This window comes from Ursus americanus, chromosome 11 (assembly GCF_024610735.1).
Source record: "Ursus americanus isolate L20-20 chromosome 11, mUrsAme1.1.p, whole genome shotgun sequence".
In the NCBI taxonomy this organism is placed as follows: domain Eukaryota; kingdom Metazoa; phylum Chordata; class Mammalia; order Carnivora; family Ursidae; genus Ursus; species Ursus americanus.
In genome coordinates, this window is record NC_142137.1 from 53,707,416 (window position 1) to 53,851,594 (window position 144,179).

The following is a 144,179-nucleotide window of genomic DNA, read 5'->3' on the forward strand; positions in this document are numbered from 1 at the left end:
CAGTGTCCACTCTAGCAGGTGGAGGATGGTGCAAGAACTTCACGGCAGCCTATACTTGGAGTCTCAAATGCACAGGCAGGCTTTTGGCATTGAGGTTATTTCTTAGCTGATAACAAGCCTAGTTACCCAGCCAGAGTTTATAAGTTCTAATAAAGAAATTCACAAAAACAAGGCAGCACTAAGGCCACTTTAAAACACCCAAGTGGAGGTGGGAGGGTAAGAGGAACTCAATTTTAAAAGCCAAAGCAAAAACTCAAATACCCTAACTGAGATACAAATTGGATCACAGAACAAAGGAACAAGCGCAGTGAGCTTATGACCTGAATTTTTTTTTTTGCTTCAATGATGGTAGATATTTAGATAATAAATCTATAAATTTATCTGCAAGTACTTTAGTGATTGGTTGATTTTTTAGCTTTTAAAGATGTGGATTTCTGATGTTGATGGTCATCAATAAATAGAAGTTACCTTCTTGAAATGTGATAATTTTCTGGTTTATTTGTGTTGTTTTTTGCATGAACATTTGCAGATAAGGAAAAGCCTTCAAAGACATTAAATTTTAATAGCTCTAAGCCCAGATGGGAGATAAGCTGGACTTCAGTGGACCTCTACACAGCTATAACATGGCGGCATATTGCACATGGCTCCCCTCCTCCTCTCGGCACAACATCCCTTCTAGTTCAGGCTAATGCAAATCCCAATGCCCTGTGACTCTTCTAATCTTTCACGGTATTGAGAACCCACGAAATAGACCAGAAAATACCAGTTACTGCATCTGACCGACACACCCAGAACACAAACACACCTACCAAGCTTACCTGTTTTTTAGTATGTTCATTGCATTCTCCAGGAAGATTATGTGCACTTTTAATTAAGGTCTTTGCAATATGATAATAATAAACGCTAATAACAGCAAGTGGTATGAGGAAATAGACCAAGAAGATGAGCACTGAATGAATCTTTGGGTGTAATTCATCCGTCTGAGGGTAGGGTATACATGCCGTGAAGTTGCCATTTTCCAAGCTATCGATGCGCGTTACTTCCGAAAACACGGCTTCCGGAACCGCCAGCAGCAGGGAGATCACCCAGATCCCCACCGCCTTCACACAGGTCCGCAGCACCGCTCCGGATGTCTGGATGTCCATGGGATTGACAATGGCTCTGTACCTGGAAAGACAACACGCCTCACATTACTCTCTTAGAAGGAAAATGTAAGGGGAGGGAGAAAGAGAGAGGAAGGAAGGGAGGAAAGAAGGAGGGAGGGAGGAAGGAGATCCTACTTGCTAATATTCCATTATCCCTTAGCTGTTTTGTAGTGTATGGAATACTTCAGATCTCCGATGTCTGTCTGTCTACAAGTCATTCCACTGCTTATTAGCACAGAAGACAGGAAGAGAAAGGGAAAGATTTTAAACTGTCATTCCCCAAATTGCATTGATTTGCTTACCTCTTTCACAAATCTTATTCTAAATCAATAATACTACAAAGTATCATCATTTATTGAATATTTTTATTTAAATCATTACATTTTCCAAAAAAAGCTATCACTACTGAAATTGCTATAATATACAATAACCCTAAAATATAAAATGTCTACAAAATAATGTTACTAAGTTCTATCTTGATACTCTTCTTCAACTTTTGAGCCTGAGTCACCCACATTTTTTCCTGAGGACATCAGTAAATCTTATAGACTAATCTAGACTGGGATTTCTGCCGTAATTCAATCACAAGTACTGAAAGAACTGAGGACGAAGTAATGTTCTATCTTTGCAGCTCAAATTTATTTCATTTTGAGACCTCATGAAATCTTCTCTTCCTATATAAAACTGTTGTAATGGTACAAGGAACCACACTCCAGGACACAGGGCTTAAACGATCCAAACGGCTAACTCAATCACACACTTAAGGGTAATAATAATGCAAACAAACCAAAATTATATGTGAACATCAAATCATTTGTATTTTTCTGAAAGTATTTCAGGTTACAGTGTACCTAGAAGGTTAACACAATACAGTAAAAAGTGATTTTAGTCAAATCTGAACCATTGTCTCATCTCTGATATCCTTTAGAAAATCACTTAAGGTCTTCTTCATCTGTAAGGTGGGGAGAAAACATTTCTCTTGAAGTTTCTTGATTATAAAAAAAAACAGAAAGAGCACCTATTACTGTGCCTGCCAATTGGCAAAATAGTAACCATGCCATGATTCTCTACCTTCTCCTTATTTACATTTGACTTAGTCTGGTGTCCTAAAAAATTCAGAATATTTCAAGTACCATAACAAGCAGGTAAGATCTTCTGAGGTTCTGTAAAGCTGTTTCCCATTGCCCACAGGAAAGGAACAGCTCCCAGCCTCAGGGGAGCCTGTCTTCCTCCTCCTGACTGGCATCAAGTGTCCTTCCCAAGCTCTCAATAAGAGAAAGTCCATATTTTTATCTAGAGAATCTTCTCATGTATAACAAGAAACATATAAATTTTAAAGTAGAACAACAGCAAAGGGCCTCAACACCAAATTAAATAAAGTAGCATGCATAATGCGTTTATTTTACCCAGACTTTGCACACAGCAGAACATAGTAGGCATGTGTTCCCTCCCCATTCTGCTTAATTGCATGTTCTTAAGAAACTAAAAGGAGAATTACAATCAGTAACTAGAATGAGCTATTTGTTTCTGTTTCTTTTAAATTTTTTATTAGATTAATACATTCAAAGAGGTTTTTGTTTTGTTTTGTTGTTGTTTTTGTTTTAATCAGAGAGCACTATGAGACGATAAAGAAAAATAGAAGCCCCTGATTTCATTTCAGGTCCTGCTCCTGGATTGAACCAGTTTCACATCATTACCTCCGTATGTCTAAGAAATGTCCTTCTGCCACTGTCTCTTGAAATAAATATTATCGACATTTGTCTTGACATCCTGTTACAGAAGTGGAAAATTTTCTCTCTTATACCACCTCTATTCCTCCCATTACCAACTTCCTGATTTAGTATGCTATATTAAACGTTTATAAGAGAGTCACTATATTGTTATTATGAATAAACAAGTATCTCTCACTGCAGGATTAAGTAATATACTATGTTATCTTTCTTAAACATGTCTCTGATTTACCTAGAGTTGCTACTTGATCATTGCTTTGTTTGCACAATTTTCCATGTTCCTGAATTTACTTTTTAAAAAAATGTTCTTCTACCACCTTGCCGAATAATTGGAGTCCCAGTGCTTGAATCTCAATTCCTCTTTCTTCGTTTTTTTACTTTAACAAGCTCAGCTCCAACTTCTTTTTGGTTTTACTTTCTACGATAATTTATTAGCTTTAGCTTCCATTCTTTCTTCTGATTCTTTAAATTTCTATTCTCATATTTTTATTTTCTAGAAGTTCTTGTTTTCATGTCACCCTTTTGCATAGGTCCTATTCTTATGTTATGAATATATGTTCTTATTATATATGTATGGAAATAATTCAGAAAATTTTGTTTACTGCTCTTTTATAGTATAGTTTCAATAATAGCTAACAATAATAGTAGCACAGCTTCTCCAAAGTTTCGAGCAAAAAATTTTTTTTCTCATAATAAAATCCAAGTGAATAACTTGATCAATTAACTAGCTTTCCTTGTTAGATTGTTAGAAAACTCAAAGAATATTCTGAACTTTCCTTTATGGATTTTAAAAGGAGGAAAACAGGGGCACCTGGGTGACTCAGTCAGTTAAGCATCTGCCTTTGGCTCAGATCATGATCTCAGGGTCCTGGGCTCAGGTCATGATCTCAGGGTCCTGGGCTCAGGTCATGATCTCAGGGTCCTGGAATGGAGCGCAGCATCAGGCTCCCTGCTCAGTAGGGAGTCTGCTTCTCCCTTTTCTTCTGCCTCTGCCCCTGACTCATGCTCTCTCTCTCTCCTTCAAATAAATAAATAAAATCTTAAAAAAAAAAAAAAAAGAGGGAGAGGAAAACAAATGTCACTCCCCTCCCCTTATTCCCACCCCATATCCAACCAGGTAAACATAAAGCATGTTAGGGAAACTGCGAAGAGGAATGAAAGTTATAACTCTTTCATTCTGACAAGATTGCCATAGTAGAGCTAGCAACAGGTCTAGAATTCTTGATTTAGGAGAAGTAAGAAACCTAGTGGGGGTGTAAGACATGGGTAGAGAAGGCCTTTCCAACAGGGACGATTCCTGGTCATGTCCTGCAAGAAAGGGAAATACACTTTGGATCTTTCCCTAAATAATATACATGTGATGGAAAGGGGAGTACTGACAATTCTCTAAAGCCAGAAATTACAGTTTACAACAGATTACTGAAGTGTCATTATTAGTACTTAAACATCACATAATTGTCAGAGAATAAGTTTTACATTAATGTTTCATGTGCATCTTTGAAAGGAAAAAAATCAAACAATACAGTACAAATTAGTATGGACATGTTTAATCATTTTTCCTTCAAATACTTATAAAAATGTAGGAATGAAACAGTCCCTCAGTTTGCAAACTATGTCATTAAATTTAGTAGCATAATACATATGTGTGAAAAGTTTTTTTTTCTTTCAGATAGTCTCAGAAAGTTATCCCTAATGGAAAATTAGAAAATAATTAATCAAAAGGGATTAAAGAAAACATAATTACCATTCATGTGTTAAATATTAATAAATAGATATGCTTCTTCATTAATTTCTGTTTTGAATCTTGCACTTATCACATCTGTGTATAGTCTAAATTTAATGTAAAGGGATAATGGAATATAATCATATTATAAAATATATAATGAAAATTAGATCATTTTAGCTTATATGAAGTTATCTAAATATTTCAAAATCTCCATCTACACATTTCTATAAACCTATTAGTTATGTTATCCATAGTTTCTTTTCTTTTTCTTATCATACTTTCATTTATCAGAGGCCAACAAAGAGTTAAACGTGAACAATCTGACAAAGGCGAAAAGGTGTTGTGGAAGCAAGAGAAAGAGAAAATTTCAAAAAGAAGTATAGACCCTCTGTGACAAATACTCTAAAAACAAAAACGGAAACCTCCTTTTGCTTACCGTAGTATCTAAAGTGCCTAACACAATGCCTGACCCATAGGCATTTCTCAATGAACATTTGTTGAACTGATAAGGAAACGTGGTCTAAGCAGCAAGGAGAGCACTTATGAAAAGCAGTTTTGGTAGAGTGCGGTGGTCATCGGATATTAGGTTAAGGGGAGAATGGACATTAGAGATGGAGACACAGTCTAGTCCAATAATGCCCAAGCTGGATCAATATTCAGAATCATCTAGAGCTGAAAACAGATAGAGTATTAGGTTTCTCCCCAAACTTACTGGCACAGAGTCTCTAGGATGCAAAAATGTGAGGTTTTGCATTTTACTAAGATTTTCAAATGATTCTGACTATAAACCAGGTTTAGAAATCACCTTTCAAGAACATTGACTGTGGCAGTGAGCATCTTTCCACAAGACCCTTGTGAGCTTGTCTTGTGCAAAGGACATACATTCATCAATGGAGAGTATCTGGAATCTAGCGAAAGTTCAGTGTTAAGAATTAGATGCCTGCCTTTTATAGTATGTCACATCATGTTTTCCTTTTTTAAAAGATTTATTTGTTTGCGAGAGAGCGAGAGTGCATGCAAGCAGGGGGACGGGCAGAGGGAGAGGGAATGAGAGAATATGCAAGCAGACTCCCTGCTGAGCTTGGAGCCTGACACAGGGCTCCAACCCAGGACCCTGAGATCATGACCTCAGCCCAAATCAAGAGTCGGCCATTTAACCAACCACCCAGGTGTCCCACATCATGCTTTTTTTTAATTTAAATTCAATTAGCCAACATATAGTACATCATTCATTAGTTTTTGACATAATGTTCAATGCTTCATTAGTTGCGTATAGCACTCAGTGCTCTCACCACATCATGTTTTAAACATATTTATAGCTTATAGCAATAAAACTTATTGTGAATTTATTATTTAAAAATATCTATTCAAGATCATAACAGAATGGCTAAAGCAATAATCTTTTAAACATAATGTAATAAGTGGGATGTCACTTTGGAAAGGATGAAAAATACCATATTCAATTAGAGAGGGCTCAGCAATTCCATTTTTTCTCTACCCCTCTCCCCCAATTATTTTGTTCTTAACCCATTAAAGTGTATGATTTAAATGACATATGAAAGTGTCGCAAGAAGGAGAATGACAATGACAGATAATGTTGTTGAAGGCAACAGGTTGGAACTAGCCAGTCTATGATTAAAGGAATTGGAGAAGGCCTATACAAGGTAGAGAGCTCATTTTCATTCATTTTACAATAGGCTCATTTTGTTCTCCACTTCAGTGCCTATTATCTAATAATTAACTGCGTATGTGAATAAATATTGGTTTGAGTGAATGGGTTATTTGTCATCCTGACACACAGTTGACATAGTATAAGTAGTTACACAGCTACATACTGTTTAAAAATGCATATTATGTCATTTGATAAAATTATCCCGTGCAGTAAAATTAATTAAAGTACCCATTTTACAGAAAAATTCATTGAGATTAAGGGATTAAATGATGTTGAAATGATAGCCAGTAGGCAGATGACTCAGGATTCACACAAGACTATCTTGTGACTTCAGAGTCTATATTTTTTCAGTTTATGGCACATTGCAGAGGAAGCAACTGAAAAATTAAGTGCTTTATCTATTCTACTTATTTTTAGACATTTGATCTCCTTGTCCTTTAAAAGTCAGTGGTATTTTTAAATGGAAAGTCTTGACTTATGTCTGTAATCACGTTTTCTCAATTTAATGATCATTTTTATGGGAGAAACTAAGCCTCAATAGTACTAGCAAGTAACAGTTCATTTTTTTAAAGATTTTATTTATTTATTTATTTATTTATTTATTTATTTATTTATTTATTTATTCGACAGAGAGAGAGAGAGAGCACAAGCAGTCAGAGCAGCAGGCAGAGGGAAAGGGAGAGGGAGAAGCAGGCTCTCTATCGAGCAGGGAGCCCAATGACGTGGGGCTTGATCCCAGGACCCTGGGGATCATGACCTGAGCTGAAAGCAGACGCTTAACCATCTGAGTCACCCAGGCACCCTCATTTCCTATTTTGTGAGTCATCTCTAAAAACTGCATTTTCATCAAATCCATGTAAATACCTACAGTCATTTCCAGGTCTACTCTCATAATCTAAAACTGGCTTCTCGTGAGATGTTTAATGCTTGGTTGTCTCTTAAAATGTGATTCTCTTCCAAAAATTAATTTAAATTAAATCACTTATTAAAATGTTTGTTTTCAAAATAATCCCCCTTAACTTCCACAAATAATAATAAAAGTAAAGAAGGTCTACATTGAAAGTTGAAACAATATTCTTAATGAAAATCTGCAGAAGACAGGAATCAAAACCTTAACGGCAAATAGCTGCATCAAGGGAAGGGCTAGGGATAAATAAGTGGTTATCATTTATTCTTGTTCCCCTTGAGGATCCATGAGTAACTGGAAATAGAAAATACTGCCTAGAAATCTTATCCAGCAGAAGGAACAAAAGATAAATAAATATTTCTTTTAAAGTTGCAAGGTGGAGGGGGCCGCCTGGGTTGGATAAGATAAGCATCGGACTCTTGATTTTGGCTCAGGTCATGATCTCAGGGTCTTGAGAGCGAGCCCATGAGCTCCGCGCTCAACGGGAAGTTTGTTTCTCTCCCTCTCCCTCAACCCCCCCACCCCGGCTCATGTGCACACACGCAAACTCTCTCTCACTCCCTTTCACTCTCTCTCTAAAATAAATAAATAAACCTTTGGAAAAAAAAAAGAAAATTAAATACTGCCTAGAACCTCAATAAATCGTAGCACTCACAAAGATAGGCTATGAACTTAATAACAATGAATATTTTGTATAAATAATTAAAACAGTAAGTTAAGAGATAGCTCATTAAGTTTGAACCTAGCAATATTAAGCTGGTTCATCACTTTGAAGCCTGGATCGAAACTGAAAACAACATTGATCAAACAGAAACAAATAAGGATACAGGAACAAAAACAACAATAAAAAGAAAAGGAAATATAATGAAGACATGTAACTTTTTGTATAGAAAATAAAGGAATGAACTTTCCAAATACCAGTGGTCAGTATATTTGGGATGTGGGTGGAGTTCTCCATAGAGCTGAAAATAATCTACTGGTTACATAAATATTATCTAAAACCTACATATTGATTCTAAAGTAAACATAATAATGAAAAGTAAATACACAACTATAGCATATAACTATCTTGTACTGAATATTGAATCAACTCCTTCCAGAAGGGAATCATCTACACCTCATATCAACATCTAATTTTCCAGAAATACAATAAATAAGCCAGTCAGGACTAATTAAAAAAGTGTAAGAACTTATTGAATGGAATATTATACAACCACAATAAAGGATAAGATCATGCCATTTGTGACAACATGGATGGACATAGAGGGTAATACACTAAGAGAAATAAGTCAGATTGAGAAAAACAAATACCATATGATTTATTTCATGTGTGATCCTGACAAACAAAACAAATGAATAAAAAAATCGAAATGCAGAATCAAACCTACAAATACAGAGAATGAGCTAATGGTTGCCAGAGGGAAGGGAGGTGAGGGGATGAGCAAAATGGGTAAAGGAGGGAGATACAGCTTCCAATTATGCAATGAATGTCACAAGAATAAAAGAAACAGCATAGGGAATATAATCAATGTTACTGTAATAGTGGTGCATTGTGACAAATGGTAGCTATGCTTGAGGTGAGCATAGCATAATATATAGAGAAGTTGACTCACTATGTTATACATCTGAAACTAATATAACATAGTATGTCAACTATACTCAGGTTTTAATTAAAAAAAAGGGGGGGGCGCCTGGGTGGCTCAGTCATTAAGCATCTGCCTTCGGCTCAGGGCGTGATCCCGGCGTTCTGGGATCGAGCCCCATGTCGGGCTCCTCCGCTGGAAGTCGGCTTCTTCCTCTCCCACTCCCCCTGCCTGTGTTCCCTCTCTCGCTGGCTGTCTCTATCTCTGTCAAATAAATAAGTAAAATCTTAAAAAAAAAAAAAAAAAAAAAGAACTTTCCGAGAATGAGAAAGTAAAAATGCAATTAAAAAATTTAAAGACCTTGGAACTGGTCAACCCTCCTGAGGAATCAGCAACTGGAAGAACCAAAGTAAATTGTCATTTTTGTTCCTGAAACACACAAACAGGAACCATACTCCTGAGACAACTAACAATATGGGGAGTGCTGTTGAACTTCCCTATCTGACCTCCTGACTCAGCCGGAGTAGATGGGCCCCTATTTAAATGTAGCACCACAGGCAAAAGCCTGACAGGTACATCTTAGAGAGTCTTTGTTCCCACTGAGAAGTGGGTCCAATAGAATCAGCATAAATTATTAACTGAAAGTCTTGTCTGAGATGTTGCAACATGGAGTAGAGCGATAGGTAGAGCCCCGGAGACAGAACTCACCATCCAGCTGCCTCACCAATACTAGTGTCCCTTCCCCCTTTTTGATCTTTCTCCCTCAATATCCAGGTAGGGAAATAATAGGATCCCAGCTATAGACCCTCAGCTCTACAGTTGAGGACATTATTCTTAATTTGCAAATGAAGAAAATAGCCGCCTTATGAGCATGTGTTTTGCACCATCTTATCATCTTCTCCAACTAGAACATCTGAACTCAGCAGATGCAGGACTAGCACCCACATGCCTGGTGCATTCCTTCTTACTTACAGTGTGTCCCAAAAGTGTCAGATCAAGGTGGATGAATAATCTTCAAAAACTATAAAGTAATATATAAATTATGGCAGTAGTGTGAATATTGTAAAAATTACACAGTACCTCCAACGTGCGGGATTCCTTCTAAAGAGAAGGAAAAAGGGACATAAGCTAGAAGCATTTGAGACCAATGAATAAAAAATATCTGACTTATTGGAGTCAAATATAGCAACTTTTGTTAGTTGGTTAGGCGTCTGCCTTTGGCTCAGGTCGTGATCCCACAATCCTGGGATCCCATTGGGCTGCCTGCTCAGCAGGGAGTCTGCTTCTCCCTCTGCCCTTCACCCCCCTCATGCTCTCTCTCTTCTTTTTTTTTTTTTTAAGATTTTATTTATTTATTTGACAGAGATAGAGACAGCCAGTGAGAGAGGGAACACAAGCAGGGGGAGTGGGAGAGGAAGAAGCAGGCTCCCAGCGGAGACCGCCGGGATCACGCCCTGAGCCAAAGGCAGACGCTTAAGGACTGCGCCACCCAGGCGCCCCTTCTCTCTGTCTCTTGCTCTCACTCTTTCTTGAATAAATAAATAAAATCCTTAAAAAAATTCATACATATGAATTCAAATTAAAAACTAATAATGAAGAGCAGGTTATAATTTACCCTGTTTTATGACTTGATAAAAATAACACTGAGCACTTCTTATGGACAAATTGTCCTTTCCGCATCAGCAGCTAGAAAACTTGCAGACAAACCTGTGACTAACAGTTTGTGATAGTATAGGTTACGTCATAGTCCTCAACTTTTATTTTTCCTCTACCTGGGTTTCGTCCCTTTTTTATTTCTCTCGTATGTTGTTTGCATCTTTATTTTTAAGCTCTCTTAAATTCTTTTAGAGCAAGTAGACAATAAGAAAGTCCTCACTCTGGTAAAATGCGTTATCTGTAGGGCAAGTGGGGAGTATTCTCTTAGGGAGGTATGGCTAGTCTGAACTCTCCAGAAGAGTTTAGAAATACACTCAAAGTGCTACGGTCCGCACAGAGAAGCAAGGGCTTCTGGGTATACTACCCAGGGCTCTAGACCAAAGAAGAAGCATCTGCAGTTGGGGCCAGCTGGTCAATCAGTACCTGAGCTTCAGTCAGGAGTTTGGGTGAAAACCCTGGAAACAGATCATGGCATTCCTCCCCACCTCCATCACAGGACTGAGACTCATAAAAATGCTTCTGGCAGCCTAGAAAGTGTTAGATCCAGGGCCTACATTTGATCTGTTTCACTATTTTAACAAATAATTATACTGAAGAGAATATCTGTTTGCATGGGTATAATATCCAAGTAATGTTATTGATTCAACTAGCTCCATTATGGAATTAAATCTGATTATCTTAACCAGCAAACAAAAGCTTAAAACCATTTATTTATTAGCACTAGAGTCAGATTTGGTGCAAAATTATTTTTGCATTCAATCCAACATTGCCTATTTAATATCAGAAAAACAACATAACCGGATACATTAAATTCATATTAATCTCACTTTTATTAATTTATAGATTTGTAATATTTAATTTATAAATGCATTTTAGTTAACACATAAAAAAGAATAAGAATTGATATCTAGTTTTACATTTGTAAATATATAAAATTATAAATAAAGTTTACAGTTCAGCGCTAAGAATTGAGAAATTTTTCCTGTAAAAGAAAAAGAAGAATTCATTCTTAAAAGTTATTTGCATTTTAATTAGGGGCTTTTAGAGGCCAAAGGTCTTCAAGAATCAAAGAAATTATATTCTAAGCTTGGAAATGAAGCTACTGTAACAGACAGTGAGTGACGGAGAGATCGAAATGCCAATCATAATTATGTTCATGGGACTTCACCCCCTCGGTATCACAGCACACATGTGAGGGTGTGAGAGTGTGTGTGCGTGTGTGTGTGTTTTGTTTTGTTTTGTTTTGGTTTTCCTGTTGCTACAACTACTACTGAATTTTGACTTTGAGATGTTTCTTTTATTTTACAATCACATTTTATGATGTTCTTTGCTTTTGTTGAATCTAATGAATCAGCTTTTGCAATCATTTTTTCTTTTTACTCTTGGGTGCTTTGTTTCAAACTGAACTCAGTCTACCATTAGTAGGAAAAATCATTAATAATTTCTTATATTTAGAAAAGAAATAATGTGGCTTAATGGTGAAGAGTATGGGCTTTGAACTGAGCCCAAATGCTGGCTCCGTCATTGTGAGATCATTAAAATGTTGCTTAATTTCAAGACTTAGTTTTCTTTGCTTTAAAATGGTATTAATATTAATACCTCCTTCATAGTGTTGTGAGGGTAATGAACTCCCATACAAAAGCATAGTGCTAAGCGAGATTAGTCTTCTACTTGTTATCAAATTCATAGGAAATCAAAACATTTGCTTAAATAAAATGTGAGGAGATCAAGTACTTATCAACACTTAATTACTATGTTCTTTTTTTTTTTAATAATTTTTTTCCAAGATTTTATTTATTTATTTGACAGAGACAGCCAGCGAGAGCGGGGACACAAGCAGGGGGAGTGGGAGAGGAAGAAGCAGGCTCCTAGCGGAGGAGCCTGATGTGGGGCTCGATCCCAGAACGCCGGGATCACGCCCTGAGCCGAAGGCAGACGCTTAACAACTGCGCCACCCAGGCGCCCCTAATTACTATGTTCTGGAAGAAAAGTACAAGTGTAGACAATATATAGGAAAACATTTCCAAACCATTTTAATTGAATATTGGAATGTATTGGGTCGTTTCATCACCACTGATTCCAGTTCCTTGATTTATAATTCTAAAACACACACTAATAAGCAAGAGTAGAATCTGGACCAAGTAAAAGAGGCAACCCACCTTTTTTTATCCTTAGTAAGTTAACTGTGCTGCATTTACAGAGTACTCAACACACGTAACAAACCGAAAAAGTCAGTAGGTACACGAGGAATAGCAAGTTCTCTCAGCTTGGTCAGAGCCAATTTACCTGTGGGTCTCCATGATAATAGATTGAAAAAAAATGGTGTGAAATAAACTCAAGCCTTGGATCTTGCTACTCATAGAAATAAAAGCACAATGATAGTAATTTTAACTACTGTTAGTGATGACTATTCGTTAAGTTTTATTCTAATCATTAAGTAGAATTTTTTTAACTTTCTAATTAAAATGGGTCCTATAAGGGGGGCGCCTGGGTGGCACAGCGGTTAAGCGTCTGCCTTCGGCTCAGGGCGTGATCCCAGCGTTCTGGGATCGAGCCCCACATCAGGCTCCTCTGCTGTGAGCCTGCTTCTTCCTCTCCCACTCCCCTGCTGTGTTCCCTCTCTCGCTGGCTGTCTCTGTCTCTGTTGAATAAATAAATAAAATCTTTAAAAAAAAAAAAAAAAAATGGGTCCTATAAGGAAGGGCAGCTAAACTAAAAAGTCACATTTTAATTATAGGATTCAAAAAAAGACTTCATAAAAGTTAATAGAAATGGTATCATATTAGCAAGCTGAGGTGCATACATAACCCAAAGTCAGCTATTTTTATAAGAATGTGGTTTTTAGAAAGAATATGACACACACCAAAAAGCTGATAACACTTGGTTTAAAAAGACAGAAGCTCTCAACTCCGCAATGATCATTGTCTTTCCTTCATTGAAAAATGGCTCTTTAATGCCAGAGTGATGGAAGGGTATGGTTACAAATACCAGGAAATTTAGATGGACTCATTTTCCATTAATAACAACATGTAAATTGAAGAAGAGGAGAGTGAACACCACCTTAATCATCCAAGTCCAGTTGTTTGTCTAAATAGCTGAAGTTCATACCCTGACCCCAAGGGAATTAGACCAGGGCTCCATGCACAGTTGCCTAATTGGATATTTTGTCTCCACCCCCATCCAGACATCCCTCCTGCTTAAATGCTTGAAAGCATGATGATAGGGAGACTGAGGTAGGGGCAGTGGACCAAGAGTTAGCAGGCCTGGATTCTTCTCTCTGTTCTGCCAGGGTAACTTACATTCCCTGGGCCTCAATATCTTCACCCAGAGAATGACATAGTTGAAATTAGCTGATCCACAAGGTAGGATAATGGACACTTCCCATGATTAAAATATGCGAAAAGCAGATTTGATATCAAAAATGTATTTTTACACACCATTTTAAGACACTAAAATTTGGTACCTACCTGTTGGGGGGCGTCACTTGACTTGAGGTATTAAAACAAGAATGTGAAGTCATCTGTCTGAAGAGTATTTACTATTGTAGTTGTTTGACTTCAAATAAATAACAGAATTTAGTTAATAAGTGTAAACGATATTTCCCCATATTTGAAAAAAAACCTCAAAATCAAACATCTCCCTAATATTAAGTCAAACATTCTTACCAATCAGGTTATTAAAGTACTGAATAAGAAAGTGCACTTCTAAAATTCTGGCACACAAGAAAAGCTTCTACATAATATTTGCACTGTTGCCCAATTATTCTAGTTTTTCTATGAAATAGATAACAAAGATTTCCAAAGTGTGTGCAGGGGAGGAGGAAGACTAGAATGTGCAATCTTAAAATTACTTTCCAATTTTAAAAAAACAATGTTAATTATTTTAAAAGTAATAATTTTCTTATATACTTTTTCAAGCTTCACAGCTCAGTCCGTTTTAACTCCTTTTACTCCAATTCCCACATACACTCTCTCTCTCTTTCTCTCTCTCTCCTTGCCCCTCCCCAGCCTTTCCGAACTCCCCTTTTTCCCTCCAGGGGCACTCCTACCCTTCTGCATCTCTTTTCCAGACCACACCACCACCACCTTCGCCCTTACCTGTCTGCGCTGAGGGCAGTGAGAGTGAACACGGAAACCCCCACGGAGGTGAGCTGGATGACCGGGATCAGTTTGCAGCCCACCTTCCCGAACATCCACTCGTCAAAGAAGTAGCGCGAGGCATCCACCGGGACGCAGGTGAGCAGCAGCAGCAAGTCCCCGGCGGCCAGGTTAGAGATGAAGATGTTGGGGACGCTCCTCATGGCGCTGTTGGTGATGAAGATCTTCACCAGCACGATGTTGCCCAGCAAGCCCACGGTGATGATGAGCAGGTGGAGGGACGGGATCACGCAGCGGATCGCGAACTTGGCGCTGGTCCCGTCGGAGGCGGGCAGGAAGTCCCGCTCATACACCCCGGGAACCAAGACGCTGGGATTCTCGTCCGCGGTCTGGGAGAGGTTGCAAAGAGACTTGGGGGGCATGTTCTCCTTTCCAGAAGAGTCCACTGGAGTTTTCATGCGCCTGGGTGCCCTGAAAAGTGCAACACGCACTTGGGCTTAATCAATTTCCCTCTCACAGGAACAAGTTTACTGCCTGGGGAGAGCTAGTCACACTGCCGCGTCCCAAAGAGGACCGGGCCTTGGTGAGAAGTCCGTTCACGCTCCGGAGCTTCACTTCTGGAAGGGGCGCATGGGCGCCTGCTGGCTCCAAATTAAAAAAAAAAAAAAAAAAAAAGGCAAAGCAGTTGCGTCTTTGTTCTAATCCTCAGTGGTTTATTTTCCTTTATAGCTAGGGGAGAACAGTCCTTTTGCGAACAAAGTTTTATCCCTCCGGAATTAATAAAAGTACCTGTCCGACAGTTCTCAGGGAGGGGAGGAAGTCATCCTGCCGCTGCCCAGCGAACCTCAGCTGAAATCCTGGGAACTAGCGGAGGGGCGGCTGGCACTTTGCTCTTTCCACAGCTTTGCTCCTGTGTCTGCAGCTCCTGCTGGAATGTATGGAATTGAAGGGGATCTGAGTCCTCTCTCTCACTCTGTGCCCCTACATAGTTCCATCCTTACCCGCCTCCGAGCGGGAGGAGCCCCAGTGTGCGAACCTCCTAATTCAGGGGCTGAGCTGGCAAGGCTGGAACACTGAATTTGGGAAAGAGAATGAGCGACAAAGGATGGAGCAAATGAATGGAATTCCCTCCCCACTCTTCTTCCTTGATCCAATTTTTTCACCCTAAATAGGGAAACTCTTTCCAACATCTGGCATATTAGTTTTAAACATATTTTATTGAAATATAGAATGCATAAGGTACACAATTCTTCGATGTTTAGCTTAATCTAACCACCATTCAGAACCTACAATCTAACCACTATCCCTTGAAGTGACCACTATTTATTCTGCCTTTTATCATCTAAGATTAGTTTGCTGCTTTTGAGCATCTTATAAAGGGAACCATTAAGTATTTAATCTTGTGTCCAGTTTCTTTCACTCAACATTATATCTTTGAGGCCCACTCGTGATTGTGTGTGTAGCATTTTTCATTGCCGCAGAATATTCCAGTATAAATGTACCACTGTATTTATCCCTTCTAAAGTTGACATTTGGATTCTTTACAGTTTTAACTAATTTGGACGATGTTTCCATTAATATTCTTTGCCTGTCTACTGGTGCACATTTGAATCCCAGGTGTAGATTTTTTAGATCACAATGATTGAATGTGTTTAACTTTAGCAGAAATGGACAATTTTCTAAAGTGAATTCTAACTATTTTTCTTTTGGAAACTTGCTGGATAATATCTACTAAGGCTGAACATATGAATGCCCATGACTGAGCAATGCTACCCCTAAATATATACTCAGTACAAATACAATGCACTATTTTTTTAGTTTCAGGTGTACAAGAGAGTGATTCAGCAATTCCATACATAACTCAGTGGTCATGATGATAAGTGTGCTCTTTAACCCCATCACCTGATAACGCTATTTTAAATAGGATGTTCCCAAAACCAAAATGACTTTCCAAATTAACACCATCTGAGTTTAATGTAAACTTCTCAGAAGTAGCACAGTTCTGAAGTTAGCCAAATAACACTCTTCATTAGAAATGACATTAGGCTGGTTCTTGGTTAATAAAGAATTAAATTGTGTGATAAGAAGAAAATTAGTCAAGAACTACCTACAATGATCTAGCCATGAGCTGATGAAGTGTGCCAACCCATTTCTAAAATATAAGCAATTTTTCAAATATTTCTGGCCAATAACAGCATTTAATTATCATAGTTTCATTAGACAAGATTTGCACTACAGTCAGTTTTATATTTTCTAACTTGATTATAATTCCTTATCATAGTCTTCTTGGATTTCATTACTTACTTTGCTATTAGGTTAAGGTTGGCTAAATGTAGTTAAGTTTGAAAATATGTATATAAATCACTTTTATATATATATCAAGGCAATTAATATTACATATAAGTTGAGAATTTCTCCGGGAATTTTATCTTCAAAGTTATTTAAATTGTATCTTTTAACATCCATTCTTATTATGCAAAATAAGTTAACTAGCAAATCAATCTTCTATATTATGAAATCTCTCACTTTCAAACTGCAATTATCCCATTCTAATCTTTTTTATATGAAAACATATCGTAGTCTAAATTGCTGTATGAATATCTGTATTCTCCTCTGACTGTGTCTGATGATCCTAAGCATTTAGATGAGAAAAATGTTTAGTCTAAAAACTGGATTAATAAATATCCAATTGCTTGGCATTGTAGAAATGAGGTATCTAGATTATTGAAATTTTTGCATTTTAAGTGAATCCATATGTATTTACTCAAAGTCTTAGGTTCATGAGATTGGAGAGTGTAATGAATGCTTTAATAATAATAGCCTTACTGATATTTTATTAAAATATTATAAAGTTATTATACTTATGTATGTGTTATTTAGATATATCACAAAATTACATATAGGTGCACGGGTATTGTCTCATTTGTATGGGGACAATTTTTTTTTTATTATAGTCAATGTTCTATACATCACATTAGGTTCCTTAGAGTTACATCTAATTTAATGTTTATAAGTATTCTATGAGGTACATATTTGAGTCTTAATTTTACATATGAGATGATCAAAACTCATAGAGGCAAGATAACTTGCTTAATTTCCTAAAGAGTTTAGTAAAACTGTATTTTGAAGCTTATTAAATTTGACTTCAAAGTCCACTGTAACTCATTCTTCCAAGAGAATAAAGTGTGGGAAAAAATGTGATTTCTATATAATTGAGGGACACCTTTTTAATACTGAAGAATTCAATGTTTATAAAATATATAATATACATTTCATTGCCCTAAAATGAACAAAATCTATTCGGAAGTATATGTAAACATTCTTTGTTATTTAAAATTCATGCAAATAAGCTGGAAATCAGAACCAAAAAGAAAAAAAGAAAAAATCAGTCAATGGAAACTAAACCAATAATGATACAGATGATACAGTAAATAGATAAGGATATTAAAAATGTAACTAAAACCTTATACCATGTGTTTGAGAAGGAAGAAGAAAACATTAGCATTAACACAGAGAAATAGTGACTATAAAAAGACATATTCAATTTCTACAGAGGAAAAAACAATGTCTGTGATGGGAAATAAATTTTATAGGATTAAGAGCAGATCAAACACTGCAGAAAAGATCAGTGAATTTGAAATGTAGTAATAGAAATTATCCAAAATAAAATACTGAGAGAAAAAAAAAACTGGAAAAAAAAAAAAAAAAGAACAGTGTATCAATGCACTGAGGGAAGCATTCAGTGGCCTAATCTTTCTGTAATTAGGTTCCTGAAGGACAGGAGAGAAAAAAATTAAAATAGTGGCTCAGTATGTTTTCACATTCGATGAAAGCAAATACCAGGCGGAAGAAACATGAAGAAAATTCTACGAAGAAGAGAAACTGGAAGCTTTCCCACTAAGATTGGGAACAAGGAAAGGATAATCTCTTTCACTACTTTTATTCCACATTGTACTGGAAATCTTAGCAATGCAATAGGGCAAGAAAAGAAAATGAAAGGTATACTGATTAGGAAGGAGGAAATGAAACTGTCACTGTTCAAAAATGGCATGATTATATAGACAACCCAAAAAATTCAGCAACAACAAAAACTTGCAACTAAAAAGCAATTGTAGCAATGTTGCAGGATACAAGGTTAATATATAAAAGTCGATTGGTTTTTTATATACTAGCAGTGAATAAGTGGAATTTGAAATTAAAAATGCAATACCAGTTACCCTAGTATCCCCAAAATAAAATACTTGTACAAATCTGAAAAAAGATATATAAGATCTATATGAGGAAAGCTATAAAACTCTTATAAAAGAAATCACATAAATAAAGGAATGAAATAAATGGAGAGATATCCACATTCATGGATAGGAAGACTCAATATTTTTAAGATATCATTTTTTCCCAACTTGATCTACAATGCAATATCAGTCAAAATCTTAAGTTAATTTGTGGATATTGACAAAGTGAATCTGAGGTTTATACAGAAAAGCAAAAGACCCATAATATCCAACAAAATATTGAAAAAGAACAAAGTCAGAGAACTTACACTACCTGACTTCAAGATTTACTATAGAGCTACAGTGATCAAGACAATATGGTATTGGCAAAAGAATAAACAGATAAATCAATGGGATAGAATCAAGTGTGCAGAAATAGGTTCACATAAATATAGTCAACTGATATCTGACAAAGAAGCCAAGGTAATACTATGGAGCAAAGATTGTCTTTCAGCAAATTGTGCTAGAAAAAAAAATCCATGTGCAAAAAAAAAAAGAAAGAAAAAGAAAAAATCAAGACGCAGACCTTATACCCCACACAAATTAACCATCAACCTAAGTGTAAAACATAAAACAATAAAACTCCTAGAAGTAACATAGGAGAAAACCTAGATGACCTTGGATGCAATAATTTTTTAGATACAATATCAAAAGCCCAATGCATAAAGAATCAATAAGATTGACCAAATTAACGAGTTGAAATCATATACTTCTGCTCCGCAAAAATACAGTCAAGAAAATGAGAAGACAAGCCACAAACTGGGAAAAAAATATTTCTAAGACATATAGCTGGTAAATGATTGTTATCCAAAAATACTTAATACTCAACAATAAAAAAACCAAAAAACCCAGTTAAAAAGTAGGCAAAAAATCCGAACAGATAGCTTTTCCACCCACTACCCCCTCCCCAGCACGCCTTCTGGCTGCATACCACTTACTTCCAGCTGTGAGCTCCTGCTAGGCTAGCACTACCATCAACTCTCTCCAGCCATTGTCATGATCATCTACTGGGACCTCGTCAGCCATGATGAGCTGGGTTGTGCCTGGAGGTGGAGGGGAATATGGCCAGTAAGACAGTAACTCTGATGAGTCGCTCATTGGTGAACCTGCCTTCACTGCAGGCCCCAAGGGCAAACGTACCCAAAGCACAGGAATCACTGGTGTTGATATTGTCATGAACCATCACAAGGAACCAGAGTCACAAAAGAAACCCCCAGGAAGTACATCAAAGACTATATGAAATCAATCAAAGGCAAACTTAAATTAATGACCATAGTGAGTAAAACCTTTTATGACAGGGGCTACAGGACAAATCAAGCACATCCTTGCTAATTTCAAAAACAACCAGTTCTTTATTCATAAAAACATGAATCCAGATGACACGGTTGTTATCCTGGAGCACCATGAGGATGGTGTGACCCCATATGTGATTTACTTTAAGGATGGTTTAGCTGTGAAAAAATGTTAACACATTTGGCTACTACTTTGGATGTTATCACCTGTTGTCATAACTGACTGCTGCTTTTCATCCACACAACACCAGGACTTAGACAAAGGGACTGTTGTCATCTTGAGCTCTTCATTTATCTTCACCTTGATTTATTCAGAGCAGAGGCATTGTTTTTAAGGGAAAAAAATGTCATGTAGGTTGTCAAAAAATAAAAAGCACTTAAATTCAAAACAACAACAACAAAACAACGAGATACCAGTACACACCTATTAAAATGGCCAAAACCCAAAAAACTGATAACACCAAACAATAATGAGGATGTGAAACAACAGGAACTCTCATCTATTGCTGCTGGAAATGCAAAATGCTCCAGCCACTTTGGAATACAGTTTGGACTTTCTTACAAAACTAAATATGTTCTTACAAAATGTATCAGTTGTACTTCTTAGTATTTACTCAAATGAATTGAAAACTTAATGTCCACACAAAATCCTGCATATGGAAGTTTACAGCAACTTAATTCATAATTGCCAAAACTTGAAAGTAACCAAGATGTCCTTCAGTAAGTGGACATATAAAATATGGTATATACAGACAATGGAATGTTATTCAGCCCTAAAAAATGAGCTATGGGGGCACCTGGGTGGCTCAGTCAGTTAAGTTACTACCTTCGGCTCAGGTCATGATCCCAGGGTCCTGGGATCAAGCCCTGCATAGGGCTCCCTGCTCAGCAAGGAGTCTGCTTCTCCCTCTGCCTCTCACCCTGCTCATGCTCTCTCTCTCTCAAATAAATAAATAAATATAAAAAATGAGCTATCAAGCCAGGAAAAGATATGGAAGAAACTTAAATGCATCTTACAAAGTGAAAGAAACCAATCTGAAAAGGATACATATTGTATGATTCCAACCGTGTGATATTCTGGAAAACACAAAACTGTGGAGACAGTAAAAGGATCAGTAGTTGCCAGAGGTTACCTTATGAAGGATGGAGAGGAAAAGAGGCAGTGCACAGAGACTCTTGAGGATGGTGAAACTACTCTGTATGATATTGTAATGGCGGGTGCATGCCATTATACACTTGTCAAAAGCCATAGAAAACACAATGCCAAGGGTGAACTCTAATGTAAATTATGGACTCCGGGTGATAATGATCTGTCAATATAGATTTATTAATTATAACAAATGTATCAACCCATGCAGGATGTTGATAGTGAGGTTGTGCACACACGAGGGGAGGGAATGTAGAGAAAATCTCTGTAACTTTCAATTTTTGTGTGTGTGAATCTAAAGCCACTTTAAAAATTGCTCTTAAAGGGGCTCCTGTGTGGCTCAGTCAGTTGAGCGACCAGCTGTGGATTTCAGCTTAGGTGGTGATCTCAGGGTTATGATCTCACAGGTGGTTAGATGGAGTCTTACCTGGGGCTTTACGCTCAGCGGGGAGTCTGCTTGAGATTCTCTCTCTCCTCTCCCTCTCCCCATCCTCCTCCACACTCTCACTCTCTAAAATAAAGAAAATAAAGCTTTTTAAAAATTGCTTTAAAAATAAAGTCTTTTTAAAACAAAATAGGATAAAATCGTATTTAGTTATAAAGTGCTGCATGTTACGTAGATACTTATGTTTGTAAGAACTCCTTGATCGAATTATCTGTTCTATATTTTAATGTCAAAAGAAGTCTTATTTGGGATTGGTTTTGTTTTTTTAAATAAACCCTACTTATGACTTCAAAAAAGGTACCAAGGTACATCATAATCAAAACAGCATTCAGTGAGAAAGAGATTTTGCACAAGGAAGAGAGAAGCTATGAAAGCAGAGAAGCTTTCCCTAAGAGAATTTACTGTATCAGGAACAGAGTATGAGGAAGTTCAAGCTGAAAGACCCTGTTGAAAACAATGAAGCAAAAAAAGTGAACCTGACAGTAGTTCAAATCCACATGAAAAATCAAAGAATGTGGGTAAATTTAATTAGAAAGGACAGCACATGCATAGTCCTTCCTTTTTCTTCTTTTAACTTATTTTAAAAAGCAACTGTACACAGCAATACGTATAAAATTGTATTGTTGGGCCTATAATATACACAAATATAGTAATATTTGACAATTAATGCACAAAATAGGTGGGTGGGAACAGAACTATATAGGAGTAGGAAAAAGACACCAGACAAATCCGTAAGAACAAATAAAGAGAATCCACAAAAACAACTGAAAAGAACCAGGAATGGTAAATAGGAAAGTTACTGTAACAAACAATATTGACATACTTGCTCTTTCTTCTTCTCCCAGCATCTTTAAAAGGAATAACTACATAAAGTAAAAATTATAACAATGTTATTGTTGGTCTTTTACTACACATAAACTGGTATTAATTGAGTATAAATCAAAAATAGATTCTGATAAGATGTATATGGTAAGGCCTAGAGCAACCACAAGGAAAATAACACAAAACATATAGTAAAAAAATATTGAGTAAGGGGCAGGCGGGGCTAGGGAGGGAGGGATAGATGGGGGGTTTTTTGCTCTGGGTCACAGAAATCCCAAAAATGTGGAGGTGCGGGGAAACCAGAGATAAGGGAACAAAACGGACCACCCTACCCTAGGTGTGTGGGGTGGGTGTCTTTTTTCTGATAATCACCAGAGACCAACAAAGAATAGCCAGACCCTAAAAAGGAAGTAAGCCATTGAAGGTATTATCACTAGTCCTTGCTCAATGTCATGTTAAAAGGATTTAAGTTCCCTGGTTAGTTTTCTATAAAAGACCAAGCCTAAAGGCCCTCAGAGGCAATGCAGTCGGGACCCCTCTCACTCGAGTGCATTTTGTTTATCTTCACTTAATAAACTTCCGTTGCTTTACTCACTCTCCTTTGTCTGTGAGATTCATTCTTCGACTCCATGAGACATGAACCCAGCTCTCCTGCATCATTATTTAAAGAATTAAAATGTCAAACTAGAAAATATTTACTTTATACAAAAGAGAGCAATAAAAGAGGAACAGAAAAACAAAGAAGTATGAGATGCAAAAAACAAAAAGAAAAATGTCACACAAATCCAACTATATCAGTAACAACATAAAAGGTGAGTGGATTAAACAATCCAAACAAGGGGTGCCTCGGTGGCTCAGTCATTAAGTGTCTGCCTTCGGCTTAGGTCATGATCCCAGGACCTGGGATCGAGCCCTGTACTGGGCTCCCTGCTCAGTGGAAAGCCTGCTTCTCCCTCTCCCACTGCCCTTGCTTGTGTTTCCTGTGTCTCTCTCTGTCAAATAAATAAATAAAAAAAATCTTAAAAAAAAAAAAAAAGTCCAAACAAAAAGCAGAGATTGGCTGAAGAGGAAAATTGCCTGGAGCAGGCCCCAGAAGATGCAAAGTTACTAACAATAAGCTAGAGATAACCAGAAGCCCCACTGGGAGCTAGAGATAACCAGCAGTTTCCGCTTCTTTAGGCAGGCTTCCCGCCACAGGCTCCCTGGCTACTGTTCCCACCTAAAGCAGCCCTGGCTCCCCCAGTTTAAACCCACCTACCAACAGTCAGCAAGCCCTTGGAAACTGACTATCTGCAGTCCTCTTTAAAAGCCCTATAACCCTGTTGCTCCGGGCCCAGAATTTCAAGCAGGAGCTTATCTGGGTCCACCAGCCTAAAACAAATCCGAGTTCTCCTACTTCTCCGAGTATCACTTGTTCTCTCGTGGGTCTGATTTTTATTTTTCCGCAACAGGCAGACTGTATTAAAAACAAGATCAGGGCATCTGGGTGGCTTAATTGGTTAAGTATCTGTCTTAAGGAACAGAGTATGAGGAATACAATTTTTAAGCAGGGAGTCAGCTTCTCCATCTCCTTCTACCCCTCTCCCTCTGCCCCTCTCCCTCTGCCCCTCTCCCTCTGCCCCTCTCCCTCGCTTGTGCTCTCTCTCTCTCTCTCTGTCTCTCAAATAAATAAAATCTTAAAAAAAAAAAAAAAGATCTAACTCTGCATGAGACAGACACACTTTAGATTAAAAGGTACACATAGGTTGAAAGGAAAAGAATGGAAAAAGAAATATGCAAGCAGCAGCCATGAGAGAGCTGGAGTTCTATACTAGTTTCAGACAAAATAGCCCTTAAAACAAAGAGGTTACTAGAGATAAAGAAGGACATTTTGTAATGATAAAAGGGTCAATTCATTAAGAATGTTTAACAATTCTAAACACATTTGTACATAACAATCAAGTCTCAAAATACATGAAGCAAATACTGACAGAACTTAAGGGGAAAACTGGCAATTCAATAGTCATAGTTGGTGATATTAGTATCTCGCTTTCAATAATGGCTAGTACAACTAGACAAAGGCGCAACAAGGAGCTGGAAGACTTAACACTGTAAACCAACTAGACCTAACAGACATCATTAGAACAGTCTACTCAGCAACTGAAAAATACATATTCTTCTCAAGTACACATGAAACATTTTCCAGGATAGATCATATGCTAGGCCACAAAACAACCTTCAATGAATGTAAAATTATTAAAATCATTAAATACATTAAAATGTTTTCTGACCACGGTGGAATAAAATTCTAAATCAATAACAAAGAAATTTAGGAAATTCACAAATATGTGGAAATTAAACAACATATTCCTTAGTATCCAATGTGTCAAATAAGAAATCACAATGGAAATTAGAAAATACTTTAAGATGAAAATAAAGATACAACAAACCAAAATGCAACCAAATTAGTGTTTAGAAAGAAATGTATGGCTCTAAACACCTATATTAAAGAAGAAGAAAAATCTCAATTTAATATCTTAATCTTTCATCTTAAAGCATGAAAAGAACAACCTAAACTAATCAAACAGATGGAAGGAAATAATAAAAATTAGAGCAGACATTAATGGAATAGAGAATAGAAAAATGAGAGTGAAAATCAAAAACATTAAAACTTCATTCTTTGAAGAGATCAAACAACTTGATAAAAATTTAGCTAGACTGACCAAGAGCAAGAGAAGACTCAAATTGCTCAAATCAAATATGAAAGAAGAGCTTCACTTTTGTGCTTTCCAGAACACCATCAAGAAAGTGGAAAGACAATACCCAGAACAGAATTTATAAATCATATATCTAGAAGAGCTCTTACAACTCAATAATAAAAAGACAACTCAATATAGAAATGCACAAAAGATCTAAATAAATCCAAGGAAGATGCAAAAATCCAAAGAGATCTCCAAAGAAGAGATATAAATGGTCAATCAGCACATGAAAAGAAGCTCAATATTATTAGCAAGTGGGGAAATGCAAATCAAAACACAATGAGATACCACTTAGTACCTACTAGGAGAGCTATAATCTAAAAGACAAACAGACACAAGTGTTGGTAAGGATGTGAAGACATTCAAATGCTTATACATTGCTGGTAGAAATGAAACATGATATAGTCATTGCGGAAAACAGGCTATTCCTCCAAAGGGTACAAAAAGAAGTACCAAGCAATCTACTCCTAAGTATTTGCCCAGCAAAATCATATATTACACAAAAACTTTACGATCACAGCATTATTCATAATAGCCAAAATGTGGAAACAACTTAAAAGTCCCTCAACTGATAGATGAATAAATAAAATATATCCGTACAATGGAATATTGTTTGGCATTAAAAAGGAATCAAGGACGGATACACTCCACAGTATAAATGAGCCTTTAAAATATTATGCTAAGAAGCCAATCACAAAAGACCACATACTGTATGATTCCAATTATATGAAATGAAATGTATAAAATTTATATGCAATGTCCAGAATGGGCAATTCTAAAGGGTTAAAAAATACTTTAGTGGTTGCCTAGGACTGAGGAGTAGAGGGAGGGGGCTGGGAGAAGATGTGTGGAAAGGTTGATGGGTATGGGGCTTGTTTCGAAGGTGACAAGTTATTTTCAAATTGATTGTGGTGATGGTAACACAACTGTGAATATATTAATAATTTAATTGTACCCTGTAAATGGATGAATGATATGGTGAGAATTATATATCAATAAAGGTGTTAAGAAGAAGATGAAGAAAGGAGAAAGTAGAGGAGTCTCAGTAGCTTACTGTGTTTAACACTTAAGAATGTATAGAAAATCTATGGACCCCCCAGGCACCTGGGTGGCTCAGTCTTTAAGCATCTGCCTTAGGATCCGGGCCTGATCCCAGGGTCCTGCTGGCAGCCTGCTTCTGCCTCTTCCACTTCCCCTGCTTGTGTGCCCTCTCTCCCTGGCTGTCTCTCTCTCTGTCAAATAAATAAATAAATAATCTTAAAAGAAAGAAAAGAAAAGAAAATCTATGGACCCCCTAAATTATGAAAGTTTCTAAATAGGGCAGGTAATTCACATCAATCTTCTTGACAACTTGGCTCCCATGGATAGCTCAAAATAAGTCATGTTCAATTAAGGAACTTGTGGAGACAGGAAATATATTAAGTTTTTCTCAGATAATCCTACTAAGAAATTAATTGGCTGTCTCAGCAGACTCCTCCCATTGGGAAACCATTTCAACTTGACCCTGTAACATGATCAAAGATCCTGGCTATGCCCACAAAATACGTGAATTCACTGATGCATGGCCTTTGGTTTACATCACTGTGCATGACAAAATCTTGGACGTGGTAAGAGGTCATTTTTGTTGAGAAACGGCAATGAACACAACAGTCATAATCTCTGATTTGTTGATAAAAATCAAAGTTAAATGCCTTTCCTAATGAGAAGGGGGAAAAAAAATGCTCTGGTTATATAATAATGTGATTTCTATGAGTTTCCAATCATTAATGTTACTTATAAAAAAAATTAACTCAATTGTCCTTTATGTAGCTAGAAGTCTCTTAAACCTTAGTCATTTAGAGGGAAGTTTTTTGTATGTATCGCTAGTTTCAAATAGGATTCACAAAAATGTGAAATTGATCACTTTATTAAAATTAGAACACAGAATTGGAATGAGATTGGTTTTTATTGGAAGAAAATTGAACTTTGAAAAACTGTGGATAACAGAAATGTCAATGACCATATAATCTGTGTAGAAATGTGACTTCAGAGAACATGCATTAGTGTGTTCTTAGTAAACTCCGCTGAATTCCCCATTTGAAATGCAACTCTTTCTTTCTTGGTGAGATACCTCGCAAATAACTCGCTCAGCAGCCACCAAGGTACTTCCTAACACGTGAGCAGATGTTAGTTGTGTAGCATAATTGCTAAATTGACAAAATAAGCAAATACTTCCATCCTTTCTAATTAAATAGCATTTCCTTATCCTGAAAAATTCATTTTTCCTTTATGCCACCGTATATCTGGTTTTCATTCTGAATGTTTAGTAGAGCTACAAAACAAAAGGAATTTTCTGCCTTGGAACGCTGGGCCAATGTTGGTCTGGTAAGTAGTCTGCTAGGTATCCCCCAAAGATAAATAGGATTATGATTTCTTGGGAGTTAGTAGCTCCTAAGAATCTCTTTTGAATTTCATATTTTGTGCTTGAAGGAATAACCACAATGTGATTCATTTTGCCCCCTCCTCCAGCATTTGAAAGGAAGGACGTTCATACAGGCAAATGACTAGGTTTAGTTTTGAAGTGAAAGAACGTACTCTATTTTTTAAAAATATTATGAAGTAGGCAAGAAAAAATAAACATTATCTTCAAACTCAGTATAAAGAAGGGTTTGAATAAATCTCTAAAATCATTTGATGTGGCATCAGCACTTCTCAAATGAGAAACAATGCAATCAGGCTGTTTTTACCTCCCAACATCCTTATTACTAAACTACTAAATCTCTGGCTGTTGAAGTTGACAATTCAATATTTTGTGTCTCATTAGCGCCACCTGCTGAGTGCTGCTCACACTTTGTGAATCTCAGGAATCAACTGCTTATAAACACAAAAAGAACAAAATCAAAATGACAAAAGAATGACAATAGAATTATTATATCTCCAGCGTTTTCTTTTTAGCTGTGCTATTTGAGTATAGGTACAATAACCAGAGCAGTGAATGTCAGGTCAGAAAAAGAATCAGCTTTAAATTTTATTTAGAGTAGCATGATACTTAATTTGATTAATAGAGGCTTTACCTTGGCAAAAGCAAATATTATTAAGCCAAAGCTGCCTAACCCATGTCATGAATTTATAATATAAATTATATAAAATAATGCATGTAAAAATATTTGCAAACCACAAAACATTAACAATGTAAAGCATTCTATACAATCTAACCCATAATGGAATGGCATTTTCAGTTTTAATTATTTTTCAAAAATTTTTAAAATGCCATAGTTGAATTTATGATCCAAGCTAGGCTACTACCTTAGGTTCAGTTGATTCAAGCATTTGGAAAAGCTGAAATATTTCATTTCACTGAAAGAGATTTCCTACATTTGATGGTTTGGAACTCCTTTCTTCTAGCTTGTCACTTCTAAAAACAAAAGTAAAGGGGTTAGTCTTATAGCCTAAACTTGTATTTATTTTTCAGTTCTGAAAATGCATTGAATCTCACACACTAAACATGCATGAGAAGGCTTCCTTATCGAAAATGGAGTTGGTAATTCAAACTTCTGATTTTGTTGCAACTACTGAGTCATGAAGCCCATGAAGAACTGACTGTAGTTAAGCACTGGATTCGTTGACTTCCGACTGTTCATGAGTTGTATGAAACAGAATGATTTCATGTAAGAAAAGTTCCTCTCACAAACTTTAGTTCTTTTACCATCTACCTGTGCATCATGTCTGAAGTAATAAAATAATAAAAAACAAAACAGCATAAAATAGTAATTAATAAAATAAAATTGAAATAATTCCATATATCTGATTAAATGCATTCATTACACTCATTTTTTTTTCAGCTAAATACATAGTACAGGTAAAACACCAGGATTGAGGAATGAAACAATGCTAATGTTGTTTACTTTCTTATCCACAGTATCCATTTATCTAACAAGCAGCCAACTGAATTTGGAAGCATTTAAATATTTCTAAACATTCAAATATTTGTTATTTTTGCTTAAATTGTCAATTTTTACTTGAATGTTTCCTTTTCCCACGGAGGTTTTCATATTTAATAAATATAAACATAACCTAAATATTGAAGTCACTTACACTCTCCAAATGCAAATATATGAATGTTTAACATATACCTTCTTTTGGCTCAATTCCCTCCTACATTCACATCTTCCTGGCTGTCCCTCTGCATCCCCCAGTGGTTTCTCAGCATGAAGAGCCCAATTACGAAGTAGGAAAAGTTCCACTCAAAGCCGACACACGCCGTTACAAAGAGCTCTGGAGAGGTTAAAAGACTGATATGAATTTGGTCCACCGAATATAACCTGCAGGAATATTGCTGGAGAAGACAAGAATTTGAATGAGCCTAGGTTGGGAAAATAAATTACTTTGTCGCCTTGAAGGCAATCTCCATGGGTCAAGGCTAAGGTCTTTTTCTTTGGTGTTGTATGGAGAATCATCTCTACCGCTGTTTTTTCCAGATAACTAGGTGGTTTTGACATTTTTGTGGTCAGTAATCTGATATTTTTTCACAAATTGTCTTTCAGAAAATGGAAAGTGTTGTCATTAGTTGAGTGGGAATGTTTGATCATACTAACAAATGCCTTTCTCAAAATGTATCATAACTTTAAATCAAGGTCAGGGTATTAATAAGACTACTACCTTCCTTGTATTTATTTTCTGTCTCTGGTCTTGTATTTCTGTATGTATCAAGCTAATGTCAAGAGCAGGAGAAAATAACATCTTGGTTCAAGAAATGTAGTCTTGTAAATATTTATTCAGGAGGTACTGACCTGACAAAGATCATCAGTAAACATTTCAGTCAAAAAACCAAAAGTGCATTTGTGTCTACAAATATATTTAATTTCCATACCTGAAACTTTAATTCAAGGAGAAAAACAGACTAGCCCTGAAACTAAGGATGGTAGCATAAAACATAGTAATTATAAAGGTCGTTACAATTTACTGATTAGGGTTTATATGCCAAATATCCAGCTAGACAATCTACATTCATTATCTTATATATTATTCTTAGCAATAGTACGAATTTCATATTACTTATCCCCATTTTCCAGGGAAGAAAACTACATATAGAGAGGTAAAATAATATACTCAAGGTCAGCCAACCAGACAGTGACAGAAAAGAGAACTGAAGGAAGTCTGCTGAATCTCTGTTCATTAAGACCCTCATTCTGGTGAAGAGCAGCATCTGCAAGGATTAAGAGGTAATTTTTCCTACTTCACTTAGAGTCATAGTCTGCTCACCATGCTCTGTGCTTATGGGACTATATGTCCGAATGGAATGGGTTTTTCTAATTTGTTCAAAGATGTCAAGTGGCTAGAATTAGCCCTGTGCATTGCCAAATGTTTTGAAAATTCAGAGAGAACATTTGCTGTTAGTTCAGTTGATCAGGGATGGAATCATAGATATAGGAAATTTAAATTTAGCCCCCCAAATGGGTAGGATTTATAGTGGGGAAAAAAACAGTATGGTGGAAAGATAAAATAGGGCATTTTTAGAAAACGCAAAGGATATGGAAAAGAAACAAGGCACATTTGAGGTATAGGAGATGGTCTGGAATGGCTGAAGCATAGCTTCTTCTAGAAGAATAGAACAGACTGAAAAAGGCCAACTGGTGGAATAATCAAATGCTAAATTAAGGTGCGTTTTCTATAGTCATTAAAATTTGGGAAGCAAAGATGATTTTAGAGGGAAACAACAAAACCGTACATAGAACAATCACTCTGGCATTGGGTGTAGAAGCGTTTGAGCCAGTAAAAGAAGACGGTCTCAAACTACTGATTCCAGACCTGAACTGCACTAGTAGAAGTAGAGGAACAGGAGAGGAGAGATAATCAATCACTAGCAACGCATTATTGTTCTTTCTTCCTATGCACACTTTTTTTTTTTAAAGTTCTTAGTTCTAATATTTTTTCATGTAGGCATCAAGTTAAAACACTGAGCTCTTTTGGAATTTGACATGGGGTAATGGCTGTGAAAAATTATCCAAAGATCTTGAATTGTGATTTCACAGAAATGTTAAATCAAAGAAAGAACTTCAATACCCATTTCTCTCTGCAGTCCCTTAATCTCACACACACACACAAAAAATACGCTTACCCAAACGCATATACTTATATCTACACAAAAATGTATCTTCAGCCTACAATTACTATAAGAAGCAGTAGATAGAATATTTGGCTCCAAGGGGGTGTGAAGAGTTTTAAAATCTTGTTTGGATGCAGAGAACTTCAAGTATTTCTATATTTACAGCCTTTTATAAAGGACTCGAGGATAAATTACTAGAACCATACATCCACTAACAGTCTTGAAACCCTAATACATTGTTGATGCTTTTGAGTTCTGACAAATCAGCAATCGATGGAAGGTCTCTATAGCATATCTGTGATACCATTCAATTCCAAATTGCTCTGTCTACTAACTCCAGGGAATTTACCCTAGGAGGATCTTGCTTTTTCACAAGATCTTTTTGTGTCATTTGATAACTGATGAGCAATTTTCCACTGGGTATTACTGAGATATTCTTTTATTTTCTTATCCATTTAAGTTTCTATTCATAATTCAGTGTTATGTATTTTTCACAGATCTGTTGGCACAAAATCATCTTTCAGCTTATTGTTACTGTAAATTTTAATTGCTGGTAGCCAAATAATCCCATAATTATTATCTTTGTCCTTAATATAGTTGCTTTTAATAAATCAACTTCTAACATCATGATTAATATTACTAGAAACCTGCTACCTCACCCAAAGTAAGAAGTCCCATATTAATTTTGCAGATAAAAAGTGCTATTAGAAACTTGCAGCCACACAAACTCATCTTAAACTATTTGTATCTCAATAACAAACAATAAAAAATGGGATTGGTTTCCATTCACTGGAGTGTCCAAGAATGCTTGTGATGACAAGTTCATTAGATATTCACAGGATCTTTAAATATATCTTGAAAAGTTTATACCCCTAGCATATAAAGTTGGAAAAATCTCTCCTTCTGAAACTATCAGAGAATATGCGATGATTTTACTTCATATGACTCATAAAACTCAAATAATTATAGTTAGTAACATATTAATAATGTCATCTCACATATGGTCTCATATTTTACTAGCTCCAGTACATTTCCATCCCAAGATCTATATTAACATTTTAAAGATAAATTAGCACATTCCAACACTTAATAAGTAGGAATTCATAGAAAAATATCCGTTAAATTTTCTTTATAAAAAGAAGCAAAGGTGGCTTATATATTAGGTGTTCAAAACAGAGAGAGGCATTAATCAGCTTTCAAAAGCTAAATTTGTCTCAAGCTCATTATTATTCAAAGCAATGAATTTTCCCTGGTAACATGTCACAAAGGGAATAAGGAATGGAAATTCTAATGATAGCCCAGCAATTTAGCACAGGGTTTTAATTCGGTAATCTGGAGTTTGTGCACATAAGACTGAATATATGCAATGAAGTTTGATTCTATAAGCATTTCATAAATCAAAGGAATGCTATGTATTTCAAAAATACAAAATATAATTCAACATATACTAAAATTAAGTAACAGAGTACACCACCTTACCAAACATCGAATCATTAATTTTTCCTATACTAAAGCTTATGACAGAAGTATTTACAATTTCTCAGGGTGTCCAACATTGAAAAATTACCAATTGATGACTTATGGAACTTATGTTGATGAAAATTGGAGTGAAATAAGGGATAAGCACCAACAAAGAGTAGTACTAATCATGAGCTTTCTGAGTTTGACTTTACAGCAAATAATTTTACAAAAACCATTTGCTATCAGGTATGTACCTCCCTACAGATACCTGGTTTACAAAAAATAAAAAAATAAAACTTGGGATGCACAAATTTAAGTTTTTTTCAGAAAGATGAAAATAACCCTCCAACTAATAAATCTAAAGCATCCAGTTATAATGCCATAATATTCACTAACTCTTTCAGCATTGAAATAATTTGCAATCACGTGAAAACTTGAACATGTTGAAAGGCTATGCTAATGCTCATATTTGTAGTCATCACTAAGTTATTACTGAGAATATTAATTATGGGCACATAGCCAATCCTGATGCAAAAGTTTTTCATTTGCTAATGGCAATTTGTGGTAACTTCAGATAAGAGCCCTCCAAAATCACGTTTATAAGATGCAGGTTATTTCATAATGAAGAATCTATTCATTGAGAAATTACCATAATATCCCTTCAGGTTTATCTAGGAATCACTCTTAGGAGAAACGCCTATGCCTAAAGATCTTTTGGGATATAATGACTATTTAAAAAGTGTCAGGTGGCCTAGAAGCTTTTGGGGAGTTAATGTAAATCTGATGGCCAAAAAATATTCCATCTTCTGGCATGACTGAGGGACAAACACTTAGGCTGCCTACAGTGCTATTTTTTTTTAAATGTTGGGGGATGAGTTGTTCTAACTACTGCCTCCCCTTCTACCTTTTTTCCATATACTTCCTTCCTCTTTAAGGTCAGGTGCATCAGGCTGGAGATTATTCAGGAACACATGTTCAGTTTAAAAAGATAAAACATTTCCACATTCATTTGGGTGGCATAATATTGTAGTTAAGAACCACAGGAAAGGGTGGCATAGGAAACCATCCGAGCAGTTTATACTGTAGCCCTTGCTCTCAATACTCCCAATTCAGACGCTTGTGTCAGCTCTCAGAGAGCCCCTGAGCAATGGGTTTTCTGCTTTAAGAATACAACAACTTCCCATTTTTGTCTGTTTCGCACTCATGTTCCGCTGGCGTCTTAGGCTGGGTTCCATAGAAACAAATTCTGAGATGATGATGTGTATGCAGGAGGTTTATTGAAGAACGCTTTTAGGAATTGACCCCAGAAAGAAATGCGGAAGACAGGACTGAGCAGATGAAGAAACTCCTACAAAATGGTTGCACTTGAAGGTTCTATCATCCCAAAAGCTGGGATGCCCTTCACAGTTGTTCTGAAATGGAATGGGAACAGGCCTTTTAGCTCTGCATTGGCCAGTTTCTGGCCCTGTGTCACCTTCTGGAAAGGAATACAGGCTCAGGTGAGACATTTCCCTGCAGCAGAGGACGATGCTCTGTGAAGGACATAGTTGTACCACCAGCAGCCAATATTCCTAGCAGTGGGGGGCAGGGGGTGGTATGTGGGAAAAGCACCATAGCCTTTATCACACCAGGTAGGGAGATGTGACTCAGCCAGGCTAATCCCATCTAAATAAGTAGACCTTCTCAGCCTTGACCTTCTGAATCAAGCCAGTCCACGGATGGCTTTGGCTGGTGCCCTAAGAGCTGGTCCCGTCAGTTGCAGCCAAGTTAATTGGTCTGCTTTCATCCAAATGGTAAAGCGCAAAGAATTTCCAGGGACTCTAGCATGGTGGGTAGTTAGAGGCTTATGGATTCATCTTCAATACAACAAATGAACAGCTCCTCAAAAACAATCATATCAATGACAACGCAATAATGTTTTATGTTAATTTGGTACTTGCAGTGCAGGATATTATGTTAAATACATAATCTATCTCATTTGATCCTAATAGCAACCCTATGAGGTGTGTATTATTATTTTATTTACAGGTGGGAAATTGAAACCCAGGGGAAAAAGCGGAAATGTATCCAGTATGACACAATTGATCAGTCACAGAACTTGAAATGAAGCATTTCAGACTCCTGCATTCTAAGCAACTGTACTAAACTATCAACACAGCCTGACTTATTGCTGACCCTATGCTACTTGACACTTCAATAGAATTCTGTTGACTTCTTAATTTTAAGTGTAAAGTAAGATCTACTGTATTATAAATACTGCAAAGCTGAAATTATATTTACTCAGAGATCCCTTGATCTTTACTCTTCAGAACATTATTGAGAACGATGAAACTAGTTTTAAAGGCTTTTGTGTTATGGTAGAAATAGAATGATACAAATTGGATGGGGTTTTTTTTCTGTTTTCTGCTTTAAACAACTAGAAAACTGGACCAAAAAAAGTAGCAATCATTGTAAAAGTTGGGGCAGCCATTGGAAAACAAGCAGCATAGGACTGAAGTCACTGAGAAGAGAGAAATAAACCAGGCAAGCCCAGAATGCATGAGCTTATTCCCTAGAGGCAGCTCAGCACCGCACCCCACCTCCCCCTTCCAGTTCAGGAAAGGGAAACCCTAACATCACTCAGTGGCCTCACTGAATTGAGGAATCAAAAATCAGTGTTTGAAGAGACAAAGATGGCTAGAATTTGGAGGGCAGAGTACTATAGAGCCAGGAGCTAAACAGAGAACTCTAGAGATCAGAGGGGCATCCATGTGAGGCTTTGACTGAGTACTGATCTGCTCCTGCATAGAAGAAACTTCCCCAGGGGCGCCTGGGTGACACAGCGGTTAAGCGCCTGCCTTCGGCTCAGGGCGTGATCCTGGTGTTATGGGATCGAGCCCCACATCAGGCTCCTCCGCTATGAGCCTGCTTCTTCCTCTCCCACTCCCCCTGCTTGTGTTCCCTCTCGCTGGCTGTCTCTATCTCTGTCAAATAAATAAATAAAATCCTCAAAAAAAGAAGAAGAAGAAGAAGAAGAAGAAGAAGAAGAAGAAGAAGAAGAAGAAGAAGAAGAAGAAGGAGAAGAAACTTCCCCAGGTCAGAGGAAACCACTCATAAAAAGTTGAAGTGCAAACTGGGTTGAGAATAGTTTGTGTCTCCACAGCCAGAGTGGAAAGACTTTGTAATGGAAAGACTTTCTACAGAATACACAGGATACATACTTACTTTGGTTTTAAGCCTAGATTTTTCCTACTACAAGCTAATCTAAATCCATCTTAACATGCTGAAATCAAGCTTGAAAAGTAGCCAACTGATTAATCTTCCTGCATGCCAGGATAAATTCTAACATACATAATATGAATGGGAATGGGTATGTTGCAATAAAACCTTATTTTACAAAAGGGGTAGCTGATCCATGGGCTACAGTTCACTGTCCTTTGTCCTAGAGATAAATATATACTATCACAGATGAGAAATGCTCTGAGTGGGACTCACTTCAGATGAGACCCTGTAGATGAAAATATCAGTGACATTAACACAAGAACTATTCACAATGAGAAAAAACATTTAGAGAGAGGATCAGGTACCATATCAAGCACTCTAGCATCTATGTAATTGGAGTACCAGAATAAGAGGGGAAAAGGACCGAAAAATATTTGAAGAAATAATGGCTGACTTTCCCCTAAATTTCTTGAAAACAAATTCCCAGATCCAGAGAGGTCAACAAATCCCAGCAGTTGAGAAAAAGGAGGCTTTTTGTTGTTAGCTAATTTTCCCAAGGAATTTTCATCACAAGCTGTGATTCAAATCGATGTTCACTAATTTAACTTGAGAAACATTAAACACTGTAACCTTCAAAAAAAAATTTCTACAAATCGATGTTCACTGATTCAAGAACCCAAGTTTTTACCTATTTGGTGTACTTCCTCTCAAGTTTGATACAATGAGTCTAGCCTCCATAATAAGAGCAAAATCAGTATTTATTGAGATATCAACTATGTGTCAGGCATTGTGCTAGGTATTACCTCATATATTCTCTCATTTAATTACAACATCTATTGGGTAAGAGTTGTTTTCCCCACTTTACAATTAGAAAAACTAAAACTTGCAGAGTTAACACAGAATGTTTAAATAACAACCATAATCGTAGAATAAGACACAGATTCAGGTCTTCTGTATTTATAGACTATATTCTCCTATGGGGCTGGATTGTATGAATGGAGCATCTGAAAAAGAAATAAGGCATATGTATTACATAACTAGAAATCATGCAATATAGGCATCTTGAAAATATGGAATGTACAAACTCATTGATGAAGAAGAAAAATGAGGCCTTCAATTTAAGGGATTACTGGTAACATACAAATCACTCACAATAATTCTCACAGCAAGTATAATAACTCCAAATGGTTATAAGACTTAGAATCATAAAACCATAATTGTGAAATTATTTACAGATTGTGGAATCCAGCCTATTCCTTTTGGAGAAACGGAAATGCAGCCCAGCAAGTTAAATCATTTGCCTAAAATAACGTGATTGGTTATTGACTCTTTCTGCTAAAGCATCCCCAGTTCCATTCCAGAGAATATAAATTATTCATGCAGAAAGACAAACCCAATTTTGGCAGGTCAGAGATTTCAGTGAGATGCGAATTGGTTAAGGATTGTGATTTATGAATTGAGGCAGCTGTCCAGATTGCCTTATCTCAGCTGTGCTTCTGTGAAATCTACTACTGGGAGTACCTGAATTGATCTCTATTTCATCCCATTCAACAGTCATTGGATATCTCATGAGGAGGAGAGTAAATTAAAGTGACACAATGCAAAACTCTGAGAATCAAAGGATGCCAGAGAGGAAACATAAAGAGATTATTTCTCCTTGTTTGCCAAATGTAGAGCCGAGATAGTTTGTGACCATACTCTGAAGGATTAAATATAAATCATGCTTTATTTTAAGCAAAATATCCGCACTGTAAATGTCAATCACATACATTTATACATACATACACTCATATTTATACACACAAGCACACACGCTCTACTATAAGCCCGATGAAGGCAGGGGCTCTATTATTCTCACACATTCCCAACAATGTACATAGCAGTTGATATTGCAGATACTAAATATTTACTGGGTGAATGAAAAAAAATGAAGGTGAATAAGCACAAACACATAGAAAAGCATAGCTCTAAAACAATACCTGTGACTAGATTTAAAGTATTAATTTAGAGCAGATTATAAATAGTAATATGAAAAATATTTATAGGTTGATATGTGTTAGCCATCCTGACTAGTGCTTTTCTACACTGTTATTTCATTCGATCCTGTCTTGAGTTCTGTGCAAAATCAAAGGTTTGTCCCCTTTCTGGGCTAGACCACACAAGTTTTAATGTTTTTAATCTCAGAAATTTTAGGACTTAAAGAATATCTGGCAAAAGATTATACATGACTCCCTTAGTTTAGAGTAGTACTGGAAAAATGTAGTAATCAATAAATGCCAGCAATTTGTGTATGTATGTGTGTGTGTGTGTGTGTGTGTGTGTGTGTCTATGTGTGTGTGTAAGCAGCAGTAGTAGTAACAGTTGTAGTAGAAAAAGATCTGAACCTGTTTTCACTCCTCTGCTGAAGTTAAAAGCTTTAAGCAAGTTTGAGCAAGCAAGCTGGTACTATTGCCTCAAATTTTGGGCCATTTACTCAGGAAATTGGTGGAGGTGACCTGGTCATTTTAAAATCTTTGGAGCTGGGAGAGAAGAGGTATGTTTTAGTGATTAAATTTACCCAAAGCTTCCCACTAGTCTTGGCATCTTAGTAGACTCTAAAGGAAGAGACACTCCCTTCTGAAAAAGATTAAACAGTGACAGAAGAGAGACACTGAAAATAGACATGCATATTTCAAAGTTGCTGAAAGAATAAATCTTAAAAGTTCTTATCACAAGAAAAAAATTTTTGTAACTATGTATGGTAACAAATGTTAACTAGATTTATTGTGGTGATCATATTGCAATACAAATATCAAATCATTACATTGTACTCCTGAAACCAACATAGTTTCAATTATACCTCAACAAAAAAAAAAAATTTTTAAAGTGGGATCTGCATGTTATTCATTCTTCCCAAAAATGTTCTTCGTGGCCAATACAAATGTTCTTTATGTTGAAGAAAGCAGTGACTCTTACTTGCTTAAAAATGATTATTAATTTAACATTCTGTTGTCTTCATAACTAAGAAAAAATAATAGAAAATAACAGATGATTCAGGGTCCCATTAAACACGGGAGGAATGTTTTCCCAAATACTTTAATAATCCTCATACAACAACTCTGTGAGGTAAATACTACCATCATCCCCGGTTGGAGAAACTGAGATTCAGGGATGGTAAATAATTTTCCCAAGATCTCAGATCTAACCAAGTGGTGAAACTAGGGTTCAAACATAGGTTTTCTGATTCCAGAGCTCATGATCTGTGATACCATGTGGTCCTTCCTCCTCACACAGATACCAAATGGGAAAGAAATTTAGCTGACTTCATTTCTGTGGAGTCCTTCACATTTCTCAAGTACTCCCCTGGCACATATTACACAGGGTTAGTTCTCTGCTTGGCTTTTCCTCTTCACATTGAGATCAGGCCAGGAGCATGGGAAAATGGCCAACCTCCACAGCACCAATAACCCCTGAACTTTTTGCCGGAGAAAATAAGAAAGTCTGGACATATTTCCCTTTAATTCCTCATGCTTCAGGGTCCTAACAATCAGTGTAATAATACCCTCATGTGCCTCCAGCTCACCAGTTAACAAGAACTTCATTCACGATCTTTCACTACCTGGTTTTGCCACCTATTAACTATAACTTTGGATAAATTACTTAAATTCTCTAAGCTTCATCTGTAAAATAGACCAATAAGAGAACATATCTCACAGAGTTGTAAGAATTCAGGGAGATAATTTGTTTAAAATACTTACTAGCAAATAGAAACCATTCGATAGGCTAATATATTATTATTGGATTTTTATTATAGGAGAGTTTTTTCCCATCTGCCTAGTTCTTCTCACATCCTTTTCACATCAGGAAAGAAGGGCTCAGTGAAAGCAGACAAGCATGGCCCCAAACTTTAGTTTTCATTAACTGATTCTTTAGGAAGAATGCACATATCCTTGATTCCCAAATTGCATTTTGAAACAAGCAAGCTTCTTGAAAAGATTTCCTCACTTAATGCCCCCAGTGATGGGGTTGATTGTAAAATCACTACACATTCTTCACCTCTCCACATCCCTGCCATTGGAATGCAACTTCAAATCTTCCTACTAAGAGCTGGAATCCATCTGAGGTTGCCACGAGACTTGCTTTGGCCAGTGTGACATTAGCAACTCTGAAGCAAGCAGACGCTTGAAAAGCTTTTGCACTTTTGGCCTTTTGAACTCTCTGTTTTGGAAACTCTGTAATTCCCACCACAAGCAGAAGTCTGGGTCAGTCTCCAGAATGACAAGAGGCATGTGCCTTGGTCACTCAGATCACTCTGGCCTGAGTCTGCCAACCTCCAGACATGTGACTTAAGTCATCCTGGATAATCTGCCCGGCAGCTGACCTGTTGACTAACCACATATGCATGCAAGAACCCAGCAGAGATCACTAAGCCGGTCCAGACTAGGAACAATAACCTCTTAAACCATGAGCGAAATAAATGCTTTCTATCTTGGCCATTAAATTTGAGAGTGGCTTACTATGAAACAATTCTTAACTGATACAGATACTGGTATCAAGGGTCAGGCACTACTAGAACAAAACCCTAAAATATGACATCATCTTTGGAAAAAGGCAGTAGGCAGAAAGTGGAGAAGTAACAAAGAAACTATTACCAAAGGCAGAAAAAGCAATGCGAAACTATTAGTGAAGGCTGGAAAAGAGGAAACAATTGTAGTAGGCTAGAAATATGGTGACTCTTATGGTATAATATGAAGACAATTGGCATAATAGTCACCTGAAATAACATGAAAGATAAGAAACATACTAATGAAAATTTGGATTTGGCTAAGAAGCAATTCAGAAAGAACTCTAAAAGTAACAGTTTGGTACTCCTAGCCACATTTGATAAGGTATAAGAAGAGAACAATGACCTAGTGAAGGGACCTTGAGATGAGATTGCAGGCAAAATTTGGGGAAAATATAGAGGGATCAGGACTTGCTACATGGGAATTCCTTTTGTTTTGTTTTGTTTTGATTTGATTTCTAGCGTCTCTGGCAAGTAAAAATTCCTAATGCAAGACTAAAAAGCAAATCAACAGTATGACTACAACATCCTTTGATAAAACTCAAAATATTTAAGACATGACTAATGACCATCTCATTAGACAAAAGTTTCCTAAAAATCTTTAAAAGCATGGTCTCAGAGAAGCTTAATCCTTTCTTTAAAATAATTGTGGGTATAACTCTTTTTCAAACTAAGTGTGCTAAAACTGATACATTGGAAACTAAGGAAGAAGAGAGTTGTACCAGCCAACAAAACAAATGAAAGCAAAACAACTACTAGTTTCAATCAAATGGATATTAGTCAAGCTGTAAAAAAGACTCCTGGTCCTCCAAATTTCTAGCAGGGAGCGGTCTGAGGAAGTCACTCAGCTTCAAATGCAACCATTTTTTAATGAAAAAGGTCAGATGTTTTTAGCTAAGAACATAGAGGATGGAGCCATAGACTATTGACAACAATGCACCAGAAAACTGCTTCGATCGGAAAGTACAATAGAGTAGACTGGGGAGCATCTTTCAAGGAGTAGTACTGTGCCTTAATCATGGGATTTTCTCTGCCTTCAGAGTAGGGAGAACTGGCATTATGTCCTATGCAAAATTTCAGAATTGCTATGGACCAGTGACAGCAGCGTGCCTCCTGTTCTTCCACTTTGGAAGTGGAAGTGTCTGTGAGAGTTCTCCTATCCCTGTATCACTATTGTGCATTAACATTGTGTGGAAGATAACGTTCTGTTTTGTTTCTTTAGATTCTGGATCACAAGGAGCCACATAACAGCCGCATCCAGATTTACATGTGATGCAAATCACAAAACCTTGGACTTAACCCTAATGCTATGATTAGATGAGACTTTCACCATTCTGGAATGAGGGTGAAAACCTGTGGGAGAGATATGAATATATGTGACCAGAGGGCATATTGTGATAGAATATAAAATTAGTCACAAGTTTTTCCTATTTCTGTAGCCATACCTCTGCCATGTGACTACAGATCCACCAAGAGGTCATAGATGTTTCTTGAATCTGGATTGGCACTGTAACTTTCTTTGCCTAAGGTAACATTAGCAAACATGAAGCAAGCAGAGGACTGAATAATGCTTGCACATTGGGGATTACCCTCTTTTGCTGCTTCTGATACCCTCAGCTGTTAGCATGTAAAAGGCTCAGGTTGTCATCCTAATCAACAGCCCTACCAATTGCCAAACATGTGAGGCCAGAGTCACTACAGCCACTGTCTTAGCTGGTGAGTATACCTTACATTTGGAAGGCAAAACTGAGCATTCATCATTTACTTCTTAGCATTTTTCCCTTGGAAGCCAGTTGTCCACAGAGATCAGCAGTTCTACTCTGCTCTTCTCATGCATAAATCTTAGAAAGGCAGGGAGATACTCCATGTGGTAAAGGCAGCCGTGATACAGCATTCATGAGGCCTGCATCTGTGTCTGCCTAAGAATCACACTTTCCCAAAGAGATAAACCACGTCCCTCTTCCAACATAATCTTTAGGGTAATAAGAGTATAATAAGGGTAATATTTTGGCCTCCATGTGCTTCATCCTTTTGTCTTATGACTCAATTGGGGATCATAACCTATAAAGGGAAGAGCAATATTATTTATTTGGTCCCCTATAGATCTCAACAATGAAAACAATACTGCGTTTCTACCATCTACACATGCAATTAAGGTTCAAGCTAAGCTTATTCATCTCTGAAAAAACACAGGAAGACTTTGATGATTTTTACATGTCTGACCCTAGCACATAATGGTCTAAACAAACACATTCATTGTTGCACATGGTAGAAATCAAAGCAGGATTCTTCCTGTGCAAAAGATAGCTTTGGCTTTTGGATACCCCTTCATAGGAATCAATACATAGCAAACCTGGAATGCTGTTTCTGAGAAGACGAAAATATACAGCAATTTCTCTCATCCAGAGGCTCTGAGGGATCATTACATTGTCCACGTTTATTTTCCCTATCCAGTGCAACACCTTGATTCAATAAGACCACTGCCCCTTGCCCATTGGCTCCAATTGCATGTGTTATACAATCACTTCTCTGCATGCTAAGGAGAGCCGTGAAGTTGTCTAGAGTTACAACTTTTGCAAAGCACAAAAAAAAACAAAGATGAGGAAGGCAGATGAAGTAGCAGATTTGACCCATCATTGGCTGTATGGAAGTATAGGTGGGTAGAAGACATTACACAGATATATCAGTTGGAAGGCATCTCCTTGTCTGTTTTGGCCCCTGCTGATCCCAGCACCCATAACAGTGTCTAGCACTTGATGTGCTTATTGAAAGACAAAAGAAAGAGAAGGCAGGATTGTTGACATGATTTGTGTCAGATCCTGGCCTCATCTTGGTTGGCAGTACACTATCTTTTCACTCAGAATAGAGATCTAACTTTAGATTTTTCAATGTCCACAGTAAGCATTCAGCAAAAAGACAAATATAGCAACATATCAGTAATATCAGATGTTGTAATAGCTATCATAATCTGTGTTACAGTTTCTTAAATGTCTCAGAAATTAGTCCTATTTTATAAAAGTAAACAAGAAAGAATCAGGAATATTTTCCACGTAATTATCTTTTCAGACATACGTACATGGAGCGTGGGGGGAGATCACTGGACATTTTGGAGAAAACTCTAAGCTTAAGAATGCCCTGATTTACATATAGGCAATTTTCAGGTAATTGAGAGGCATTGAGTGTTCAGAGCCCTTGTTGGACTGGACTCTTGCTTTGCTGGCACTTCTGTCTGTCTGGCTGGCTCTGCTGACAGTGTAAGTCAAGGGATTATTACATTGACCACATGCCCTCTGCTTTTCTTTGTTTTTGTTTTGCTTTGTTTTGGGACAGAGATAGGAAAGTTGACTGGGGCCCCAGAGATCTACGGAAAAAAAAGAAAAAAGAAAAAAGAAAAGAAAAGGAGGAGGGGAGAGAAATTTGCAGTGATAAGTGTTTTCAGCTGTAAGAGTCATGAGAGAATATGAGTCTGATCCTGGCAGAAGCGAAGTGGCAATGTGGGTCAAGAATTAACCCACAGGGATGCCAGGCTAACAACTTCTGAGACATGTCTCTAAATTACATCAAAAACTTCTATGAAGGATGCGTAAGTATTATACAAACAAACAAACAAAAAACAGTTGTTTGAGTCTTGTCTTGTATTTTAACCTGATTTGCATAAGTATTGATGAATAAGAACCTCTACATATATGGAGAATAATATAAATATCAACTATATGATTTAGGATATTCTGAATTTAAAACTATAACTAGAATAATTCAGGAAGTACTTTTAGCTGTTAGTGTTTAAAAGTAGCTCACTCTCTTCTCAATCTGATAATTAAGAAGTGGAAAATAAGCTGTAATGACAATTAAATAAACATCATTTGGTTGTTAAGATGGTGTGCATACCAATGAGTTTAATATTAGATTTGTTATCTAATTTTCTAAAAGAGGTCTTAGATATTCTAAGATTCTCTTGACTTTATTGAAAAAGAATTACAGGGGTAGGAGGAATAGTCATTGAATTCAGAGCTTTTTAAATATTTCCAAGATTATACATTTGATTAGCAACATGTCCTTATTTGACTGCTGCATTTCATATTTTCAGAGTGCAAAGGCGTGAGCAATCTCATGATGCAGAATTTACATTGGGCTTTATGAGGTCTAAAGTTATATCTTGCTTCAAAAACTCATAAATCTTAAATATTTTAAAATGTGATAATGAAAACATCCTTTAAAATGTACTTCTTTAATGTTTGTTTACAAAACATTTCTTTCTCCTAAAACCATTAACAGGTGAAGCCTCCAACCGTGATCGGTCAATTCCACACCCTTTTCTTTGGATCAGTGAGAATGTTCTTCCTTGGGGTGTTAGGCTTTGCGGTCTATGGGAATGAGGCTTTGCACTTCAGTTGTGATCCAGACAAAAGAGAAATAAATCTCTTCTGTTACAATCAGTTTAGGCCAATCACTCCACAAGTAAGTTTTTCTGTGTTCACGTAAACCTTCCTCTAACCTGGATAAAAATTGTTTTCTTTTTAAATGTAAAATAATGTCATAATAAGATGAAGAATACCCTAATAAGTATTATTTTCTAGAATTATTACTTGTTTTCTAACTGGCTGTATATTTCAGGTAAATTAACTTGAGTTGGTCAAGAGTTTCTTCCATCTCCAGAATTCTGTTATCTATTGATGTTAGAATTATACTCTAGGCCTGTAATTAGAAAATGGAAATTAGGTAGCCACTAAAATAAAATACTTCATTATTATTTGTAATTGGTAGGTGATGACAGCAAAATAGGACTACATTTTTACAATTCACAATTTAAAAATTTAAACATCTTAGTAATATGCTCAACGTTACTATCTTCATTATATTATTTTTATTGCTCATAAGACTTATGAAAGTTAGAATTGTTAAATTTGCCTCTGTTGAGAGTCAGTCTCTTTCGTGTGTTTTTGGTAACATGTTGGCCGATTTGACTAAGATATTTCTGACATACTTTAGGTGTTCTGGGCGTTACAACTAGTGATTGTCCTGGTTCCTGGAGCTATTTTCCACCTTTACGCTGCATGTAAAAGCATCAATCAAGAATGCATTCTTCAAAAGCCTATCTACACAGTGATTTATATCCTCTCTGTTTTATTAAGAATTAGTCTAGAGGTGATAGCATTCTGGCTTCAGATTCACCTCTTTGGTTTCCAAGTTAAAGCCCTCTACCTGTGTGATGCTGGATCTCTTGGGGAAAAATTTACTATTATAAAATGCATGGTGCCAGAACACTTTGAGAAGACCATTTTTCTTATTGCAATGTATACATTTACTGTGATTACAGTAGTACTATGTGTTGCTGAAGTTTTTGAGATCATATTTAGAAGATTTTGCTTTCTAATTGGGCAATGACCAGAAGGCTAATTATCTATTGTCATGCCACAATTCTTTCTCAATCATTCTTACTTAGTTTCGTCTTATTCAGAGAGTATCTCAATTTCAAACATAAATATCTGTTCTTTAAACTTACCTCAGTGTGTCTGAACTTCATGTCTGATATAAAATATTATACTAAGTTCCAAGGCAGGTTCTCAAACAAACATTTCATTCTACTTTAATTTTGTCACACACTAGAAAATATATACAGAACTAATATTAACTCTTTTTTAAATAGTACTTTTACAGAGTTCTCTCACACAAAACATCTTAAATAATCACAGTATTTTGTGGCCAGAGAAACTTTTATTATCTCTTTTACACAGAGTGGAAAATTGAGTCTCAGGGAGGTAATACATATGCCCAAAGTCATATAAGCACATCAGGATTCAGATCTCCTAAAAGTAAAGTCTGAAGCCTTTTGGCTAAACTTTGAGGGTGTAATTATATTTGCATTCACATAAAATGTAACTTAGTTAAGCACAAAAGTTGTAAATTAATTATTAAAAGTCATTCTATAGTTTGATCATTAACTTAAAGAAATGGAGTAATTACATTTTTAATATTATACTGTTTTCTTAACATTTTTAACATTAAATTATATGATAATATAGCCACCAAATAAATTTAAAACGCTATGGCAAATATTGTGAATGGTTTCCTTGTTTCTTGTTGAAAAAAAAAAAAAACACCTCTCACAGATATCCTAATAACTATAGCTTTTATGTTCAAGATTATTGAACTGGAAAACTATATTTATATTAAGTTAGACTTCCTGAAAAGCTATGAAATTATTTCAGAGAAATTTATATCAGTTCAGTGTATTCTTTTTAATCTGCCTATCTTAACAATAATCACCTTATTTGATATCATTTAAAATCTTTATGTATGACTGCCTTGTACTGATGCCTTATTAGCAAAGAGAATATAGTCAGTCAAATATTGAGGTTTTCAATTTTTTCTCAAACATTTTTCAGCCTATGTTTAATATCATGAATTTCTAGATTTAGGATTTTAAATCATTGAAGCTTTCTCCACATAGAAAGTATAGGAGAAGAGCCAACTTATTTTCATTCAACAAAGTGCTGCTAAGTATCTGTTATTGAACATGTACTGCACCAAGAGTTCATAGACAAAGATAATCAAGATTTAGTACCCTTATGAGATATGTAGTGAGTGGTCCAGTGGCATCTTAAAGAGTGGGGGCTGTGGGAATAGCCCACCCTGCAAGGAAGGAATATTTATTCACTTTGTTTAGAATCACTGGCCCTACGTCCTAAGCAACAGTGACAACTTTTAGTCCACTTTATTATTATTTTTAAATTCTCTATATATAGCCCATCTTTTATTGCCTGCACCCAGGGTGGATCACTTTCACCAATCCTCCCACAAACACAAACACGTTTATCTTGGATCTATTCTCCTGCACCTTTGGAAGTAATTTTTTTATTCGATGCTAGACATTGTGTGTTTTACCTTGTTGGATGCAGGATATTTTTGTCTTCCCATGAATATTCTTAAACTTTATTCTGGGGCACAGTTAAGTTACTTGGAAATGGTTGATTCTCTGTGCTTCCTTTTAAGTTTTGTTAGATGGAAACAGCTTAGCTCTCACTGAAGGATTAATTTTGCCACCTTACTAAGGCAAATCCTTTCTGAGTACTCTATCAGATAATCCTTTGGTATTGTGGAAATGTGATGTTTCCACCACTCTCAAAATTCTATCCTCAAGCTGGTTGACTCTTAGTCCATTTGGACTGTTATAACGAGGTACCATAGATTGGGTGGCTTATAAACAACAGAAATTTATTTCTTACAGTTCTAGAGGCCGGAAGTCTGAGACCAGGGTGCCAGCACAGTCAAGTTCTGGTGAGATCCCTCTTCTGAGCTACAGACTTGTCCTGGGTCCTCACATGGTAGAAAGAAGGTGAGGGAATTCTCTGGGGTTCCTTTTATCAGCACACTAATCCCATTCATGAGGGCTCTACCCTCGTGATTTAATCACCTCCCAAAGGTCTGACCTCCTATTACCACCACATTAGGTGTTGGGATTCTAAAATGTGAATTTGAGGGGGGACACAAACAGTCAGTTTATTGCACTCATGGTTGCTACTTAAATTGCTGTAGCTACTGGAAACAGGTCTGAATTTCCCAAAGAAAGAAGGGAAATAGGTCTCTATTTCCCAAAGAAAGAAGGGAAAAGTAGCACAGGACATTCTCTTGATTTGCCTCTTAGGATGTTTCTCAGGGAAGACCTCCTCCGCACCTACTCCCAGAAAAAAAAAAAAAAAAAAAAAAAAAAAACCCAGCAGCCTCCCTCTTAATATCATTGGTTACTTATAGACGAACACTGATTTATTCTTATTCTGATTCATCCTCTAGTACATTGTCAAAGTATGACTCTTTGTAAAGAGATTTTTTACCTTGGCTGTTGGGAAAAGCAACAAGTCTCAATCTTGTGTGAATCTTGGATAATGTTTCTTTTAATCTTTTCAGTAGTTCTTTTCCTTGAAAAATATTTAAAGATGTTACACTGAGCAGGACTCAGCCGGAGACCCTTTAGAGATCTCTGGAGCTCTCTTGCTTTGCAATTCTCCCCTCCAAGGTATTCTGCCCTGCAAAATCTAGCCTCCTTGGCTCCCATGGACCGTATCTCCCCCTGGACAGGCAATGGCATTTCTGAGCCACCATAGAAACCCTGCTTACCTCTGCTTCTTTTCAGCAAACAGTACATGTTGTTATGTTTAAAGATACAGATCCAGTGAGAGTTGGTTTGGATAATCTTTTTAATTCTTTACAGATCCACTATTTTATGATTTCATTTTGTTGGTAACTATATCAGGATTGTTAGCACACAGTTATATAGTCCTGAATAATATATGATATATATAAATATGACATTTATAAAGTGTAAATATAAAATATTTATAAAAACTGGCTTTTCCAACTAAAATGCAAATGTAGTAAAAATTAATAAGACTGTCAATATTTCATAAAAGCTCATGGATCAAACAAGGTAATTTAAACTGTAGTTCTTCTGTATTTATAAATGAATAGCAGTCAGAATTCTACATATTAAAACCCACGGGATAGGACCAAGTCTGTAGTACACAGAAAATTGACAGCTGAAAATACATTTATTATTAAAAAGAAATAGTAAATGTGATTTAAAAAGTAAAAATAAGAACTTCAAAATAAAACTAAAAAATACAAAAATAATCTAATAAGGATAAAGGCAGAGAATACAGTAATAAATTAGAAAACAAACATAAAAAACAAAATAAATATTAATACAAAATAGTAAAGAAAAACAATAATAAAATAGACAAATTTGGTGAATCAAATTAAGTATGGAAATATACTATTATACGATTCTTCTATGTAAAGTTGTATATTATCACTTGAAGTATACTGTGTTAATTTAAAGATGTGTATTTTAACATATAAGATAACTGGTAAGCAAAACAACAAAATTTGGGCTAAAAAGCCAACAAAGGAAATTAAATTAAGTCATAAAATTAATGAACATTCAATTAATCAGAAGATGGGGAAAAAAAGAGAAAAAGGAAACAAAAAATAATGGGGCAAATTGAAAGCAACGACAAGGCAGTAGATCTAAATCTAAAAATATCAATAGTAACAATAAATATAAAAGGCCTTAGCACCCTAAACAAAAGCAAAGATTGGATGAATTTTTTTTTTAAAAAAAAAGCTAAACCAAACAACTAACAAGAACAACACTTTAAATATTTTTGAATAAAGATTTAGTGTTTAAACCATTCAAATATTTTTACAAATAGATAATGAGAAAAAATGGAAAAAGATAAATCAGGCAAAAGTATAAGACAGCTGAAGTGGCTATAATATGAGAAAACTCAAGTAGGTTTCAGGGCAAGGGTGAATGACAGGGATAGAAGAGACATTTAATAATGATTAAAGGATAATTTCATCAGGAAGCATAACAGTTCTAAATGCGTATGTCACCAGTTACAGAGTAGCAAAATACATGAAGCAAAACCTGACAAAATTCAAAAGAGAAATAAATTCAGTTACAATCAGAGATTTGAACACCCCTCTCTCATAATCAATTGACAAAGTAGAAAGTATATCAGAAAGGAGATGGAGTACTTACACGTTACTAATAACTGACTTGCACTGACTGATATTTTAGAGAACACTTCTCCTAACCACAGCAGATTATACATTTTTTTTTTTCATGTGCATGTGGAACATTCACCAAGAGGGACTTTTTGCTGGGTCATAAGAAAGTCTGAAGGAATGAAATCATACAGAGTATGTTAGCTGGTCACAATGGAATTAAACTAGAGATTAACAAAAATAAGATACCAGGTCAGGAATATGCCCAAGTACTTGAGAAACTAGCAATACCATTCTATTAACCCATAGATCAAGGAAGAAATTATGTGGAAAATTGGAAACCACTGTAAACAAATATTAATGCAAACACAGTTTCTCAAAATTTGTGGAAAGCAGCTAGAAGAGTGGACGACAGAATATTAAAAGTGATAAATATTGTTAGAAAAAATTAAGTTATAAAATGATTTAAACATCGCACCTTAGGAAATTATAAAAAGAACAGTTTAAATACAAATTAAATAAAGAAATAAAAGGACAAAACCTCGAAGTAGAAAACTGAAAGACAATAGAAAAAAATCAATAAAACAAAAAGTGGTTCTTTGAAAAGATTAGTAAATCTTTTCTCACTGAAATACATTTCTCACTAGACAGGTTGGGATAATAAAGGAGAAAATGAAAATGACCCAGACCATAAATGAAAAAAGGGGACATCAAGACAAAATATTTAAATGATCATACGGGAACATCATGAACAACATTATGTCAATGTTTGATACTTACATAAAATGAACACATTCCTTGAAAGGCACATATTACTAAAAACTTAACAATTAAACAGAAAATATGAATATCTTTATACTTATTAAAGAAACAACATTTGAAATCAAAAGCCTTCCCATGAAGAAAATGCCAGGCCCATGTAGCTTCACTGGTGATTTCCATCAACGCCCTCCCCTAACTTGCCAAGATTTAAGTCCCATCCTGGAGGGTGATGTGAGAGAGCTGGATGGAGGAGAATTTAGGTCTTTCTTCATAATAAGTTCTTCATTATAAAACATCAACAAGAAGAAACAACCTGTTATTAATATTTATTTTCTTTCGCACCATAATTTTAATGTGCTGTTAAGCTAACAGTCTCTGTTACTTTTCTTCTTCATATCGATACTCTTCTCATGACAGGAGTACAGTACTTGGAAAGAAGAGAGCATGTATTGGTAGATGGAGTAAAATCCATTTCACTTGCTTATTTTGCCCCTTTCCTCCTAGAACACATGCAAATGAGAAAGGGACCTAAGCAACCTCTAGCCCCAAAGGGAGAGATCAGGAGAATAACAGGAAGGTTCAGCCTTCACTAGGAATAGAACACATGATTTTCAGGGGCACCTGGGTGGCTCAGTCGTTAAGCGTCTGCCTTTGGCTCAGGGCGTGATCCCAGCGTTCTGGGATAGAGCTCCACATCAGGGTCCTCCGCTGGGACCCTGCTTTGTCCTCTCCCACTCCCCCTGCCTGTGTTCCCTCTCTCACTGGCTCTCTCTCTGTCAAATAAATAAATAAAATCTTAAAAAAAAAAAAGAACACATGATTTTCAGCCATAGGATCATTCAATAGGAAAAATATAAAATACAAGGATATATTGGTATAGAGAGGCATTAAAGTCAATAGTGGTTAGATTCACAGGCTCTGAAACCAGAGCACATGGATTTTAATATCAAACACTCATATCTACTGGCTGTGATCTGCTGCAAGTTACATAACTTCTAAGTGCCTAATTTTTTTTATTTATAAAATAATGAAAATGATAATACCTTCTTCATAGGGTGTGGTAAAGATTAAATGAGTTGATATTGTCCCTAGAAACATACATAATTCATAATAGATTCTCAGGAAGTGCTAGCTAGTTATTATTACTTTGTTGTGGCAGAGGTGAGGTAAAACAATTCATATCTCATGACCTTAATCTCAATATCAGGATTTGCAGCTTCCGATCAAGGCAATCAGGGCAGGGAGTCTAGCTTAAAGAGAGTGGAAAAGGCTTGAAACATGAGCTACATATTGATGATTCACTGGGGCACTGGTCCTCAACCCTGGATAAACCATTAAAATTTCCTGAAGCCCTATTCAAAATACTGATATTTAGGCTCCAGCCCAGAACAATTACATCGGGGGGCCTGGGGGTGAGACCTAGGTATAAGTCTTTGGGAAAAAAAACCAAACTTCTTAGGTGAACATTAAGAACAACCACAGTTGACAATCAAGAATAGGAAAAGAATAAATGAGAAGTCATAAGGACAGAGAGATGACATTTACGGTTATCCCACTCTGCTTTAGTTCCTCTACCAATCCAACTATTCTGACTGGAAGATCTGGTTCCAGCACAGTCAGGTTCCAGTGAGACTGCTCTTCTAGGCGTAGAATGTTGCTTTCTTATTGTATCCTCACATGGGGGAAAGGCCAGCTAGCTCTCTGGGGTCTCTTTTATAAAGGCATTAATCTCATTTGTAAAGGCTCTGACCTCATCACTTCTCAAGGACTCCACCTTCTAATACCATCACATTGGGCATTGAGTTTCAACATATGAATTTTAAGGAAACCCAAATATTCAGTCTATAGCACAAACGTCGTCATGTGGTAGTGAACGTTACTGAGATTGGGGAGAATACAGAACTCAGTTTCTTGTTGGGTACAAAAAAGGCAGACCCAGAGTAAGGTAATGGACTCTGCAAGCACAAATAGACAAAAGATGTGGAGTAGGGCTAATAATAAGGACACAGAGCAGTTTCTGCAGGGGTAGGGGGGAATGGGGAAGATGGTTTGGTGATTAGAGAATAGCAGGCAGGACAAATTTCAGAGGTTGAGATTTTCTTCCTCGGAGATGTTGTGATTTCAATGAAAACTAGTTTTAAGATGAACCCTCAAAACTAGGAATTGAGAAAATAAAGCAATAAAGAGGAAAGGTTATTGGAGGAGGCAAATAAAGTGTAAAGTCCTGAAAAATGACAGAACGGGATGGAAAAGAGAAAAAAAATTGAAGTCACTGATGGCAGAAGGAAAAGTTGATGCCTACAATGGTACGAGTGAAAATACTTGGCAAATTATTGATCATTCTCCAGAAACAAATGATCTTCAGATTATTCATTCACCAGTTGAGCACAAAAATTCAATTTTCTTTAAGCTTAATGTGCTTAGTATTTAAGTTGAAAAGAGTCTGGTTATTTTATCCAATGTGTCATTATAGAAGAATTCAATATAAAATTTAAACACATCATATCTCACCTTCCACAATAATTGAATTTAAATTTTCCAAAGTCAGAAAGGCTCCTAAGGACGCTATTAAAATAATCTGAGAAACTGTAAGTGATAATTTCTGAAAAATCAACATTTCTCCCAATCAACAACATTATTCTCTTCTTGCTTTCCCCTTTCTGTTCCATTTTGCGGAAAGAAGGAGGAAGGAAGGAAGGAGGGAGGGAGGGAGGAAGAAGGAGAGGAGGGAGAGAGGAAGGGAGGAAAAAAAAAAGGCATGGGGGACGCGACAAGGTAAAACAAAACAAAAGCTCTTTTCCCTCCCACCCGCAGCCAGCAGAGAGCGCTAGTGCCACAAGCGGCACAACCGCGGAGTCGCTTAACCTTCTCTGGGCTCTAACCTCCAAGAGCGAGGTATACTGAACTTGTCCCTGTTGGGAGCCCGTAGTTGACTTGCTGTCGCTGAGCAACGGGAGAGTGGGCGGGATTTGCCGTTCGCGTCCGTGCGCGCGACCTACCGGCCGGAAGCGGAAGTGTCGGTGGCGCGCGAGTAGGAAGTGGTGATTCCTGGAATAGAGATGGCCGCGCTTGCTCCGCTGCCCCCACTCCCCCCCCAGTTTAAGAGCATACAGCATCATCTGAGGACGGCTCAGGAACATGACAAGCGGGACCCTGTGGTGGCTTATTACTGTGAGTCTTTCCGAGTCGCCGTGCCCCTCTTTACCCTCCAGGACCCACACACCACCCCTTGGTTTTTAAGGCAGGCCCCGCCCCTTCAGCTTTAGACCTGAGCTTTGACCTCTGGCCTGCCTTGGGAACTCAGTGGAGCCCCGCCCTTTTCTGGGTTTCTCATACCTCACCTGTTCTCAGCCCCCTCGCAGGCCCTAGAGAGGCAAAACTTAAAAAGCACAGCTGGTGTTCGCCGCCTCTCTAGTCTTGTGTTTAAATACTCCTAACCTGGCTACGTGGGCTCATGAGCTAACACACTGCCCTAAGGTTTTCCGGGTGCACTCAAGAGTCTCGTGTCTCAAAAATAACCTGGGTGGTTAAGTAATTGTGTTGGGGCTAAAACGAAGCTGAGTGTCCCAAAGACAGTAATGATGTGGACAGAAGCAAGGTAGACTAATCGAAAACATAGTAATAAGTGCAGGTTAAGTATGACAACATGCAAGCCCATTAAAAAAAAAACTCATAAATGGTGAAATGGAGAGTTGTTGCTACAAAACTAGCCCTTGACTTTGACCATTTTCCCAGCAATGAGAATTTTTTGTCTGACTTCTTTGAGTAATACTTGGGTTTGAGACATTTCACTATGACTTTGGTTGATTATGAGACATATAGTGTACAGTTGATGGAGAACAGATTAGGTTGTTCAAACTTTTTCCTTTGTAGTAAGTCCGGTAGTCTTATGTAAACTTTAAACTTGACGGCAGATAAAACGAGTGACCAAGCAACTGTAATCTTCTGTAAAGGGTTTTTAGCATTGAAAAGCTCAATATAATGTGTCCTCTGCTGTGAACATTGTAAGGTTTGCTAAAATCTGGTGTACTGTCTTCCCTATCATACTCCAGTACCCCATTTTCATTTCTCAAGTATACAAGGCCCTTTTAAACCCCCATGTTCTTCATTCCTTGGAATGTCTTTTTTTTCCACTTGGCAAACTCATGATTCAAGATCTAACTCAAATGTAATCTCTTCTGTAGGCAGTAAGTTGATTATTCTCCAGGCGCTACCTCATTTTGTTCAAATCATACAGTATTATTTCCATTATATTTGTTCTTCCAGTTCCTCAAGTAGGGACTATTAATCATTTATTCACCTTGTATTTATTGAGCTTCTTCCTGTGTGTCAAGCATTACCAGGCACTGTGGCTACAGTTCCTGCATTCGTGGAGCTTGTATACAGGTGGGGAAGAGGGAATTAAACAATAAAATGAGTATATTATATTAGAAGGTTTTAAAGAAAAATAAAGCAGGGAAAAAGAATAGGGAGTACTAGGAATAGAGTGGTAGGGAGTGAGGAGGGGATTTCACTTTCAAGGTACGCATGGAATGCTTCACTGAGTTCACATCTGAGCAAAGACTTGAAAGGAGTGAAAAGCATCGGAAAAGAGTATTCTCAATAGGGGAAATAACTACCATATGCAAAAGTCATGAGGCAGGGCTTGCTTGAAGGAGGATCAAGGAGCCCATTGTAACTGGAGTGGATAGAGGAGGAGAAAAGTGATGTGATAAGGTCAAAGAGGTAATTTCTTATAACAATGAAGTAGGAACCCTTGTTCTTGTCTAAAACTAACTGCTATTCGTGAGCTCTGTATTATAAACCTTTGTGAGTAGCCAGGGGCTTTCATTTTCTGTGTCATCATCCTGTCCCTTTTGCTATTTCTTTCTAAACTTGCCACAGTTTCCTTTATTTAAAAAATTAAATTTAATTTTAAAAAAAGCTCTCACTGTGACATTCTCCTAAAGTTATAGTCCTGTCTGCCTAACCTCAAAGTTAGGCTTGAAATAGTTGTCTGTCTTTACCTTCTTATCTCATATTCTTTTCAGCCTATTGCAGCCTGCTTTTCATGCCCTTTATTTCACTGAAACTGCTCTCAGCAGGGCCTTAGACAAACATTTTCATTGCTAAATCCAAGTGGTACTTACAAAATATTTTTTGTTATAAAACATACACATATTAACACATACAGTGTGTGTATACAGTTTAAGGAATAATAAAATGAACACCAAGGTACCCACCATATTTGAAGTTATTAGACTTTTTAATTTTTGCCAATCTGGTGAGCGTGAAATTCAAGCTAAATTTGCAATTCACTGAGTCTTAATGAGGTTGAGCATCTTTTCATATGTTAATTACCATTTGTGATTCCTCTTTGAAATACCTATTTTGCTTTGTCCATTTTTTTTTCAATGTTTGTCTTCTCTTAAATGTAAATATTACTCCTTTGTTACATGCATTGCAAATGTCTTCTCCAAGTTCATAGTTTGATTTTTCACTCTGTTTATGAAGTCCTTTGATGGTCAAAAGTTCTTAATTTTAAAGTATAGCCAATTTATCACTCTCTTATAATTTATATTCTGATCTAGGACTTGATTTCTTTTTGTCTACCTTCTTTGGGACTTTGGCTTCCTGGATTTACAGATGGGTGTCTTTCATAAATTCTGGAGAATTCTCTACTATTATCTGTTCAAGTGTTCTCTACTGAAATTTTGATTAGACATGTGTTGCACTTTTCTCCTTTATTTGTCTCTTAATGGTTTCATAGTTTGTACCCCTTTGTCTCTCTCTACTACATTCTATATAATTTCTTTAGGTCTGTGTTCACCTCCATATATCCTATTGTGTCACCCATTTATTGAGTTTCTTTTCTCATTTTTTATTTCTGGATGTTCTCTCTTTTTTTTTTTTTTTTTAAATTAACCTAGCCATTTCTGATGGTCTTTTGTCACTATATTTTTAAAACAGTCTTATTTCTTTAAGTGCTTTAAAAATATTTGCTTATATTTGCTGTCTCATAATTCCTTTAGCTGCCATATCTGTGGGTCTGATTTCTGTTGTGTAACAGAAGACTGCTCATGGTGACTTCTTGTGATTTGTGCTCTCCACATACCAATCAGTGTTCTTCAAACTTCAGTAAATTCTACAGGAATCATCTCCCCAATTCTCAACTTCTGTTTCTTCTCTGACAAAGCTCCTTTGATCACGGTAGCAAAGTAGTATGCTGCCTGTCTTTTCCCACATCCTGTACACAGTTGCTCTTCTCCTACTTTAAAAAAGAAAGGCATGCTCTCGTGTATCATCAGTATTTTTATGGTGTATTGCCCTGGGAAAGAAAGCGGAAAACCTTCCAGGGTGTCCAGACAAAAGGGACAATTCAAATTACTGGTGTAGTGAAGTCTCAATTAAGGTATTAAGGAGAGCATCCTGTCCTTCCCTTTTTTATATGGAAGAAAACCAGAGCAAAGAATAGGCCTTTATTTGAAAATGCAGGGCCTGAGAAAGGAATCAAAAGCAACATTCTAATTTGGGGAATAATGAGGACAGAACATTTTATAAGGGGGAAGAGGAAGAATTGTCCTTAGGTATTGGTAGGTATTAGTAGCCATTGTTTGATAATTTGGGATTTTATCCAGAGGGGTGGAGAGGAACAGTTTGGGACCAGAGTCATGTAAAGAGAGAATGTGAAAAGGTTTAGCTGTGGGGACGAGGACATGGAAGGACCACAATGGAAAAGTCTCTTTCAGAGGTCTCTTACACTTTATCTGTTAAGGATAAAGCCTCATGTTAAAACCAGGCCAGTGTTCTGAATTCCGAAAATGTAAGAGTTTTCATGAAATTACCTAACCTTTTCATTTTCTATTTTTATTTTAAATAATAACATTCCTGATGTAAGAGCCAAGCGAAAAGAGAAATGCTGAAGTGGGTAGTGCCTTGTTTCATCCAAGTGGCTTAAAGATCTGTGGCTTACTAAAATTTTGGAATTAGAATTCAGATGAGATGAGGTGAATGGGGACATGGCTTAACATATTTATTCAAATTGGAAAATTATGTCATATTTTTCTGAGGATGAAAGCCTCCACTGGCTGGCTGGTTTGGCATTAACAGCAGGTTTTGCCATTAATGTCATATGGTAGACATTCTCAAACTAAACGAGCCTAATCCTTAACTCCTGAGGTATTTTGTTTTTTCAGAAATACATTTAAAGCAAGAGAAAAACATTTACCTTGGTTTTGAGTTTTGTTCGTTTTATTGTTTTGTTTTGTTTTCTTTGCCAGAGGATGTTAAAATGAACAGTATTTCAGTTTTCCCAATCCTGTCAGTGTCTTAGAATAATCCTGTCTCAATGTCATGAAATAAAATGATGAATCTTTGTAAGATTTTTTGGTATGCTTCACAGAATTGAGAAAATGAATAACACTAATGATGGGGTGACAAATCCTTTTCTAGTTTTAAAACAAATTTTGATTCTGACCTGTATGAAATGTCAGCTAAGAGATTATTAAAAATAGTATTTGATGATAGGTGGTTGTATGCTTTTTAGCTTATAACCCAGAAGGAATTAAAAGAATTCAGTGATTTTGCTGTGTTAAAACTTCCATTCTCATCTGCTGCTTTATGTGAATGCATTTTCTCTCATGTTAAATTTGTAAAAATGAAAGTGGCAACAGAACCAACGCTCTGCTGTGGTTCTGGATGACAGTAAATCATATTGATTCCTAGATAACACAGTTTAGCTCATAAGATGCATTTCTGATAAATTTTACCTTTTTAATGATTTTTGAAATGTGTAACATTGATACTGTTTTGATCAATTATGCATTACAATAATTACATAATTTTAACACTTAGAGGAAATCCAGAGGAAAAATTTAAACACTTAGCATCTTATCTCGTGGGAAATTTTGATAAATTTAGACTTCAATTTTTATACATTTTTGTTGTTGCAGAAAAGTGTGATAATCAATTTAGGACTTTTGAGCATACAAATACATTCTTTTATAATAAAATTCTATAGGATAAGTAAATGGAAGTATAGGTTAAAAAAGTTACAAAATGTATTATTTCTGATGCTTAAAGACAGAGCTTTTTGTGTTTTAAAATTTTATCAAATTGTTACGATACAGTTGAGAGAATGGTATCATTTTTAGATGTATGTATTTGATGTACAGAAATTAGATCTTTTATACTTGCTTAAACATCTGGTGAAAAGTGGTAGATATCAACTTAAAAATGTGTGAGGGGATACATGTCTATAATCTTAGTGCAAATAATTTTCTAAATTCCTAGAGCAAAGAATTTTTGGTGAGGAAAAAAATCAAGATCATTATGCTAAAGTACTTGCTGACTGGTAAAGCTCCATATTCTCTTTTACTTCTAAGGCTTTATGTATGCTGCTCTTTGCCTGGAATCCCTGACTTCCTCTTAACCTGGTACCTTCCTCTTACTGATTCAGTACAAATTATACTTTTTCAAGCTGGTTTTCATTACCTTATAAGGATGGTCTGGAAGTTGTTCCAGTGTGCCTTCCATCTTAATTACATTGTGTTACAAACACTGATTTACCTTTTAATCTTCTGGATTCTCCTGGACGACATATCTTGTTTTCTCTCACCACCTGGCACGTAACTGACATTCATAAATATTTAATAAATGCCATCTCTCTGAATGTTATTAATATTTTACTAGAGTGTAAGCTCTGTGAGAGCAAGAAGTATGTCTTATGTTGATGATCTTTGAATTTCTAACTCCTAACATAGTACCTAAGACACGGTGGATGTGTGTAAATTTTGTCTGTTGATTGAATACATGAACTGTATAGTAACTATGGTAATTTATGGCTTTTTAACATGTTCTAATTACAGCGAGGAAATGCAATGGAAAGAATTCCAGTGCTCTGTATTTTATAACTTACCCTGCTGTGTTTCTGATGAGTTTTAGATTAAGTCATACGTTTGTTCTCAGGATGTACACATTGTGCCTCCTCCATTTCAGTATTATATGTATTTCCAAAAATGATTTATCTCTGGCCTTAGTGTGAATACTCTAGTGTTTTATCATTTTTTAATTGTTACCTTAATATTTCTATATTTCTTTGTTGTTTGGTCTTTTCTTTTTAAATCAGGAATGTATGTTAAAATGCTGTGTATCAAATTACTTTTGTTACTATTTGTGCAAGTGCTAATATGCTTATGCTTACTTCTTTGAACTTACTAATGTAGTATGTAATTTAAAAAAAATGTCCTTCTGTTTGAAACACCCCTCCATTCCTGGAAAGAATCCCATTTAGGTTTTTTTTTTTTTTCTTAATTAAACTTTTTATTTTGAGGTAATTGTAAATCCAAATGCGTTTGTCAGAAATAATACAGAAAGATCCTGTGCCCTTTACCCTGCATCTTCCAGTGGAAATAACTTGCAAAACTATGCTATAATATTATGACCAGAATATTGACATTGATAAAATCCACCAATCTTATTCATCCTTCCCAGTTTTATGTTTATTCCTGTGTATATGTTATTTAGTTCTAAACAGTTTATCAGGTATAGGTTCCTATATCACCAAAGTCAAGATAGAGAACAGTTCTTTAAAAAGAATCCCTCCTTACTCTTTTGTAGCCACACCCATCTTTTTGTAGCCACACCCATCCCTTCTCAACCCTCTGCCAGCCCTGTCTCTTAGCAGTCACTAACCTATTCTCCATTTCTAAAATTTTATCATTTAAAAAATATTATATAAATGGAATCATACATTACATACCCTTTTGGAGTTGACTTTTTGTCTGCTCAGCAAGTAATAATTGCCTGGAAACTCATCTTAGTTGTTGCATGTACCAATAGTTTCTTTTTTAATGCTCGGTAGTATTGCATGCTATGTATGTACCAGAGTTTAACAGTTTAACCACTGAAGGACATTTGGTTTGTGCTTTGGTCTGAATGTTTGCCTCCCTCCTCCTCAGTTCATATTGAAATCCTAACCCCCAAAAGTGATGGTATTAGTGAGTGAGGCCTTTGGGAGATGATTAGGTCATGAGGGTGGAGCCTTCATGAATGGGATTAGTACTGTTAGGGAAGAGAGTCCACAGAGCTCCCTACCTTCCTAGTGTTTAATTTTGTAAGAAACCGGCATCCTGTTCTCAAAAAGATTGGCTGCACCATTGTATGTTCCACTGAGCAACATGAGTGGTGAGTGACCCAGTTTCTCCACATTATCGCTGGCATTTGATGTGTCACTATTTTTTATTTTAGTTGTTCTGATAGTTGATATCATGGCTTTAATTTTTATTTCCCAGATGGCTACTGAAATTAACATCTTTTCTTGTGCTTATTGATTGTCTGTATATCACCTTCAGCTAAATATCTGTTTTTGCCCCTCTGCCTTTTTGCCTTTACTTGGTTTTGAGAGTTCCTAATACATTGTAGTTACTAGTCCTTGTTTTGCAAATTTTCTCCCAGTGTGTAGCTTCTCTTTTGTCTTCATAACTGTGTCACAAAGTTTTAATTTTGGTAGTACCCAGTTTATCAGTTTTTCTTTTCTTATATCATGCTGTTGGTGTCAACTCTGTATGTTTTATCATATATTTTTCTTAATGTCCTAGTCTATTTTTTCTATTTTTCTCCTTCAAGAAGAGTTCCTAAGTAATACTCATTCAGCCTTTTTTTTTTTTTATTGTTACCATTGTCAGATTTTTAGTAACGATGTCATGCTGGCTTCCTATATATTACTGAGAAGGTTCTCATATCTGACCTGGATTAAAACACAGATTTATCTCTTTCTTTAGATTAAAGAAAAGTAATTGATAAAGAAGAACTTTATGCTTTTGGGGGGAAATTATTTTATACATTTATCAGTTTCTTCAATTTGAAATATTTTTGGCCCAGTATTGATATATTAAATAAAGTTTTCTGGACTATCTCCCATTTCTGTCAAATTTGAAAATTTATTAGCTAGAAATTACAATTTTTTAAGAGATTTATTTATTAGAGAGCATGAGCTGGGGGACGGGCAGGGGGGTAAGAGAGTGAGAAGTAGGCTTCCCACAACCCCAGAGATCGGGACCTGAGCCAAAATCAAGTGTTGGATACCTAACCGTCTGAGCCACCAGGTGCCCCAAATTACAAATTTAACCTTTTCTCACTTCCCTCATGTCTCTCACAATCAGTCATTAAATTTTTAAACTTTTACTTACCTCCTCAGTTTCTTTGGTATATCATGCCGTCATCTTACACCTAAACTACTGACAGAGCTTCCTAGTTTGTACTTCAAACAGGTAATCCCTTTAGCAGATCTTTCTAGATCTGCTTTAAGTGCTTACTTTAAAAAGAAAAAAAAAATGAGTTGACTGGAAACATTTAGAAATTCTGTATGACACAAACAGTACAATTAATTTAAAAAACATTGCAAAAGAAAAATATTTCTAGTAGATGAGACAGAGGGCTGGTATCCCTGATATATAAAACACTCACACAAAACTGTTTTATAAAAACTAAGATCCCGGTAGATAAATGGACAAAGAGCATGTATGCTCTTTAGTAACAACTAAAGGAGGGAATGTTGATTATTAGCATTCAGCTTAATTAGTAATGTAAATTAAAATCACTTACTTTTTTTGGTTGTAAAATTTGTAACTCAGTGCAGGTAAATATATGGTGAAATCTCCATTGACAGGGCTGCGTGAATTGGTACAAAGTTTTGGAAAGCATTTTTTCAGAATGAATGGAATTGTAAAAATACCTGTAATTCAGTAATTCTAGTTTTGGAAAGTTTGTGCTTAGGAAATAATCATAAATATAGTGAGAGCTTTATGTAGAGTCCTCTGGATGATTATACATTTGTGAAAAATGCAAAACAACCAAAATATATGTCATTGTGGAAATGGTTAAGTTATGGCATATCTACTGGGTGGAAAGTAAAGTGATCACTTAAGAATTACAAAGCATCTTTTGTAACATGGGAAGTTTATATGAAAATGCAGGATATAAAATTATATATATATATATAAAATATGAATTGAACTTTTTAATGTGTATATACTTGGAGAAAAAGATTACGGCTTTTAGGTTCATGGATAGTGTTTCTTTTGATTGTCTTTTTTGTTTATTTTCTGTTCTATAAATGATCATGTTCCATACCATAAAAACTTTAAAAACAAAAGCTTTATTAAGGACAGATTCATTTTTTACAGCTACCTATACTAGCTCCATATTTATAAGTGCCCTTAGTGATTTGAACTCTGAATCATCTTTAGCAGTTGTAATCAAGGTGAATTTTATTCTGTTTCTGGAACCTTTCTCATTTTCTCTTGTCTTCATGCCTTCCAACATTGTGGCCCTCTGCCTTGACAACTCTTTCCTTCTGCACCACCCCCACTCCACTTTATCCTTAGGCACCAGCAAGGATTGAACAGGGAGACCTTCTCCTAAACTTCAAAAGGTGCTTTTCTGTGTCCTCATTGTGTCTTGTAAGACTATCTTAATTGCTTTTCATTTATCTATTATCTTTTCCAGAGTTTAAACTTAAGGCTTGCACCCTTCTGGATGCTTTTTATTTATTTAAGGTTCCCTGTAGTGCTAGGCCACTAGAGATTTACATAATAAAGAAAAGGTGCTCAAAAAAAATGTTTGTTAAATTGACCGGGATTTTAAGACAGCTGGTCCCTAGAGGGAACTATGGCCACACAGTTGTCACTGAATAAAGAAGCCAGACAACTAACATTCATGTAGCTCTTGGCATTTGTAACAATGCTTTCTTTCAGGATATCTGATTTGAACCCCACAGTCATCCTCGTTCTTCTCTTAGTAAGTGATGGAACCAGGAACTGAATGGTAAATGCTAGATGAGAAATAAGTTACATGGAAAATTGTTGATAGTAGGTAGTAATTAGAAAACCAGTTACGAAGTGAGTGAGGGTAGAGGGCCTAGTCAAACTTATAAAAATGAGAAGGAAGCAGAAAGACAGTGCAGTAATCTGGGAGATTTCTAATAAATGAAGAGTAGAAATGGAGGACAGGCTTGATGTCATTAACATAACTCTGAGCAACGTGTGTCTCTCTTTTTTTCCTTTAATGAAGCCAGAAAATTTTTGAGTCTCTACTAAATGTGGACACTGTAGGATATATATTTTGATTCTATCAGGCTTGGTGTTGTAGATAAAGCTAAACCCCTGAAGATTCCTTTTGTTGAAATTTGGTCAAGTAACTAAACATAGTTTCAAGTGTGATTTTGCAAAGTTTCCTCTAGGGGGTGACAGTGTATAATTAACAGACTTTGAATGCCGTGTGTAAGTGCTCTTTGTGAATCATTTGTTCATATGATCACTGGAAAATTAAATACAGTCATTCAGGAAGTTGTAAATAGGAATGGCCATTTCAATTCTGAGATGTTACACCACCTACAGTGTAGAATTTTAATTTAGCTTAAAGGTTAAATAATATTGGAGTTTTTTAAATTGATGTGTTAAGTCAGATGGATTTTAGGATTAATAATCAGTTGCATATTATTTTTTCTGTTGTTAATCACACGGAAATTGGATCTTTTAAAGCCAGTGAGACAAACTTAACTAAACCAATAAAAGATAAGCAGTTTTCCCCCTTCTTTACTGATTTCTGGATCTCTGTGATTAATTGAAGCCCATAGTCCTGTTGTCTAAGTACTTATTTTTTATTATAGGCTGACTCAGGATACTTTACTGTAGTAATGACAGGTTAATAATGAAAACATACAAAGCTGAACGATTTATCCATTAGCATTCCATTTATTTACCTTATGTTTGTTTTTGCAGACGTGCTGCAAACATAAGTTTTATTTTGTAAAAAAAAAAAGGTCATTTTAATAGTTACTCCTTTTTTTTAGTAAAGTAAATCAGTTTTTAGACTCTCAGCCTGTCCTTAAGGTTGAAGGGACAGGGTCAGTGGTATCAAGTAATTCGTCCTTCATTGTTATTGTCTTTCTTTGGCACCCATGCAATTTTAAAGCATCTTCGGTAAGGTTTATTTTTTATGACAATTATGTTTAACGTTTAAAGTGAAAACTAACTCTTTAGCAGTATGTTATTATATAAGAGGTTTCATTGCTTAAGTTCCTGCTTTCATTCAGTGCGTCATTTATTTTTCTGTGGCTTGTCAAGGTTTTTTGGTTGTTTGATGTTTTTTAACCTTAGTTACTGCCTCTCTTTGGAAGTGCTTGGGATTGTATTGTGCCTCCACTGTGGGCTTATTGGATATTCCTCTTTGTTTTATTTTATTTAGTGGTTACTTTAGCGTTTATATTAACTTATTATAGTCTACTATAGTATAATATACCACCTCACATTCAAGGTAAAAACTTTACTTTCTTTTCCCTTCTCCTGTCCTTTGGCTGTCATCATACATTTTACTTATAAATACGTCATAAGCCCAAACTACATTTTAGTTTCTTTGGTTGTCATTTTTTAAAAGAAATTTATAAAATGAGTAAATAAAATTTTGAAATATTTTCCCACATAATTACCATTCTCAGCACTCACTACTCCTCTCCTTAGATCCAACTTTTAAATCTGATATCATTTTCTTTCCTGTTGAAGAGCTTTATCATTTCTTATACAGGCTTGCTGCCAGTGAATTCTTTCAGTTTCTATTGTGTGAAACAAGCTTTTATTTCATATTTATTTTTGAAAGATAGTTTTGCTGGGTAAGGAATTTTAATTTTCTGTTTGTATTTTTCTTCAGCACTACCCGCCCCCCACACCTCTCCACCTACCCTCTGGGGAATACAGATACACATAGTTTGGAACACTTGGTATTTTTTCCTAACTCACTGAGATTCTGACTTTCTGTTTCTTTTTCTTTTTGATCCTTCTGATCCTTCTTTCCCTGCTTTGAGTGGTTTCTGTTGCTATGTTCTGAAGTTCACTTAATCTTTCTTTTGTGGTGTCTAAACTGCTATTAATCCTGTCCAGTAAATTTTTCATTTTAGGTATTTTTCATCTCCAGACATTCCATTTGTGTTCCTTTGTGCATGTTTTGTTTCTCTTCTCATTTTATTTATGGTTTCCATTAAATACATCATCATGATTTCCCAGTAATTTAATGTCACTGATGTTTCTGTTATTTTGTCATTGTTCAATCTTAATTGGGCTGTTCACATTCTCCTGCTTATTGCCATCTGTAGTAATTTTTTATTGGTTGCAGGACATAGTGGTGTTTAAGTTCTTGAATGTCTGGATATTATGGCCTTTGAACAGATTTGATCTGGCCAACAATTAATTTAGTTGCAGTTAAGTGTGATATGTTTGTGTCTTATTTTGTTTGTTTTTAGTTTGGGGGCAAGTCTAAAGTAGCTCTAAGGACAGGATAATCCTACTACTAAAGCATACCATACCATTTGGGGTCTCTACTAAATATCTTGGGTACGCATTTAGGACTCTTCACCCTGGTTGGAACTTGAATGCATCTCAGCTTTGGGGATGGTCCAGCTCACAGCTTCCATTCACTCTTTGACTTTGTGGCATTGTCATCTACATGTGCATCTTGTAGTATTCAGTTTAGCCTCAAGTTTATGCCTGTACAGATTTCTGGGATTCTTTACTGCATGGCTTCTCTTCTTCAGAATTCTGCCCCGCCACTTATAGCTGCTTCAGTCATCCTGAGCTTTAATCTGTTTTCTCAACTCTACTAGACTGTATTCTGCCTGAGGCTCCACCTCCCCACTCCTTAGTTTCAAATGTGCCTCCAGGAAGAATGCTGGAATGACCAATGGTGTAGTCATCTCATTTGTTTCCTTTCTCCAGGTGTCATGGTCTTCCCGTCTATTTATATTTGTGAAGAAGGGGTTCATATATTTTGTCTAGTGTTTTGTTGCTTATGGTGGAATGTCAAGTCTGGTTACTCCACCGTGGCTGGAATTAGAATCTGGTCTCATTTTAGTAATCAAGTAGTCACTTAGCTTTTGCTCCGTACTGGCACAATCTTTTAGTAAGAACTCAGGAGTAGCTTATATTTACTATATTATGACAGGAGCTCCAAAAATATTTGTTTAATGAAGGAATGAGCAAAGTAAATACCCTTTATTAGTAGATATTCATTCATAGTTTCCTTTTTATCTTTGACTCAGAAGTCCCTTCACAAAAGCTAATACTAACCATATAGCAAGTATTTACAATATACTTATGAATAGAGCAGTATATTCAGTTCTATTTATTGGAATAAAATTTTTTAAACATCAGTATAAATCATAATGATTCCTATTTGAGTGCCATGTTTATTTAACCTATCATAGCATCACTCTTCATAATTGCTTTTATATATCTTTTTTGTGTGTTTATAGCATGCGTTTCATAGTTTTATATTTCTTATGTATAAGCAAGGATGTGTTAGAATGCTAATGTTTAGATTTTATGGAACTTTGAATTACACATACCTTCAGGATTAGTAAATGTTTATCTCCTAAATACCTCACATTAAATTAAAGTTAGGTTGGAAAGTATTTAATCCTTTTGCAAATGTGCCTCATTACTCATCTTCAAATAATATTTATTCATAAAAATAAACACATTTCCTTGATGAAATAAATCAAATATATTTTCTTATAGATGATTTTAGCTACATATTTATTCTGTTTTAGTAGGTAATTTTCCATCTTAGACATTAATTTTTCATCATCCTGCTGCTGCCACAATGAATTACTTGTCTTGAGCTCTATATGAAAGTGATTCCTTTTTCTATCCTTTATGGCAAAAAAGATCTTCTAGTGTACTTGTTAATTTTCACAAGTACATTTAAGGTCTTTTTGCTTTTATTAATATTTAAAAATGTATCCCAAGATAATTTTCTGTATTTAAAAAGTAAACTGCATGAGATGTTCAGAAGTGTTAAAGCCAGGCCAGTTTTATCCTAAATATTTCCAATTCTGAGGTGATTCTTCCCCGTTTTTTAATTAGAGGTGTTATTATGTAATAAGGTCCTTGTAATTGCAAAGACTTAAATATGCATGTAAACCAAGAAAGAAAATGCATGTGGGTGAAACCAATTAACTATATTATCATTACATTGTATTTCAGGTAACGACCATCTGTGTTGAGGTTAACTTTTAAAGGATAGGAGCTGAAACTTGTTTTTATTTTATTTTATTGTTGTGAGGGAGGATGATAATGGCTGTGGTGGTATGAATTGGGAATAATTTGATTTTTGCTTCAAAGGAGATGTAGATATTCTCCATTTTTATTGTAAACAACAGAAGTAGTTAAAAATAATAACAAACTAGAAACTGAGAATTGTACTTTTTAGATATGAATAAGTCACTTAAATCACTTTCTCATGTAACAAGAAAACTGCCCGATTAATTTCTGCATGTTTGCTTAATGGTTAAGTCCTAGATGGCTGCCACTAAAGCCAATGTCAGCCTAATAATCAACCTCATTTTTTCAACCTTTCTGTGCTGACTAGCCATTTATCCCCAAAGTTGGTTCACCAATTACACTCTACAGCCTACACTCCATGGATTGTAAGATTCAGTATTCACAGTGTTCACTACTCTGTTAGGAAGATAGGAGAAAGACCTAGGAACATGAAACTACTGTATTTCCTCACGTTATCATGATATCCTATTGGCCAATAGTATATTTGGGTAGTGAATAATTAATTAACGTCTGTTAAATTTTCTGTGCATGTTTTTGGGTGAGGTGGTTGTTCAGAGGGATTGACATATGTTTGAAATAGTCATTTGGGGGGTTGGGAAGGCAAGCATTAAGCTCATTTGAGGTTGATAATTATGATATTTACAATGGTCAGTGGTCACTATTGCTCATATACAGGCACAGAGAAAGAGGATAGTTGGGTTTAAATATGAGTGTTTTTTTGTCAGAGGCATTTGGTAAAAAAATTAAGGGGTAGAAGGAGATAGGGCTGTAAAGTTCTAGAAAAATGCAAAATCAAAGCTGGTTGCAGAGAAAAATTACGGGGAGAAAAGACTGACTGTAATGAAGAAATAGACACCAGTGAACTGGCCACCTGTTGTAATAGGCGTAGTTTCATGTTGGAAGAAATGGAAATTGTGTTTAGTGTTGGTGATTAATATACTGATTTTGGAAGTATCACAGCTTGAGATTGTAATTTAATTATGGAGTGAGTGGCTTGTATGGGAGAGTGCCTACAATTACTAGGGTTAATAAGAATTGAGAGCATGGTTCTGTGTATTAATTAGGATTAGATTTGCTTTCTTATTGCTGAAAATCCAAAATAACAGTAGCTAAGTCAGATAAGGACTCACTCCCTCATTTAAAACAAAGTCTGATGTTGTCAGTAACCAACGTGTGTCAATTCCATGAAGTCATCAGGGACCCAAGCACTTTCCAATTTCAAATTTTCAAGCCAACACACATGATTACCATTTCCAAGGTTGCCTTGTGGTCTAAGATGTCTACTAGTGTTTCAGTCATACCATTTCTGTTTTAGGCAGCAGGAAGGAGAAGGGGGAAAGTGTCAGTAGGATCTTTCCCCTGCTGTTATTTCTCCTTTAAGATTACTTCCAGAATTCTCTCCCAGCAACTTCTGATAACATGGTACCAGTCTTAGTTGAATGGCCATATTTGGCTTTGAAGAATGCTGGGAAATGTACTATTTTGGCTAGGTACATTACAATCCCCCCCCTTTAATAATGTAGGGGTCTCATTAGCAAAAAAGGTAGGAAGAAAGAATGTGGGCAGGCAGTTAGTAGTCTCTGCCACAAGTATTAATTATCCATGTGAACAGCCAGATTTTCAAGATTATGGAAGGACAAGGAAGGACCGTGAGGTCCTTGGTCAATTACGAGCATTAACAAGATCAGGTGGAAAAGAGGGACTTGAGCTTTAGACCAGTGTGTTTAGAAGACATTGAGAGAATACTGTAAGTAGCAGTGGGATGCAAAGAAAAAAACCAATCATACTTTCCAATCCTGACATACGAAGAATGTAAGAGAATTTCTTCAAGTGACATATAGGGCTTAGTTAAGACAAAGAGGGAGAAGGAATCTGAGGAGATACAGGGGATTTTGGTGATTATAAAGCAGTAATTCCAGGGATTATGGTAAAAGAATGGGGGGCCCTGTGGAAGACGTATGGGCTAGGTTGGGGTAAGAAAATACAGTTTATAGTTGAGGGGAGTAAGGATGTAATGAGTAGTGATTCTTAACCTTATGATCACCTATCCATATGAGTTAAAGAAATTAATCTCTAACATATTATGCAAGTTCTATATTATTTACATATTGATATACAAATACTATATTCTAAAAATACATGTATTATTAAAGATACAGAAACATAGAAATTTTTAAAGAATGATTAAAAATTATCAGTAGAAATGCTAAGATTTTCTTTTCCACATCCTAGCCAGTTATCTTGCCAATCCCTGGGATCATGGAGGTACCAAAGGCCACGGTTTCAATATAGCATAGGGTAGGGACTCTCTTTGGGGAAATATGAGTAACCTGGCATGGAATTGATGCCTACTCTTAAGCAGAAGCCTTCCTCTTAAAAATAAGTGCAAGAACATATAAAATTCTTGGTAAAATTTTGGTAATACAGTAAGACATAGCAAGATTAAATTTGGGGGAAGAAAAAGCATATTATCACTTAGAGATACTGTTATGCTCTAGAGATGGCATTTGATCTGTGATCTCAGCAAATCAATTAGCCAGGAAACATAAAAAATAAAATATGCAGGGGTACTGGGTGGCTCAGGCGGTTGAGCATTGGACTCTTGATTTCAGCTCAGGTAATGATCTCAGGGTTGTGGGATCGAGCCCCAGGTTGGGTTCTGTGCTCAGTGCTTAAGTCCGCATGTGTCCTCCCCCCCCCCTTCCCCAGCTTGTGCGCACACTTTCTCTCAAATAAAGTCTTTTAAAAATGATTTTTTAAAAAGTTAAAATATATTAAAGAGGGAACCACAAAATCATTAGAGAAAGGAGGGATCATTTATTAAATGTATTTGAGATAGGTGCTGGTAACTTGTGGAGGAGAGGAAATGCAAGTTAAAGAGTTAAATTTGAAAAATTAAAACCATAGGAAAAACAAGAAAAATCATGTAACTGAGTATCTAGTCCCTTAGAGATAAAAGAACTTTTCCAAGCTTAATATTTACAGGGAAATAATAGCTTTGAGCACATAAATATTTCAAGTCTCTGTGTTTTAAAACCGCATTCAGAAATTGAAAGATGGGGGCGCCTGGGTGGCTCAGTCATTAAGCGTCTGCCTTTGGCCCAGGGCGTGATCCCAGGGTCCTGAGACCGAGCCGGCATCAGGTTCCCTGCTCCGCTGGGAGCCTGCTTTTTCCTCTCCCACTCCCCCTGCTTGTGTTCCCTCTCTCGCTGGCTGTCTCTCTCTTTCTGTCAAATAAATAAATAAAATATTTAAAAAAAGAAAAAAAGAAAGTGAAAGATGGCATGATATTTGCAGCCAATATGTTTATTTTCCAAAGAGCTCATGTGATGTACCGTAGAAGAAGAAATGCAACAAAAACATTGGGAGAAGAAACCTGAACAGCTCACAAAGAGGAAGTGTTGGGGAGTTCAGTCACAGTTATAAGAAGAAAAGGAGCAAAGACAGGCACAGATCTTGAACAGCTCAGAAGAGATGTGACTGGTTTAAAAGGAGAAGGTGTTCAACCATGTTTTAAGAGGTGTGGGGGTGGGGAGAGATGATTAAAACCTTAGAGACAAATGGGTAAAGGACCTAGCCATGTTGCTAAAAAAAAAATATGACTGGTTAAAAAAAGGAAAAGGAAATTTGGTCACATTTGTTATCAAAGCAAGAGACATTTAAAATGAGCGGGTTTTTTTGTTTTTCAAATTAGAATTTGGTTTTGGGTCAAAGTGATACCCAGTGCTTGCTGGTGTGCAGAGAAAACAAAAGCAACATGCTTTTCATACTGTGTGGCGATGTAAATCTGTACAGTACTTTTGGAACTCCATTTTTTTTTCTCTCATTAATAACTAGATGGATCAAACCCTGAAATTTGATATGTGAAAATAAATCCATTAATAAGTTAAACATCAAACTCTGTAATATGAGATAGTCCTAAAAGCCTAAGTAGTAAAAAGTAGTTTCTTCAGATAAAGCTTTTAAAATTAAAAACAAAATAAATGTGTATCGTGTATCTTAATACATTTCTAAAGAAGCTACCATTGAGTAGGCATAATTGGAAATCTTGAGAGTAACTAACAGATACCAACCTATGTTATAAAGCTGTAGTAAATAAAGCGGTGATAGGCTAGTAGACTAATGAAGCAGGATAGACAGTATACAGAATTGGGCCCTTTTATCCCATGGAAGCTTAATATATGATAATGAATGATAAAAGTAGCATTTAAATCAGAATGAGCTATTCTTTCATCCATGTATTTATCTATTCAGAAAATGTTTATTGAAGGCCAAGCACTATCCTGGATGCCAAGGGTACATCAGCAAACCAAATAGACTAAAATAGTCATCATCACAGAGCTTAAATTCGAGTTGGAGGGGCGCCTGGGTGGCATAGCGGTTAAGCGTCTGCCTTCGGCTCAGGGCGTGATCCCGGCGATCTGGGATCGAGCCCCACATCAGGCTCTTCTGCTATGAGCCTGCTTCTTCCTCTCCCACTCCCCCTGCTTGTGTTCCCTCTCTCGCTGGCTGTCTCTATCTCTGTTGAATAAAAAAAAAAAAAAAAAAAAATCTTTTAAAAATAAATAAATAAATAAATAAATAAATAAATTCGAGTTGGAGCCGGTGGATAAATAAGTAGATGATGAATACCTGTTAAAAGAACAGGACAGCAGGGAAGGGGGATAGTGTTCACAAGATGCTGTTTGAGGGGAAAAACATATCCCTCCTTTATATTATATAAAGAACCGCCACAAGGCAATTTGTTGAAAAGCAAACAACGCAATGGAAAATTTGGCAGATTTTTTCTTTTATTTTGATAGCTACTCCTAATTCATAAAGGTGGATATAGAGCTATCCAGTAAATATGCAGTACTTTTTTAGTAGTGAAAAGGAAATATCACATAAAATCTTGAGACTGAGTAGTAAGTTCAATAATACCAGTTTTGATTTTTGTTTTTTGTGCTTTTTTTTTTGTGGGTTTGGGGAAATGGTGCTTGCAGTATGTTGGAGATATAACTGCATATTGGTAATCTGATTTGGAGGACAGTTTAAACAAAAACAAAAACAAAAAAACTGTTATCATCATGAATCTGTTACATTCTTTGGATAATATTTGTGTGTTCTTTATTTTTGTAAATAAGATCCATAGTAAATCAGAGTTTTATTTCTAAATTCACTTAGATTTTAAATCATTTATTAGACAGAACATGTATTTTAAACATTCAGTAATGGAAATTGTTCAAGTCATCTCATTTTTCTTTTCTTTGTAGGCCGTTTATATGCAATGCAAACTGGAATGAAGATTGATAGTAAAACTCCTGACTGTCGTAAATTTTTATCAAAGCTAATGGATCAGTTAGAAGCTGTAAGTTAAACGCTGATCATTTATTTCCTGATTGACGTTTAAGTGGCATTTTATTATATTTGTGGATGTGTATTTTGCCATTTTAGTTCTTCCTCTTGGCAGCCATCAAGCAATGTCATTACAAGTGAGGAAAAACTAGACACTTTTTTTTTTTTATTTACATCTTACTGCTAAGGGAATTGTAAGCATAAGTTAAAGTAGATTTCAGTGTCTTTGCATATACCATTATATCTTGTTATTGTAGATGTTATTATAGATGACCTTTGAGTCGTTCTTTCATAAGTGACAAACCCTTTCTAATCTACTTCATACAATCACATGGATGATTGATTTGGGAGTTCTTAAATAGCTCTTACAATAATGAAATGGGCTATTTATTTAGTGAAAGGGACAATGCAGGGAATGGTATCAGTTGCCTAATTTACTCTTTGTCTCACTCTTGGTACCAGGACAAGATAATTTTATGGTCCAGGCATTCTTCCCTGCTAGCAGAAAGGTGGTAGGTGACTAATGTATGAGTCACCTTCTTGAACCATGGTATAATTTTACAGGTTATATAGAGGCACCAATCCAGGGAAAATTGAATGGGTTAGATTGGGTGCCGGTGCAGGAAGGCAGGGGTAGCCATAGTAATACAACTTAATAATCAGGACTCCACCCTGTGCCTCCCCTGCCCAGCTGTCATGGTTTTTCTTTTAAAGTGTCAGGGTCTACTCATTAATTTATCTCTTCGAGTCTGTTATATTGATAGCTACAGCTTTTTTTTTTTTTTTTTTTCAAGATTTTATTAATTTGACAGACAGCGAGAGAGGGAACACAAGCAGGGAGCCCGATGTGGGGCTCGATCCCAGGACCCTGGGATCATGACCCGAGCCAAAGGCAGACGGTTAATGACTGTGCCACCCAGGTGCCCCTGATAGCTACAGCTTTTTATTTACTTTATTAGTTATGTGACCTGCTCAAGAGAATTAGAAACCTAAATATTTAACTAGTTGCATTAATATATGTAGAGCGATGAAATTTTAGATATATTAAAAATCAAAACATTTATAATAGCCCAGAGCTTTTATAAATATTGAAAGTTATTCAGATTAAAACCTAGCTACATTAGACAGCCATGGGCAGTAGGGTTCTAACTTGGTATGGATGTCTGGCCTTCTGACCCAGAGTCCCTGTCATTGCTACTATTAACCACCCACTGGACCTAGTGGCACCACTGATGGCAGTCCAGCTGCCCTTGAAGCCTCTCTGTCCTTCCGCTTCTAACGTGGCTTCTGTAGGAACAGGAAAAATTTGAGTACTCTTTTTTTTTTTGGAAGGTGAGGTTAGGGGATGAGAGGAGGAATGTGTCTCACACATAGTAGTACATTTATAAAATCATATTGCTAACAGACTTTGTATAGAATATATTTCTTTATTAATTTCACAATATAACAGTAATAACTGAAATACCTTATGGATAAGACAGAACTCAAAATAGTTCTTTATAATAAGCGAAGTCTAAAATCACATTTGTAAAGGAACTCAGCAGGAGTTTATTATTACCTAAAATAATGGGTAGAATAAATCTGTTCCATGTGAGTCTATCCCATCTGCCTGCGCTGTAATGTTTAGATTAATTACAGTTGGAGAACTGAGTGTATTATGTTTTTGCTGCCAGATATTTCATGTTGCAGATGAGATGAAGTGACATATTCCGACTTTCTAAAATTAAATCCACTTCTAGAAGTAGATCTAGAATTAAAGTATTTCATGGTGTGGATATAGTAAACTAGTGTTACATGTGGGGTTTTTTTTCCTGTTTTTGTTCAGGAAAGCATAGCTAAAACATCCTTAAATTCCAACATTAAATCTCTTCTGGAACTTATATTTCTGTTGTATGAGAATATTTATTTTGCTGATTTTGTGAAGAATCCTGAAGCCTTTTTGAATTTAATTTTTTACTTTATAACATTTTCAAGAAAAGCCATTTTTAAACAGTAGTGTGGTACTCAGATCTAATATTCCAGAAAGCCATTTCATTCCAGTACAACAGTCTGAGTAAGATGTAGGAACTTTTAGTTTGTTGTGTTTAAAATATCGTGTAGGAAAAGGATGTACTGACTAAAAATTTACAGTTGTGAATTGTGTTAACGAGGTATATATTTGTCTAAATTTTAAAAACTTCTGTAATCCTTTTCTGAGTTTGTAATGTCATACTATAGAATTAGATCTGTGTTTTTACACAGTATGCTCTGGGCAATACTATTTTAGGATATAATGATTTCTGTAATCATATTTTATATATTTGATAGAAGAAATTGAAATGGGAATAAATTAAAATTTTACATTATGATTAGAGATTTTCCTAATTCCATTTTTAGGATACCTGATGGTATGTTGGCTATCATTTTGAAATATTTACCTGATGCTTTACATAGATAGTTGGATGTGTTATCTTTTTATTGTTGGTTATTTTGATTTTTAGAGCTGAATTATCCTTTCAGGTTATCATGACTGTGTTTCTTCAAAATTTTGTAAACACTGGATTTTATTCTAAAAACCCTTGGGCTGCGGCAGAGCAATTCGTGGGAGATTTCTTTGATACATCTTTTACTGAAATGAATGTAAAATAATTTTTAAAATTTTAAATGATTCTTAGGATTATTTGTATTTAAGCATACATTTCTGTGAGTCCAAAATCTTAAACTTTGTATCTGATTTAATTTTAGCTTAAGAAGCAGTTGGGTGATAATGAAGCTATTACTCAAGAAATAGTTGGTTGTGCCCATTTGGAGAATTATGCTTTGAAAATGTTTTTGTATGCAGATAATGAAGATCGTGCTGGACGATTTCATAAGTAAGTAAAGCAAAAGAAAAATTAAAATTGTAAGTTTAGTTACTGTGTAACTGGAATTATCCAATTTTCCATTGGATACTTTCAGACTTCTTGAATAATGATTTAGATTTTTTTTTAATTACTTGTAGAATGTCAGAAGAATGATTTTTGGTTTACAAGAATAATCCTGTCTTTTTAGAGAAAATGGCTGACAGAAGAATAGCCAGGGTAGATTTATTTTTTCAGTAATTATACTCCAAGTGGCCATTCTTTAACATTTGGTAAAATCTAAGAGTTGATTTTAGCCAGTGACAGCCTGGTACAATGATACTGATTTTTTAAATTATCGCAACCTGCTAATTCAAATGATTTGTTATTATTTTAATAATACTTAAATGCAAAGAAACGCACATGGCTTGATACAGATTTAGATAACACTGTAATTGCTTTTTTTTTTTCCTTAGGGCCTGTGCAAGTGCTGGTGGGGGTGGGGGAGACGGGACAGAGGGAGAGGGAGAGAGAGAGAGAATCTTTTTTTTTTTTTTTTTTTTTAAGATTTTATTTATTTATTGGACAGAGAGAGACATAGCGAGAGTGGGAACACCAGCAGGGGGAATGGGAGAGGGAGAAGCAGGCTTCCCGCTGAGTGGGGAGCCCGATGCAGGGTTTGATTCCAGGGTCCTGGGATCATGACCTGAGCCGAAGGCAGACGATTAACGACTGAGCCACCCAGGGGCCCGAAGAGAGAGAGAGAGAGAGAGAGAGAATTTTAAGCAGACTCCATGCGTGGATCAGGGCTCCATCTCATGACCCTGAGATCACAACCTGAGCCAGAATCAAGAGTTAGACACTTAATCAACTGAGACACCCAGGCACTCCTCTTAATTTGCATTTTTTAATAAAAAGTATACTATAAAACCTTGCTGTAGTATATTTATTTGTAATATGAATGTTGTTACTTTCTCCTAATAACAGATTACAGAAGGAGCTTCATTGTGTTCTTAAAATCTGATTTTATTTAAAACATTAATTACAGAGTACTTTTGTAAACACTGGAATTTTTTTTTTCTTACAGTTATATGACTAATTCTGCAGCTTAATGTTTTTCATTTAGCTAAACCAGTTTTCTCTTCTCTTTTAGAAACATGATCAAGTCCTTCTATACTGCAAGTCTTTTAATAGATGTCATAACAGTGTTTGGAGAACTCACTGATGAAGTGAGTGTACATTTTTTATTGTTTTGTTAGCCTAAGCTCAATATTGTTGCTCTTTATGAGTTTTGTAATTGCATTTCTTCCTTAGAGCAGCATGCCTGTCAGAAATGTAGTATAAACAAAAAATGTAATTTTAAATTTTCTACTGGCCACATTTGTAAAGTAAGATGAAATAATTCTTAATAATATATTTATAGTAAGTTCCTTAAATCTAGTGTGAATTTTACAGTTAGCAAATGCACAGCTACTTTGTTGGGCAGCACAAGTTTAGGGTTTGATTTTATTAAGTGCTTAAATATTACTATTCCTGTATGCTATTAAATTTCTACACTATTATTTGGTAAATAATTGGAGGCAGGGGCTTTTAGGACTTCGTTTTCTTATTTCATTTTTAATCAAATATTTTGATTTGTTTTATTGTAAAGTATACATAGAACTTGATATTTTTGAGGTACTTCATATCCATTTTAGCATTTTGTTTTTCATAACCTCTAAGATAAGTAGAGCATATATTCATTTTATACACGAGTAAATTGAGGCTAAGTGACAAACAGTTTATTGCTCTGAATTCAGTGTTGTTTTCACTGTAGCATGCTTTACCATTGGCATGGAAAATGTGTTTTTTGAGAGAGGAGATATTAATCTGAAATAGAAAGAAAAAAAGAGCTACAAATGAAGCTGATAAAGGCATGTTATATTAGTGATTTGAAATTTATGAAGAGTGTTGCTTTCTGTGACATGATTTTTTCCTAAATGATGAGCAGTTCATAGTGAAGTTCCAAACAAAGCAAAGTATAATCTATGTATGAGATGTTTACATTTTCATAAACAATACAGCAAAACTGCAAAAAATTTTTTATGTTTAAAACAAAGTTAGACTCTGGGCTTGATGATTATAAGCTAGGTTTTTGCATTACTGCAAAAGAGATGTGTAGGACATTTCAAGGTTGTGCCCAATGAAGAACAATTTTTTATTATGTGGGACTGTCCCTTTTGTTTCAAAACATCAAGCATCCCCAGCGTTGCCCTCACAGCATTTCCCAATCATTCTGCTAACCAGAAACCACCCCCAGATATTTCTAAAACACCCTCTAGGGTATGGGGCAATGCCCATTGAAAAGTCATGTTTTCTAGTTGCCTTGAGACAGAGTAGTATAAGAGAAAACTGAGACCTGGAGCATGAAACCTAAAATGCTTCCCAGTGGTTATACCTTTTTTTGTATTCTGAAGGCCCTGTGAATCCACTCTGTTTAGCTCCCTCTCTACTCCCATCTTGTGTTATGACTGATTTGGAGTTCTTTTTCCTCTTTTTCTGGTGTGTGGCACTATGCTAGCTACTTGAAGATACAGAAGTGGTTTAAACATGATGATGGACTAGTCCTCTTTGAAGTTTTAGATAGTTCGTATGGTTTTAGAAAGTACCAGGTAGGGTGAAGGAGAATAATGAGTTCAGATTAAAAAAATAAGTCGTAAGACAGATCAGACAGACAATAAAAGGCCTGGAACCTTCAGTTAGTGGATTTTTTTTTTTTTTAAGATTTTATTAATTGGACAGTACAAGCAGGCGGAGAGGCAGAAGGAGGGGGAGAAGCGGGCTCCCGGCTGAGCCTGGAGCCCAGTGCAGGGCTCAATGCTGGGCTCGATCCCAGGACTCTGGGATCATGATCTCAGCCGAAGGCAGACGCTAACTGACTGAGCCACCCGGGCGCCCCATTTAGTGGGTTTTTTGAATAAAGAACTATATTCTGGTGTGCTTTCTGTGATAGGAATCTGTGGAATGAACTAGGCTTAGGCTGAGGAAGAACTACAAGTCATTTGACAAAAGAAGTAGTTAATGATTATTGTAGAACTTTGTACAAGGTGGGTTTTTTATTTGAGGAAAAATAGTATGTGCAGACAGATTGTAAAATCTGAGGTGTAGGTATGGCATCCAGAAATAAATCAGCATGAGACTCTTGGAAATAAGACTAGAAATCTGAAAAGCAGAGATGACAATTCAAGTTAGATTAGACACACCCTCATGTAAGAGGACAGTTTTGAAAGAGAAGATGGTCAAGTAAACATCCTGGTAAACACTTACATTGAAAATGCAAGAGGAAGACGTGAATACAGAAATAAAGAAGCGGAGATACTCAAGATATCAGAGAAGATTATGATACAGCAGAGTGACAGAGTAGCAGATCCATTTGCGCAGTACTTCCAAGAGGGCTACTCCTTGCCTCCTCCCACCTGCTCCTACTTAGGGAAGCTGCTCCCCTATCTCAGAAGGAAGACCAGGGTCCTTTGAACTTACAGATGCCAACCACGAGGACCCCAGATAATAGGTAAAGTAATAGATACAGGAAAAACAAAATGTTTAGAAGTCTTAACTGAGTAATGCAGGTTTTGCTTTTTTTTTTTTTCTGATTTAAAAGATACATAGGTAACCTGCACACATAATTAGCGTGAGGTTCATCTGCATTTCAGAAAAAAGTTTAGGTTTATATTTACATATCCTTAACAAAGAGCAACTTCCTTAGTTACTCAAATGTTGCAACTAGGGCAGGACTCTGAGTAGGGCAAAGGAAAGGGCTTCCAAAGGAGTGGGTGAGATTGTTTAGAGACTGAGGATGCTAAAGGATGTATGTAGGAACAGAGTAAAGGGTCATTTCCCCAGAATGTTGGCACTCTTTTCTTTCCCTGTCTCACCACCCAGCCTGCTACCTGAGCTCTTCTGCCTTGCCTGGTACTAGACTACAGTAGGAAATAGCATCTGTGTTGGTGGTTAAAGGACCCAGCTAGCTGGAAGGGTCTGAAATGGTACAGAGAAAAGAAGTTAGGCATTCTAAGGCCAGCCTGAAAGGGAAGTTCTTGTTGTTATTTGATTGGGTTGAGGTTATTCCTTGGGTCTTCATCATGTAAGTCACCATGTAAGTCATGCATATTTCAATCAAGGAATGTGTGTATGCACAATTAGTGTTTAATGATCTGTAGGTGCTTTTCACTAATTTACACATGTCGGTTATAACGTGCAAAATTTGGACATTCAGTGAAAGTTGTGTATATCAAAATTTACAAACTGCTTGACATACAGTGCTGATGCTTCTCATATTCAGTATCATACAGTGATCTTATCCTTACATGACTTACGAACTGACTTGCCCGTGAACTAAGGTTGACTTAATAAAGTCAGCCAACAAGGAAAGTAAAATATGGGTGAGACTGTTGATCTGCCACTAACATAATCCCTAGGCCAACCAGTTTGTCAGCCTAGTTACAAATTCTTTTTTTCTCTTACTTTAATGTTGTTTTTTCTAGCTGTGATTTACCAGCTTGTCTTTGGTATAGATGACCAGGATGGTGATGGGCATCAACCCTTTCCCGTAGGTCCTCGTTGCTGTCTTAAGAAAATCTAGGGCTTGTACTTATTTTCTTGTGATTTAAGCCTGATATGCCTAAAACAAGGCACAAACTCTTATAACATTTTTTACTTCAAAATAACTATTAAAAAGATGAGCTGTTTAAAAACTGTGGGTATAAACTGGTCACTCAAATCATTTAGCAGTTTTAACTCATTCCCTCCTTTCCGCTTCCACTATAGTTACATCCTGTACTTGGAAAACACTAGCAGAGACACAGACAGGAAACAGAAAGGTGGGAAAAGAATGAGTTTAAGGATTTCAGGTAGGCAGATTTTTTTTTTTTTTAAATATATCCTCCTGTGGGTATAGTTCAGGACTCTATAACTTATTCATTCATTTATAAGGTAAGTATAGTGCTGCATTTAACTACAGAATACACCAGAGCTTCTTAACAAAGCTAAAACATTCCTCAAAAATAGTTGTTTTCCTTGCTTCTCAAAGAGCGCTCTTTTGAGAAACACTAAAATCTTTAACAACAGAAAATGGGAGGGGAAAGGCATTATAATTGTCTCGTAATTTTTTGTGTATTTTAAAATACTCTTTAATTTTATCGTCTTGATGAACAAGGGAATGGTGGTTTTTAAATTAACGTTTTCTAAAGTTTTTAAAATACTCATTTGTTCGCTATCAGCTCTGAAATTTATTTTAAAAGGAAAGAGATAGTGATTGTCAGAGGCAAGCCCCACTGAACTCTAAACCAAGAAATCATTTTACTTCTTTGGACTTGGTTTTTCTTCTGTAAGGTGGGAAGCCTGGATGAGTAGGTCTCTGAGGCCCTCTGCAGCTCCACCAGTCTCTAGGAGTATATATTCCACACGGGGGAGAGGTGATGGGAAAGGAACAAAAGACAAAGATGAAAAAGCAAACAGAAAAAGAAAAGGAGAGAGACAAAAATAGTTTTCGGCTAGAAGATACAAAAGGAGGTGTGAAAACTCTATAGGAGGTTGTATAAACGAAAGTAAAAAGTAGACCCACTGAAAATACGATCACACAGAACAAATTTCTAGTAGGAGGAAGGGAGAAGAAAGCTAGCATTGCAGCGCGGGGAGTGGGCAAGCTGAACACCTGGGGCCTTCTGTATGACATTTGTATGTGAAGATTTTGAATCTTCTAATTAAATTATTTTTTAGTTAGCATTCTAGTTTTTTTGTTGTTGCTGTTTTTGTTTTTGTTGTTGTTTTACTAGGCCACTGGTTCACAAGCTGCATGACTGCAGTTTACCTAATTTATTTTCCTATTTGGGCTTCTTCTTCTCTACAATATATTTTCCTCTGTTACTGTAACACTTTCTGGCATTGCAAGTCCAGGCTCCTGCCTGTGGTACTTCTTCCCAATCCTCTTTTATGTTGTTTCATGTTCGTCAGACCAGTCTCCTTACTGCTGTTCGGTTTCTACCATTAATAACTGTTGTGTGTTTAGCCTGCTTGCCTAAGCCTTACCTTCTCTTCGAGTCTGTTACATTACTCTTGCCCATTCTCTCAACTGTTCCACCTCTAGAGTATGAATATTATACTATAATATATTGCTTTAAGTTTTATAGATTATATTTTGGAATAAATTATAGCACAAGTCCTTGCAAGAGGGGACTTTGTCTCATTCTACTCTTACATCTTCTTTGGCACTGAGTGTAAATTTTCACCCTGAGTAAAATCTCAGAGTAAAAAACAATGGCTGATAGTTGATGTTTCAGATGTTGCTACAGTTCAGCTTTTCATTTTTCTATCTGTAGGTGGAGATGATGTTCAGACTCGTTTACACAGAACTTATTTCTTAAGTCTTCTAAAATGTACTAGCTCTCATTTACTCACAGGATTTTTCTTGGTTATTTCCTGTTATTTTTCCTTTTAAATTCACATCATTATTCATAGTTGCACAAAAATAAAGTCTGTATTTTCTTTAGTCTACAATTGGTTTTTTAAAATATTTTACCTGCCACTATTCTGTTTTTTAATTCTTCTATCTCTGTTTTAGTTATACCTATTTAACTCTTTTAACTGTGCCTTGTGTAATTCCATCTCAGTATTTAAATATGTTGTATAAACCTCTAGCATTTCTATAGCTATATAGAAATCAGTGTCCCAGTTTTAGGGCTAGAATCACCAGAATATATATTAACATTTTTAATTTTGTATTTTAAAGCGAGGGATGTTCAAAACAAATACTTCGTTTTCCTCCTTTAGCATCTTTTGCAGTCTGTTCATGGCCAATACTGTTGAAAGACTTTTATTGTATTTTAGTTTGTTTCACTTCTAGCATGTTGGGGAGCAGACAGCATTTTGCCTTTTTTCCTTCGTAGTCTTTCGTTTAGGTTTAATACTGCTAATTTAGGAAGAATATAAAAATCACAGGTAAAAGATGATAATACTATTCTTATCTATTGAGTTTCTGCTAATTTGGAGGGAATCAAGTGAATATGGTGTGCTTTTCTGCCCTCACAGAACTTGTGTTCTAATGTGGGAAGAAAAGCAAAAAACTAATCATGAAGACATATGATATAGTAATGATAGAGTACAGGCTAGACATTTCACTCCTGCCATTTGCCTGGCAGTATGCCTAGACAATTTAGATACACCTTATTTCACCTTTTACAACTCTGAATTACAGTAAGAAAACCAAGAGTCTGGAAAATAAATTAAGTACCTTGTCCCCAGATGCTATGGCCCAGAACAGTGTTCTCAAACTCTGTGTGATGAACATCCAGGTTTTTTTTCAATTTGTAATTTCCATTCTGTTGCAGACTGATAGTTTTGTAAAATACAAATAATTATTGAATTATTTAAAAAGTTAAAAAAAGACCTGTAAAATCCAAGCCTAATTTGTTGTTTTCTAAATACTCTCAGTTTCTGTACAGTCTTGTCACAAACTCATATACGGTTTGCACACTGGGCCTGGGACCGCATTTTGATTGGCAGTGATCTGGAGCCCTCTCTGGAAGCCCCCAGGGAATCCTGTTTATACCAGTCTGACTTTCCCTGCTCAGAAAACAGCTTTGCAGATCTCTGCAGTGATTATGTATGTGAACAGCAGGTTGGGAAGGAAGTAATCTGTTTAAAGTATCCATTTGTACTGAAAGGTTCTGAATTAAGCAACATCTTATTGATAACCTAGGAAGCCATGGTGGACCAGGAGAAGATTCATGCGCTTACAAAAGCATGTGTTCAGGACATACACCATACCTTAGGTTTTCATGCTCTTACTGTATGTACACTGAAGGTCTCATTCTTAGCAGTTACAATAACAGAAAAATATGAGGATCGTCTCTCTTAGTAGAGTAGGAATTCCACATACTTTAAATTCATTTCTGTGTAATGATTGCCAAGAACAGTGTCTTGCACCTAACAATCAATTGTGAATGAGTGGTGTATGTTTGCATGCAGTGTTAAGATAATGTGACTAATAATACTACAGGCATTGGCCTCAGAAGTCCATACGCCACTTCATAACTGTGTGACTTTGGTAAGTTATTTGAATTATGTAAGCCTGTTCCCACGTCTATAAGGTGAAGAAAATTGTAGTATCTGTTTCGTCAAGTACTCCTAGACTTCAAATGAGAAATGTATGTAAAGCTTTTAGTAAGTAGTAGATGCTTAAAAAAACAGGAGTTCTTGCTTTTACTAGTAGGTGGATAATGGTCTAGTGTGCTATATTTACAAAGGGCATCAGCAAATACATGAAAACTTTAATGGGAACTATCCTAAACTCAATTTTATGTACTTACTTAACATGAATCTGTTAAAAAAAATAGAGAGCCATTATATATTACTACCATATTTGGAGGTCCAACATGTGCAGTTGGAGTCCCAAGAAAGAGAGTGGAGGGAGAATGTAGAAGAAAAGATATTTGAGGAAATAATGACCATAGTTTTTCTAAATTGGATCCAGCAAATTCAGTGAACCCCAAGTAAAATAAATAAAAAGAAATCACGCCTGAGAATATTATAGGCAAACTAGTGAAGTTCAGTGACGAAAGAGAGAATCTTGAAAGAGCAGTCTTGGCAAACAGTACATTATACACAAGGTAACAGTGCTTTGAAGGATGGTTGACTTCTCATTTTTTAAAAAAGTGGCAAAATGATAATGAAATTGACATATTTAAAGTACTGAAAGAAAAAAGAAAGAAAAACAAGCAAAAAACCCCCCCCATAATTCAGAATTCTATATAGACAAAGCTATCCTTCAAAATATGAAGGTAAAATAAGACATTTTCAAGCAAATTAATTCATTGCTAGCAGATCTGCTCTAAAGAACTAAAACAGCAGAAACAAAGTTTTTTTTTAGACTGAAGGAAATGATACCAGATGGCAACTTGGATTTATAGGAAGGAGTGAAGTACACTGGACATAGTATGTAGGTAGATAACATTTTTTAAAAAGCTATGTGTTTTCTCTTTTCCTTCATTTCTTTAAAAGATATATGCCTATTTAAGTAAAAATTATTATAACTGTACATATTTGGTAAAACCAAAAGAAGGCAGAAAAAGGGAAGAGAGGGTAACAAAAACAGATGGGACTAATGTAAAACAACTGGCAAATTTGAATACAGTTATATCAATACATACTATAAATGTAAATGGACTAACACTCTAAAAATAGAGACTTTCAGACTAGATTGAAAAACCAAGCTATAACTTTATACTGTTTACAAGAGACACCTTTTAAGTACAGAAACACATATTTTGAAAAAGAAAGGCTAGAAAATATTCAACACAGATACTAAGTATATAAAAGTCCAAGTGAACACATTAATATTAGACAAAGTAAACTTTAAGAAGATGTGTTAGTAGAGGTGAAATGGGACATTTAATAGCAATAAAGGTTCAGTTCATCAACAAGATATTACAGTTATAGATGTACACATAATAACAGTTTTATATGAAACAAAAATTGATAGAAATAAAAATACAGAAAAATTCATAATCATAGTTTGAGATGTTAACACTCCCTCAGTCGTTAGAATAAGTAGTTTAAAAACAGTAGTTAATAAAGACTGGCCAAATATTGGCTAGAATGTGGAAAAACAAGAGCTTTCATACATTGCTTGGTGAAAATGATAAATGTTATAACCGCTTTGGGAAAAGATTTGGCAGATTTTTGTGAAGTTAAATATACACCTACCCTTTTACCCAGCAGTTCCTCCTTGGTGTTTATCCAAGAGAAATGAAACTTATGTCCAGAAAAAGACTTGTTCAGGAGAGCTAATAGGAACTTTATTCATAATAGCCCAGAGCTGGAAACATCCCAGATGTCTACTGACAGAGGACTTGATAAATGAATTGTGCTGTACTGAATTCTAAAAAGGTAGTACTGATACACCCTACAACATGGATAAATCTTAAAGGGATTATGCTGAGCAAAAGAAGACTCAAATAATACAAACTGATTCCCTTCACACAAAATACTCCAATATACAAATTTATTCTATTGAAAAAGTTAGGATTTGTATCTGGGCGGGGATGGTGCAAGAACAAATTGATCTGAAAAGGGTTATAAAGGAACCTTCTGGGGAACTAGAAGTGTTATATTTTTGATAGGAATATATTTTGTATAGGTATATCTATTTGTCAGAACGACCTAACTTATACACAAGATTTATGCATCTCAAGGTATATTAGTATTACTGCAAAAAATTAAATATTGAACTGTTTTTTGTAGGTTTGATTTTTCTTACTGCTGTTGGGTTGGCAATTCTAAAACTGCTTACTCTGTATTCTAGGATTGAGCAAATGAGTAAATACACTGAGAGAACTAGGTTTCTCACTTATGGGGAAAGAATTACAGTAGGATGCGAGAAGACTAGATTGGATTATGGTGTTGGATTGGAATTGGATATGTCTATATTATTCATACTTTTAAATATATTAGATAAATAGAACAAAGTAGATACATGTGGTAGTATAGTGATTATGTAGTAGCATAGGTAGTATGTATGTATGCTATAACTGTATATATGTATAGTATGTATATTTGTATATATACATAGAGCATACATATGTAGATGAGTGTATACATGCACATAAAATTTAGTTCTTATATCTCCGTACTGAAGGGACCTAGAAGCAGTGATGCACCAATAGCAGTGAGAGCACCCCAGTGTCTGATTTTGGGTTCTAAATACCATTCAGCTATGAAAGGAACCAGGACTCTTACAGAAAAGGCTGAATTTAGGACTGGGTCAGGAAATGTACTAGATGAATTGGACCTTTGTCTTGTGCCAGAAAGTAAAATCTTCATATGGTCTTGGGGACATGTCAGAAGGATCCAGAAGCCAGCTGGAAAGGGTTTCCACTGTCCCATGTCAAATTGTCAGGGACAGTTTGAGCATCAAAATAAGGAATGATAGTAATAGATGAAAACTCATCAAATAAAATAAGAATCAGTGGGTCTGAAACATACAGAGAAATACATGAATGAATGAATGAATGAATGAATGAATAATAGAAAAATAGAGAATCCCCTTTAAAATAGAATTCTAATAAATACAGAAATAATGATGGAGGTAGAAATCATTAATGGGGCTTAAAACTAATAGGTGGGAAGTTTGATGAAGAGCAGGATATTTACTTTAGTCTCTAATGTCTTCCCTCAAATTGCTTATTAATTTTAAAGGGGGAATAGTAAGTTTCTACTGTAGAAAGCTGTCTGACACCACTTTAACCAAGTCATCAAACCTGACACAACCAGTATTGGGACCAGCCAATACCATATGACTTCTAATAAGGCGAAGTGAGAAAGACAAACATCACTTCAGTGCTAATCCTGCTAAAAATGCATAACCTGAACCTAATCATGAGGAAACATCAGATAAATCCTAAAAAATAGATGTTTTACAACTAGGCTGGGTTTTTTTTGTTTTTATTTTTGTTTTGTAATGTTAAGGTCAAGAAACATTAACAAAGGCTGTTTCAGATTAAAAACTAAAAAGACATGACAACTAAATAATAAATTATTTAACCCAAGGGAGAAATAACTACTGGGGACACTATTGGTACAATTGACAGAATTTGTTGGAACTGTGGATCAGAGAGTATTCTTGTAAAAGTGTTAAATTTCCTGATTTTAATAACCCTTGTGTATGAGATTGTCCTGGATCCTAGAAAATGCGTAAAGAAAGGGTAAGAGGCACAGTGACTTCCAACTTAATCCTAAATGATACAGAAAAAATGCATATATAAATAAGCAGTTTGCATATTAATAATGCATAAATATGTGTATATTATTGGATCAATAAAACTGTAAACTTGGGGAATCTGAAAAGTATATGGCAGTATCTCGTACTCTTTGTAAAACTTTTTTCTATGATTGATAAAACGGTATAAAATAAAAAGTTACTTAACAGAACTATAGATATATATATTATTTTATGTATTTTTTAAATGTTGAATAAATCTCCATTAGGAAAAACACATAACTTCTGACTATAAATACTTCAGTATTTGAGTCATTGTGGTAATAAATTTGTTGAATATATATTTTTCAAGCATTTCTCATTGTATTTTGTCCATTGTTCTGGGAGTTTAACAGACCCCTTGTTTGTATACTATATTTGGGGGAATTGAGGGACTAAGAATATAAAAGTATTCTCTTTGATGTTACCACCAAGTTGGAGATAAGTCCTTTCTTTTGTATCATTAACTGCTTTGAAATGTTATGAAAACTGGATTCTCTCCGATGCATTTATGTATTGCATTTTTGCATATAATTGAGAGGGTTTCACAGACACCCTCAACTCTAACCACTGACCCTTCTTTGCGAGCCTAAGTCAAAACTATGTACAAGTGTAATATTCACATTTATTCATTAGGAAAAATGTTGTACTCCAGTTCAGTGTTTTTCAAAGTATGGTTCCAAGACAACCACCTTCAGAATCATTTGGGTTATTTGATTTTAAAAAGAGATGGATTCCCAGAATCTACTATCCTTTCCTTCATCAGCAAATATTGTATTAAGCTCTACGATACATCAAGCATGGTTCTAAGCACAAGTAATGTGGCAATGAATAAAATCCCTTCCCTCATGGGAATCCCAGTCCTCTGGTGGGGACAGGGAACAAATTAATAATTTGTTAACTGTAATTTGTTAATAATTTGATAAGTGCCATGGTGAAACTCAGCATAGAGATAGGAAGGTTCATTTCAGTAGAGTGGATGGGGATGGCTTCACTGAGAAGCAACATTTTAGCAATGCCTTGAAGAAAATAAGGGAATGAAATGTAAAAATGTTCAGGAAGACGCAAGACAAAGTGCAAACCTTTTGAGATATCGTAAAGAGGGTCTGTTCAAGTTTAAGAAGTATCATTGAAGATAGTGTAGTTGAATCTAGAGTGAGAGAGGAGATTGATAGGTGGTGAGGGTGAGAAATTGATGGGACTTAAGTGCTATTTTTAAAGTACTTCATCAACAAATAAAATAAAAAGTCTTTCTTTCTAATGGTCAAGGATGGAAATAGGGAGACCCATTAGTTCATTTTTAAATAATCAAAGTGAGAAGTAATACTGGCTCACACCAGAATTTGCAGGAGAAGAGGTGATGAGAAATAGTTGGACTCTGAATATATTTTGAATGGAGAGCTGACAGACTTTAAAAGATTTGTTGGTAGATTGTAAGAGAAATAGAGAACTAAAAATGACTCCAGTGGTTTGGGCTTGAAAAACGGCAAGAATGAAGTTGCCATTTACTGACATGGAAGAACAAATTTAGTGGGAGAGGATCAGACGTTGGTGTTGAACTTTGAACGCTTTGAACTCTCAGCGTACAAGTGAAACGTTGAGGTGAATTGAAAGTTCACAAGAGAAAGCTGAGCAGAAGATATGAATTTGGGAGTTGGCAGCATAAGGTGATATTTAAAACCGTTATACTGGATGAGATTGCCCAGGTAAAGTGGTAGAAGAGGGGAAGTCCAAGAACTGAAGCCTGCAGTGTGTTCTCCACCCTGTAGATAAATAGAATCATGAGCACCCAGCGAGGCAAAGAAAACCAGAAGACCTTGATAACCAGGAAACCCAGTGAAAGGACATTGCCAGGAGGAGGAAGTGCTCAACTTTTCATGCTGATAGTCAAGTAAGATGACCTCTAAGCTTTGGATTTTGCAAGAGAGAAGTAATCTGTAACCTTGACAAAAGCAATTGTAGTGTATGTTGGGGATGAAAACTTGACTAGGTGGGTTCAAGACAAAAATCCAAGAGGAAGAATGGGAGCATTTTCTTGCAAAGTGACTTTTTTTCATGGCAGTAGTAAATGATTTTCATCAAATTTTCCATAGTTTGGGCTAAGAATTTATTTTTTTTTATTATATCCTGATGTGATTCTTACATGCACCAGGGGTTTGAGAACCCCTGCGGTAACCTGTGTTTGGTGTTTGCTAACCAGTCATTCTTCAGTGTAGCAAGTGCACGTGATTTAAAAATTAAATGAAAATTCTTACCACTGCTGACTCTCCTGGCCAAAATTTGCAGTTGTCAGTGATTCTCATCAATCCAGTTACAAAACAGGAACTTAGAGGCCAGGGACAAAAGTAAAAGTTCTTTTTGTAATTCCTGTTTCCCAGAAAGGATGTCTAATCAGCCAAAAGAAGTTAAAAGATCTCAAAAATATTGACATCTTGAAATTTTCCTCTTCAAATATTCTTCGATATCTGGCATCCTTTATTTTAAAGAGAACAAAATCAGAAGGCAAATTAATTTTGAGTTACCACTGCCAAAATCTTCTGTGAAGTATAAGCTCCAGTTAGCGGGGGTGTCTTGTAAATAGTGTGTAATAAGAAAATAAATGGTTGTATTGATTTATCTGCTCTGGGGAAATTTTGTAAAAATGTATTTACTAAAATGAAGCCATCTTAGGTTAGAGTAACGTTTGTAAACTTCACATACTAATGAAGGAACCCAACGTGGTTTAAACATCTTCATACTATTTTTTACCATGAAATTAGTAGTGAAGGAACATCCTAAAGTTATCACAATACAACTTAACCAAACTTAGTCTTTAGACGGTGTTAAATTATTTTGGGCCAAGAATAATCAGTACTATTTTTAAAGATCCCAAAAGAAGGCAAATTAAACTTTCCTAAGCAATTTATTCATTTTCTTTCAAAAGGGTCCTCTTATGTATACGAAATTATAGCCTACATTAATATGCATTAAGTAGCTGACCTTTTAAAGCCAGTTTTACCTTATTTCATATATTTCCACCTGAGTTGCAAATTGTAGTATGCTAATTATAGCTTATTAGGGTAGCCCTGAATTGAGTGGATAGCTTCACTGCAAAATAGTGTGACCTTGGGTAAGTCATTTAGTTTTGTACTTCCATTTCCTCATATTTATAATAATGGAATTGCAGAATCCTAAGAGAGAAAGGTGAAGAAAATATCATAGACTTCAGGTAATACAGATGCCACATTTAGTGATGGAAATTATTGTGTTGCTTTCAATTTGGACTCTAAAGTCCAGACTTATTTTGTTCATCCTGTTATCCCCAACACTTAGCATCTGTAACTGACTTGAATAAATGATGAATTCACTTGCTAGTCGTCAGGGAGGTTGATAAGAGAGTAAAGATTTGAACTGAGCCTAAGGAGACTTGTCAGAAGAGGAAGCCATGTTCATAGGAAGACTAGCATGAGAAAAGACTGCAGGTGAGACAGAATCTCATCTGGAATGAGGGGAGATAGTAGGAAATAGAGTAGACGGTAACAGTATCTACAATGTGGAAAGACCTTGAATGTGAGGTTAAACTGTATTTACATTGACCCAGTCTTTTAATGTCTCAGAGCCTTGGAGTAAAATGTGACCTGCCTAAATTTCAAGGTTATTGTGGGGACCAAGTAAGAGAAAAATGTTTTAAGTGCTTCATAACCTGTAGGGTATGGTAAAGATGTTGGTCCACAGCTTTACTCCTGTCTTGGATTTATCTTATTTATCCAATTAGTCCCTAATATGTATCTTCCACCCATGACAAATTTACTTATTCACCTTCATTCTCTAAACACTTCATTTACTTCTGCCTTTCTGTCTTTGCTCATTCTTTTACTTCTCCCCAGAATAGTCTTACTACTACTTTCCGTCATACCCATCCTGTAAGACCAAGCTGAAGTACTATTTATTTTATCAGTTGTCCATTATGAACTTACTAAAGAAACAAGTCCAATACTTTCTATGTACTGTATTTTTATAGTAATATTCTTTTGTGTTTTAGATCTATATCCATAACAAGATGATCAGCTCTCTAAGGGCAGAAGTCAATGTATTGACTTGCTTTATATCTATTATATCTATTGCCTATCTGAACGCCTTAACTAATAGCAATTATTTATGAAGCCTAAACATGTTGAAGTTATCTGTATCTTAGGTTTTCCCAAAGATAGGGAAACTTTAAATCACTGGAAATTTGAAGTAATTCCCTTCATGAGTAAGTGACTTTCCTAGTATTTAATTATATAGAAACATAATTCATATTTAAAATTGCATATGAATCCATTGATTGAGCCTACCCATTTACAGTATCTGCTAGGACTGGGTGTGTAAATTTACTTGGAGATGAGATAGAGGATTAGTAGCCAAAAATAGGGAAAGCAGGAGAACAAGAGTGTCTCAAACACCAGTAATAGGGAATGTTTCACAGAGTTTGGCGTAGTTTGATGTTTTATATGCTGCTGAGAGGTTTGGTGAGATGATGCCTACAAGTGTCTGTTGGATTTGCCAACGTGGAGAGGGCTTTTGGTAACATTGAGCACATTCCTTAAGTGAACTAACAACTTAAGTGAGGTGGGGGCTGGTACAGGTGGGCTCACTGCCATTGAAAGGCGTGGCACATTCAATTCTCTGACCTTTTATGTGATGAAAATAAGAACCAAATGAAAGAAACATTTTTCTATCTAGAGTGAATTAACTGGTGAAGAAGTGAAAATGTTAAATATGGATGCTTCTTTTGAAAAGCTTCTTTGTGAAGTAGAATAAATCATAATCATAGCTGGAAGAAAATGGAAATCAATGTAGAAAAGTTGTTTTTAGTGGAATATAGGAGAGGATTGTTTGATAAGAAAAGGGAAATTAAATATACAAATTCAGTAATTTGGGGGTTACTTCTTTTAGGTTTCCAAATACTTATTTGTAGTAGTATCTAGATAATTTTGCATAAAATACTCCACTAAGTATCTGTGCTGTATGCTGTATTTGTAATTATTGATGACTTAGTGAGTCTTTGCAAAAGGCGCATTACGGTTGTTTTCAATATAATGAAAAGTGTCTGATCTCAAAATCTAATGTGCATACAGATCACCTGGGGATCTTGTTGTAGGGCAGGTTCTGATTTATGAGGTCTGGGATGTGTTTAAAGGTTCTGCATTTCTAACAAGCTGCCAGTTGATACCAGTACCACTGGTCCGTGAGTGTCATAAAGGTCGATTGAAATATAAACTGAAAATTACTAACCCCTCCAAAATTCTAACAGATTTTGTTTTTTTATATTTTTAAAGTAAATTTTTGTCTTAATTTTATAGTGTGTAGCATCAATTTTAAGGCAGAAAAGAGGAAAAAGCAACTAGCAGGTTCTTCACTGATATTTTCAGTTCTTACAACAACCCCGTGAGGTATTATTTTCCCCTTTCTGGAATTGAGGTAACTGAGATTCAGAGCTGGTAAATAGCTTGCTATGAGTTAAAAGGTCGTTTGCTTAACTATCTGTCTAGTGTTTGTTTTAACCACTGCATCATCTTAGTTTTCCTTTTGTTTTCACAAATGTGTTTTCATAGATTGGTACAATATTTTCCTCTTTGGTGGAAATAGCTCAATCTACTGTTACTATCTTTTATATTTAATTTTAGAATTCCATTTAGCCTAGTTCTCCCCTGTGCATAAGAGTTACCAATTTTGCTGAAGGACACTCCCGTATTTCCATTGCAGACCTTTTCTGAAGTACAGAATCATAAGAGAGAACTAGGCATGTTTTGAGGAACATAGCTTTTTATGGTCTTTTGAGCCCTAGACAGTTGGTAGAATCTAGTGGTAGGATGTGGAGATTTCCAGATTGTTTCAGAGATATAATATGCAAAAATGGGTTTTATCTCAGAAATACCATATAGGTTATCATAAATGTATATTTTTATTTGACTTCTTACTGCAATTTAATATTGATATAAAAATATTCCTTCTAGAATGTGAAACACAGGAAGTATGCAAGGTGGAAGGCAACATATATCCATAATTGTTTAAAGAATGGAGAGACTCCTCAAGCAGGGCCTGTTGGAATTGAAGAAGATAATGGTATGTATTTATTTATTTAAGTAAAATGATTTAGTAGAATGATAGTTGTTCAGAATATTATCCAAGGTTTTTGGAAGAAACTGTAATTTTTGTTTGTCCTATCAGGTCCAAAATCCATGAAAATAAGGGGTAAAATAAATTTCAGGACAGGGTGAGATTAGGGCCAAACTGCTCTACTGTCTGTCTTTGTCAACAAGATGGCTTGGCCATCTCCTCCTACCTGTAATCAGATTTCATTCTTACATAGAACAGGTAATCCATTTACAATTTATAAAATATTTCCAAACCACAAAGAACACTATTTTCTTTATTTGTTTGTTTTTTAATTTTTTTTATTATGTTAGTCACCATACAGTACATCCCCGGTTTCCGATGTAAAGTTCAATGATTCATTAGTTGCGTATAACACCCAGTGCACCATGCAATATGTGCCCTCCTTACTACCCATAGAACACTGTTATTTTTTACGTATCTATTTGAGGTGAGTTATTTTTGTCAGAGGGGTAGGTAGTACATTCACATGGTTCAGAATTTATAGAGGATATAAAAAGTATGAAGTGAATTTCTCGTTTCCACCATATCCCTCATTTGGCCAGCTTCTACCAAAACCCAAATAAGTACTATTTTTTTTTAGTTTTCTGTGTCCCTTTACAGATGATTTCTTACGAATTTACAAATAAAGAGGAATACATGTCCTCCTTTTTTTATACAATTGGTAATATAGACACTTCTGCACCTGAGTTTTGTTTTGTTTTGACTTAATAAATGCATGAAAGTTGGGGCGCCTGGGTGGCACAGCGGTTAAGCGTCTGCCTTCGGCTCAGGGCGTGATCCCGGCGTTATGGGATCGAGCCCCACATCAGGCTCCTCCACTATGAGCCTGCTTCTTCCTCTCCCACTCCCCCTGCTTGTGTTCCCTCTCTCGCTGGCTGTCTCTATCTCTGTCAAATAAATAAATAAAATCATAAATAAATAAATAAATAGATGAAAGTTTCACCATTACATAATAAGTAGTTTTATAAAATTAAATCATGAAAAAGTATCATTTTGCTTCACCTTTCAGTTAATGTGTAATTGGAAAGAAAAGGAAGGACATTTTTCACTTACTTGTTTTTATTGATTAGACATACAGGAAATTGTTAGGAGAACAATCACCGTACTCTGAATTAAAATTCTAGGTGATCCTTGCATTTTGTTATGCAAATTTTGGGCATCTGTGAAAATGATCATTGAATGCACGAATTGGTGAACTTTTTCTTAAATGGTCAGATAGTAAATATTTTAGACTTCTAGGTCATAAGGTCTTTGTGGCAATTTCTCAACTGCTCTTGTAGTGCAAACGTAGCCACAGACAATATGTAATCAAATGAGCCTCTGTTCCAGTAAAACTTTACTTACAAAAATAGGCAGCCAACCTGTTGGCCGGAGTTGACTGATACCAGCCTAATGCATCTCCTTAGATCTGTTACTATAGCAAATTCTATTAAAAGATTGCCTGATACTGAACCAGCTTTACATTGAGTAATAAACCTCACTTGGCTCTGTTTTTTGTTTTTTGGTTTTTTTTTATTATATTGATAGATTCAGTTCACTACTACTATATCATTTAGGATTTTCGCATTGACATTCTTAAGTAAGATTGGTCTACAGTTTTACTTTTTGGTGTCAATGTTCTGCTTACTTCATAAGTATAATCTGAAGATTTCTAGTATTTTTTTATGCCTTGAAACGTTTTGAATCGCCTTAGAATTTCCTTTCCTTTAAATGTTTTCTAGAATTTTTTTCGTGAAACCAGCTGGTCCTGGTTCTGGGGATGACTTGTTGGCACTACTCTTCTTTGGGAATTAATCCTCTTAGATTTTTTTTTTTAATTTTTCTCATGCCCAATGAATGAATGCAGTGATGAAATGAATATTTTAGTTCTTATAAGCCATTTTAGTGATTTCTGCATATATGTGCTGTCCTCACAGTTTTTCAAATGACAATTATATTGCAGTTCTGCATAGTGGTAATTTATATGTACATGTTGTGTAAGTATTCATAACAAAATAAAACAGCTATGTTGAGTATTTCCATATATCAGGTAAGAATGAACGGGTAGCAAATAAGCACGTGAAAAGATGCTGAAATCTTTAGTCATTAGGGAAAAACAAATTAAGACTATAGCAAGATACATCATACCAACTAGAATCGAGGGCTAAAATTGAAGAAACTGATAGTCCCAAGTGCTGATGAGAATGCCAGGTAACTGGAACGCTCATACGTCACTCATGGGAAAAGAAAAGGAAAACAGTATGGCAGTTTTGTATAAAATTAAAAATACGCTTGACACAATATCTAGCAGCCCCACTTCTAGGTATTTTTTTACCCAAGAGAAATGCAAATATATGTCCATACAAAGGCCTGTATGTAATTGTTAAAGCAGCTTTATTTGTAATTGCCAAAAACTAGAAATAATTCAGATGCCATCAGCTGTTGATATTTGCAACAATATGGTATGTACTGATTTCAGAAGCATTATGCTAAGTGAAAGAAACCAAGCACAGAAGGCTACATATATAATGTATGATTGTATTTATATAACTTCCTAGAGAAGGCAGTGTTCTAGGGACACAAATCAGGTATGTGAGTACCTGGGGTGAGGGAGGGATTTACTACAAAGGAACATGGGAAAGGTTTGGGGATGACCGGAAGTAATGGTTATACATTATATAAGCTTTATGTCAAAAATGTATACCCAAGAGGTGTGAATTTTACTGTATGTAAATTATACCTCAATAAACCTGCCTTTAAAAGAGCAAAGGAGATGGGAGAGAGAACAAGTGGGGAAGACAAGAAAACCTTTTTGTTCTATTTAGTTATTATTCAGAAGACTGTTTAGAATGTTAAAATGCCATTTGGTGAAAAAGGGACACTCCAGTTTTATATATGAATACTCAGTTTATCTCCTAGAGATGTAAGTTTTCATACAGTATTTCAAGTTAACTTTGTCATCTATTCCTGAAGCACACTTCCTGATATGTCCTTATCTAATGTTTTAACAGTCTTTTTCACATAGAATTCTTTTTACAGTCATTTTCTGTAGTAAATACCTTGCATTTATATAGTGCCTTAAAGCTTACAAATCATTTTCCCTTATCTCATACCCTCGGAAATCCCTTGGGAATCGTGTATGTTATTACTGTTGTACACAGGAGGAAGTTGAGGTTCCATATGGGTTAGGGCCTAAGGACATAGGATCACAAAGGAGAACTAGAGCTTGAGTCCTGGCCCTCTTACTCTGATTCCTGTGTGTGTTTGGGTTTTTTGTTTGTTATTTTATACCCGGTGCCTGTGTTTTTTACATACTTCCTTTCCTACTTTAATACTGACTATAATCAGGAATGTTTTATGTCTGTCCTACTGTTAACAAGTGTCCACCAGAAAATACCCAAGATCCTCAGGCTTCCAAGCAAGAGTCACCACAATGTGGCATCAACCTACTTTACCAGTTTTATTTTCTGTTCCTCTCTCATATTGTCTTGCTTGGGTCAGGCTGCCATAACAAAACACCATAGTATTTATTTTCTCAGGGGTCTAGAGGCTGGAAAGTCCAAGAGCAAAGTGGAGCAGGGTTCAGTTGCTGGTAAGTGCCTACTTCCTGGCTTTCAGACATCAGCCTTCTCTTTGTTCTCATATGATGGAGAGAGAGACAGGTCTTTCCTTCTTCTTATAAGGCCACTGTTCTATTAGAATAGGACTCCACTCTTATGACTCATTTAGCCTTACTCACCTTCTGAAGAGCCTGTCTCCAAATATAGTCACATTGGTGATTAGGGCTTGATCATATGAATTTTGGGGGACACTGTTCATTTCATAGCACCTATATATTCCCTTTATTATAGTCATAGATGTTAAGAGCTAGAAAGTACCTTTGTCTCTTTCTTTAATTATAAAACCATTTCTCCATCCTAAATCGCTCTTTTTTTTTTTTACTTACCTGAATCCTGCCTGTGATGTTTTCTCCTTCATCTGAATTTCTGCAGAGCTATTTTCTGTATGTATTTAAAATCTTATAAAATATATAGCACTTAATAAAGTATCTTCATAATTTATGTTTATATTTTTACTTATGGAACACTTGGTATAATTAGGAATTGTGCTAAATATTTCACATATATTAGCTAATTTAGTTCTTGTAGCTTCTGAAGGTAGGTGGGCATCCCTGTTCAAGCTCTAATAACTAGTTAATGAAACTCAAGATTTGATCCCAAATCTTCTAATTCTTGTTCTGCATTTAAGCAGATGCATTTTTTTTCCTTCAACCAGTTTGATATTTGATGCTAATATGTATTTGTCTTCCCCGTTGAGTTTTACAAGATTTCTCAGCCAGTCAACAAAACTATTAATTTCACATTCTCTTGAGAACATAGTACCAATATTATGAGGAACATTTCTGTGCTTTAGACATGATGTAGAGCCCTTAAATTTGGAATGAACTCCCACTTCCCAGGACATATCCTTGTTCTTGCATTTTTAAAATGTAATCGCTTTTCATTCATTTTTTAAGAAACTTATTTTTTAAATGCCATTTTGTCAGCGTTAGCTGCATACAGGGGATGAATAAAAGATATGATCCTTTACTTACAAGAGCTTACATCCTCATGGGGTACAGTAGTTTTGACAAGTAGTTACAAAACATGATAGTAAGAGATTGTGCCTGAGCTGAGTCTCAAAGAGAAGTTGAATTAAGTCAGGTAAACAAAAAGGAAGGATGCCACAACTTTAAAAACAAAACAAAGTAAAAACACTTCAAAAGCAGCAGGGAGGCAGAGAACTAGCTAAGACTGTAAGATCAGTGTGTGGGGAGGTGATTTTTGAGAGCGAATTGGAGAAAGATAATTCTGCAGATAGTGAGATGAATTCAGGGGCTATTAGTGACCTAAATTATAAAAAACTAAAGCCTGGGTGAGATATCAGCCATGGGGATAAAGAGAAGGAAATGTAATCAGTAGAACATAGAACATTTTAATGAGGGAGGAAATGGAAGATGATCCCTAAGTGTCCAGCCTCTCAAAGAAATGACTAATACAAGATGAGCAGGTTTGGTGGGAAAAATTAAGAAAAGATACTGAGATGCTTATGTGATTACTACTTGCAGAACTCCCAACTGGCAATTAGATACTCTTCCAAAGATTGCAGGAGAAAATTCTGGGCTAAAAGTAGAACTTTGGAGTTGTCAGCCTAAAAGCAAGAGATGAAGCCAAAGTAAAATGTTTCTTCACCCAAGGAAGGTGGATAGTTTAAGAACTAAGGCCAAAGATGGAACCTTTCTTCACATTTAGTAATTACATTAAATTGGAAACAGAAGCTGAACCACTTCTATTACGTGATTATATTTAAGTTACCTTTTACATACACATATTTGTAGTAAATATAGTCATGTTGTATTTTTCATTACCTTTAAACGTCTGATTTCTTGTATATGGTTATACATTATATTCTTAAATATACCATGAAAATAACATTTTTTGTTTTAAACATATTTTACTTTCAGTAGCATTTCAGATGTGTCATTTTAGGTGCATTGATATGCCTAATAAATGATCAGTGTTTTTTTCCTCTAGACATTCTTTCAGTACCATTGACTTCTCTAATTTAACATTTTTAACTTTTGCCCTTGAAAGTATTACATTTTGATTATTATCATGATCTCTTTTGTTGTGAAGTGGTTATTTTAGGCTCTTTATAATACTAACTTAGTAGATGATTAGATTTTTATATATATATATATATATATATATATAGTTTTTGTTATGTTTTTCAAAAATTAGCTTAAGTGGAGTTTGTAATTTCTATTCATTATTTTTATTCAGTTTTTATAGAGCCTCTAGATAGTGGAAAATTGGGAGTTATATAATACCAATAACCCTTTAAAATATAAAGGAGAATATTTCACTGTATGCTTTTTCCAAATAACTTAAAATGTAACCTGGTGACTTAATCAAGTGTTAATGTCATAACATCTAACAATGTCTGCTCAGAAGTGGTTTATGGGTCTAAATGTGAACGTGTAAGAGAAAAGTCCTCTTTAAAACCTTGATTTTTTTTTTTTTCTCAGTATACAATTATATTCTCTTGTGTTCTTAAATTAACTCTAGGGGTAAAAGGTATTATGTTTAACAAAAGTCTAATTCTCTGTTATTCTGGAATTGAATTTCTAGTAAAACCATTAAAAAATAATAGATACTACACCTTAGAGTAAGAAAAAAAGAGAAAGATACTTACTTCTGAAAATACTACTATGTGAAATTAAGTCATATTGTCAAAAAGTACATAAGGAAACCGTATGATTAGTACAAAAAAAGTGTTCCAGGAAAAAAAATAAGGCTCAACTGAAGGGAATTCTGTCAGCATTCAAACTCTAGGTTTGCATATCTGTTTCAATTCAGGATCTGCAAAATGGTATTATTTTTAAGTGGTCTATTAATTTATATTCAATAAACGCTGAAGATAATTTCTTATATTTTTATAATTTAAAATTTCCCTCTTTTGGGAAACCCTAATATACAGTTAACTTCAGCATTTTCATCTCAATAAATATTTGCTGCTAATTAAGACCTGTAGTTGGAGAAAGTAAGAGATATAAAATAAGTCAACACATTATTCATCTAAAATGTAATTTTAAAGTGCCCTAATCTAGTGTTAATGTCATAACTTTTAACAGTATCTCCTCAGAAATGGCTTATGTGTCTACAAAAGGATACAATTTTACATATAGACATTTTTTGAAGTATGAAAATTAATTGGAGATATGCTCTTTTGCTTCTAAGTACTTCATTCAGATGTGACCAGTTGATTCAATATCTCCTTTGTGACTTTTTGTCCCTTGTCCACGATACAGTCCAGGATTAACCACTGCATCTAACTTTCGTGTCTCCTTAGTTCCTTTCACCTGGAATGGTTCTTCAGCCTTTCTAGGTGTTTCTTTGCCTAGTGTTTTTGAAGAGTACAGGCTAGTTAGTTATAGACTGTCCCTCAATTTAGGTTTGACTACACTAGGTACCTCGTATATGTGGTACATACAGTATCTGTCCTTTTGTGACTGGCTTATTTCATTTATTGTAATGTCTTCAAGATTCATCCATGTTACAAGATATTTTAGAATTTCATTCCAAGGGCTGAATAATATTCCGTTGTATGCCTACACACACTGTATTTATTCATCCGTTGATGAACATTTTGGTTGTTTCTACCTTTTGATTGTTGTGAGTACTACTGTGGGCATGAATATACTTGCCTATTTTTCATCGGTTGTCTGTCATTTTATTATTGAATTACTCATTATGACTAGAAGTCCTTCATCAGATACATGTTTTACAAATATTTTCTCCTAGTCTGTTGCTTCCCTACTTGTTTTCTTAACTGTCTTTTAATTACCAAAAATCTTTAATCCTGGTGAAGTATAATTTATAATTTTAAAATTTTTATGGCTACTTCTTATGTCCTGTGAAATCTTTATCTACCTCTACCTTAAAAATTTTTTTCATATTTTTAATCCTGAAGGTTTATCGTTTGAGCTGTTACTTTTAGGTTTGTGAAAGACCTTTAATTTTTTCATGCATATAGTGTGAGGTAGGCTAGATTCAGGATTCTTCCCCCATAAGGATAGCCTATTGTTCCAGCATCATTTGTTATGCATTTTCCTTTCCTTATTGAATTTCTTTGGTTCCTCTGTCAAAAATTCAGTTAACCATGTAAGTGTGATTCTATTTCTGGACTGTGTTCAATTACATTGGTATTTTTTTCTGGTCTGTACTAAGAGCACACTGCCTTCCACTTTTTTACAGTAAACCTTGGAGTTAGATCGTGTAAGTTCTCCAACTCTTCTCTTCTCTCTCCAGATGCTCTTAGCTATTCTAAGTCCTTTGAGTTTCAACATAAATTCAGAAGTAGGTTTTCAGTTTCTATTAAAATAAAAAACAGCTAGCTGTAATTAGAATTGATATTGCATTGAATTTATAGATCATTTTAGGGAGAATTGATACCTTAACAAAATTGAGCCTTTCATTACATGAATGTGGTGTATCTTTCCATTTATTAAGCCTTCATTGATTTCTGTCAGCAATATTTGTATTTTTCAGAGTTGAGATTTTGTGCCTCTTTGTTAAATTTATTTCCAAGTATTTGGTTTTTTTCATTCCCTTGTTTACTTCTAGTATATGAAATACAATTGATTTTTGTATAATAATGTTGTATCGCACAGCCTTGCTAAATTTACCTATTCTGGTGGTTGCTTTATAGATTCTTGGGCATTTCTGTGTAGATAATCATAATCATGTTATCTGCAAAGAGAGACAGTTTTGCTTCTTTCTTTCCAGTCTTTATATCTTCTTTTTCTTGTCTGTGGCACCAACAATATTCCGTGAAATGAATTCTATTGTGTCTGTTACTGGATTTAGCTTCTTCAGCTTTTGTCTGCTTGATACTTACATAGTTTGTCTGTGTTCATCCTTTTACTGTAAACATATCTGAGTCTTAAAGCATATAGGTGTTCTTTGGTTTGGGTTTTGTTCATTTGTTTGTTTTAGTCTGTGAACCTCAGACTTCAAAATAGCATTTGGTCCATTTAATTTAATGTAATTACTGGTATGTCCATTGTTTTGTTTGTTTTTCGCCGTCTCATACTAAGGAATTGTTTTTTGCTTTTGTTTTGTTTTTTTAATTTCCTAGGGAGCTGAAATCTTTTGTCATAAATGGATATTAAATTTTATCAAATGCTTTTTATGCATTTATTGAAGTTATCATATGTTTTTTCTCCTTTATTCTGTCAGTATGAGTGACATTGATTTTCATATGTTTAGCCAACTCTGCACTCCTTAAAAAACCCCATTTGTCATGATGTATAATATCCTTATATGGCTAGATTTGATTCTGATACTAAGGATTTTTGTGTTCAAGTTTATGAGGTTTTGCTATCAGTTACATTGGCCTCATAAGTTGACAGTGATCCTTATGCCTCTGTTTTCTGAACATGTTTGCATGAAGTTGACATTATCGCTTAAACGTTTGATAGAACTTGCCACTTGATTTGCCTAGGTCAGGCATTTTCTTTGTAGGAGTTTTTTTTGCTATGAATTCAGTTTCTCCAGTAGATAGTAGAACTGTTCAGATCATTTCTTTTGGGGTAAATTTTGGTAGTTTATGTCTGTGTTTCATGATGATAATCCTACAGACATTGAAAAGATAATGACGTTTCTCTTAGGTCGTTCAATTTATCAGCTCAGTATTTCCTTGTTATCCTCATTATCCCTTTCATATCTGTAGATGTGTATTAATAGCACCTCTTTAATTACTAATATTTATAATATCCATTTCTCCTTTTTCTAATCTCTCCAGTTATTTTTCAGGTTTTTTTATTGTTTTAATAAGATTTTTCTTCTTTATTTTCTATTTCCTTTATGTTTGCTCTTTATTATTTTTTCTTTCTTTATACTTGAAGTTTAATTTTCTTTTTTTTTTAAGCTTCTTGTGGGAAAATAGGCTTTTTATTTTAAGTCTTTATTAATATAAGCATTTAAAGCCACCAGTTTCCTGCCCTCTAGGCACTGATTTAATGGCATTCACAAATATTGATGTCATTCAATTCAGATATTTATTTCCTTTGTGATTTCTTCATTGAGGGATTATTTACAAATATATTGTTTAGTTTAAAAATATTTGGGACTTTTCTAGCTATTTTATTGTTACTGATTTCTAATTCAGTTCTCTTTTGGTCGGAAAACTTAACTTTGCAAGATTTCAGTATTTCAGAGTTTACTAAGATTTGTTTCATGGTCCAGAGAATGATCTATCTTGGTGAATATTACATGTACATTTGTAAAGAATGTATTCTGCATTTATTAGTTGTGGTGTCCTATGAATGTGAGTCATAGAAGCATATTAAAATCTCCAGCTGTGGGGATTTTACTAGTTCTGTCAATTTTTATTTCATTTGAAACTTTGTTATTTATGTTATGCACATTCACCTTAATAATTAATTTTTTTAATGACTTGACCTTTTTATCATTATGAAACATCTCCTTGTATCTCTAATATTCCTTGAAATGAATTCTATTGTGTCTGTTACTGGATTTAGCTACTTCAGCTTTCGTCTGCTTGATATTTACATAGTTTATTTATGTTTGTCCTTTTATAAACATATCTGAGTCTTAAAACATATAGGTGTTTTTTGGTTTGGGTTTTGTTCATTTGTTTGTGTAGTCTGTCACCATCAGCCTTCAAAATAGCGTTTGATCCACTTAATTTAATGTAATTATTGCTATAGCTAGATTTAAGTATCATTTATATCATTTGTTTTCTGTTAGTCCCATCTGTTTTGTCTGTTCTTACAGTTTCTTTTCTCTGGTGGGTTTTTTCTCTTTCATTCATTGTGACTACATTTTTCTCTGTGGCCTTGAACATATTTAATGTTGTTTTGTTTTTTAACCAATTTTGTTATCTGGGTCATTTGGGGGTCTTCTGTGGACTCTTTTTTTCTCCTAACTCTGGTCACATTTTCTTCCTCCCACCCCCCCATATTTCTATTAATTTTTATTATTGATAACGTCTTGTAGCTCTTCTGTATTTTCTCATCTTCCTCTGCAAGTTCTTGATTCTTATTCTAGCAGGCAGTTAACATGCCTGAACTCAGACACTGCCTGTTTTTCTTTCAGCTTTAAGGCTATTGCTTTCACCAGGACCCTCTAGAATCTTCCCTGAGTGTGCATGCATAGTTCAGGGTCATAGAGTAGTTGGGGTTTATACATTTCAAGGCTCACTTCTCTGCAGCTCTCTCTTGCACATACTGTTTAGTGCCTGCACGTGAAAAGCCACATGAAAGCAAACCCTACCTGGTGAGATTTCCTCTCCAAAGGGCCATCTTCACTGTAGTTTCTACCAGCTTTTAGTCACTTTCTAGTGCCTTTAAAAAGTGGAGGGAGGGGCTCCTTCCCAGGGTGTATCAATGTTATAGTTCTCTAATATAAGAGAAAATTATTTTAGTGTATATAAAGTATAAATACATCTACAAGGTTACTCAGTAAAATGTGTATCTCAGAGTAGGTAGGGTGGTTTTTTTTTTGGTCATTTAAAATTATCCACATTGAATATATAATATAGTTATGATCAAACAAAAAAGTTATTTAAAAATTTGATAGGAAATAAATCGATTTCGGAAATCTCTTGCTCTTGCTTACATTTGAAATTATGAAGATTCCCAAAAGTGGCTATTTGTCGTTTTAAGTAGACTATCAATATTTAATTTTCCCAGAGTAGCTTTCAAATTCAGCTAATAATATAGTATATTTTAAGTCTGTATTTCAGAATTTATCAACACAAAGTCTCCACACTTGATCTTAGCCAAAAGGCCAAGAAGCAATTCAACACAAAGTCTTTTATTACTCCTTTCTTTGCAGCTAGCTTTGTGAAATTTCATTCCTTTGTTTTTGTTGATTAACCTAATCCTTTGAACAACAAACACACAGGTAATCATTTAATAGCTGGTGTGAACAATGAATACTGAGGAAAAGGCAGCTGTCAGAAAAATAAAGTCTGTGGTAGCATAAATGTGACATGTCTTGCTTAAAATACCCTGTTTATCATAAGTTTAAAGAGCGGGTTTAAAGAACATTTATTTTTAAGAATATACTATATGCAAAGGTTTTATAGAATTGTAAAGTATTAACTTGGAGTGACAATCATATTGTCAGGTACAATTAAGTGATTTAAGAAAAGAAAACAAAACTATTATTTTAAGAGCTAGAGCCTACTTATCAGTTGCATTAAATAGAATTGCATTGGAAGGTCCATTTGTCATGTCTGTATAGCAAAATAAGAATGTTTGGCATTTTTATTTCAAAGTACCTAGTTTAACTTTACATATATATTATATAATAGATGTTGAAGAAAATGAAGATGCTGGAGCCACATCCCTGCCTACTCAGCCACCTCAGCCATCGTCTTCGACTTACGACCCAGGCAGCATGCCGTCAAGCAGCTTCACTGGAATACAGATTCCTCCCGGCGCACACGCTCCCGCTAATACGCCAGCGGAAGTGCCTCACAGCACAGGTAGGAAATTAAAGTTGCACAAGTTTTGAGCTCTCCTTTCAAAAATGAGGACTGCACTTTTTATTGTGTTTACGCCTGATAATGATGGTCATAAAGCCTGATAAGACCTTTAAATTCTCTTTGAACCCACAAAAACTGTTAAATCCTTTCTGTTGAAGTTTTAATGTTAGTTGTCCTTTAGTTTTTTGAGAAATGACCAAACATTTACATATGTTACTATTAACTTTATATTTTGTTACTAAGAACAGCATCTGTGCTTTTTGTATGTGGTGCTATTTTCTTTCTTCCCCTCCCTTTCTTTGCCCTTCACTGTTCAAGATTAGCACTGAGGTGCGTGGGTCTGTTATAGTATGTGTTTGTGAGTGTCCTACTGTGTCAGTAAGATTTGATTTTTCTTGCCTTATTTCCTTATGACATGACCTCTGCCCTCAACATAGATATTATTGATGAAGGGAGCTGGCATTGAGGCACAAAATCTCAATAGCACTGGAATCACAGACAACTGAAAAGAGGATGTGTGGATTATTTCTTTTAATATTATAAACAGTTGACAGAAGGGAAAAAGAGGGAAGTGATAGCTACTATCTTTGAATAAATCAGTACTGTATGTCTGTGTTTTCATGAAAAAGATCTAATAACACTAGTCTCTAGGAATGAGTCAATGTCAGTAAGTGAAAGATAATTTTTAAAATTGCAGACGGATACTCTTCCATTTACTTGTTGACAAAGTGTCACCCTTACCTTCAAATAGAAGGGCATTTAAAGCCATAATTTACATCTTGAAGTTTTTCCAAAAATCGTTCTTAAAATACTTCTTTTATCTTGGCATAAATGTAATCCATGGTAGTAAACCATATAAACATTTCAAAATATTTAATTCATAAGATAGAAGTCATCCTTTGAACCCTAATTTCTACAGTTTCTGTTAAGTACCACGCCATTACTTCACTGACTTTCAAATTTTCATCCTCAGTTTATCCAGACCATTTTAGGTTATTTTGCATGAGTTGAATAACATTTAAAAGTTTTCTGTTTGACAATTATAGCACCAATTATTATTAGTTTCTTTTCTCCTATTTAAAAATTTTTAACTTTATATTATCTACAAATACTGCTATTATTTTTGTCTTGAAGAATATTGATGAATATGATTATATTAACACTGATCTCTTTTGTGTCATCATTCTGTATATTTTACTCTGCTTTGCGTTATGGTCTCTTATGATGAGTTTAATAGACAAACCAATTTGAGTTTGTTTTGTAAGTAAAATTACACAGAACACTGTTATAAATATTTTATTTTATTATAGAAAATTCAGTATTTCCAGTGTAGAATAATATAAGCAATACCAGCTACTTAGAGTATTTGCCTTAGATAAATACTACTCTATTCTAGTGAATTTAAACACTAACCCGGAGCCTCTGACACACCATTTTTATAGAAGGCAAAGTGAGAATAAAATGCATTTGAAGTCAAATAGTATTGGTTATTAGTTCCTGTCCCTTGCTAAACCACAAATTCAGATGTTATTCAGCTTCTCAGCCTAGGTTTTGCCTCTTTCTAAAATGAAATTTGTCATACTTCTCATAGTGATTTTAATTATTAAAGGAGAAAAAGTTTGACAATTCACTATTACTGTGCCTAATCACAAAATCAGTGTTCAGCAAATTAGCTTCCTTTTCCTTTTTTTTCCCTCTTCCTTCCTATCTCTGTGCCAAAGACAGGGTGTTTAAGAGTAAGCTCATGAACACTTAAAATCATTTTGTGAATCAAGGGAAGTGTCAGCTTTGGGGGTAGGATATGGGCCTTAAAAAAAAGTTGCCTAAGCAGTACCATGTTAGACAGCATACCTTAGGGCAGAATTCCGGTACAGATGCATATATACATACATTTCATGTGTAGTCATACAGTGTGTATATAGAAGAGAGAAAGCTTACTTCTGAGAGGGTTGTATTTGGTTGAACCATATGAAATTGCTACTTTTATATAAGATGAGTGATAAAATCTTAGTAGTTTCATATATTCAAACTAACCGTATCTCTTGCTTAGAATATCTTTGGCATACATAAACATAGATATTAAGGAGGTAGTCTTCTATTAGAAAGTTTTCTGGCATGAACAGTTCATCTTGCTCCAGTTAACTCTGACATGAGCCTTATTTTTTTTTTTTTCCTTTTTTGTTCCTCAGAGTGAGCACATAAAACCAAAAACCTTGGAACTATTTTAGGATGAGGTCCTATCTTGTTACTTTATATACACTCTTACAGACTTAGCATTTACAAAATTATCACAGCTATTTCATAAATTAATTCTTAGAGCAACTATATTAACTATATTCGAGATTGCTGTCCCTAATTTACACACTATAAAGAAATTAAGCAGTTATCCCATGAAAATAAACATAAACGTATCTCTTAGTGACAGAACCAGAGTTTGAATCCACATCTTTCTGATCTCATGTTTTTGGCACCTCCTTTCTATGTCTCTTCCTCTAAGGAACTAAAACCCTGTTAAATCAATATATACTTTTCTCACAATATTTTGCCCCTTAAAATTGGTTTGAGATATTGGAATCTCCTCTTAGCTGGCAGATTTTTTTTCTATTATATTTAAAACAGTAAAAAAAAAAAAAAAATCAGTTCATAGTTGGCTAATAGCAAATTAAATAACATTTTTAGTTTATAAATATAGCAGATGTTTCCCCTCTTACTCACTTTAAGATTGATTTATTTTCCCTCATATAAAGATCCAGGATACACTTTTATCAAAGGGAAATCCTCAAGATAGCTGAAAAGAATAGTATGTACTAATATACGGTTTTTAGTTCTTCCACAAAAAAGCACAGGGGGTGTGGAGGGCAGCGAGAGCGATTGTTTAAGCAGGCAGAGCGTTTGTGGCTGTGCTTTAACCAGTGTGGATGGTCAGATGGAGGTGATAGAGCGGATGGTCTGTCCTTTCTCTTGAAACATCTGCTTTATACAGCCTATAAATATTGAGGAAGAAGATCTCAGTAATAAATCTAAATAGATTATTAGAATTATGTTAGAATTAATGCTAGCCTTTTGATTATAAATGCAGCTCCTCACATGCAGATCAGAAACTTAGCTCTTTTATTGTTGTTCTTTTACGTATTTTCGTAACTTTGCTTATAGTGTTCCTTGTAGATAGCATGGCTTCCTTTTTCTCTGCCTCTCCAAATGCTAGTCCCTTAAGGGTTCTGTTTAATTATAATTCTGGATAATCTTCTCTGGTTTTCTAACCAGCACCCATTTCTCCCTTCTCAGAATCCCCAGACCGTGTAGGACAATTTAAATTCAGTACTTAATTAGAAATCTTGTAATGTTTAGTTCTTGAATGTGTATTAATCCCATTTAGTAGGCTATGTAACCATCTACTTAGAAGTTAACCAGAAGTTATTTGTTGACACTTCTTTTTTGTTAAATAATAGAAAGGAAGAAATTTCCAACACAGTTCTGCTTTCCCGAAACCATGAATGTTTTTATGGTCACATCAGTCCCAACATAATCCCAACATATTGCAGTCTTCAGGGCTGCAGTTCATTTGTAAATTGACAAGTGAGACCTTTCCAAATCCAGAAAGAAAGAGAAACAGATTTGAGCATCTCAAAAAATAAATAACATAAACTAAATGCCACTTTTACTAATTTAACGAGTATTTATGAGGTTGTATTGGGCCTGCACTCTAGACCCGCGTGGGAACTTGTCTTGATGGCTGCAGAAGGGACAGGCCTTGGCTCATACATCAAGACAAATGGAAACAGCGTCTTCTTACTGCTGCTTGAGGCATGTTGAATGGCCTGTGCTGTCAGTTCAAGCCTTAGTTGCATGACTGTGACCAGAAGTTCTTAATAAAATACAGACTACCTATTTTTTAATATTGCTCAAATAAAATTTTACTACATAACTAAATTTTCTCCCTGTAACTTCTGTTTTGTTCTGGTTAATTAATATTGCCTACTTAATCATATGAAGATGTACTAATAAGCATTTGAAAGTTAATACAAGATACTGATCAGTAAAAATACTCCCTTTTCCATAGAGAAAGGGATTTGTTTGGAAAATTTTAATTTAGGCAAAAACACAAATTACTTAACAAGAAATGGCTTGATATCTAGATTGATCTGTGAGCAGGCTGTAGACTTACCTTTTTTTTTTAACATTATATGAAAAATATATAATCACCTACCTATGCTTTAGGTAGAGCTGCTTCAGAGTACTAGGCTTGACTAGGTCATCTCTGAAGATCCCTGTCAAGTCTTGCATTCCCTTTTTTTTTTTTCTTAATGTAATTATGTGTCTTTAAAAGCAAGTTTTGTGAGGACAATTATGTTGGTTGGTGATACTTTAATATATTTGGTTAGCACTTAGCAAAATCAAGGAAAAGATAGTCATTAAATTGGTCAATTTAAAACTTGTATGTCACCTGATTTTGCAGTTACACTTCTTTAAATGTTTCCTATAAATGAATTCATATATGTATGTGTATATATGCACGATGTGTAAGATTACTCACTGTAGTATTATCTGTAGTAGCAGAAGATTGGAAACAACCTAAATGCCCATCAGTAAAGAACTGCTTTATAAATTGTGGTTCATACATGGAATGGAACACTATGTAGCCATGTCAAATAACAAGGTAGATATATCTATACCTATATATATAGATATATCTATACCTATATATATAGATATATCTATACCTATATATAGATATATCAATCTAGAATTATTGCTAAAACATATTAAGTGAAAAATGCATGAAATAGTATAGTATGCAGACATACTACCATCTGCACTAGACATGTGTGAATGTAAACACTCAGAATATATTTTCCTGCATATTCTCTATACCAGCCTCCAACATCATATAAGTATGTCAAATTGCAATTCATTAAGATTTCAAAAAAATAATTAAGAAATGAAATTCTTTCATGATTCGTCAAATATTTTCCTAGTATATAATTAAGAGGCATAACTTTTATATCCATTTGTGGTTTTCTGATGCAGGTGTAGCAAGTAATACTATCCAGCCCACTCCACAGACTATTCCGGCTATTGATCCTGCACTTTTCAGTACAGTTTCCCAGGGTAAGTCAGCCTACTGTTTTTTGAGATATATTGTATCTCTGTTTTGGGTGGTGTTTTCTGATTGTACCTTAAGAGTATTATATATTGGAATGTTTACACATTTCTTTCAATGTCTTTGTTCGCTAGGTTCTCCAGTGAACCAAGATTGTTTCATATTATCAAAAATATCTAAATTTGAAGGCATCTTCCCCCTTTTTTTACAGTTCCTTTTTTTGTATACTGCTGGATATAGTGGCACAAACTTATAGCCAGAGCTATCACGAAAGGTGATACTAGATTACTTTAGTTCAAAATTCCCATGTCTTGTGATTATGATCTTCCTTATCTATACTAAATTATTAGATTATCCAAAAAGAGGAACTGACCACAGTTGAAAACAAAAACAAAAAGGAACCTGTAATAAACTGGCAAATTACCCAAGAACATAGTGGAAAATATTTGTGTTAGTAGACAGACCAGATAACCTGCCCAATGAATACTATATTCCTCTGTTAAACTTGGTTTCCAGACTCCCCTCTGGAGTCCCACCCAATTTTAAAAGCTCCGTCTAAAATCTGATGTGAAAATATCTGAAGTAGATAGATCAATGAAACAGAATAGGGACTCTGGAAATTAGACCACACATTATAGGAATTAAATTATGATGAAGATGGCATTTGGATCAGTGTGGCAAGAATATATATTCGAAAGTGATGTTAGAACAATTGGTTATTCAGGAGGCACCTGGGTGGCTCAGTCAGTTAAGTGTCTGACTTCATCTGGGGTCATGATCTTGGGGTTTTCTCATAACAACTGGTTATGAGAAAAAAATATATATTAGATACTATCTCTCAATACTTGTATCTGATTTAGCTGTGTCTTAATAGGTTTGACTAATGAAAAGTGATGAATTCATACCACAGAAGACTCCTTCTTCCCCATTACATTGTTAGAGGAGGAAATTGAAATTTAAAAATAAAGAAGTAATGTCCAGAGCATATATAAAGAGCTCCTACAAATGAATAACTGAAACTCAACTTGGTAGAAAAAAACAGGCAGAAAATATGATAGGTGATGCACATATGCAGTGAACACATGAAAGCTTTCCCAACCATATTAATAATCAGGGAAATTGAGAATTAGAATGAGTTTGGTTTATGTCAATAGATAAAAAATATTTTAAAAGATCAATAATCTATAGTGTCATTGAAGACCTAAGGAATGACTCTCGCATGCTGTTAGTGGAAAATGTACATGAGTAAAGTGTTTTCAGCAGCATTATGTCACTCTCAGAATTGCAAGTGTAATTTTTTTGAACCTGCTATATTCCACTTTTAGGAATCTGTCTTAAAGAAATACTCAGACATGGGCACAAAAATTTATAAGGATATTTTATTTCAACATCATCAAAATAGTAGAAAATCTTTTAAGTGCTTATTAATGGGATATTATGGTTCAGTCGTCTCATGGGATACTGAGCAGATATTTAAAAAAAAAAAAATATATATATATATATATATAGCAACTCTGACATGAAAAGATCTCCTAAGCATATTAAAAGTAAAAAAAAAAACAAAAACCAGTGCAGAACATTATATGTAATATGACCCTATTTAGGAAAAAAATATTAAAACTATCTTCCTGCATGTATGTATGTGTTTAAGTACATAGAAAAATTCTAGATAATACTCAGACCAAAATTAGTTTTATAACCATCACTGTCTTCACCACCACCTCTAATGAATACTCCCTGCACCACTTTCTTGCTACATTTTTCTCTTTAGTCCTTAGTACTTATCACGTTTAATACACATAGTTTATGTGTGTTAGTATTAATATATTAAACATTTCTGTAGTGAATTTGTGGCTAACTGTGGAAGAGAGAATGGAATCAGAAAGATGGTAGGTATTTGAAGCAGAACATTTCCTTTTTTAACTGATGTATTTCTATATAGTATTAGAGTCTGAATAACCACTTACCTCATGAATATTTTTGAGAATTAAATGGAATATCTGAAAAGTATTTAGCACAGTGCCTGACCTAATCAAATTCTACCTCTAATCATTCTAGTATTGCCATCTCTAAGGAACATATCTTGGCAATGCTTGGTTATAAGGCTTCGGTACTGAGCTTTATTTTTACCCTCGAGATTTACGCAAGATTTTGCGTATCAGATGGTTCCCCTTATGATTCTGCCCATGCTTTCCATTCAAATCAGAGGATAATAGAGTACACTAGGATCAGATTATTCAAGGTCCCTGACATGAATTTCTAAAATCACCTAGGTAAGTAGGAAAGAGTCTCTAAAGACCCATTTTGGAAATTTTTACAGTTAAGTATTCTATGGTCTATCATGACGTTAGATAAATCAGCCTTAGGAATGGATACTTAATCAACTGAGTTTGCAGGGATTTCTCTTAATACCAAAAATGTTATCTTTGATCCAGTGCTGACCCAGGCTCTTGCCGCTGTAGTAGGGAACTTGACTAATCACTTTGGCTGTCTTCTGCCAGCCCTGGGATAAGGACGGTCTTGTCTGAAGCCATCGGCAACATATTAAGCATAGAGTTCAGAGATACTCTATTAGACAACCTCTTTAATCCTTCAAAAGCTTTTTTATTTGGGTACACTAAGCAGTATTTACTATTTTGTATATAACATCAGATACTGAAATTGAGCAATTGTTCTCTTCCTGTTCTCTTCTTTTATGTATTTTCTGCTTTATCTAGTTTTCAAATGCTAAGTTAAAAGAATCACAATTGGATATACTGTATGGTAACTAATATAACAAAATAAAAATTTAAAAAAAGAATCACAATTCGGCAGATTTTCTTTTTATTTAATTAAAAATTTTAATCATATGTTTTATTATTAATGACTCTTAAACAATATTTGTTAAATGAAGGGAAGCCTGAAGTATTACAAAATAGCAAAAGTAACTATTTGACATGGCTTTTTAAGTTCTTTATATTTTCAGTTAATAAGTCTAGCATCTCTATTTAAATCTATAAGTTACATTTTGTATCTGAGTCTGTAAGTTGGTTATTATCTAGTTATGTTTTATATGATAGTTATACAATTTCATACATGTTTATAAGCTGTATATATATTACATATCTGTAATGATATTTTTCTGTTAAAATATTTTCATTCACATTTTCTGAATATTGAAATTGTTATTTCATGAAAAGTGCAATATAATGTGTTTTAAAATAGTTCTATCTTTGGTGGATAAGTTTCATTTATAAAAACTAAAATAGTAATGGAGTTCTTGCCACTACATACATCTCATTAATAAATAAGTGATACATCAGGAAAACATCGCTAAGGCTAAAGCTATAAAAATAAGATTAGTTCTGAGCATTGGGGCTTTCTTCCAGCAGGTCCAATAAATTCTGGATGGTTGCCCTACGTATTTAAAGATTGCCCTGAGATAAGAGGACAGGCTACTAAAGCATGAAATGAGTAGTGGGGTAAACTCAATTTTCAAAGGTGTCTCCCCCACCTAGATAGGATATATAGCTTTAGATGGCTAGAACCTCTTACTTTCTTGGAAAAACCATTGAAGAATCTAGTAGGTATTTTCAAGAAGAAAAATACAACCTAAAGTGTTCTGACTAAATTGTCAACAGAACAACTGCAAGATAATTGTTTTTTAGGTTTAATGTGTTTGTAACAAATGCCAAGGCACTAAAATACTAAAAGATATGTGGAAAAACTTTTTTATATATCTGTAATTGCATTTTACTAGTTTATTGATTTGTATTTTTTGCTTTCTAAGCAAGACTGAAATTCAAGAAAATTGAAACAAGGTCTGTCGAAATTGGAATGTATAATCTCTTATTCACATTAAAGACCAACCATTGTGAACTTTAATAATATTCAACAAATTTTTGAAGACTTTGTATGTAACACACTGGACTAATTACTATATGTAGGTCTGTGTGTTATTTTAAAATCTGAAATTTCATTAATGTTTAATTCTGTAAGAACTTTATTTTAAAATATAGGAAACAATGTACGGACAGCATTTTTATATTCATTAATCAAAGTTACTCAGTACTTACGGGTGCCTGGCATTGGCCTAGAAACTTTAGGATACATTGTTTCAGAACTCTTGAAAATTTTAGAAAATAATGATTTGGATCAGAACTTAGTATCTGGGTACCTAGAGTCACTACCTACTTTGAAGTCCTTACCTAAGTAATATCAAAGTTTTAATTATATGCCATATGTGTGTGTGTGTGTGTGTGTGTGTGTGTATGCATACATATATATAGCAAAATTAAAAGCAACTAAACAAAGGTAGTGTGTTTATAAGTTCATGCTTATAAACAGAATTGAGATATATTATCTGTTTATTTGTAAACAGAATTTGAAATATATTATTTGTTTGTTACATTCTGTGCCCCCGCCTTCTGATCAGTTCTTAATATTATAAAAAATTCTAAAGAAAATGGTATTTCAAAAGTCGACACAAAGTCAGTTTTTAATTTCATCTTTAGAAATATATATTCAAATCTTAGATTAAGTGAAGTTTTTAATTGTCTTTTTGGTTTTACCCAGATTATTTAGTTGTGTTCTACCCATATTAATCATATGTGTAACTGGAAAACTTGATGAGAATAAATTTTGGACATAATTTAAAGGTTGTTCATATGTTTAATTTTGTAATTTAATGATAATTAAACTGTAGAGATTTTTGTATGGATGGCACAAAAAACATTTTCAGGCTAAAAAAGTTAAATGACTTATATAATTTTTTTCAATAATGTTATTTATTTTTTCATTGAGAATTTTATTTATATTCTAGCTCAAATGAGGGTTGAATGGTTTAGTCTGTGTGTATTGTTCCATGAAGAGAGAGGCTCAGCATTTCTAGTATAAACATCAAAGCTGCTGTCCTTTTTTTACACAGAACATAATTTTTTTGCAATTAATTTATCAAAATATAAAGGCTTCTAGTTTATTACTTCTGGAAGAAAAATCTTTTTATATAAGTTATTAGTATTGGCATATGTATGGTTTATGTTTGTAAGAAAAAAGGTGAAAAGCATGGAAATACTTAGTTAAATATTTACACCTAGGGTTGAAAAAAAACCTTCATGTTTTTATATAACCTTAAATATTTTCTGTAATCTGAAATGTAAGCATTTACCTAACGTAACAGAACACTTTTTAGATTCCTACAAATATCTTACTCTGTTTTTCTTCTAGGGGATATCCGTTTAACACCAGAGGACTTTGCTAGAGCCCAGAAATACTGCAAATACGCTGGCAGTGCTTTGCAGTATGAAGATGTCAGCACTGCTGTGCAGAATCTACAGAAGGCCCTGAAGTTACTAACTACAGGCAGAGAATGAAGCCTTTGTACAGCAGATCCATGCATTTTTGGCTTAAAGAACTAACAGTCCATTACTCTCTCTTCAGCCTATCAGGAGCACAGTTTTAAGGAAGACTTCAGTTGCATTGACTATAACAATGAAATCTGTGTCTGTGTATCAGATTCCTGTTGAAGCATTCAGCAGCAGCCTCAGCCAGTTTTCATTGTCCATTTAGTGGATCCAGTAATCTCCGGGTACATAGGGCTGATGTGAGCAAAATCCTAAAAATGCCCATTGAATCCTGCTTCAGAAAACGAAAACATGCTTCTATAAACTGTATTGGGGTTTACACTATATCTTAATATACATAAATTAAGGATTTTTGAAATCATAATTTGGACACACAGACTATATTACTTTGCTATAAAATTCTAAATTTAACCTTTAATAAAAATTGCCAGAATATACTAGAGATCATGTTTTTGTTTTCCTCTGGGTTTATAAAACAAATACGAACATCGTAAACTGTTAGGTGAATCTGAAAGGGATTATGTTCAGAATTCAATTTATGTTCATGTTTAATTTAACTACATTAAAAGTTAAAATATTTGTGGAAGAAAACACAAGGAAAAGAGGTGGAATCACTTTTAGACTTAAGAATAATATTTGTTTCCCTTCTCCATTGAAGCTTAAAGTGAATTGGTATTTATTCATAGGCAGTTTGACTGCATGTACTAGGGAATGAAAAAAAGATACTTGTAGTAATGCCTGGAAACTTGGTGCTTAAAGTTAAGGTTCTCCTCTGCTGCTGTGGAATGGATTCCATACGGTATATAGCCAGGAACGATGCAGAAGATTATAAGAATTTAGAATCTCAGTTGTTAAGTTTATAAGTTTTGTGGGAAATTATGGACTTCCTGTGTGTCACCTGCGTTTGTGCTGTGTAAAAAATAAATACAAGGATTCTTTTAACTCGTTCAGCTTATTACAGAGCCAGATGTGTTTTAATTTGCATGCTACAGTTTGTCATTTTTTTAAGGCATTATGTTTAGTACAGGAATTTCTATAGTAAAAAAAAACAGTTTTTAAAAGGAAAGAGGTAAATTTGCCAAATTTACCTGGAATTTATCTGGTCCATTTCGTTCATCCCACTGAGATGGGAGTCATTTAACATAGGGGTCCACAAACTGTATAGTCAGTGGGCAGACCACCTGTTGTGTAAATAAAGTTCAACTGAAACAAAACCATACCCATCATTTATGTTTAATCTGTGTTTGCTTTCCCTGACTGCAGAATTAGATGGCCTGCAAATCTAAAGTATTTATTATTTGGCCCTTTCAGAAAAAGTTTGCTGACCGCTGTTCTAACGGTCTCTTTGAAAAAAAAAAAAAAGAGTCATTAACTCATCATCATTTGTCTTTTAATTTTTCTTTGCCTAAGTGTTAACGCTATTGCATAGGGTTTGATAGAATGAACATTCAGACAGAGTAAACTATTCTAAGGTATTGCAAATACAAGCCCCACAAACCATGCCTCCTGAAAAATGTGTTCATATCTTTCACAACTAAATTCCTATAACGTCTGTAGAGTTCAACATTTGCATCTAGAACTCCAGTGCTCTAATGCATTCCTCTAGACTTTTATTATAGAAGAGAGTCTAGGATGATCTTTAGTGTTACAAGAGGTAAATAAATCCAGCAAGTTTTATTCAGATCCTAACATGTCTGGACACTAGAGAGAAAACTCTCACCTCCCATTTCACACCCTCCTTTGTTGCTCCCAATTGGGAGAGCACATTGGGGGGAAAAGATAATGTGGAAACCCTGGAGTTCACTGATAAGTGGGCTGTGGTGTAACCAGCACTTATCTATAAAACAGAAGCAACATCGCTAGCTTCCTCAGAATTTGTTATAAGATACTTTACATGAAGTGCTGGTGGCAGACCACAAATGCTTATTGTTACTAACCTTAATGTTAAGATAATAATGTCAATTATTAATAATTTATCTCCCAAATATCAGGAAATCCCAGTTGTCTCTGTGTCCTGTTGCTTTAAAATGCTTTCTTGCCTGAGAGGATTAAACTTTAAGTATTTTTAGCTTTGTATTCATACACATTCTGGCAAGATACAGTTAGAAATTTTTTGATGTACCACTAGGATAAGCAATTTTTAGTCATTCAGCATGTATTTATCGAGCAGCTGCTATGTACCTGCTTTGTCCTTTGCATGAGAACACAACAGAAGATAAGGAAAAAATTCCTGTCTCATAGAGTTTATATTCTTACAGAAAGGAAACAGGGAAACTTAGTAAAAAATGTATCATTATATTCAACCAGTGCTTTTCAAAGGGTAATTGTTAGAAATGCAAATTGCAAGCTCTTGCCCCAGTCCTACCCAATCAGAAAAAAACTGTAAGGGTGGGGCTTGTCATTCTGAGTTAAGAGACACTTTAGGTAGTCTGGTGGTCCCTGAAGTTTGAGTAATTTAGCCCTACCCAAATCACAAAGGATGAGAATCTGGGAGAAAAGATTCTCCTGAAGCAATGGTTCCCAAAGTGTGGTTCCTGGACCCCCAGCATTAGCATCACCTAGGTACTTGCCAGAAGGTTCTGGGGATCATACTTAAGGAGTTTCTGTATTAGTGATAAATTCAATGGGGAAAACTAGAGTTGGATAAGAAATGCTTAGGTGTGTGTAGACATGCATATTTAAGTAAGATAGCCAGGATGGGCCTCACTGAGGTGACTGCATGAAGAAGGAAGAGGGAGGAAGAGCATTCCTGGCAGAGGGAGGTAGACAGAAGAGGTCAGAAGGTAAAGTGAGGAAGGCTGGTGAAGGGAGCCACAGGCTTAGGACCATATGATGGCTTTTTGTAAGAGACCTGATTTTTATTCTGAATAAGACAGGGATCTGTAGAGAGGATTTGAACAGAAGAGTGGCCTGATTGTGACTTAACTTTTAAAAGGATCATACTGGCTACTGTGCTGTAAAGCGGGTAAGAGTGGAAGCTGGGAGACCAGTTACAAGAGTATTGCAATAAGGAAGGTGAGATACAGTGGCTTACCCCAGGGGTAGTGGTGGAAGTAATAGGATGTTGTTGGTTTCTGGCTGTTTTTTAAGTAGAGACACAGTATTTCCGATAAACTGGATATGAGGTATGAGCATAGGAGGAGTGAAGATTGACTCCCAAGTCTTTAACCTGAACGCCTGGAAAGAATAAGTGGTGGTTAATTGCAGTAGGGATATATCGTTGCTGAATTCTAACATTTAGGCTGAAGTACAATGTTCCCAGGTTCTTGTGACCATCCTGAGTAAAACTACTTGATAACATTGTTTTGCCAGTGCAGACAGAGGGGGAAGAAAAAATAAGATAAAGTTCTATCTACACTGATTGTCACAGACATCTCACCAAATCACTGCGAAACTGGAGCTAGAAGCCAAGGACAGTTCCCCTGGTTAGCATGGCCAAGGAAGCATACAGGCTTCGAGATTACACCAAGAAAAAGACCCCAGTTACAGGTCTTGAAAGTTAACAGCCTACGGTATTCATATGAATTGATCTCTCTTTTGCTCTCTCTCTATATATATACATAACTTGTACTTCTAGAAATTTGAGGTTACTGTATATGCATTAAAATTAGGTTATATGCTATTCTTTCTAAAGAAACTTGCTCCCTAATAGCAGTGTTGTTAATAGATGTCTTCAACTCTGAAAGAACTATAACTGACTAGGGGTTGAGGAGTTTTGGTTATCTGCACAGCTTCCCCTACCCCTCCCCATTTTATTTTTTAACTTTACTCATGTATCACAGCAATTGGATCAGATAATCTACTTTGGACCGTAAGTAAAGCTCCACCAGTAGAAAAGTTCTGTTCTTAAAAGAGATACAAAATTGTAAGACATCCCTCGTATAGAGGTATGCTTACCTGGTTGATTGTATTCTCTGATGTCTGTATGGAATTCTGAGACCAAAAGCTCATTCACCTGGACTGTATTTAAGTGGGACTAATTTCCAGTAAGCAATACTTTAATAATAGTAAAGATAATAGCTAACATTTAGGTGCCCACTAAGTACCAGGCAGTGTTCTAAGTATTTTACATGTATTAATTCATTTAATCCTGCCAGTGATCCTGAGAGGTGGGTCCTGTCTTTGTCCCTGTTTTATAGGTGAGGAAACTGAGCCACCAGATAATCAATGTGCCTGAAGCTGTACAGCTAATACTGAAAGTTTCTAAGCTCGGGCTACCTGTTTCATACAATGTGTATTATCCCATATAGGTAAGTCACCAGTTAAATTATTGTGAGTGTAGTGAGATGTTCTAAGTAAACGCCTCATTATCAAGGTCATGGGTCACAATCAAGGTCACGATCCCTATTACTAGTGGCAGGTGTGTCAGCTAGATTTTTCTGTTATCTAGGCAATGTGTCCCAATTAACTGTAGGTGCGAAGCAGTGAATAAAGAACATGAACACACAGTCTGGAGCCGATGACCTGGCAGTAAATGGACTGAGTCCGGAGAGAAAATAAGTGGGTTTTGAATGGTGCAATGGATTAATATATCATCTTGGAGAGGGTGTCCCACATTGCTAGGGAGACCTGAATTTCCCATTCTTTCCTTTTTATTTTAAATAACATTACTATTTTTATTTCAAATATGCAATGTTTATCTTAAGTTTGTATTTTAAAAATACATTAGACTTTACCTTCAGGAAATCAGATTGGGATATGAATGTCAATGTAAAATTAACAATAATCTTTATAATTAGTTATTTCCTCAAACTTCTATTTGAAAATCTGAGGCAAGAGCACCTGTTCTTTCAGAAATCCCTTGAAGTTTGGACGGGGAAAGAGATGATTGTATAAAAATAACTTACGATAGAACTTCCTGAAGAACTAGCTTCATAGTTCAGCAATATTAGGAGATCTTGTAAAAATATTTTTAAAATATTAATATGCATTCAGTGTCCATGGTCAATTAAACTTGACATGCTAATGCTGTATTATTGGCAGGTATATAAAAGACAGTAATTTTTCCTGGGAAAAGTCAGGGAAGACTTTGAAGAAGAGTTTGAACTGTGTGTTTGCCTGGCAGATGAGCAGGGAGAAGTGAGCAAAAATAAAGTATGCACAGTAGTATGAGGGAAAAAATATGTAGAAAATTAGGGGAATTTGAAGAATTTAGTGTTGCTATGGCAGAAAGCCTATGAAGAACAGGAGTTGTAAATGTGAGATCACACAGGTGGAGAGGTGTTAAGCACTGAACTATGTCCTGCCAAACTTCCTACCTTAAAGCCCTACCCCCGACGTGGCTGTATTTGGAGATGCGGCCTTTCGGGAAGTAAGTAAGATGAAGTGAGCAATGGGGCCCAGATCCCATAGACTGGTCTCCTTGTGAGAAGAGAAGAGACACTAAAGCTCTCTCTCTGTCTCTCTTTCTCCTTCTCTCTCCCCAAGCACACAAAGAGGTCATGTGAGGACACAGCAAGAAGGCAGCCATCTACAAGCCAGGAAAGAGAGGCCTCACCAGAACCCAACCCTGGCAGCACCTTGATCTCGGGCGTCTAGCCTCCAAAACTGTGAGAAAATAAATCTCCCTTGCCGAAGCCATCTGTGGTATTTTGTGATGGCAGCCCAAGCTGACTAAGACAGAAGGCAAGAGGATGAAAGCACCAATAGTCCTGCCAGAGAATTGACATTTTCGTTTTGAAAGTGATGGGAAGTATGATTTCAGTTCTCAATTTCCTCCAAAATCTGTGGCTCAATTTGCCACTTGTAAAAATGATCTTTATCTATGTATCTCTGAAGGCTTTGATCCCCTCAAATATGCCCTGGACCATACAGATTGCTTGGTTCATTGGTAGCCCATAGAATTATTTTTGTCTTCTTGGCCCCTCAGCTGTGATACTTGTGTTGCACTATGGGGGAGAGTCAAAGTCCCTTAAAGAAGGAAGAAGGATATTTAGGTGTGTCTGTTGTACCACGCTTCTATACTTTGTCAAAAACTAATGACGCCCCTCTAACTGTAACTTGACAAAAATTACTATTTACCTCTTCACTTTATATATCATGTAAGCTAAGCTTCACTTATACAAATCTCCCTTCATTAAGATGCTAAGCTCCCTAATGGTGAGAGTGAGTGAGTGAGTGAGTGAGTGAGTGAGTTATTTGACATAGAGACAGCCAGCGAGAAAGGGAACACAAGCAGGGGGAGTGGGAGAGGAAGAAGCAGGCTCCCAGCGGAGCAGGGAGCCCGATGTGGGGCTCGATGCTAGGACCCTGGGATCAGGCCCTGAGTAGAACACCAAGCTTACTGACTGAGCCACCCAGGCACCCCTGGTGAGAGCTATATAAATCTGTAAATCCTTAGTACTTTGTGTGATGCCTGATGGCAGCCTAAGTCTCTCTAACCAGTAAAATTAAGGACTTGGTGAGGACTGAAGAAATTATATGGAAATCATCAAATAAAAGTTAATTATGTTCAGAAAACTCTGTTCTCTAATATTGTAGTGTGAGATAAAAATTGCCTCGAAAAATTCTGAAATTTAATCATTGTTATCTAAAAAGCCCTTCATTACGCAACATCAGAATACTGGGATATTGGATAGAGTCCATCCACACCACCCAGAAAGTCTTGATTCCTAATTCAAATGCATGGTTCTTTATCTGTTGAGATTGTGAAGGGTAACTGGATCAGATGTGCTCAGAAAATTCTTCTAGTATAAACTAATAACATCCTAGTAACAACGTACGTGTTCTCTGCAGGTATATGTTCTATGTTCTTGGCCTATCCCTACTCAGAGATTAATATGTTCAAGCCATTGCAATTACTTAAGAAAAAAACCCGGACATGTTAAAAACAGGGAAAAAAATACCCAGATTATGTTGAAGTTGAAAATAATTATTGTGTCTAAGGAAATTCTAACCGAAAGATTATTTTTATAGGTGAATGGACAAATAAATGGAAGTTTAAAATATAGAAGCTGCCCCTGAGACCTGAACACTTTTGGGGAAGTCAGAACTCATTTGAATTTTTTATTTCTCAATGTATATACTCTTTTCTTCTGTCCATTGCTCTAAAGACAAGCAACTGAAGAAAAAGTGTGAAGATTATAAAGCCATGGTCATAGGGTGACATAATGTAAAGAGTGTTCTTTTCTGAGTCAGGAAACTGGGTTTCTGGTCCCCTTGTTGCCATAGTCTGTTCTATCAACTAAGAAAATATGCCCTTCCTGACCCTCCTCTGAGCATTAGTTTTCCCACAAATAGCAGGAGTGGGCAGGGCTGGATATCTAACATCCTTTGAAGGTCTAAGATTCTTCAAGTCTCCAAATAATCCTTAGGCTTCTACAGACACAATTTGAGGTCTGTGGTCCTTGAATCACTTCTTATTTGAACTAGATGCATCATTACATTATGTTTTCAAAACTCAAGTCCTGACATCCATCCTATTTAATTAATAAATGTCCCCTGTTTTGTAGTGTGAGATAAAAATTGTTGTGTCAAGAATTGTTAATATGTTATGTTAATATGTCAAGAATTCAGTAAGTACATCCCTTTGAATAAAGTTGAAACCAAGGACCAGGACGGCAAAATAATTATTCCTTTAGGTAGGGAGTTTTCTTCTGCCAATGTGAAGATTGCCAGTGAGCAAAAATCTGACAAAGATTTCTGAGCAAAGAATATTCCTAGGGATAAAGAAAGTCATTTCAAATGATAAAGTGGTCAATTAATCAACAGAACATCACAAACCTAAGGGTTTATGTGCCTAGGAAGAGAACTGCAAAATACATGAACCAAAAACCAATATAATTGCAAGGACAAGTCTACAATTATAATCAGAGTAACACCCATCTCAGTAATTGACAGAACAGTCAGAAAATATGACTGGTATACTAAACCCTTAAAATTTGTCCTTATGACTTTGAATAAAACCAATCCATCTTTTTTTTTTCTCTTGTTACAGTGGGTTCCTTTTTTTTTTTTTTTCATTTAGAGTGACTTTTATATAGGATGATAGGAGAATGATCTGCTGACCCTGTTTTCCTCATGATTGGAGATTTTATTTCTACATGTGTGAAGACTGCAAACATGTCTGCCTTCTTTGATGATGAGTTAAAATAGGTGTGTTCAGTTATTTATAAATGAGTGTATATATTGAGTATATACTTATCGATTCTTTTTTTAATACCATCTTGAGATACTGTTTATAAACATCTCCTGGTATTCTAAGTATTTTCAAAACGAATTAGTCTGAGAGCTTTTGCTGTAGTGACTTGGAATAAATTTCCAGCTGCAGCTTGGGAAAAAATTTATTCCAAGTCACTATAGCAAAATCTGTCAGATTAATTTATTATTTATTGGTATCATTTTTGAGAAAAATCCCAGTATTACCGGTAGAATAACATAAAGAATCAAGTTAAATATGTGTGTATTATATATATATATAACATATATATCATATATATCTCATATATACATGTGTATGTATATTTATCAGATAATAGTAATCCTTTTGAAAATACTCTTTAGAATTATGTGGAACAAAAAGCAAAAAAAATTATAAGATAACTTATTTTCTATTATTGTAACCTGAGGGCACAAAGTTTTATTAGAAGTCTCAGCTGCTCAGGAGCTTAAAATCTATGTAGGTCGCAGATGTGCACAAGTAAACATAACCAGAGGCATAGTTTTAAGTGCCATAACGAAAACATTCATGAATTGCTATTGAAACTTAATAATTTGTTTTCCCCCAAACTGAGGAAGCTGGAACAGGACATTTCCCTGCGATGGTGACATTTGAGTTGCACCTTATTCCAATAAAATGAAGTGGGTAATTAAGGTAAAGGGGAAGCATAAAAGGGAAAAACACAGCAGTGGAACAGTGCATGATAACTTTTTTCCAATTATAGCAAAATAGCCATAATGAGAAGCCGGCTAAACAGTAGTCACCTTGAATGAGTATAGTCACATTGTTCCAGTGAGATAGACAGCAATCTTGTAAAGATGGAAGAGATTCCAGTCTAAATCCTTTCCTTCTATATAAATCCCAAGTAAATTCTAGATCCTTCGAAATAAAGTATTTTTATTCTTTCTGAAGCTGAAAGTGTATCTACTTGTAGATCCCAACTTTGTATAAGCCCCCGTCCTCTTCACGATCTTCATCCACCCTGCTCTAGGGTTTCTCAGAGATCAGAGTGAGGGGTTGGTTCATCATACGGAGGAGACTGACGTGGAGCAGACAGGACAGAACAGGGTTGGGGGGAGAGTGAGGTGGGCAGAGGAACTGGAAGCAGGTCAAAGGGTGGATATTTTAAGATCTTTAGAAGACAAAAGTAAGGGGTTAATGCAGTCTCAACAATTCACAGGAAACGTCACTGAAGTCTAGCTCAGAGACTCGCTGTTGGTTATTGCTGCTGTAACTGTCTGTTCACCTGTAAATTATCAGGATGTTTATGTTTTTGTAAGAAAGTTATGGAAAAATTCCGAGCACGCTCTCATAAAAAGGTTTCTGAAGACCTTACCAACTAATCCCCTCTTTCATCCGGGTGTGAAAGAGTCTGAGTAGCATTAGAGATATGGCAAGTTACGTCAAATGAGTCTTTTGACAAGAACGAATAAATCTTACGAGTGTGTTTGATAGCATCACAATTTACCTTTTCAGGAAGGTCTCAGTCCTTAGACATTTAAATTCTTAAACTGCTTGGGGAAATGGAATAATCTTGGAAACTTGAATTCAGTCCTAATGAAGTGTTACCAACTTTAGTAATGTAACATAAACTCTTTGATTCACAAACTCTTCAAGATGGAAGGGCCCTTGGAAATGATCTAATCCAATCCTTCTATTTTATGAAGGTTGAGGCCCAGGAGGGCCTTGAGGCCCAGGAGATAGGCTGTCACTTGCTCAAGATCACGAAGCTGGGACAGAAAAAGAAACAAAACAAAACAAAAGACCCCTCCATGTCTCAGACCAAGGATCTTTTTGTATAACATATCTTGTTCTGAGGCCTAGTTCAAAAAAACCCGCCACTAATTCTTGATATTTGCACATTTTTCACCACAATAGACATGTAAGTTCAGTGAGGGTGATTAATTGGATAGTTGGCCAATCACACCGTAAATATTCACCCACTTGTACCTTAAAAAGCCCTCCTTGCTGCCCTAAAGAAGGAAGATGTGTATCACTTTTGCTTACAGAGATTCAGAGTGATGGAAAACATACACGTGGAAAGACGTCCAGCATCCCCAAGGCAATGCATGACAAAATGCCAAATGAGCGGGAGAGGCAAGAGCCAGGCGCAGGCCATGGCATATCTGGAAACAACAGAGACGTGCTGTGGAGAACCGAGTTGAGAGCCCGACCAAGAGCAGCTCCAAGTGTCCACGAAGGCTTTGTGGGGAAAGCAGAGCTTGAGGATGATAGGCTTTTTCAGGCGTTACTGAAACTCCTGCTGACCTGCCACCTTCTCTCAGGCTCACTGTCCAGAGCAATTTCAGTGGCCAGGGGAGGGGCTGTGTGCTTCCTGCCACTGCCGGCAACATCAGGGTTATCATTTCTTGACGGCTCTTTAGCACAGAGCTTTTCACCCTGAAAAAAGATCTGTGATTGGAGGAGAGAAAAAAAAATACATCTTTACTTTTTTAATCTCTAGCTGATATGTAACATTTCCTACAATTAAGAATATAAACAACAAACCGTGGTAGAATTAGCGCTTCTTGTGACTGTCACCAATGAAAACGACAGATGTTTTCTTCCCTCATTACAGCCTTTGCAGTTGTTCCTGATAGATTGAAGAGTCATTGATGGTTATCGTTATTTTCAACATGTGGACATTATTTGATCTGCTCTAGATATTATTGTGTTAATAAAGACAAACGTATATTATTACATTGCAGATTTGGATTTTAATATGATCCTATGTATTTCCACAGGATTATTGCCATCCATAACCCTAATTAGGTAAAATAATGGCCTTCAAGGATGCCCAGACGCTAACCCCCAGAATCTGTAAGTATGTCACCTTGCGGGGCAAAAGGGACTTTGCAGATGTAATTAAGGTTAAGGACTTTGAGATGGGGAGATTATCCTGGATTTTCCAGGTGAGCTCAGTGTAAGCACAAGCATTCTTGAATGCAGAGAACCCCTCCCAATGTGGTCAGAGAGGAGAATGTACAAAGGACTTGATTAGCCTTTGTAGATTTTGAAGATGGAAAAGGAAGCCAGCAGCCAAGGCACGTGGGTGGCCTTTAGAAACTGCATAAGACAAGGAACACAGATTCTCCCTTAGATCCTTCAAAAAGAAGCGCAGCCCTGCCAACACCTTAATTTTAGCCCACGGAGATCTCTATCAGACTTCTGACCTTCAGAACTTTCAGATAATATATTTGTGCTGTGAAAGCCAACTAAGTTTATGGGTATTTGTTCTGGCAGCAATAGAAAACTAGTACACTATTAATTTTATACCTTTAAAAATAACATGCTGAGAAACTTCTCCAAAGGCATTCATGCACAAAAATAAGTTGAAAACTCCTGCCTAGCGCTGTCTGTTGTTATAGTTAGAAGGAAAACCTTAGGTAGTTTGACAATGACACCAAGCAGTACGTGGTGGGGCCTCAGAGGTAAATTGTGTATTTTTTTTTTTGACAGTTGTTCAAATGTTTCAGTAAAACATTTTGTAGCAAAATCATAATTATAGTTCTTATTCAAGCTTTACTTTTTCTCTCACCTTCTTTCTTAGGGGTTCTTATTTTTTTCTGGCTTCCACCATTTCCAAATCTGGATTACATTCATATACGCAACTCATTCATGCAGTAATGAGAGCCAAGGGAGGAGTGATTTTAATCCTTTTAATCGGCATTATTACTCTATGAGCTTCCAAATGGACGCAGCAGCTGCTAAAATATCATGCTAGGGAATTGTTGTAGGAAAATGAAAACCCAACAAAGAAGTCCTATGCCAAAGGAGATGTATTTTCCATTCTCAGTTGTGATAGAATCTCTGATGATTCTTTATTGAAATTCTCGGGATCAATGCCTAATTTGTTATAACACATTAATGCAAAAATGATTTACAAAGGAGTCTCCATTATCCTACTTGTTAAATGTAAATGGCACCTTTTGAAGTATCAGGTTTAATTAAAATTGGTAATGATATTTGGGTTCCGTAAAGTTCTAGGGAAGCACCTAATATAATTGTTACCAGTGCATTCTTATCTGCTATTTTGTAGTCTATCCGAAAAAAAATCTTTCTATGTGATTCCAAAAGAGATGTTTCTTCCCTCATAGAAAACCACAATCATGTAGTAACTAACATGAGTTTGTTAGCAGCACGATCTGCCTGCTGCTGGGCATAACTTGCAACACACTTCTCAGCGTGTCCACATTCTCTTATTACAAGCAGTCTTTCTAAATGAGTGCATTTGGTCTTAAGAAAATAAAAAGAAAATTAAAACTGCCAATGCAAACATTATAAAATTCTAAATTATCGATCAATTTGCTTTTGAAAATATGTATAAAACAATCGAATCCTTCTTTCCTAGGACTAGCTCCTTTGAGTAATTAAAGACAGACATGCTAGTTTTGCTGAGGTCAAGTACATACAGTATATAATAAAGTATGATATCTGGACCTTGGACAAAATGGAATGCCAAAACTAGAATGTTGCCAACTTTCCACTGTGCAAGGTCTAATTTAGTTGATACATCTGCTTTCCATACTCCATGAACCCTAATGCATTCTCAGGAATTCAAAGCTAATATTTCTCATTACTAAAGATGCATAGTCATTCTGGCCTCAGGAACATAAAGTTGTGTTAAAACAACATAAATTTTTACATGGAAGATTTTTGGAATGCCTTGCAGGGAGTTTTCTAAAATGTGAAAAAGTAAAATGATGCTAAAATTTAGCTTAACAATGCATAAATATTTAACTTGTGCTTTATAGCAAGTTTTTTCATTAAAGCACCTACATACTTTCACACCTGAGAAACATCTCATATCTCTAATCGCAAACCTCAACTAAGACTAGCATTTTGTTGGTATTTTCATATAACCATACACTTCCTAAATGCTTGGGTATTGTATGGTAAATAGTGACAAAAGACAGAAAATACACATTGGTGATACAAACAGTTTGCACATAGCAGCTCTGATTTTTTAAAATTAATGTTTATCTCATAGAAAGTAGCATACTACCAAAACCAGACAAAGATGTCATAAGAAAAGAAAATTCCAAGCCAATAGGATCCTCTTCTTCCAGCCATTAAAGGTGGGGTCCCTCACACCGCTGCTCTGGGCTTTTCTACCTCTCTCCCTATTCTGTCTCATCTGCCAGCCAACCTTCAGTTAACTAACCATGTGCTTGCTGATGATTTCTAATTGTATTACTCAGGCTTGGTTCTTTCTTCTGTATTCCAGACTTCACTTGACATTTCTATTGGGATGACACTAAAGGTACTCAAGTTAAACATGCCCCAAACTAAACATTCTCTCACACCCTCCACCATCCAACCCCTCACCAACGTCTCAAGGAATTCCACATGTTCTGTTCAGCTTATTCAATTGTATATTCTAGAAGTCATATTTGACTCCTACTTTCCCTTATTCCCCACATCCAGTCGATTAAATGCTGCGAACTTGAACTCCTAATATCCAGTTCATGAACAGCACGTTCTGTGATCCCTACTACCATGACTCTAATCTAAGCTACCGGTCTCTCTCACCTGGACTATTCACCTGGATTCACCTGGAGAATCCAATGATTCTCCCTGTGTGTTCTCCCTCCCTCCCTCTTCAGTCCACTTTTTGCCACAGAGTCACTTTCTAGAACCTTAGATCTGATTCTTCGGTACCACTGTTCAAACACCCTCAGTATGACCCCTTGCCCCCTGGATAAAGACCAGAATCCTTCACAGTGCTTCCCAGGTGCTCTGTCGTCTGATCCACACCTGCCTCTCCAGTTGGCCTCGTATCACTCTCTGCCTTGTTCTTTGTGTTAAGCCACCCAAGGCTTCTCAGAGGTCCCCCAAAGTCATTGCTTTCTCTTGCCCCTGGACATTCACATACACTGATGCTCTATCTAGAAATACTCTCCGCCCCAACCTCAATCCGTACTTAACCTCATTCAATCTCACTTATTTTTTGACATCAAATAGATTGAATGTAGAAACAGTTGTGTTTTAACATACTTTTGTAAGAAGAAGAGATCCTTAAGTTCTAGATGTTATGGTTATTTGAAAAATTAGTAATGAAAATATATTTTATTAGTAGTTTAAGTGTTTCTCATACTTCACTACATATGCAAGTATAGTTGACAATTCATTGTGAGAATTAAGAACACTGAGAGTATATTTGCCTACAGAAGATGCCTCCCTTCCCTGAAGCAAACTGGCACGGATTCTATCAAGGTATTAAACAATGTTACCCATAGGAAGAAGCCTCCGGATTTTATATCATAGAACAGAGGTCAGCAAAGTATGACCTATGGGCCAAATCTGGCCCATCACCAGATTTTAGCGATAAAGTTTTATTAGAACATGGTCATTTATGCATTGTCTGTGGCTGCTTTTCTGACACAATACAAGTCGTTGACTAGTCATGACCAAAATTGTATGGCCCAAAAAAGCCCCAATTATTTCCTTTTTGGCCCTTTAGAGGAAGTTTCCTGACTCCTGTCATAAAATATAATGACAAGGATTTTAATCAAGAGAGTTCAATGTCAGGAAGTACCAGTAATCCTGAAAGACATTAAGTATGAATTCTTTAGAAAACCTAACATAAATTATACTCTATTCTGATGGACCTGACAGGAAGAGTTGTCCTCAAAATGCACCAAAATAACACAATCCACTAATTTGTCTAAAGAGTGACTAGGAACTGTATATTTGAATGTTAGAAATTTATGCCAAAATTTGTGTTTGTGTGTGTGTGTGTGTGTGTGTGTGTGTGTGTGTTTGTAGAAGTTCATGTTATGATGGTGAGTTGCTCTAGGAGGGAGTAACTAGTCATCAGACCCTACTTTTCAGGATGTCTTGGTTTATGATAGGAAAAAGCCATCATCATTGAAGAAGTGCTTTTTTCATTATTATTATTATTATATTAACAAGTTGGCATGTGTCCAACTCATCTAAAGACAAAAGCATGTAGAAATGTTAGCAAGAGGTAAGCATGGCTTTCACCAACCTCTTTTCTGTCACTTAGCATTGTTCTGATCTGCCAAGAGAATATTTCTTAAATCTCCAAATATAATTGTAATATTTCAGTACTCCCTTTGAAACACTTGGTCAAAGCGTGTCTTCCACTCTCTCAACCTCAATAGAAGCAGTAAGTGCATGCTTATATGCATAAACTAATCTGTAATTTTATATTCTGGGTGTATGATAAATATTAAAATTATCTCCCAGTGGGGAAAAATAAGCAAATAATAAAGATACAGGCCCTGAGGTCCAGTCACCAGAATAAATTCAGGTTCAGCAACTTACTGGCCAGGTTGCCACGGACAAGTTCCTTAAAACAACAAAACTTCTATTTCTTTTTTATGAAATGGTAGAGATACTAGTACCTACCACGTAAAGTTTGCTTGAATAAAAATAGACTATTTTTGACGCACTTATGTGATGTCTTGTGTAACGTGTAAACAGAAGTGTTCCAGCCCATGCTTATGATGAGTCACGCAGGTGAGCCTATCAACTTTTCCCACCTCTGGACATTAAAGCTGATGATAAACCAACACATGATGCAGACTCCCAATCAGTGATGGTGGGAAAAGTACTACATCTTTGAATCTGTTCTCAGTGAGAGGAGAAAGCACAGCAATGAGCAATAGTGGAAGAGCTATACCTAAAATCCACTTCTTCCCTATCCAAGGTATAAAATTGACATATCCAAAACTCTAGTATCTTAAGGAAAAAAAGTTAAAATATGAAGAAACGTCTAAATAAACTGGGAAGTGTACTTCGTAAACGGGAATTACTTTTTTGAGCGTACTACATAAACGGGAATTACTTTTTTGAAAATAGAGTAAATTGATGCTTCTCGAATGCTCCTCTCCAGAAGACAGAGAATGAAGAGAGACCTGCCAAGTGTTCTGGAGAGAAGAACAGACATAGCTCTGAAGTCATGAGCTGTAACTTATGATTCATAGAAATGTTTTATTCTACATCTTATTATCTATATTTGTTACTTTAAAAAATCCTTTAAGTCTCAATAAAAAGGTGCATCTTATCCATTCGAGGGCTTCCCTGCAACTGCTCCTTATCCGGTAAGAAGCACAAGTTGAACAGGGGTTCATCTCAGGTATATACACCTGCTGAGGGAATTCTCTTTAAGGAATAAGTTGATTTAGGAAGGGAAAAAAAAGCTATCACCTTGAACAACATCTAAACAGTTATTATAATTTTTCCCTTAGGCCCTATGAAATTAAAGTGATACTGGAGAGTCACTATTTAAACAATCTTTTGGGGCAATTATTAGATTTGTATTCAAGGGAACCCAAAGCAATCTTGATCTTAGGAAGCTAGTTACGTAATGGAAAAAAATGAGAATTTTGCCATCAATGTATTACAAACCTGGGCCTGCAACTTACTACTTCAAGGAAAGTTATTTAACTTCTCTGAGCCTCCATTTGTTCAGCTGCAAAGGGAAATAACAATGCAGAGTTGTTTGAACAACGAGGAAGGATGGGTATGAAATGCTTGGCTTGATTACCACATGGAATGGATGCTCAGGGTAATAGAGGCTCAGTGTAATACTTTATGAGGTCTTATTCATTCATACATTTGTTTATTCATTTTGGTAGAACAGCGTGTCATTGAGACAAGGTGAAAAGTAATAGTCTGAATACTATTCTTGACATTTTACTGATGTCTGCATGCAGAGGCTTCTCCAGGTACGAGTACGGATCCCAGTGTGCATGGGCTGCTAAACAGCCCACAGCACTGGAACAACTCGTCTATGTGCAAGCAAGGAGGTTATAATTCCATTAGGGTGAGTTTGCATATAGGGTCACCTAAAAAATAGTGATTGAGCTCTCACTACGCAAAAAGCAGCATAATAGCCATAAAATGCAAAGGACTGGCATAAAATGGAAGAATAAATTATAAAGGGAGCAAAAATTGCTGTTCCTAACTTCTAAAGAGCTCACTTCTAAAGGAGGAGAAAATGATGAACAAACATGCAATAAGCCCAGTGTATTTGTTTTTGGAAACACACAGTGAATCTAGGCTCGAGAAAATATATTCTTAAAGCTTATGAATAAAATTTTCACATAAATGGAATACTTGCTAGAGGCAGGAAGCACTCCAATAAAACTCAGCACAGTCAGCTCCAAAATTGCTATGTAGTTGGGGCCTAGGGGCCATCTAATTGCAAGGGGAACCAGACAGATCTGCTTGGAAGCTTCATTGGCCTGTACTCCGATTTTATTTAGGGTGCTTTTGGTGGTGATGAAGAAGATTCTGAAGAATGTCTAGCCACAACCGCTACCCACCACTCTGACCCAGTGTCCCCTTTAGCACCGTCTCAGAAATTTGGGTTTTAAAACTTGTTTTATCCTTACATTTGGAACCTAGAGAGAACACCTGTCCTTTGAATATATATTGAGTATCTTACAGGTACTCTACCAAGTGCCAGGCAAAGACACAATCTCTTTTCCCAATGGGCTCAGGGTCTAGTTCAAGGGACAGAGAGTCCAAAATTAGGAAGTACAGCTGTGTGATAAGCATTCATCTGGGCTTCATTCTTTCCAAGGTGATATAAATGCGGTGGAAATCAGGCTTCCATCCATAATAGGCAGGGCTATCTTTCCAGAATTAGGGTTGTTGGACATAAATCCAACAAGATCCAGGAAATCTTTCTCCACAAGCCAAATTCTAAAAAAAAAAAAAAAGTTTATTTTCGAAACTCATGTTTCCTATAGATATTATCTCCACTGGTAAATTTTAAAAATGGCCCAAAATACAAAAGATTTACCCATAACTCTCCTGAGGAAGCCAAATATAAAAAAAAAAAATTTCACTAGCTCCTTAATGTTGCATTGGGAGAAAAAGGAAGGTACTTTGGCTGCTGGTTGCTAATGTGGTTAATTAGCACTCAGTGAATGTTAAGCCTTGTTTTATAAAAAGTTGAATATATTGAGCTACTCTCTTGAGCCGGAGATGGTGCTACGTGATTAACAAGTATTACCTCTGCTAGAATTCCTTGGAATAGTAATCATCTTCTTCTTCTCCTCCTCCTCCTCCTTCTTCTTCTTTTCCTCAGAGTAGTCTTCTTAGACAAATTTATATCCTAGAGCCCTGAATTACTCTTCCCAACAATATTTTGATTTCTAGGAACATCCTTCCCTTCATCTACCAAATACCACTTCAAGGGCAGAAGCCGAAAAGCAAGGCCATAAAGGCTTAATTTCCTTCTGATTTTGGTCTATGTGGGATCACAAATATTTGGTTTAGAATTGACCATTTCTACAGTATGCCTTAAGCGAGCCAAATTCCAATGTGGCTCTGACTGAAATATTTGCCAAAGTCTTGAGGCTGTCAGGAGAGTATTGACTCTATAAAGAAATGGATTTCATCTAAGTATATTTAAATGTGCTCTTCTCCTTTGCCTAGAAGTAGTTAATGAAGATGATGTTTACTATGATATTAAATAAAATATTTCTTTATATGTTGAGTTTATTCAATACCAAATCATGTACACTTCCGATCACACAATGCCATGACTAGACACATAGGGTGCAGCTAGCCCAGGCTGCTCACTTCCTGGATGAGGAAGCTGACTCCAAAGATGAGGAGTCTCTCTTGACATCCTGTAGCTTGAAGGGAAATGCAGGTCAGGATAAGATGAGCCTCTGCTCACTCCGTCTCCCTGCCACTCCCACTGTACTTCTGCATCTCTCGTTGCTGGCATGTGTGGTGTTTGTGTGCAGAGTTCCCAAGGAGTGCTCCCCCAATGTGTCATTTCGGTACATTAGTTTTCTACTCATCCACTATTTTTCTTAAGTACCTCTGAACTTAAAAGAAGGTTATTTAAGAAAATAGTCTTTCATAAGACAATACCCAGTTGTAATAGAAAAGCATCCTGGCAGTTTGCTATGTCAGGAACCCCCTTCTTCTGTTGGATGCTGTGGAATGCAAATTGGTAACAACAGTAACAAATAAGTCATTGGAAAACCAAGATAACACATGACCAGAGTTTAGCGGAGAGGCAGGCATGTCAAGTGTGGGAATGGCTAAGGGGTAATAATGACATTAATGCAAAAGAATATGTTCCAGTTTCTGTTAATTAGTAGGAGCACAAACTTTCTTGTCTTTCTCGCAACATTTAAAATCTTCTCTTCTTTTGAAACTGTTTTCCATTGGCTTCCAATACATGGTTCTATATTAGTTCTCCCTCTCTCCTTCCATCTCTCTCTCATCTTTTTTTTTTTTTTTTTAAGATTTTACTTATTTGAGAGAGAGTGAGAGAGAGAGAGCATGAGAGGGGGGAGGGTCAGAGAGAGAAGCAGACTCCCTGCTGAGCGAGGAGCCTGATGAGGGGTTTGATCCTAGGATTTCAGCTCAGTCCCAGGACCCTGGGATCATGACCTGAGCCGAAGGCAGATGCTGAACCAACTGAGCCACCCAGGTGCCCCTCTCTCTCATCTTCTAGATACCTGCTTCATATCATCCTTGTATGACACTCATGTCTCTCTCTCTTTCTCGTCACTATTTTTCTATGGACCTACAATTCTGCATTTTCAACCCTCCCAGAGAGTTTCCACAATTTATTTCTAAGACATCTCGAACTCTGTGTCAAAATGAATTCATTTTATGTACAAACTTCTCCTTCAACAGAGTGAAACATATTTCTCCATTCCTATAAGTGTGAGCTGTGCAGAGTGACTTCCTTTCAAAGAATATAGTATGAAAAGGAGGCGAAAAGCATAATTTCACAGTGGAGAAGCTGCGCAAACACTACCTCAGCCAGATAATCAACATCAAGCACCATGTTGACAGTACATACCCCTAATATGATGTGATGAAAATGGTACTTTTCCTCTGTGTTCTTCCTCCCAAAATTCATAACCACAGTCAATCATAAGAAAAACATCAAATAATAATTGAGCGACATTCTACAAAATACTTGACTAGTACTCCTCAAAGCTGACAAGATCATCAAAACCAAGAAAAGTCTGAGAAACCATCACAACCAAGAGGAGCCGAAGGAGACATAACAACTAAATGCAATGTAGTAACTTGGAAGGGATCCTGGAACAGAAAAAAGACATTAGATGAGAACTAAGACAATCTATATGTATGGACTTTAGTTAACAATAATGTATAAATACGTGATTATTAATGGCGACAAATGTACCACACTAAGATAAGAGGTTAAGAATAGGGAAACTGAATGTGAATAGATGAAAACTCTCTGTCTCATCTTTACAATTTTTCTGTGAATCTAAAATTATTCTAAAATAAAAATGTTAAAATAATGAATTCATAATTTTCCCTCTCAAGTCTTTTTTTCCCCTTAGGTTCCCTATTTTTGTCAGTGTCGTTGTGGTAGGACAACCAGAACTTTGCCCCGGCTATCCACATTTATAAGGCACACAGCTATTAGTGAATGTTTTATTAATTTTGAAATTTAATATCTGAGTTTAGCACCTACATATTGAGAAGAAAAATAGCTAAAATAGAAAGCTGTCAGATAGCCTCTGTTTGTTAATGACACAAATCTGGGCATTGCACTGTAAAGTTCAAAGTTGATTTGAGACCATCTGTAATAGAGAAGTCAAAAGGACCCACTTTGACTCAGATTCAGGAAAATTAAAACTGATTTTTCTACAAATTGTCTAAATTGCCTCATACGAAGATAACCCCACATGACCTTCTGCCTTTTCTGCTTGCGAATTTAATTTTATTAACATCTTTCCAGTTTAAATCCTAGAATAAATTTTGACTACTCATCCCTCAACTGTTTCTCCATCTTCCCCTTTCTGCTTGTCTGACCAGAGCTGATTTAATATCTCACACAGCCTATGTGCCCTGTTGCATGAAGAGGGAAGGAGCACCTAGTCTGCCACCATCCCCTGCCCTACTGGCCTCTTCTATGCTCTAGATTGACCCCATTGGTCACTAACATGTGCATGGGCTGCCATCCACACCAGGTGGCAGAGCTAGGCCCATCCTGTTCTTTCAAATTCCATTTTCCTCCCATGTTACTGCACAGCAATGGCCTCTAGTGATGCTGCTCCCTCACTATTTAGCTACTGCTTCCTGACCTCTGGCTTCTTCTGGTTCTATTACCACCTCTCCATTCCTTTCCAAGACATACAGAAGTTTTGGATACCTTCCAGTCCACATACAGGCCCTGGGAACCAGGAATGACATCGAAGGCCCATCCACCTAAACCCCTTCTTTGTCATTGATAATTACTGTTTTTGTTCACTGCTGTATTCTTGGGATGTCATGCTGGTCTGAGATTATGCTGAATGTAGGTCTTTTCATTGGGGCCATGCCACAGGAAAGAAGGAACAAGCTCTCTTCTTTGGGATTTTCCCAAACCTACTGGGGTTTTACCACCACAGTACCTAGCACCAGATCCTCTCCTCCTTCAGCTTGGCGAGGTAGCAATGGAGCATGGACTAGATCCCCCAGTTGGCTCATCTCTTGCTCTTTTCTTCATGCTTCATTGTGTTCATGTGCTCTCTCCCTTCCTTCCACCCTCTCTCTCCCTGGGACACCCCAGCTCCTTTCCTTAGACATGGAAAGAATTTTTATTTCCTTTACCTCCCTAACAGGAACTGCTTTCATGTCACAGCCATATCCTTCTTTGTTCTATAATATATAATAAAGCTTTATGCTACAGTCCTCCGTTTATAACGTTTAGTATTCAAATCCTAGCTTTGGAAATTCTAAGAAAATTCTCTCTCCAATAAAGAAAGTCTCTTACAAATCATAAGACTTCTTTTCAAACTATCAAATTGCCAGGGACTTCAAAAGTCTCTCTTTGAAATTCAAAGCAGAACAATGATTAATGTTTAAAAATGTCTTTGTCTGGACCTGCCTTCTGCTACCTTTGGGCAATAAGATCAGGTTTAGGTCTTAGACTTCTTGGCAGAAGGACTGCCAGGGACAAATCTCAGTTACTTAGAGGAAAAAAAGAATGTAACAGGTTATAGTTGAGCGGTTATCTCAAAGTAAATATTTTTGCTCTGCTTGGCTTCAATACCAGCCAGGCCATGGCTCTCATGGAACTCTCATTTGCCCTTGTCACCAACACTTGGAACTAAGACATTTCTTGATCTTTCTTGTGCCTTCACAGTCAATCAAATATCGAGTGTTGTCAATTATGTCACGGTACTATTTCTACTAGTTTCCCCTTTTTCCAATTGCCCTTTACTTCTCACCTGGTTTATTTTTGTCAACTTCTAACTTCACTGCTTGGTTTCTCCTTCAGTTTTTTTCAGATATTTTTCCCTCAGGTTGCAAATCTGAAGCTTGGACTGATGTACACCTGAGATCCAATTCTTCTTGGATATTGGTGAATTTGAGCAAGATTTGAAAACGTCTGTCCCCTCAACCTGGGATGGATGCAATGAGATAATATAGGCAGAGCGCTGAGCTTCGTGATTGGCTGATGCAAAGCAGGCACAAAGGTTGCAATTATAATATATTAATATTAATTATTATAATACTCCAATGTCTGAAACGTTTTCAGAGGTTCATAGATGAGAGATAGACCAAAGGTAGAGTAGGCTTCAGGGCAATGCAGCAGTGGGAAAGATGGTGAACACAGGTGTGAGGGCAGGAAGGTGCAGAACAGTAAGGAGGTGGCAAGATGGAAGCAGAGGGTGACAGGAAGCTAGGGAGGAAAAGGTTGGAGAGGAGTTACAGAAAGGTTAGGGATGACCATAGTTTGTAAGGTTAAGAATTGTATTTTATTTCATAGGCACTGAAGAAGTTCTTGCGTTATCCTCACAGTAAAGTCATTTGTGTAGGGTGAGCACAGGGATTCATCTGCATTTCTACAAGGGAAAATCCGAATGCTCAAAGGATAGCGAAAACCAGTGGATCTGCCTGTTGAAATAAACATGCTCACATTCTCTGAACAGTTAGGTCCGAGTTTTTTTTAAAGAGATGAATTCTTACAAATGAAGTTTAAGTATCATAAGCTTTCACTCCCATTCTATTAGCCAAATACATCATCGAGTTTATAGATAGTGTTTGTTAAATAGTCTAATATTTTTTAGCTTTAGTTTTAGTTTGGGAGTAAGGCGTTGCCTTTGGAAAGGGAGAAGAGAGAGCGATGTGGAGGGAGAAATGAGAAATGGGAGACAATGAAAGAGGAATGTGTCAGGACCAGGGATAAAGAGAGAAGGAAATTAACAATGTAAGATTTGGAAAAATTCGGGGACACAATCTTAAGTGTGAGAGCCTCATGGAAAGCAAACTTGATTAAGCGAAATGGCAATAAATGAACTCCTATATCTAGAATAAGTATTCAGTAACTGCTCCCCCCAAAAATAACCCAAATAAAGGAATAAGAGATACCACTAGGCAGGTAAGAAACGGAATCTATTTTATCTTCAGAAGCAAAAGGCCCCACGTGAACCAGTCAAGTTGGGAAGAATTCAGGATTCAGTTAACAGGTGATCAATTGGCAAGCTCTTAGCAGGAAGGAACCACGCCTGGGTATTGTATCAGCTCCTGTCGCTAATACATAACTGGCCTTCAGTAAGTTTATTGAACTGAAGTAAATTGAGTCCCTGAGCATTGAGAATATGAACTCCGGCCATTGGTTTGGGCTGACTCTTCCCAACCTTCACAAAGAGCTCTGTATTATGCTCTGTTGGCTACCTGATACCCGGCCTGTAGAACTTGTTGAGTCAAGTCTTATTTAATTTTACGTTCTTACCGAAGACTGTTTATTGTCCCTTCAGTGTAAAGAGCATTTACATATCACGATTTCAATTACACTCAAAGATCCAATTGTTTCCTTCTACCTAGGTTTTAAGGAGCTGCACAAATGGATCAGTTCCCCAGAAGGATGTAATTTAAATACGATCCTGATTCACTCCATTTTCCTTCCTATCAAGTCCTTCCTAAAAGACCATGTTCTGCAGGGACTTCAGAAATACTAACGATAACTGAGGAAAAGGAGAGAGGTTAAGAATGCTAGGACTGGTGGATTAATAAATAAATAAAAACTTGAAAGAATGTTCTGTTTCCTTTACCCCATGTCCTTCATGCTTTTAATTAACCTCTCTCTTCAATGTACAAAAAAATAGGGCCTTAACTCCCGGTGGGTCAACGTTCCTTGAACCTTTAGGGTGCACTTCAATTACAGCTATTAATAGTGAGATCACGGAAGAATGAGTAAGGCATTCCTACTCATTAAAGAGCTCCCAAATGATACGTTCAAAACTTTAAGTTCCTTAAGTGGCTGTAACTTTCCATTAATAATGAAGAAAGATGCCTTATTTTAAAATGTCTAGAAATTAGAGCCTTGAAATACATCTACCACAAAAAAGGTCAATTCATTTGTTGTGAAATATCCTTTTCTCCTCTCTTTCTTATTTTTGAGAAGGAGTGAGGGAGTCCTATCCTTTATTCCTAGGCCTCTCCAGGAATTTAGAGGTGGGTCAGTGAAGATTATGTTAAAGATTAGTGTAAACAAAAAAAGCAGATACGTTACTATTGACACTTTGTCTCTCCTACCACTCTAACTTCTATTTCACCTGTTAACCTCCTATTCCCAGTCAGTGATTTTATTCTGCTCAAAAAAGTCTGTATTTTTCATTAATGTTCACTTTTAAGTATCAGTTAATGAAATACTTTCCCCTTGAATTTAGATGGAAACAAAACTAAAACAGTATTTTTTGGGGTTTTTGTGTGTTTTTTTGTTTGTTTTTAAGGGAGGGGGAGGGAAGTCTGCCCCTTGAAGAGTTATCAAACACATTTTGGGGTCATCTGTGTCCCAGAACAACTCTGGTTGCCTGGATCTTTCACAAACTAACTCTTAGTTTTAAAAGCAGTTGCAAAACAAACCAAAAAAAAGTTGCCTATTTTTTTATTATTATTCAGTTTGAAAATCTGCAAGAGTCTTCTCAAAGGGGTGAAAGTGTGTGTGTGTGTGTGTGTGTGTGTGTGTGTGTGTGTAAGACAAAGAAAATCCACAATTAAAAAACAAATACTAATCTGCTCAGTCCTGAAAAGAGCCCCGATTCAATTTCCTTTTTCCCACACAGCTGAGGTGCTTCAAAGTGGCAATGGGAATAAAACTGAAACGAACCGAGAATGATGTTGATGGTAAGGGAGAACTTTCCAGTTTTACTTTTATTCAATTTCCTGATGGATGAGGCTGTATGTACCAGGACCTGACAGGGAGGAGGTGAGCTTGGCTACTGGGTAGGCTGGAACACTCCTTCAGGGGCATAGAGTAAAAATCACAGACCGAGCCAAATCCACGTTTCTGCTATACATGTTTCCCAGGAGGTTCACAAATCTAAAACACGTGAAGAAAGTAATTGAGTAGCTATAAATTCCATCATAAAAGTTTCCTACTGGGAATAGGCAATAAGTCCATTAAAAATAAACCACAACAGGGATTCTTGATGGTGGAAAATATTACAAATAACTCACACGCTGGCAAGAAATTACAACCAATAAGAGTGTTCTAAAAATAGTGGACCAGAGGGGGGAAACTACCTACAATAAATGATTTCCAAAGGAAATGCCAATTATGAGAAAAAGGCCAGCAGAAATGGGGAGCATGGCCCAGGCTCCAGCCTGGAAGGCTCTGTCTCTCTCCGCTGGTTGCAGTTAAAAGGAAGAACTTTTTTTTCTTTTCTTTTTTTTTTTTTTTAATTTCCCCATTATGAGTAGTTCCCATGCTTTAATAGAGGCAGAAGATTTACGTGTTTTTTCCCACCATGTAAAAGGGGGCCTTGTTCTTAAAGAATAGGAATTATAAGCAACTCCTACCATTCCTGGGTCTAGAGAGGTTCATATTTCTGTATCTCGAGGAATCATCTGCAGAGTTTACGAATGACGGCTGTAAGTACTAGTCCTTTAAGACATGTAGGCATACAAAACACACGCTTGTGTTGATTACTCACCAAGAGGCACTGGGGACTGGGACTCAGACAGGACCTTGGCCTTTCCCTCAGCAGTGAGGCTTGAAGGGACACGGACACATACAAAGGTCACAATATGATTTGTGCACTAAGAACGGGATATCAAGAAGCCCCAACCAATGAGAGACATCTAACACACGGGGAGGCCATTCGCTTACAAGCTTGGACCTAGATTTTCTCACCTGAAAAATGGAAACAAAAAATAGACGGTAAAAAAGTATTACAAGGTCGATCGGCAAATTATTCAGAAAATATATTTTCTGTATTGCCAGGTTTGTGGTGTCCGGTTTTTGGAAATTATAGTTATTGTTTCTTTGTAAATTTTTAATAAATATTTCTTTTCCACCTGATGCAGTCTCTAGGAGAGTCCTACAAATTGTGTAATATTGGAGACCCACAAAACTTAGATTTTCCCCCCTTTCCCAGACCATATTTTCAAAAAAGTTATTCTGACGGTTAAATATTCTTTTTATATGGATTTCCGGTTGCTCGATTTCACTTTAAATGGATGTTTACTTGAAGAGAGACAGCATCATAGATTGGACAGGGCTGAGGAGTGGCTGGTCCCGCCTCTCGACAGCGCTGTGTCCTGGGAGATCTTCCCCATCTCGACATCTCTTTACACTCATGGTACCTTCAACTAAATGTCTCCAACGGTCCTTCTATGGTTCTGGGTTCTGGGGTTCTCGGAGAACTGTATGAACAATATTCTCTCTCTCCATTTAATTTTAGTTTGGCTGATAGGAAATGAACAGGAGACTCGAATAACCAATGCCTCTCTGTTTTACTGTGGAAATTCGCTTCCAACCCTATTATCGGCATGGCTGAAGCTTCTTTACCAATATTAAGTATATAGGTCAGTTAGACTGAAACTCTAACAAGAACAATTGCTGTGAAGCGAAGAAAACTAAGCAGTTCGCTGGGGCCAAAGCAGAGCTCCGGCTAGAGCAGAATATGCTATGGGACGGAGAAGGCCAGGCTGGTGCACTGCTGTAAATTGTAAGGCCAGCAGCAGGTGGTGAGACTGAAGGCCTGGCAGACGGCCCTACCGAGGAAGGACAGACAAGGGAGGCAGCAGTAAGAGCAGCAAAATCAGCACAACCGCAGGTCAGGCCAGGCCAGCTCCCCACTTAGGTCTGTGGTTCCCAGTGCTGGCTAAATATTAGAATCACCGGCAGAGCTTTTAAAACCAGTAGGGCCCCGTCCCACCACCCACCCGTAGTATTATTTAAATTTCCCAGGTGATTCTAATGTGCAAACAGTTTTGGGAACCACTGGCCTCCGTGCTATGCTTTTGGGGGCCGCCCAGAGGCCAGATGCTTACCGCCTTGTTTTAAACAAGGCTCATATCAGAGCTGGATTCATTTAGTGAAAGAGCGTAGTTAAATGGAGAGAGCTCACTGAAGGAAAAATATTGTTTACGGAGACATACAAATGCGCTAAACACCTAAAAACATGCAGATGAGAAACTCCCAACTTTCAGATGATGGCTGCCTGAGGTAAGCGAGCTGAGGAAGGGGAAGGGAGCGGAGGAAATGTTAGTTTATGGATCTGAAACAAATATGGTGAATTATGAATGTTTAATATCAGCATTGGGTACACCTGGGTTGTAGTATCTTCTGGGCTCCTCTGTGTTTGAAATGAAAA

General features: G+C 35.9%; 3 protein-coding genes and 1 pseudogene across 3 annotated transcripts in view; 3 read left to right on the forward strand and 1 right to left on the reverse strand.

Moving 5' to 3' along the window:
- The window catches only part of NMBR (neuromedin B receptor), a 16,358-nt gene extending 1,420 nt beyond the window's left edge, over positions 1-14,938 (reverse strand). Inside the window, exons 1-2 of the mRNA XM_045810124.2 lie at positions 14,517-14,938; positions 819-1,167 (exon numbers count right to left, since the gene is read on the reverse strand). Coding sequence (XP_045666080.1) covers positions 819-1,167; positions 14,517-14,938 — 771 coding nt within the window. The remainder of the gene's footprint in view (positions 1-818; positions 1,168-14,516) is intronic.
- A 3,432-nt stretch (positions 14,939-18,370) lies between these two features.
- LOC123800432 (translationally-controlled tumor protein-like) lies at positions 18,371-20,255 on the forward strand (annotated as a pseudogene).
- Positions 20,256-44,065: 23,810 nt separating this feature from the next.
- Positions 44,066-45,906, forward strand: GJE1 (gap junction protein epsilon 1). Its single transcript, XM_045810095.2, has 3 exons — positions 44,066-44,104; positions 44,797-44,979; positions 45,511-45,906. The coding sequence occupies exons 1-3, from the start codon at positions 44,066-44,068 to the stop codon at positions 45,904-45,906; spliced, it is 618 nt and encodes a 205-aa protein (XP_045666051.1).
- Positions 45,907-53,806: 7,900 nt separating this feature from the next.
- VTA1 (vesicle trafficking 1) lies at positions 53,807-117,402 on the forward strand. The gene is made up of 8 exons (XM_045810093.2): positions 53,807-53,961; positions 73,136-73,230; positions 75,942-76,069; positions 77,190-77,265; positions 93,806-93,914; positions 105,831-106,004; positions 111,033-111,113; positions 116,311-117,402. Exons 1-8 carry the CDS (start codon positions 53,850-53,852, stop codon positions 116,454-116,456), a joined length of 921 nt encoding a protein of 306 aa, XP_045666049.2. The 5' UTR covers positions 53,807-53,849; the 3' UTR covers positions 116,457-117,402.
- The last annotated feature ends 26,777 nt before the right edge of the window (positions 117,403-144,179 follow it).

What these genes read in the sequence shown, in the direction of transcription:
- GJE1 (XM_045810095.2), top strand. Translation starts at nt 44,066, where the DNA reads ATGTCTCTAAATTACATCAAAAACTTCTATGAAGGATGC. An exon ending in AAAACTTCTATGAAGGATGC is followed by an intron (nt 44,105 to 44,796) that starts GTAAGTATTATA and finishes AACCATTAACAG; the next exon opens with GTGAAGCCTCCAACCGTGAT. An exon ending in TTAGGCCAATCACTCCACAA is followed by an intron (nt 44,980 to 45,510) that starts GTAAGTTTTTCT and finishes GACATACTTTAG; the next exon opens with GTGTTCTGGGCGTTACAACT.
- VTA1 (XM_045810093.2), top strand. Translation starts at nt 53,850, where the DNA reads ATGGCCGCGCTTGCTCCGCTGCCCCCACTCCCCCCCCAGTTTAAGAGC. An exon ending in TAATGGATCAGTTAGAAGCT is followed by an intron (nt 73,231 to 75,941) that starts GTAAGTTAAACG and finishes ATTTAATTTTAG; the next exon opens with CTTAAGAAGCAGTTGGGTGA. An exon ending in TTTCAGTACAGTTTCCCAGG is followed by an intron (nt 111,114 to 116,310) that starts GTAAGTCAGCCT and finishes TTTTTCTTCTAG; the next exon opens with GGGATATCCGTTTAACACCA.